The sequence below is a fragment of the Salvelinus fontinalis genome, chromosome 1, assembly GCF_029448725.1.
Source record: "Salvelinus fontinalis isolate EN_2023a chromosome 1, ASM2944872v1, whole genome shotgun sequence".
Taxonomy (NCBI): domain Eukaryota; kingdom Metazoa; phylum Chordata; class Actinopteri; order Salmoniformes; family Salmonidae; genus Salvelinus; species Salvelinus fontinalis.
The window spans coordinates 46,983,556-47,127,734 of record NC_074665.1 but is presented as its reverse complement, the minus strand read 5'-3'; the positions used below and the strand labels follow the sequence as shown (position 1 = coordinate 47,127,734).

Here is a 144,179-nt window from a genome sequence, read left to right as displayed (position 1 = left end):
ACGGCCTCTGCGCTCCTTTATATCGTTATACCTCAGTGCTGTAATCACGGTTTAGAAATGTGGCAACATATTTTGTATGTTTGACACATACAGAAGCATCTTCAGACGGAGAATCATGTCTTTGGAGAGCGTTAGGATGGTAAATACATTTCAGGAGGCCGGGAGAAGCTGAAGAAATTTTAAGCAAGCAGACTGAATTTGTTCCTGACACAGGTGGATGATTGTTGGATTCGAAACGTCTGGAGAAAAACACAAAACGCGGATGTAAATGAGAATTATCGTCAGAACTAATAAACTGACTTAAATGGGAAGAGGAAATTAGCTGAAGGTCTTCATATTCAGTCTAATTTTGCTTCAGAATCAGAGACTGACGAATTGGCTCGTTAGCTAGCTAGTTAACAAGCTAACTAGCTCGAGCTTCCTTCAGGATATTATAGGGATGCTCGGACGCCTTAGCGTTAAATCAATGTTAATATTGCCAAACATGTTATTGTCAGTCAGCAAGCATTGGCATGCTTTACTACATGGAGTTCAGCGTTGCTAGCTAACTAAGTTAGCAAGCTAGCTATTTATTTACTCGAAGGTTGGCGTATTATAATCCACGGTCAAGTTAAACACATCTCGCATTGGCTAAAAGCTAGCTAGCTGGTTAAACGTTGGTGATATTATTGCATCCAATTTATAGCATGAATCCCATGTTCTGCTTATTTTCAGACTGAAGTGTTTGGCAGTCAGCTGTATTAGCAAGACGATGCTTGACAACAACCGGGGCAACTGACAGCTAAAATTAGTCCGTCCCAATGATGCTGGAGATGGGGACAGTGAATTTATGTTTTAGATAACACGCCGTGTTTATCATTTGCTTCCGTTTTCCTTGATCAGGTTTGACCATTTTCTATCAAGTTAAACTGATCAATTCCCTTACTATCACAGGAACTCATCTTTTTGTGTGTGATGTCACTTCATATTTTCTTGTAATATCATAGTCCTCGTATGACATTGGCATGGAATTAGAATGCTAACTATTAGAATGGAGTAATTTAATAGGATCGAAATGGACATTAGCATGTTGCCCCAGTAATAGTTTGGTTCTTAGAACATTTCTATTTAGTCTGTGCTATTTTGCTAAGCCACATGTCACAAATGAATGTTGCATTCTAAAGTATACATAAAAGTTCATAATTCTATGGAATGAATTATACGTTTTTCTTAAAATGCACATTGGATTAGTTGACAACATTTAAAAAATGCAGGGTTAGTCACTGTAAATGCATGAGTAGTGGATAATTTAAGGCAACATCAACAATTATGGCAAGTAGACAAATCAATGAATATAGGGAGTGCACTGGTTATAAGCACTAAGGTGTTTACACAGTGCTGCGATGTCATAAATTCAGAGCTAGACAGGCAGGTTTTTATTTACCATCATGCAAAATTTGCCTATGGATCTAATCAAGGATGTCAACTACCATGTGTAGAATAACAATATTCAAATTGAGAAAGAATTGGATTTTGACTTTCATGTAAGAGGAATTATAAGCTTTCTCAAATTTGCTCAGGAATTATCTACTTAAATGGAACAGACTCTGATGTCTAGCCCTCTGGGGCATTCTGAGTGGGATCCAGAAGGCACAAGCTCCCATGGATTCATCCTCTTGGATTCAGATAAAGGAGCCATAATGCCTCAGAGAAAAGGTGGTCAGACAGCTTTGGATTTCCAGAAGGTTGACCAGGATGTATCTCTATGCCTGGAAGAGCTTTTCCAGGAGAACGCCTTAAATTTAGACAGTCTTTTCAGGACCTCCAGTTACTCTGGTGGAGACAAGATTTTGCCATGGGAGGGAGATCAATCTAATCATTCCCAAGATGTTCCCCTGGACAAACCTTCAGAGTTATCGCCTCTCAAAGACAAAATTGAGGAACATAACAATGTAAGTGACAGTCCTCTACCCTGGCTGTTATTCTCCAAAACCACTGATTTGCTCAGGGACAACTCCGTGTGCGAGGAACTAAATTCCCTGCAAGATCCACCTGTGAGTTACACAGACTCTGTTAACAGTCACAAGGAGCTGATAACCCTCAGTGAACCTCCTTCCCCTGTGAAGGTTTCAGATAGGACTCCAGATACCAACACAGAGGCTTCCTCTTTGTTGGTAGATCACCTCTCATCTGAACACTTCCCCTTCTCCCCCAGCCCTGCCCCTTCAAGTGAGGTGAACCCACAGGGTGTCAGTAAGGAGCTTTTACTCCTGTCACTGGATGAGGACAGTGGTTTCCCTCCTCCCTTACAGGGCGGGGAGACTGTGTCACCTGAAACCGGGGACAAAGGTTTATTCCTGGAACCTGTGACTGATCTACCCACAGTCAGTAACAGTACCCCAGAAGGTTTACCTGAGAGCAGCTTCTCACACGACGCCATACCTACTGACTGCGCTAGCGAATCGCCAGGGGTTCAGGTGGGATCTTTGCTGGATCTGGAGGTTCCTGACTGTGACAGCAGCCTCAGCCTCTGCCCTACTCCTCTTGAGTCACCTACCTGCACGGGTGCATCACCTGCAGAGGATTCGGAGCAGGAACACACGTTGGCTACTTCAATCCTGACCATATCAGAGCACAGAGGTGAGGGGGACTCGTCCCTCCTTCTGAACTCTTCACCATCGATTGAACCCCCGTCGCCAAAGTTCCTTTCCAACAGAGATGCTTCGGTCCTTATTCACCTGCCCAGTGGCTGCAGCTCCGAGGAGAATGGCCCCCAAGATTTGATGGAAGACAAAATAATCTTTGATTTGACCAAACATGAGGGAGAGGAGGAAATGGCTCTGGATCAGTGCTTGACCTCAGACGTGCTGCCCGATGAGGAAACGTGGGACTTGAAACCACCTGAGGCTATACAGGGTGACAGTGTTCCTGCCTTACAAACTGAACTGCACGATGGGGAAAGGTTGGCAGACTTGGACCTGTTTGCCGGAACCACAGGTTGTCACAAACGTGAATGTTTTGATTGCCCAGTTCTGGAGTTGAATGGTTTGTCTTCTGACTCTGGATGGACTAATGAACAAACAGTAGAGACGCTGTCACTCTCTAAGATGGTGGGGTCTGACTCCATGGTCCCCATAGTGAATCGGAGAGAGGAAGACCCGTCACCTCTGAAGGCAGTGTTTGACGCTCTGGACCAGGATGGGGATGGATTTGTACGCATTGAGGAGTTTATGGAGTTTGCTGCTGCCTATGGGGCTGACCAGGTGAGACGCACCTCTTTTTAGATTTTTGTCTGTGCATTGTTTTTTCTATTCAGTTCCTAGTCAGTGCATGAAGGAGTGTAAAGTCATGGTGAATTGGTCATCTGAAAGGGTTCTGCATGCGTGTTAACCTAGAGATCATAAGACTCATTCTGTTTAAAATATTTACAATTGATTTTCCGCTTTACTGTAGAGCTTCCTGTAAAAGCTTAGTTAATTCCATCAACTGTAATCCATCCTTCAGTGTTTCCTCAAAGGGCGAGAGGCTTTTATTTGTATGCTATTTTGTAACAGAGACTTGGCAGCCAAGCTAACTGGTAGGCCTCTGTTAATGCCCATTATTACAACTAGTTTCAGATTAAGAGGAGCCTAGATTATAAACGTCAGGTAACATGTTTTCACGTGGGATAGGCATACATTCTTATTTGTTATTTTCCATGACGAGGGAACGCACTGGGGGGATTTGTTACCCCAAAATGCAATAGAACCTAGGAAACCTGAGCACTTGGAATTTGGTGTACGATACTGAAGAACACCGGGCAATTTAAAAAAAAATATTTAAACCCTAAACGTAGCCTAAATGACGACAGAGGGCGATATTGAGTCATGTCGTTTTACCGTCCAAACTCATTGTATGCAGCCTGCAATACATTCGTATCCCTTGTAGACCGTACCTAAAACATTCTCTATTGACTTAGATAGGCTTAGATTTCCTCCTTAACTTTATTTAATGGTGAGAAGGCTGAAAAAAAGGGAAATATGCGTACTTTCCCTGTGAATCACCATTTTTCACCACCATGGTGGCAAATGCCAATCCTGGTTGTGTATCGTGTTCAGCCAATCAAGTTGCAGTAGTCTTTTTTTAACCGTTAACCTAACGCAGCGCTGTATCGCGGAAAACTAAGACTGTTCTCAGGGCGGGTCTGCCGGTTTTGACTAGCAGAAGTGAATTTTCGCAGCAGGTTAGGAGAATTAACGTGGCAGGTTAGGGTTAGCTAAAATGCTAAAAATTGTCTCTGGCGTGACTCGAACATATCTAGCAACAACCATGTCTGCCCTGAGAACAGTCTTGGTTTCCACTAATGCGATGAAACCCTTGGTCTGATAGTTTCAACCGTATTGGCTGAACGCGATACACAACATCCGGGATTAACATTTAGCCACTCTAGCATGGTGATGGAAATGGTGTTTTATAAGTAAAGTACTTATTTAAGGTTAAGGAGGAAATTGAAGCCCATGCAGCCTGAATGGAGAATGTATTTTTTATTTGCACGAATTGGTTCACGAGGGATACGAATGTATTGCTGGCTGCATACAATGCGTTTGGACGGTAAGATGACATGACGCAATACTGCCATCTGCCGGCCGTTGGGCTACCCTAAACACAAACCTTCAGCTTTGCATTTATCAGCAATAACAGTAAACTAGGCTACAATAGGTCACAAAGGGTTTGTGAACACACTATTGAAACATGATCAGACAAGGCTTGAGAGTAATTTCATGCTCTATAGATTGGGTTTGAAATTATCAGAGGATGAACCCGGGTCACTTATTCCCGTTAAACCCAGAGAATGCTTGTTGGCCAATGGATTTGAGAATAGATTTGGCCAACACTGCCACTCATTCTTAACCTTGTTTTGATTAATATTTTGCCTAATCTCTCATTGGTCAGTGTTCAATAGCTGGGATTTGGCATGAAAATTGTGATAAATCTGAAGGAAAATATACAGGCTGAAATTAATTCTGACAGGACAGGCCTGGTACTTCCAGCCCTCTTATTCTACAAAAGAAGCCACGAAGATGGTCAAATCTGCCCATAGGCAACATACCTCACTCCATTGTACTGGATAATCTCATGTGTAATGGCTGCTCCATCCTGCCCCAGCTATGACCTTCAGCCATTCTCCATCCCAGGCATATTGCTTTACACCCAAACGTATCACTTAAATTCTGTGGTTTTACTTCGCTAGGAAGTGAGGCCAATTAAAGAAAAACAATAAAATGCCTTCCACAGCTGTTGGGCGGTGAAAGGTGTAAAATAAATAATTTGATTGGCATCCATCCCTTTTTGTGAAAATAATTGTATGTGGGTATAGGCTAGAGTTTCCCCCTTCGTTTTTTTTCATAGTTCTTTGGTTTTACTCAGAATCCACCCTGCTTTATTTCTCTGCAAGGCCATGGAGTTAATTTTATTATTTGTCTACGAGGACATGGCTGGGCCAAGGTGTTGGATGTGGTTATATGTACACGAACTCAGTAAAAACAATAAAGTTAAAAAAGTGTCAGGTTCATTCCTCTGTTGTCCAACATTCTTGCCTTTTGTGCCAGTCACAAAAGTATGTTTATAACAAGTACTCCTTACTTCCTGTAAGCACCCAACCTTTCAGTTGCAAATAATGGGCGAAAGGTTGGATGCAAATACCATTGTAACTGGTGACACACACATTCGCGATTAATGATCTTTTCAATGATTACCATTCCGTATAGGCCTACTTCAGCACATTTAGCCTACTTCAGCACATTTAGCCTATCTTGCCAATTGTAGGCTAGAACAGAATTTCAGGACTGACCCTGAATGTGGTTGCTGAAAGGAAGATCTTGGAATGTGGGGTGGGTGGGGGGGGGTTTAGGCAATTAAAGAACTTCCATTGTAGCTTTATCCACAATTCTTTCAGAGGAGACATTCTATTTTGTTAACCTCATTTCCCTGATTTTAGATTTTACCATGACATTTTAAGCACAGATGCACTCTACATTATACAAGATAGTTAGTGCGTAGTGGTTGTCAAACGAAAGTCACTCGAGTCAAACCACCATTTAGGCCTAGTCAAAACATTTGACAGTGATTTCTTTGCAACGGGAACTGGATAGATTAGCAGGCTCTATTGCTGGCTGACTAATCGTCTCTTTAAATCCCCTTCCCCCAGTTCATAACACCATTGTCAGCCCTGTTTTTTCCTGTACACCGCGTAGGTATCTCTGGCTCCCCAGACTGAGTGGTTAGGGAGGATTAAGTAGAACGTTGTATTTCCCCAGAGTCAGAAGGGCTGAAATGTGTAGGGTACCATCACCTCCCTATGACCCCGTTTTCTGAGAGGGAGGGGGGACTGCTTCCCTCTGGACCATCACCACGAGGTACCATATCTTGTTTTTTTATGGCGCAAGATAAATGAACATGACATTTGGGAAACCCTCCCAGATCGCTGGTGTAGTCTAACTCCGTGTTATTCCATGGTGTTTGGTTTCTGGTGGCCTCTTCCACGAGTAGCTCCATAGTATCCTTGTGGTTTTCCTGACATCCATGTTTATCAAGGATTTGTTTTGGATCGCAAACCAGGTTGTGCAGATTTGATTACCTCAGTGTCTCTCGTTGAGCTGAGGTATTGCATGTCTGGCTTCCATGAGCTGTGGGAAAGCTTGCGCCCTTTACAGCTTATTCAATTGCTTCTCAGATGTCCGCCTGGCATATCATGACTAGAGAGAGAAATAGGCTTAGACTGGTTTGCGTTCTTCATTAAGGAAAATAAGCAAGCAGTAGACAGACTTATCTCTATAATTTGAAGAATGTTATTTAATGACCTTATGAGTGGGTTTTGTATTTATCGATTCAAGGACAGTTTGGCATAGTCCTAGTTAGTGACACAAATTTTCCACCCAGTAGGATAGACAGACCTATAAAACCCATAGAAGCCCACCTAACTTTCCATTTGGTTTCGGGTGAAAGGACAATGTGACTAGGCCTAGCTATATACAGATAAAACTTAGGCCTAGTTATTCCCTCCTTGCTCGGTGGTAATACAAGCTTCTGAGTAACTAGGTTGCAGAAATGCAATGGTCTTTCTGGTGTCTGCACCACTATTCATGTGAAGGATGCCATTTCATAAATAAAATATACCCTATAAAAAGTCAATAGAAAGTGGTGTTCAGCATGACAGTGTGGGCAATGGGCATATACAATTTGTTTACAGCAACTTATTTTATGTGGTACACTTTGTCTGTCCTTGTGGATTTTTATTGTGCCTGTAAGCTTCACAAATCATTTTATTTTCCTTGTGGTGGAAGCGCTTGGCAAATCTCATGTACATAAAACATTTCACAGGTAGTTCTGAGCAGAGGAGAATTAATATCTAACCTAGCTAACTTTACACTGCTAGGTCTGCATAGGACATTCCCTGCGTTGATAGTTGTAGACGAGGGAAGCTATTGCATGTACAGTATGATATCAGATATCTAATATTTGCATGGATGTCCTAATCCGTTAATGGGGCCTCAGAGTTGAATGCAAATCCCATCCCGGAAACATTCCAGGAAGAGGTGTGTGTGACAATCAGGCAACCGTGTGGATCGGAGGAGAGAAAAGGGAACAGGAAGAGTTTGTAGAACATGGAGCTTGCAATGCCAGGGTTGTGGATTCGATTCCCATGGGGGACCAGTATGAATGTATGAACTCACTACTCTGGATAAGAGTGTCTGGTAAATTACTTGAATGTAAATATATATACTCCATCACGGAATGTCCTTTGACAGTGGTAAAGCCCCTATACTGGGGTACTGATGTAAAAAGTATTTGTGCCTGTAATAAAGCAGTTTTGTGGGGGGGAAAATCCTTCTGATTGGCTGGGCCTGGCTCCCCAGTGGGTGGGCCTAGGCCCTCTCATACCCACCCATGGTTGTGCCCCTGCCCTGTCATGTGAAATCTGATAGATTAGGGACTAATTTATTTATTTCAATATACTGATTTCCTTCTATGAACTGTAACTCAGTAAAGTCTTTGAAATTGTTGCATGTTACGTTTATATTTTTGTTCAGTGTAGAACAGGATTATCTATTTTGGATGCAGTTTACATGGAGTTGATGGAGAGAGAAAGACTGCGAGATTGTGCTCACGTGAGTGATAGGCTGTTTTTAAAACTCTATAGCTGCAATTATTTTATTTTTTAAAAATCTTTACAATTAAAAAACAAGGTGACCCCCGAAAGCCAGATGGAGATGGATAAATTAGACATACATTCGGTATTTGTATTACTGTAGCACAGACTATGCTGCAGCAAATGTAGACATACCTGTTCCAAGAAAAACCATGAGATGATAGGTCTACATGCATTGTGAGCTGCGCTCCATACTGAGATGGGCTGTCTGTCCCCACCCTGAGTGTTGGTGATTCATCATGCAGAGGCCATAGAGAATCCAGATTTAGACTGCATATAATTTAACAGTTCCATTTCACGCCTTGCTGTTCATATAAATAATTTATTATAATTTACTGGTTTCTTGCAGTTATTTTATCCCAGGAAAAGGGAGTGGTTTTGGCCAGTAAATCTCGGTAACCGGGTTCCCGCCATTCAACCCTAGATCTGAAGGGTTAGACAAGTTAGTGGCAAGGGACAAAAATGTAACTGGGCTGAGAAAAGAAGACTGAGAAGACAACGGAGATGAAGGAAGAGCCTGAATGTAATGTGGTGCAGTCAATGAGAATGAGAGGGAAGAGCGGAGCAAATGAAAGAGATGACTGCAGGCGGGGATTCATGATGTAGCCAGTCTAGCCACCTCAGCCTTTTAGTCTGTCTCGCAGTTGTTTTGATTTCCCTGAGGTCTGATGATCAGAAAATGTTACAGTAAATAAGTAACTTACGTGTATTGTACAGGAAGCCCCTGCTGCATAACTCTGTCACAATCCTAACCCTCCGTTATCACACATTGATCACCCTCAAAATAAGGCCACCCCAGGAATGAAGACATGGCAGTATCAGGGAATTGGAAGATCACAAATTGGACAAGGTTTTTTTCAACCAACACTCCAGTGGGTTTTGACCTAGTTTCCACACAAAGCCCTTGGCCCTTCATTGTGGTGGTGGCAGGCAGCTCTTGTCCATCCACCTCCCTCTCCCCTCTACAGACAGCCAGCCAGTCAGCCTCCCCTGTCCTGCTTTTATGTACATTCCCACTAATCCTCAGTGGAATGTCCGATGCCCTGTCCCAAACCCCCATCCTGTCTGTGTGTGTGTGTGTTCCATTGTTGTTCACATAGAGAATCTCCCATTAGCTCCATCTCCCTATCCATCTAGGCTATTGCTAGTGAAGTGTCAGTAATAGTTATTCAGCACAGTAATACTCCGTTGAAGACAAGCTGTTATGAAACCCCCCCATAGGAATAAGCATCTCACTCCCGGCATGTTACTGCGTCTTACTGCACAACTGTGGTCTGTGTGGAGCACTGATTAGACACAAATAGAGGAAACCCAGAAAAACCACCATCCATCCAGGCTCTCACTGCCATGTAAATGGAAGGACATGCCTGTTTTAGCCCATGAGGTATTATGACTAGTGCTTTCCCCAGACTGCCCCCTCAGGGCCGTTCTCTTTGGGCTACTGTACATATGGTGGGATCTTTCTTCCCTGCCTTTTTTGCTGTCAGAACTACAAAAGCACAGCACTGACAGTAGTGAAACCCCCACCTACATGTGCTGGTCTCACCTATTCTCTAACTGGAGGTGTGAAGAGAGGTGTTTCCTGTGCTGTGGTGACACTGCTCTCCGGTTGTCTGTGGCCTGTTCTGAGGAGGATCGAAAGTTCAAGTGCAGGGAGACACCCACTCACTCTCACCTCTCAAATGTCAATCTCCATCTCATTTACTGCTGTTTATAAACTTCCAACCGCTTTAAACGACCCATCTATTCACCGCCATCCACTTCCTGACCAACCTAATTTATGAAAGATTTGCATAGCAGCGAGCGCTTGGCTATCAAATTTAACCTGAAATCTTATACCAACATTTCAGTGATAAACCACCAATAAGGCAAACAAGTCTGATCTTGCCTTTAAAACTTCAGTTGTGTTTAAAACCTGTTAAGTATAGGGGGTGCTGTTGTCACTATTTATGGAAATCGTGTAATTTTTGAAACGGCTTCCTACAAAATTATTGATCGTACAATATGCATATTATTATTATTATTGGATAGAAAACAGTCTATAGTTTCTATAGGCGTTGAAATTTTGTCTCTAAGTGGAACAGAACTCATTCTACAGCAATTTCCCTGACATGGAGTCAGATTTCACACATTTTGGCCCCTGTTCTGGAGTCAGTTTTAAGGCCACTGTTATTCCTATGAGTATACGGACACTGCTTACGTCTTCCCCTGGATGCCTTTACGTGATGACGCTTTGAATGGTATCGATTGCCCAATCACAGCCACTATAAATGAAAAAACCCTGTAGGTAGGAACTCTTTTCTTGGTGCGTCATGCGCGCGGAGGATACCGACCTACTGTTTTTCCAAGCATTAGTGTAGCCAGTTATATTTCTCCGGTCATATTTTTACTCGTTATAGGAGTTAAAAACATCATACGGTAGTTAATTTAAAGCGTTTTATAGCAATTTATATCCGTTTAGTGCGATTTTGGGACATTTATTTCTGAGCCACTGTGAATCTCTGGGCACCGTTCCAGTTCATGCCGAACGCAATGTGCATTTCTGCATGGCAAGAGGACAGCTTTCGACCAAAAGACGATTAGACCCAAGAAAGGATTCTTTGACCAAGATTCTGATGGAAGAACAGCTCAAAGTAGGAACAATTTATTATGATAAATCGTGTTTCTGTCGAAAAATGTTAGTGGCTTAGGACGCCATTTTTTTTGACTTAGCTTCGCTTGGCGCAAACTGTATTGAAAAGTAAGGATAATTTAAAAAATGTAATTCCGCGATTGTATTAAGAATTAAATTGTCTATCAATCGCTGTCCACCCTATATTTTTTAGTCACGTTTATGAGTATTTATGTATACGACTAGATCACTGTCTAATATGGCGCACAAACATTTTCTGACCAGCTGGGCTACTTTTCTCATTGTCTAACCATGATTTTGGTGGCTAAATATGCACATTTTCGAACAAACTGTATATGTATGTTGTAATGTGATGTTACAGGAGTGTCATCTGAAGAATTCTGAGAAGGTTAGTGAAAAAATTAATATATTTTGGCGATGTTTACGTTATCGCTCTCTTTGGCTAGAATCAATGCTGGGGTAATGTTTGCACATGTGCTATGCTAATATAACGATTTATTGTGTTTTCGCTGTAAGACACTTAGAAAATCTGAAATATTATCTGTATTCACAGGATCGGTGTCTTTCGATTAGTGTATGCTGTGTATTTTTACGAAATGTTTGATGATTAGTAGTTAGGTAAACACGTTGCTCATTGTAATTATTCTAGTCCATTTGTGACGGTGGGTGCAATTGTAAACTATGCCATCTACCTGAAATATGCACATTTTTCTAACAAAACCTATCCTATACCATAAATATGTTATCAGACTGTCATCTGATGAGGTTTTTTCTTGGTTGGTGGCTATCAATATCTTAGTTTAGCCGAATTGGTGATAGCTACTGGTGTTGGTGGACAAAGAAAAAATGGTGGATTATGCTAATGTGTTTAGCTAATAGATTTACATCTTTACATATTGTGTCTTCCCTGTAAAACATTTAAAAAATCGGACATGTTGGCTGGATTCACAAGATCTGTGTCTTTCATTAGCTGTATTGGACTTTAATGTGTGAAAGTTAAATATTTAAAAAAATATATTTTTTTTGAATTTCGCGGCTCTGCCTTTTCAGTGGGGGTGGGGGGGGGTGTGCCGCTAGCGGCACCCCGGGGCTAGACAGGTTAAAGACATGGTCTGGAACTTTGGCAACTAGTAAGTATTTTATTTATTTTTTCTCCCGCTTTGGGCTGGATGTGTCAATGTGTAGTTCGTACATGCATAATCTATGAGCAGAATTACTGTTTTACCTCAATTAGCCATAAAATCCCTGATTTGAAAGCAACTGTTTACTGGAAGTTGTTCAGTGCCGTTTTACACCACCTGGGCCAGCCCCCTAGCAATTTGAGTTCCAGCCAATGAGTTTCAGCCCCTCTTCATTTGAGTTACAGCTAGCAAGATGCACACACAGCAGAGCGTGAGAGCGCAATGACGTGGTGCACATATCTGCATGTGGCTCGTGAACGCTACTTTCATAATTGCTGGCTAAAAAGTATACAAAAGTACTGGAAAATCTCTTTAATATTCAAGCAGGTAAAGTGAATCGGTCTATCACCTTGAGGGCTGTAGTTCTCAGGCTAAGTCAATCCACAGTTTTCTAAGAGTTTCAGCTGCTCCCTCTCTAGATGTAGCTTATGTTTGCTAAGCAGATCGACTGTTTGGGTGTGTGTAACTGATACAAAAGTGCCAAACAGGAAAGTCTATTCACAAAGTTAAAGCCTTTGTTGAATGGCCATGTAAAACCCAGTCAGATTTGTACTTGTGGTACTATGTTATCTATTGTGGTACTATGTCATCTATTGTCTCGGGTTTACTCTCATGTTGATGTTGAATGTTTTCCCAAGGCCTCTGCTTGTGTTTTGCCCACAAACTTCCGTAACCTCCCAGCTAATTGTAAATGATACATGTATGGAATGACAGCATAATGAGTATGGGATGTGTAATTGCAACATACTGCATTTGTATCTAAAACTTTATAGAAATTGGGTCACAACTGGGGCGGCAGCGTAGCCTAGTGGTTAGAGCGTTGGACTAGTAACCGGAAGGTTGCAAGTTCAAATCCCCGAGCTGACAAGGTACAAATCTGTCGTTCTGCCCCTGAACAGGCAGTTAACCCACTGTTCCTAGGCCGTCATTGAAAATAAGAATTTGTTCTTAACTGACTTGCCTAGTTAAATAAAGGTTAAAAAAAATAAAATTAAAATAAATAAACTAGGAGTGATATTATTTTTCGGAGCCTATTAAAAGAGAACTGCCTCCTAGAACCAACTTCTCTGGTTATAAATGTGGTATCAATATGAGTCAGAAACATTACAAAGTGTAATTAGGATCATGTTGATCATGAAGTCAGTCTGCCTTCACTTGTAGCCTGTGAGAAAGACCCGATCACTTGACAGAGAGCCATGTGAGTGAGAGGTGCTTCGGCACACAGCCAGGAGACGGTAATTATAATTATTATATTCAGCCCAAGGGCACAATGGCCACTGGCCACAAATGCATGTATTTTAGCGGGCATTACAGCCACACAAACGGGATGCAGGTGGAAATTTGAGGCATTATGAAATGCTTGTCAAATTGTGAATGAGAGACTGATGAAGTGTGTATAGCCTGCGCAAAAAGAGACTTTCATGCGACTTTTTCAAATCATCATTAGAGTCGCATCAAAACATATAGCCCAACATTTGTATCACATCTAAAGTTACATAACTCTAAATTAAGCGTATATAGGAGGACATGTTTCTTTGTTAACCGCTCAACACAGAGCGCACTCCCCCAAATCATTTGGAGAAAATATCCTTTCTATTTTATTCAGCTATGTTCAATTGTATTCTTCATACTATAAAATAATGCCATGAAATTCTAAGCAAATCTTGTTTGCTGCATGAGTGGAAGAAGTAGCACAGACCCTCTGCTGGTGCAAAACACTAAGCAGTCAATAATGTATGTACAGTGGCAAGGAAAAGTATGTGAACCCTTTGGAATTACCTGGATTTCTGCATAAATTAGTCATAACATTTGATCTAATCTTCATCTTAGTGACAACAATAGACAAATACGGTGTGCTTAAACTAATAACACACACATTATTGCATTTTTCTTGTCTATATTGAATACATCATTTAAACATTCACAGTGTAGGTTGTAAAAAGTATATGAATCCCTAGGCTAATGACTTTTCCAAAAGCTAATTGGATTCAGGAGTCAGCTAACCTGGAGTCCATTCAATGTGATGAGATTGGAGATGTTGGTTAGAGCTGCCCTGCCCTATAAAAAAATACTCACAAAATGTGAGTTTGCTATCCACAAGAAGCATTGCCTGATGTGAACCATGCCTCGAACAAAAGAGATATCAGAAGACCTAAGATTAAGAATTGTTGACTGGAAAGGGTTACAAAAGTATCTCTAAAAGCCTTGATGTTCATCAGTCCACGGTAAGACACATTGTCTATAAATGGAGAAGGTTCAGCACTGTTGCTACTCTCCCTAGGAGTGACTGTCCTGCAAAGATGACTGCAAGAGCACAGTGCAGAATGCTCAATGAGGCTAAGAAGAATCCTAGAGTGTCAGCTAAAGACTTACATGCTAACATCTCTGATGAGTCTACGATATGTAAAACACTAAACAAGAATGATGTTCATGGGAGAACAACACGTGAGAAGCCACTGCTGTCCAAACAAAACATTGCTGCACACCTGATGTTTGCAAAAGAGCACCTGGATGTTCCACAGCGTTTCTGGCAAAAAATGTATTCTCACTGGAGAAAGTCTCAGAGCAAACGAAACAGCACCCCTCTGTTCATTTCAATTAATTATTTAGGCCCTAATCTATGGATTTCACATGACTGGGAAGAGGCACAGCCATGGGTGGGCCTGGGAGGACAAATGCCCACCCACTGAGGAGCCAGGCCCAGCCAATCAGAATTAGTTTTCCCCACAAAATGGCTTTATTACAGACAGAAATACTCTTCAGTTTCATCAGCTGTCCGGTTGGCTGGTGTCAGATGATCCTGCAGGTGAAGAAGCCGGATGTGGAGGTCCTGGGCTTGTGTGGTTAAACATGGTCTGTGGTTGTGCGGCCAGTCGGGCATCCTGCCGAATTTTCTAAAACGACATTGGAGGTCTCTTATTGTAGCGAAATGAACATTATATTATCTGGCAACAGCTCTGTTGGACATTCCTCCAGTCAGCACGCTAATTGCGTGCGCTCCCTCGACTTAAGACATCTGGGGAATTGTGTTGTGTGACAAAATTGCACCTTTGTGACCGACCGCCTTGATTTCGTCTTCTGTAGGAAAATTTGAAATTGTGTTTTTTACATTAGATAAAAGCAAAGACAGAGCTACAAAATGGTATATCTGCAGTTGAGGAACAATTGGAAAGTAATTCTGCTTTGAAAGTTGATAAACTTGTAAACTCGACTTTTGAGAAAACGGCCGTTGAATGTTTTGATACCTACTGGAGAGCTCTCCTTTGTCTACACCCATTCTGCATTGTTCACACCCTCTTAAGCCAGTCCCACCCATCTCTTTAAGGATTCACATGTGAGGTCATGTGCTAAACAGTGAGTACAGTAGTAAAGATTAAGACTAAAAGTGGTAAAATTAGTAGCCTACAGTAAGGAATAAATCCAGGTAAACAAAGTGTTCAGATAAAAATATTTTATAAATATTAGATGACGCTTACCCAGACACACTGGGTCGTGAAAATGCAATAACCCCCAGCCACATCTTGCTAAGTGGATGGGTCTCTACAGAAGTTGTAAACGGTACAGCGAAATGGTTACGCCGCGTTAGACAGGATTACCTCCATATTCTGACCAGATCAAATAGACAGAAGTGTGCTATATGGCAGACCAATCCAAACTCATCTCTCGGCATGTCCAGCCCACTCATTATCTTAGCCAATCATGGCTAGCGAGAAGGTTGCTGTCTTTTTCTGTGACTTAACCAACTGGGCTTGTAATTTAACAATTTTATTCGTATTTACAGGCATACAAGTTTGTTAAGGCACATGAAAGTTCACGTGTTTAAAAAAATATATATTTAAAAAACTTTACGTTCACACGGCTCTCCTGTGAAGTAGTGACCCACAACATACGCCTAGTTTATTGAAATGGGTCACATTTAAGAGTGGCCTTTTATTGTACCCAGCACAAGGTGCACCTGTGTAAGGATCATGCTGTTTAATCAGCTTCTTGATATGCCACACCAGTCAAGTGGATGGATTCTCTTGGCTAAAGATAAATGCTCACTAACAGGGATGTAAACAAATTTGTGCACAACATTTGAGAGAGATTTATTTATTTATTTTATTTTACCGTTATTTTACCAGGTAAGTTGACTGAGAACACGTTCTCATTTGCAGCAACGACCTGGGGAATAGTTACAGGGGATGAATGAGCCAATTGTAAACTGGGGATTATTAGGTGACCATGATGGTTTGAGGGCCAGATTGGGAATTTAGCCAGGACACCGGGGTTAACACCCCTACTCTTACGATAAGTGCCATGGGATCTTGTGGGTATAGAATATTCCTGGGATGTTTTATTTATTATTATTATTATTTATTATTTATTTATTTATGTTTTATTTTTGCCACCGGTCTACACACAATACCCCACAATGTCAAAGTGGAATTTTGCTTTTTGAAATGTTTATAAATTAATACAAAATTAAAAGCTGAAATTTATTAAACTCCTTTGTGGCAAGCCTAAATATGTTCAGGAGTAAAAAGTCACATACAATGGGGAGAAGAAGTATATGATACACTGCCGATTTTGCAGGTTTTCCTACTTACAAAGCATGTAGAGGTCTGTAATTTTTATCATTTTTATCACTTAAACTGTGAGAGATGGAATCTAAAACAAAAATCCAGAAAATCACATTCTATGATTTTCAAGTAATTAATTAGCATTTTTATTGCATGACATAAGTATTTGATTACCTACCAACCAGTAAGAATTCCGGCTCTCACAGACCTGTTAGTTTTTCTTTAAGAAGCCCTCCGTCTCTCACAGTTGAAGTGTACCTATGATAAAAATTACAGACCTCTACATTCTTTGTAAGTAGGAAAATCGGCAGTGTATCAAATACTTGTTCTCCCCACTGTAATAAGTTGCATGGACTCGGTGTGCAATAGTAGTTGTTAACTTGATTTTTTTAATGATTATCCCAGCTCTGTACCCCACACCCAGTCACTACAAAGATACAGGCGTCCTTCCTAACTCAGTTGCCGAAGATGAAGGAAACCGCTCAGGGATTCATCATGAGGCCAATGGTCATTTTAAAGCAGTTGCAGACATTGTAGTTACTCCACAAAACTAACCTAAATGACAGAAGGAAGTATATACAGAATACAAATATTCCAAAACATGCATCCTGTTTGCAATAAGGCACTGAAGTAATTCTGCAAAAAAGGTGGCAAATTAACCTTCTATCCAGAATACAAAGCATTATGTTACAAAGCATTAGCAAATCCAACACAACACATCACTGAGTACCAAGTTAAATATTTTCAAGCATGGTGGTGGCTGCATCATATTATGGATATCCTCGTCATCGGCAAGGACGAGGGAGTGGTTTTAGGATAAACATTTATGGAATAGAGCTAAGCAACAGACTCTAGGAGACATTCCCCTTTCAGCAAGACAATAACCTAAAACTCAAAGCCAAATATACACTGGAGTTGCTTACCAAGACAACATCGAATGTTCCTGAGTGACCTAGTTACAGTTACTCAAATCTGCTGTAAAAACTATGGAAAGACTTGGCTGTCTAGAAAGAATCTTGAACAATGTTTTGTACAATCCAAATATTGTACAATCCAGGTTTGCAAAGCTTTCAGACTGTAATCGCTGCCAAAGGTGACTGTATTGACTCAAGTGGTTGAATACTTATCTAATCCAGATACAGTCTATTATTATTTGATTTTTCATTAAACCTTAAAAAAAATGTCAAAGCAGCAATTGATAAAACAGGACCATGATTGCAAAACAAGTGTTTCTGAGCTTATGTCAATATTACACAGGTAAGCTAACGATTACTGAAATCAGGAATGCAGACAGGATTAATAGACCTTTAATAAATGAGGGACTGTGTCCACACCACCTGGTGTTATGTTGGGCACCTACTGACCCCAAAAAGATTTTATGATTTTTTTTCTTCTCAATGACATGTATTGCTCAATAAAAATATTTTAAGGAAATACAGTTAGGCACCACATTACAAGACAAAACAGCTTGCTGAATCAAGTATTTTAAGTGTAAAAGCAAAGCTTGTTTTCATATAATAAAAAAAAGCTTAAAAATATAATAATAAAAAAAGCTTCTCACTTAAAACCATATTTTTTTGTGTTAATAGAAATTTGTGTTGACAGCTGAGCTGACTGAAGACCGGGAATTCAACTCGCAGTTGTTATCATTTCCACGGTAACATGTCTTTAGATGACGTGATAAAACTTAAAGTTGCAAGCTACTCTAGTAGCAAGGTGTTGTCGAATGAGTGTCTCATGAAACACATTCCAGACACTGGTACTTCTTGCTATGTTGATATAATTGGGATTTGACAGATAAATATTGCTATGCTAGCTAGCTGCTGCCAGGTTAGCTAAACATAAGGTCAGCGCAGGCTTTAGCCTACACCTAGAACTGAATCAGCAGATCTTCTTGAGATGGCGTGTCTGTCAGGAGGGGAGAAGTCTTCAACATCAACTTCTCTCCTTAGCAAAGCTAGCTTATCGGTGAGTGCAGTTCACCTTTAGGAAAACAAAACAATAAAGTACATTCCATATTCCCCCATTCCATATTTCAGCTCCACAACAATGTTTATGTTGGCTGTTCGGTCTAGTTCTTATACATTAGGGTGTAAAGCGCACAAACACTAGTAGGCCTATCTCCTTGGATACCACCTCTTGTTACCAGGTTACCCGGGGAATGGATACAGGGACATCACATAACTGATTGTATCTTGTCATTTGAGTGCCAGGTCAAGTGCACTCTGTCTCTTTGTGTATAGAAATCTTTATTTAAGTTGTAAAATGCAAGTGGTAGCAAGGTTTTGCGTTGTGTGTGTGTGAGAGAGAGAGTATTTGCATGCGTGTGTGTGTGTGTGTGTGTGTGTGTGTGTGTGTGTGTGTGTGTGTGTGTGTGTCTTTTGGTTTGAGTAGGCTTATAGAGACGTGTTGGGCTTGTGTTGAGGGAGGTGAGACACTTGGAGCTCAACCCATAAGCTCACCTTGTCTGAGGACACTGCAGTCCTGTAAAATTGAAGCGCATTCCCGTGTACCTTTTATGAAAGATTCTGTGGAGGTCAGAGCACTTTTTTATTGGTTCTTATTGTCTTGTCTTGGAAAAGAAACATAACAGTTGAAGGAGCCTAACCACAGAAGGCTCAGTGAGACAGTTCAGTCATTTTGCCGATTTTCAATGATGTTTTTGCCGTCCCTGACAAATTTCCATTACGTGACCGAGCTCAATGAAATCAGTAATTTTAGGTAGTCCATTTGTTTTAATGTCCTTAGTGTTCACAAAGCTACAGCCTTTCAATTTGAATGCATTCCCCTGTTCCTTAATTCTATTCGCAAATTTTTACCACGTGTAAGCAATGCCCGTACATCACGTTAATTTGGACAGAATGCAATCTGATTTATTCACAAAGTACTCGGGGCAACACAGCTGATTTGATTATATGGTGAAGTGAGCTTTTTGATTGCTGTGTCTAAGTGTGTTTGAAAGGTCCATCATGGCTGTCTCTTTATTACAGGTGAAGGATCTGACCAAGTTCCTGGACCCAAGTGGGCTGGGGGTGATCAGCTTCGAGGACTTCCATCGAGGAATCTCGGCCATCAGCAATGGAGGTGAGTCAGAGGATCTTCCTTACAAAGCTGTGATGACCACGACTGCCATCATAGCTTGGGCTTTTATTTGGAAACGCCTTTGAAAGCTCGAAAATGAGGCCTATGTGCTCTCACTGACATGCCAAGAAAATCGGACAAAATGGGGCGTCTTTTGTCAATCAGTTGGTATCGCTATCCACTAGATAGTTCAAATGATGATGTATTGGAGTCTATTTGCAATTGCTATCATTTCATTAAGTTTGCTACTTCTACCAATATGGAGAGCTGTTCAGTTTTAAGATCAGGGCCTCCATTGACCAGTAGCATATGTCGGTCCTATCAGGCTTTATCTATCCCAGCTTCTTCCTGATGGCAGCGGCCATTGTTCATATGCTCACATTTAGCTAAGGTGAAAGGTTTCGAGGAGGAGAAAAAAAAACAGTGACCCAATTTCATTCAGACTGCACTCAAATCACATTGTTTTTCTTTCACGGATCATTTTCCTCCTCAGCTCATTTCATGAGTTGAGAAAAAGTGGGAAAGTATACAAAGGCCTAGCCTACTATAAACTTTCCTTTTCTAAACAATGGAAGCAATGTATCATGTGCCTGACTACTGAGTCGTCAGGTTTCTCTAATCCCCTTCAAGGACGGGTGAGAGATGTGACCTGAAAAGTATGTGTAGGCCGTAGACTGCTTGTTTACACAATCTCCATTTTTCAGCCCACCCATGAAAATCATAGATTGCTGCAAACGAAACCGGTGGAATAAAAAAACAAAATATTCCACTGCAATCCTGTTATGAGTCACAATATTGCCATCATTATGGTAATGAATGTCACCCTTGGGCTATGCTGACATCGTCGTACTGAGACAGTGTTGACATCACACACTAGCTGTGTTAGCGTGCTGCAACAGTGTTGTTGCCCTGGCTGCCACCACAGCTCTATGCTTTGCTGTTGGTCTGTGTTGGAGTTTGTGTGCTTTCTGGGTTACAAACGCTCCAGTTACCCGGACCGTTAATAAGTAATATTCTGGAAAGCATGAGACACGAGGCACATGGACTTCTGCTAGGCCAGGTTTCAGTTAGAGAATGAAGGAGGGAGAGGGACTGGGCTGAGTCCTATTCGCCTGAATAATTCAGTGTCTCTCCTCTCTCTCTATCCCCCCCCCCCACTCGTTTCTGATCGTCTCTCTGTCTTTCTTCTCATGCCAGCTCTTTATCCGTTTCATGAGACCTCACAAAGGACAGGAGAAAGAGTCACCCTTAACTTCCCAGGCCTCTCACACTTGGTTGTCAGAATTCCAGTCCATCTGTCTGTATAGCTAACCTAGCTCAGGGCTACAAGTGTTCTGCACTGGTCACCCCCACCTCGTTTCTCTGGAGTCACATCAGAAAACCTGCTATTCCAGCTCCAACTGGAATCCCAGTTCATTTAGAATGTTTACTTATTTTAATTTTAACTTGGTTTCTCCTTGTCATTTCTCTGTTGGTTACTGGCTGGATGTGTTTTTAATAAAGAAAGCCTGTTGGCAGTGGAAATACCTCCCCCCCCCGTGGTGTCTATGGTATGTCTGGTATAGCTAAGCCAGTGTAGCACAGGGAGACAAGTTGAATAAAGTCTGTCAACTCTTAGAAAATACAATGTGTCTCTGTCCATTGTGACCCTTTTTGAGTCGGTGCCAGCGCTCTGCCGCCTTATACAGAGGGACAGGCAACCCTCTCAAGCGAACCTCCTCCCAGCACAAAATGAGACTTTATGTTCTACTTAACTTGCCAGTCATTTGTATCAGTCCTGAACAGCAGCGGCTGTTACATAAGACCAAGGTACAACCTGCATGTGGTCCATCGACCGCTGCTGTCAAGAGCACTGTTTGTGTTCTTAGCTCAGCAGCAGGGTGTTATTCAGAGCTTTGTTAACTAGATACAGGAGCCTGCCCCAGTGGCTGCTGGGAGTCTGGCCCGACACCCTACTGTCCACTCCCGATTGGTTGGTCTCGGGTTTCACAGCACTTATCTGCAGGTGCTTTCATTGGAGTCTCTAAATCTGAATTTGATAGGGGTCATTTCGTGTTCTTTTTATTGGTTGATTTAGCTGACGCACACTTCACACACTCACACTGTGCACACGGCAGCCCTTGAAATGTGACTGTTACATAATGTTGATTGTTACTCCAAGCATAAAGACTATTTTTCTAAATAGAGCAGCGAAGACATGTACGGTAAAAGAAGCACTGTAGTTGACCAGAGCACATTTGACTTTGTTTCAGACATTTAGTCCCCCCCCCTTCTGTATACTTTCAAGGTTTGCACTTTTAATAAAAGAGCTGAAATCCTTTTTTGATTTGCTTGACTTATACAGTGCAGCCTATTATTCGTTCTGTAACCTGTAGTTAAATCTTTAACTCTCAGAGTTGACCCTACAGTATTTTCTCTGTTTACTGTATTACACCTGTGTAGTGGCGCTGTTCTGTCATGTTTCCGTTGGCATATTGGCTCTGTGTTTACCATAGCATTGTGTTGACTTTGTTCTGTATGTGTTTGCTGTGTGTTATTGGCCTGCGTGTGTTGACCTTGTCCTGTCTATGTCTGCAGGGACAGAGCCCCAGCTCTACGATGTGCACTTCAGCCCAGGGGACGGAGCCGTGGGCTGCTCAGAGGAGTACGATGAGGTGGGTGATGTCATTGGATATAGTCATCGCAGTTCTTGGTGACAGTTACTACCAGCAATATGACCACTCACACAAACTTAAGTACATCAGGAAAGCAGTGTGACTGACTGCACCACAGTATATGAACCCCCAACATAAAGCAGCATAATATGGGCCAGGGTGGTGAATGAGCAGTCCTGTATAGCATAGTACACCACTGTGACGGTCCATTGTAATTTATTATGGTCTTGTGTGGTCCGGTTGTGCTGTTCCCATTGTCCCTTTGCATACAGCTCCCAGGCTGAAGTCTCTGTGCACTCACACATCCCACAGTATTTTCAGCAAGTGGCCAGAAAAGCTATCATTACCCGACTGTGATTGTTCCGCATGCTGAACACTACGGTTTGGCACCCATCGAATGACATCCGGCTGAATTTTCACGTCGTATTTTTCTTTTGACTAAATATTGAATGGTTGGAGTCTGGTCGTACTTTTCGCACGCATGCTGTTATGTTTTTTTCAGCTGCGGTGGCCATATCTGAAAGTCCTGGCTCCTCTTGTGCGTGGACTTGTATATTCAAAAATGTTCTACTTCATATTCATCCTCACCAGCACCACCCCAACATCAACATGGTGAAAATGGTGGGTTTCTATGTTTGTAGTAAAAAATATAGTGGAAGATTAGTGTTTCCAATGACATCGGTGGGCATCGTGTGATTTTTGACCAGTTGTGAGGAGGCGTTGCCTACTAATTGGTTGTTGATGTCATTGGAAATACTTATCTTTTTTTACTACGAAACATAAACGCGCCATTTTCACATAGGTTGACGTTGGGGTGGTGCTGGAGATGACGAATATGAAGATTAGACTTTTTCTTTCGACTGGTTTAAAAAAATATATTAAAAAAAAAAAAAAAAACTTTATGTAACCTTTATTTCAACAGGTAGGCCAGTTGAGAACAAGTTCTCATTTACAACTGCGACCTGGCCAAGATAAGGCAAAGCAGTGCGACAAAAACAACAACACAGAGTTACACATGGAATAAACAAACATACAGTCAATAACACAATAGAAAAACCTATGTACAGTGTGTGCAGATGTAGGGAGGTAAGGCAATAAATAGGTGGAATATTATTCAGTCAGTTTGCTTCCAACACTAGTATGAGTGCACTCTATATTGTGTAGTTTCAGCGCCCCCCATTGGTATGGCTAATTAGTACAGTCTGTCATCTCAGTATAATATACAGCAGTGGTCTGGCCAGGCAAGCTTTGGCTCTAACCTAGCACTTAAACCTTAGCGTTTACTTGACAGGTTGAATCAAGTCCAACACCGTTTTTCAATGGACTTTCATTTGTATTAGCCCTCCAATAATACCTATCTGGTTTGGGTACATTTTAAATTGACATTTTAGTCCCCTGTGGGAATCGAACCTACAACCCTGGTGTTGCAAGCACCATGCTCTACCAACTGAGCCACATGGGACAGGAACATTATAAGTACTAGCCTTTAGTTATTGCACACACCTCCAAAAACACAGTGAAGATAGTTGCAGAAACGGTTTGCTTAAAATCAGTGTTGGGTGTCCTCTCCATGACATTGAATTAAACATTACCTGCTGTATCACTACAGTATACATTTCTAACAAATGTCCTGCCCTAAGAAATAACGGTAGCTGTATTGGACGGAGTTTGGGGAGAGTTGGTGATTGGTGCTTTTAATGTCGACGCCACACCTATGTCCCTGAACTCGTTGTTTTTCCCCTGGGGTCCTGGCAGTAAGGTTCCTCACTCAATGGCCACACTGTTCTAACCCTGTTTGCTCTCAAAACAGGAGAGGTGAGGTAGCTGGGCGGAGGGCCTGCTTGCCATGAGAAAACCAAACACTCCACCCTCCTCCTCCTACTTTTCCTCTTCCTTGACCTTCCCGCTCTTAGCCGGCTTGTTTACGTCCCCAAAAACACCCAACCAGTGTGTTGTTACACCTTGTTATTGTGAGAGTATGACAGTCTCCCTGTCAATACTTAGCCATTGTGGCCTAACCTCTTCTTATAAGGAAAAGATGCATTAACACAGCCAATCCAGACCCCTCCAATGGCTCGATCTCTGGTCTTACAACTTGCTGGTTTTGCCTCCTTAAAGGTCCAATGCAGCCGTTTTTATCTCAGTATCAAATCATTTCTGTGTTAACAATTTAGTACCTTACTGTGATTTGTTTTTAATGAAAATGGTCCAAAAAAAAGAAGCTTTTTAGCAAAGAGACATTTCTCAAGCAAGAATTTTGCTAAGACTGTCTGGGAGTGGTCTGAATGGGTAGAGGAAAAGTAAAAACTAGCTGTTATTGACAGAGAGGTTTGGAACTCTCTCTCTCATTGTTCTATTAACTAATTTACGGCCAAAACTCCGTCCCACCAAAACAGGCTGACGTTTCCGACAGTCTTTTCAAACAGCTCTTACTCTGAGGGTATTATTATAATTTTCACAGTATCCAACCTCATAGTTTGGAAATAGATACATAAAACACATGAAAATCAAATGTTTTACTGCACTGGGCCTTTAAAGTAAACAACTAGTCAGTTTATGGCTATGCACGTACAGTTTATATGGCCCTCTTCATCCAATCATACAAGCCTGTAAAGACGGGTAGAACAGGCGGTGGCTTAATGATTGGTCACATTGGTCCAGGAACTAGAGACAAAGTTAAAGGGACATTGCTCCCTTTCTTTCATACGAAATTTTGATCATCAAATTCCATGAGAGGGGTAGTTGGGGTGGTAGTGGCAGTACGGGCTGTACTCTTGCCTTCCCCAACCCTTCGGACTCTTTCAGTCTCCAGACTCCACCCCTTTTGAGAACCCACTGGAGCTGAACTAGGTGTTGGGCATTCTATGTTTTACACTCTTGCTTTCTGAGATTGAAAAGGAGGGAGCGCTAGGAGGGGAAATTACTGGGGGGTTTCATTACAGGCCAGTCTTCCTGCCCGTGAGCCCCAGGCAGACAGCATGGTTTTGGGCATGGTGGACAGCCTTCTGGGCCCGGTTCCTCCTGGAACTCAACACAGACAGGTATGGGAGGCTCTCCCATGAAGGCTCTCTTGCTCTGGACTCATTGAGACTCACCTGGCAGGCTCTTGTTATAGCTAAATGTCTTATGAAGTTCTATTGAGTATCTATCTGAACATTTTGATGTTTTTTTGTGCTTTGAGCTTTAGGAAGTGAAATCTCTGTGTTTGTCAATGTTGATTCAAGGTGTTGACACGGGCTTTGCTTGGCACGGACATCTGAAACCTGACAGGTTGGGTCTGAAATATGTTTATGCCGCATCAGTTGTTTGGACGCGGCTCTAATTGGCTTTTCACTGCCATTGGCAACAGTTGTATTGCGACTACGCTCTCCTATGAGAATACTGTTTCTTTGCTTGTTTTCTTTGATGAACCGTCTATGATTGGTGATGTGAAGTTTTTAACGACTTCTCTCAAGATTTACACAATTTGGCCTCTATAATCTACGACGATCATAATTAATCTGTTCTGCTTGGTTTCATGATATACGTAACAACTTGTTAATCATTACCATCGTTTGTTTCTTTCCATATCTGCTCAGGATGCGTCATAGATAAACATCTTTCCTCTGGAGCCATAATTGTAATCAATGAATGCTGTCAGTAAAATTATAGCTCAGGAAAAAGGCCTTAAGAGTCAACCGTATCCAGTACAGCCTCTAGTCATCAGCTCTGAACTGGGTGTTTTTAATGTTGATTTGCTTATACAGTCCACCCACACATTAGCTACTGTATGTACAGTGCATTCGGAAAGAATTCAGACCCCTTGACTTTTTCCACATTTTGTTAGGTTTCAACCTTATTCAAAAATTGATTACATTGTGTTTGTTCCTCATCAATCTACACACAATATCCCATAATGACAAATCAAAAGCAGGTTTGTAGAATTTTTTGGCACATTTATTAAAAATTAAAAACTAATATCACATTTACATAAGTATTCAGACCATTTAGTCAGTACTTTGTTGAAGCACCTTTTGCAGCGATTACAGCCTTGAGTCTTCTTCGGTATGACGCTACAAGCTTGGCACACCTGTATTTGGGGAGTTTCTCCCATTCTTCTCTGCAGATCCTCTCAAGCTCTGTCAGGTTGGATGGGGAGTGTCGCTGCACAGCTATTTTCCGGTCTCTCCAGAGATGTTCGATTGGGTTCAAGTCCGGGCTCTGGCCCTGCCACTCAAAGACATTCAGAGACTTGTCACGAAGCCACTCCTGCGTTGTCGTGGCTGTGTGCTTAAGGTTGTTGTCCTGTTGGAAGGTGAACCTTTGCCCCAGTCTGAGGTCCTGATCGCTTTGGACCAGGTTTTCATCAAGGATCTCTCTGTACTTTGCTCCGTTCATCTTTCCCTCGATCCACACTAGTCTCCCAGTCCCTGCCTCTGAAAAACATCCCCACAGCATGATGCTTCTACCACCATGCTTCACCGTAGGGATGGTGCCAGTTTTCCTCCAGATGTGACTCTTGGCATTTAGGCCAAAGAGTTCAATCTTGGTTTCATCAGACCAGAGAATCTTGTTTCTAATGGTCTGAGAATCCTTTAGGGGCCTTTTGGCAACCTTCAAGTGGGCTGTCGTGCCTTTTACTGAGGAGTGGCTTCCGTCTGGACACTCTACCATAAAGGCCTGATTGGTGGAGTGCTCTGCAGAGATGTTTCTCCTCCTGGAAGGTTCTCCCATCTCCACAGAGAAACTGTTGACCTCTGTCAGAGTGACCATCAGGTTCTTGGTCACCTCTCTGACCAAGGCCCTTCTCTCCCAAATGCTCAGTTTGGCCGGGCAGCCAGCTCTAGGAAGAGTCTTGGTGTTTCCAAACTTCTTCTATTTAAGAAGGATAGAGGCCACTGCGTTCTTGGGGACCTTCAATGCTGCAGACATTTTTTGGTACCCTTCCCCAGATCTGTGCCTCGACACAATCCTGTCTCGGAGCTCTACAGACAATTCCTTCGACCTCATGGCTTGGTTTTTGCTCTGGCATGCACTGTCAACTGTGGGACCTTATATAGACAGGTGTGTGCCTTCCCAAATCTTGTCAAATCAATTGAATTTACCACAGGTGGACTCCAATCAAGTTGTAGAAACATCTCAAGGATGATCAATGAAAACATGATGCAGCTGAACTCAATTTCAAGTCTCATAGCGAAGGGTCTGAATACATATGTAAATAAGTTTTACATTTTTTCTAAATTAGCAAACCTTTCTAAACTGTTTTCACTTTGTCATTATGGGGTATTCTGTGTAGATTGATGAGGATTTACATTTTTTAAGTACATTTTAAAATAGCGCTGTAACATAACAAATTGTGGATAAGGGGTCAAGGGGTCTGAATACTTTCTGAATGCACTGTACCTATCAGACATCATACTGCTGTTTTAAGTCACCTGTTAATGATTTCTCAATTCAAATGATGACCAGTTAACTCTCTTTGTGTACCAGGGCGGCAGGTAGCCTAGTGGTTTAGAGCGTTCAGCCAGTAAATGAAAGGTTGCTGGTTCGAATCCGGGAGCTAGGTAAAACATCTGTCGTTGTGCCCTTTAGCAGGGCACTTAACCCTAATTGCTATGTAAAGTTGCTCTGGATAAGAGCGTCTTGCTAAATAACAAAACATGTATGTACTTTAGACCACAATTGTGACGTTATATGATTACTAACTTTGTCTTATAGGATAACTAAAAATGTCCTATTTCCCTCCTGTAGCAAAACGAGGTGACGGATAGTGCATACCTGGGCTCGGAGAGCACTTACAGCGAGTGTGAGACGTTCACCGACGAGGACACAGGAGCCCTGGTCCAGCCCGAGATGCACGAGGATGTGGAGACGGACAGCGGCATTGAGGCCACGCTCCACGACCCTGAGGACAGCAGCAACAGGTTAGTTCTGGCTTACTTTTGCCTCTTACTCCATGCGGAGCGTAAGGCTACATGGTCATTTGCAGTTTTCTCAGGACAGGCCCCTGGCCCAATAGTTAGTCCTGATCGTCACCTCTAACCTCGGCCCCTAGCGGAACCACTCGACAACATTCGCTGAAAAGGCAGAGCGCGAAATGCAAAAATATTTTTTAGAAATATTTAAGTTTCATACATTCACAAGTGCAATACACCAAATGGAAGCTTAACTTCTTGTTAATCTACCTATCGTGTCCGATTTCAAAAAGGCTTTACAGCGAAAGCACACCATATGATTATGTTAGGTCAGAGCCTAGTCACAAAAAACATACAGCCATTTTCCAGCCAAAGAGAGGAGTCACAAAAAGCAGAAATATAGATAAAATGAATCACTAACCTTTGATGATCTTCATCAGAATGCACTCCCAGAAATCCCAGTTCCACAATAAATGTTTGTTTTGTTCGATAAAGTCCATCATTTATGTCCAAATACCTCCTTTTTGTTAGCGCGTTTAGTTTAGTTCACAATCCAAACTCTTTAGGATGCTTTTAACATAAATCTTCAATAATGTTTCAACCGGAGAATTCCTTTGTCTTTAGAAATGCAATGGAACGCAGGTCGCTCTCACGGCCACGCGCGTGACCAGCTCATGGCACTCTGCCAGACATCTGGTTGAAACAGCTCTCATTCTCTCCTCCTTCACAGTAGAAGCCTCAAACAAGGTTGTAAAGACTGTTGACATCTAGTGGAAGCCTTAGGAAGTGCAATATGACGTTCATCCGAACGTGAAAATGCTGCCCCCTATCCCAAACAGGTTAACTCGACCCACATATGGTTGGCCAAAGTCAAACCCTAACTATACCCCTTCATCTCATACTTAGAACTACCATAATCATTAAAGGTAGACTCTGCGAAATGACATTGCTACGAGCAGCACAGCGGTTATTGCGATGTGCGAAATGCAAGACGCTCGCACACAGTATCTGTGCACGGGTACGCTTCATGATTTTACAACGTGCTAGCCACGGGACCAAAACAGCGACGAAGTTGAGCCTCGCTCTTCAACGCTCTTAGTTGCTGCGGAAATTGATCCACTGTGGGTAGAAGCTGTCCTGAATACCACCCACGTTGAGTCACTGCTAATCACTCAGACACCAGGGTTTGACTGTAACAGTATAGTACATATAGGTCGAAATAGTGATGGTAATTAACGAGGATAAGTCAAACTAACGCTAGCTCCAGTCATCACAGCCTCGGTATCATCAAGCCTCTGTATCCCGTCTTAGTTTCTAGAGACGACTTGGAGTCTTATGTGGGTCACCAGACAGATTAGAGGCAATAATAGCCACCATTGTAATGGCCCTGGGCTTAAAATACCTTTCGTCTACCGAGAACAAAACGTCTTATCATATACATCTAACTGAAGAAGCCTTTTGTTTATGGTTGCTCCAGGGTGGTTGGTCCTGGCTGCTCCTCAAGTGCATGCAGGTTCTAATGTGCCTCTAGGCTAATTACTATGGTTTGTATTGATCAGTTAACAAATTACATAGATCATGTTATTGTCTTACTATTGGACGAATACTGTTGGCCAGATGTGTTTTGAACTCTTAGATTTGCAGTGGGACCTGTCTTCAACACATGGCAGATAACTTGCAAGATAAAGCATTATAAAGTGATGATTGTGATTAAATGCAGCACATGGTTATTTGAGGAACAAAGCCTGGAGATCATAGTTATTTTGAGTGACGATTTGTATTTATTTGCTAAGGACCAGATGGTAGAGAATAGAGTTCTTAGGTCATCATCATCATTTTCAAAGGCGTAATAGATCACTGACAGTTTGAAATGAACTTGCTTACCCCGCTATTATACTACACTTTGGTTGTTGAACATTCTGCCCTCGTTTTTTTTGTTTTGTTCTGGTGCTGCACGATATTCGAGATGACCTCACACTCAGACACAATGTAAAATCCAGAGACCTTGAAGAGACAGCTACGTGTGCCCTGATCTATCCACTGTATCTTTGAGTTTGTCTTTTGGTTGACTGTGAGCTTTGAGACAAGTTGATCTTCAGTGGCCAAGAGTTATGTGTTGCTGCAATGATTACAGTAAGTTAATCTTCTATGTTGACTTTTACCTGCACTTTTACCTCAACTTTTCTGGTTAGCGGAAATCAGGCAATAGCATGACACCTCTTGCCTTTTGAGCTCTATTTGTGTAGTATTATCAATGGCCAACGAGTTTGTTTCAAGTCAATGCTACTTTATTTGTCCCCTTAGGGCAAAAACTAGACATATTCTCCCTTCGGGGCAAATACTGATAACATATTATCATTGTCTTGCGCTCTTTGTCTAAGGTTTTGTTTTGGTAGGGTTCTTCCAACCCTAAGGATTTAATTGAGTCAATGGTTAGAATGAAGCAAAGATTATTAGCTGTGGTCACTCTGTAGTGTGTATCCCCAACACCCTGTTCCTAAGATGTCAGATTAGTGCCCGCCACCTGTTTGGAACAGCCACTTGACAACGTCCTTTTCACAGGCAGTTCCAGATATCTCTGTCAAGAGCTTATGTGTTTAAGTGTTTGATACCTATTTGTAGAAGTTTACATCAACTCATTTTTGATGTAGGCTAACTTGATTTTACTTTTGGCCAGGGTTCCTGGCGGCGAGCGTGCCGAATTTGGCCCGCGGGGGATTTTATTTGCCCCCCCCCAAGTAAAAACAGCTCCAAGTGATTTTAATTTTGGAAATCTGTTCCAAAGTATTCCCATGCATAATAGAGAGATACATTTGATCGGACACAAATGTAAGTAAGGTTTGAAATTATTATGTATTAGTCATCTTATATCTGTTTGGGCTTCTTGCGGTCATTTTGCAGTCCACAAATTATTTGGAATTATGTTCTGGCCCCCTGACCATCCGCTCAAGAAAGTAAATCCACTCAAGAAAGTAGCTACTGTTTGGGGTCTGTATTCCGACTGTATTAATGAGTTGTTTTTGCATGTAGTGCTGGGGTCAGTCACGAGGGAGGAGGAAGTGTAGGGGAATGAGGTCTTATCTGCTGACTGTGTAACCTGTCTGTCCGGGTAGATGACGGATCTGGGGGGGGGTGGACAAGTTAACAGGGATGTGTTTGGACTTCCTGTCAACAGCTGTGCCTTGAATTCCAGGAAGTGTGGAGTTTGCTCTTTTTTTGCTCTTTTCCTTTTTTTCTGGAAGGGGCCCTATCTTTCCTTCATGCTGATGGGGGCCAAAGCGCGGCCGGCAGGCACTTCCACTTTCTCCTGTTTCAGCAGTCCTGCACTATCAGCGGTTTGGCAGGAATCATGGAAGGTCATCCCCTGACTCACCAGGGCTGAACTTCCCAAGAAATAAAGAACTTTCAGTGTATTTTGACCTTTCGCTGGGCTGAATCGTGTTGACACATTTTGAATAGAAATGCCAAACTGCAAAGTCTATCCAACATCCATTTTCTACTCTGCTATGTCAGATCATGCCCCTGTTACTCTTGCCATACAGGTGTTTTCTTATACAACTTTCTAGATTTCGCTTGTTGTGGCTATCTTAGGCCTCACCTATCAATTCTTCCTTGAGGCAGATTCCTCTGCGTTTCAGCTCAGTTCCTTCTTTGAGTTCCATATTTCCTGTTTTGAATTGCCCTGTCTGTCACTGAGTCAGAAGATCACTGCAGGTGAGTTACACAAACCAACTACAACCATTTTGAGTTGACGTCACTGTGAAAAGGTTTACAATGGGTGTCAGTGGTGGGATCACAACAGTCCCCTTTGACCATCAGAGGAATAAAAAAAAAGAATTATGCAGCAATCAGATGTGCTAATCTAAAATTATAAATTGGCTTCATGAAAGACGCTGCAATTGTTGTACAGCAGGCCTGTGTGTGTATCTCACATCATATTCCACTGGAGTCCACTGGAAACAAGTGATGAGTCCCATGATGATCCTGCCCCATTAAAAAAAACAAATTAAGTGAATCAGAACAATACCAACACACTCCCACCTCCCTGTCATGTGCTCTTGCATAAAGACCTAGATGAATTTCCTATTCCTACACATGACTCAACACTGTGTCAGTAACATTTAACAAAATGTTTAAGATTTGTTTTTTCAACACCTCCCAGTAGTTTCTGTGCCCCGGGAGACGGCCGTTACATGAATGAGTCTATGCTCTTGGCTGGGGATTAGGAGTTTAACAGGATTACCCAGCCCCAGCCCGTCCGCCCCTCGTGTCCTACCCCAGCACTACCTCACTCGGCTGGGCCCGGGCCGGTCACCGCACCTGCCTGGTGCCTCTGCTTAGCCCTTAATCGTATTAACCCTCAGCCACTCACAGCCTGCCTCCCCGTCTTGCCTCAAGTCTACGGGGAAGAGCCCATGGTAACAGGGGACAACCGGCTGGTCACTTGTGAGGACTGATCATTTGTGGTTACAGACTGTGAGGAAGACTTTCTAGTCGACCAAGTTGGCGGTAACCTATTAAACGTGCAAGGAAAGAAGAGTGTGCAACTATCAGTAACATTTTCTGGGTACCATGGACTAATCCCTTGAGTGGACAAGGTCTTTGGTACCGTCTCCTAACTGAAGAACTGGGCAGTACTCCTCTTGGGTTGGTGTAACCAGTGAGCATTCAGGATTCCGCTCTGGTTGACTGGAGGTCGTCTGTCTCCAGTTGCTCCGAGGTTGAGACGCGGGGGCAGTGGACGGCGTTTAAAGATGCGGTCTCTCTCCTCACCTGCCCTCCATGTGCGGGACCTTACTAGGGACCTCAGTGTTGGGCTGAGTAGTGGGTAAGTGGGTCCGAATGTTGGGTTGCGAGTCAAATGTATTGAGGTTGAGATTGCTATGCTAAAGTGTTCAAGTGTTAGGGTGTTGCAAGTGTTGTGCGTTGTGCTGAGTCAGTGTTAATTGTTTTTTAATGTTGGGTTGAGAGGCTGAAGTGTATCTGAAGTTGATCAGTGTCTAAGTGCAGGCTACCCTGTCGGTGGTTAGCGTAAAGTGAATTTTAAGGTAGGATTTAGTGGGTTAAAAGTCTGTTGACTCTGTATGTGTAAACACAAGAAATAGAACTAGGCTTTGTCATTAGATGACAGCAACCCTTGGAATGGTACTGAGGTGTGTATCCTGTGTGTATGTAGCTACAATCCAGCCACCCTTCCTGTCCTGTTGGGGTACAAAGGAATGTCTGGCTATCTAATACCCTTTCTTGTTACAGAAGGCAATGCCACTGTACTGTATATCATCTGAACTCAGGTGAACCTACCAATTTAGCCGTCGCAGACCAGCCAAGCATGTCTATTTTGGTGGCTAAACATGGCTAACTTTAGCTTTCCATGTATTTGTGTGAAAATTTGCCTGCTAATTTTAACTTGACGAGAAGCTTCGCCCTGTCTCTTCTCAATTAATGTCACCCCTTAAGCTTACCCTACATAGAACCCAGTGAAAGCTCCACTCTCATGCAGCGAGTGTAGCTAGACATCAGATGTATATTGCCGGTGGACCACAAACATTAAATGTGCTTCATCTTGACTAACGAGTCTGTGGGATTAATGAATTATCAGATTACCCTTAAAGACAACTGATTTTAGAACATGTCCAGATTGCCGGGGGCTTTGTAGGGCTGTCTTAATCTGGGATGCCAAATATTCTATTTGTTGGATTTAGGCTAGTTGCTTTCAAGGCATCACAGTTCAACACAAACTGTGTGCTAAAGTCTACATATAGAACTTGGAACATATCCACACTCGTACTGTAATAGTTGAGCGCTTCTAATTTGGTTGAAGCCGTGTTAAAATAGATCGCCCGCGTTACGGAAACGCTGCCTCCGTGGTCTGTTGGTGAAGGAAACCCAGATCTGTTTTTACAGTGAAGTGATAAACAGAGATAGTCAGGTGTAAAAACTAAGCCAGAGCCCTAACTTTAGCCCGTAAATGAGTTTGTACACAATGTAAGGAACAAACGCACATACAGGCATAGAACCACAAACCATGAGTAGGTAAATTCAAGATTTTTCTGGCATTTCCACCCCTGAGACACCATTGATACAGACACCAATACAGTCACAAAGTTGGGTAAATGTAGAAAAATACCCCAGTGAACGTGGCTATATGCAATTCCTGTGTGTGTACCTGAAGGAGTATTCTTCCTCCTATGTTTCTTTCTCTCGCACTCTGTTTTATACACAATCATCCCTCTTTTCTCTCTCCCTCAGGTTCTCCCTAAGCTCTGAGTTGCACAGCCACACCCTCGTGACAGTGATTGGCGGGGATGAGGAACATTTTGAGGACTTTGGGGAGAGCAACACCTCAGAGCTGCTGCTGGACACCACCGAGGAGGGAACTGAGGGAGAGGGGGACTCATCCCACCTCCAGACCCCCAACCAGAGCAACTGCTCCTCCCTGCTACTCTCTCCCAGGTACGGGCCACCCTAAAGAACAGCAGCCAGGGTCATACTGAGCACTCAAAGTAAGACTGTGACAGCCTACACGTTCATATACGACACAACCGCTATGTTTTTAAGTGCCACAAATCAGTTCAAAACTCTGGCGTGTCGGATGAAGGTCACTCACAGTAGCTGCCACATTGTTACCAACAATAACATTACTTTATCCTAGGGTATCGTCTCTAAAGTCAAACAACACACAGTGCAGTTGTTGGTAGTCTTCATCATTGGCTCCTGTCAGGGAACGTGTTGTCTTGCTGGATAGAGTAGCAGGGTGGATTTAGTCTCTGGAAATGGTGGTGGCACATTCCCAGCTACATTCTCAGCTGCAGTGTCCTAGCCACAACTTTCCCTGGTGCTGTTATAACAAGACTGACTGGCTGTATGTTTGGAAAGACTGGAGGTCAAACATGGATAAGAACTCTCTGGAGACTTTCCTTTCCAGTCCACCCCCACTGACTCCTGCCCCTGAAGGGCGAGGTAAAAGGGAACACGGGCAAAGTTCACTTACTACAACTCTTCCTGTTGCTACTTACTCTTTAGAGCTACTGCACACCATACACTAACACATATCCAGTCATCAAGGGGAGACATAACCAAGCGTGTTTATTGAATGGAATTCAGCCAAAACGGAGAGTTACAGGCTTTCCATAGGCTCTCTAACAAAGCTGGCGTTTGAGCCGGCCAGTATGGACTGTGTTAAGTCGGTCTCACCTGACCACACCTGATCACGCACTCCCCTCTCTCTTTCTTCTGACACAGTACTGCTCCGCCTGAACACTCCTGAGCACTTCCTCTCCTCTTTTTCTGCAGTCGCTCCACCCCCTCCTTCTTCTACACTCTGTTTTCATCAGAGACCCTAAGCCGGATAATGCGTAATTCCCATTTGGGTGATATTTTTCCTCATCTTTCATGCCTGCAAATTCTTAGCCAGCTAACTGCCTAGGTTTTTCTCGGGCACAATATGGAAATAAGCCGGCCTAAATGGATTGGCTTTAATGATTCCTTCCAAGTTACCAGTAATTCTAAACCTTTCCCTCCCTCTGTAAGTCAACCATACAACCGTAAATTCCTTCCAACTAGAATGAGTGGGCACTAAGGCAATTTGAATGAGGCCATTGTGATTCATAGTGTGTTGCAGGAGCATTGTGGTTAGTGCAGCAGTAGTGTAGGCGGTGATGCCGAGAGACTTACTACTGATCAGAGCTGAAGTGTAACATTTCTCTGACCCTCTCCACACTGCTGTGTGTAAACACACTCCTCTGTACGCACAGGATGCTAACCACTCTCCTCATCTTACTACACACACACACCTAGATGTTACACTGCTGTTTCACTGCCACTCTGTCTACAAACCCACACTTCTGCATCACTACTACTGCTACACACAAACCCTACTGCAGCTATTACTTCACATAAGTGTCCTTCACTTCAGGCCAGCCAGCAGAACATGCCTGAGACAGCACAGCAGTGATTCTGAGGAACCTATGACCACCTCGAGACACACACGCCATGCATACAGGAATCGACGCACACGCCATCCATACAGGAATTGACGCACACGCCACGCATACAGAGGCGCACTCTTCTGAATAAATAATCAGCCAGAAAAGGTGACGTGAGGAGAGGCTGCGGCGGCCACACACACTCCAGTTAACTATTGATGTTTGTTTGTGTGCTAGTTATAGTGAACTGAATATGAACCTCACTGCAGCTCCTCGGAGCCAAGTCACCAAAGTAATACATGAATGTACAGATAAAAGTGTTCCCCATGACAGTAGCCCTTTTGTTGAAGGGCCGGGAAGAACCCTTGGTTGGAACAGCGCTCTTAGACGGAGTCCATCCTTTCAGTTTACCCCCACACAGCTCAATTACTCACAAAGTTTCACTTTTCACAAACTCTCATGATCCTGCACTCTTGATCCTTCCTCTTCTCCATCACGGTGCACCTCCCTTTTCTGTCACTCACTCCCCTTCTCCTCCTTTCCTCCTCTCTTTCTCTCCCCAGCACCCCCACTACTCTCCCTGCCAGCTTTCAGAGCTTCCTCAGGGAGGAGGCGCTGGACTTTTTCTGTAACCAATGTCACAAACAAATCTCTCGCCTGGAGGACCTCTCCACTCGCCTCAATTTCCTAGAGATGAATAGGTAACATTCTCCACCACCACTAGGTTATCCCGTGTGTGTGTGTATTGCCGTGTTGACTAGGTAACACACACTGCTCTCGCTCTCTGTGCGTGTGCTGTCCTGTTGTGTTCGGTTTGTAAGATGCACACAGGTGTGTTGCGTTTAATACTGTCAAACAGACGGACACATGCACAGAGTTTGACAGCGTTTGTGCGTATGTTTTTGAATAGGTCGTCACACACATCTCCACTCCACTCATCTTGACTCTTCAGTGCACGTTTGTGTGTGAGTTGCGGTGTGTTGACAACGTCAGTGCTTGGTTCGAGTCGGCTTTGGGGAGAACCTCTCACTCAAACTCAAGTTTGCTCATGGTGTCTGTACTGTGGCGTTATAAATAAGGTTTCTAAGGTTCATAGTCGATGTTGGTAAAGGTGAGTTTGGTGGACCGCCGCGCTTTGCTCTAGCTGTTGGTGCCAGGTGGCCAACAGAAGGTCTGCCCAGAGTTCCCATTGCTCGTATCATTGCATGCCTTATGAGTTCCATGCGTACATATCTCGCATCCTGTCAAGGTCATGGAAACAATGCCATGTGTGCAGTGACAAACATTGCAACAACAACAAAAAACTATGCTACACCTGAATTAACTTCCAGGTAATTGACGTCATTGTCAGTGATGCATGGCTTATATCATTGCTCTCATATTCCATTTAAAGTACTCACTCTATTACAACCTTACAAATGGATTGAATCATCTTGTACATGTTCAAGCATGAATGCTGATGGAAAAACCAACCTTTTTAACTGATACACATGCTTTTGTGTCTGGGTTGTGTTCATTAGACACCAAACGGATGAAAATGGACTGAAACGGGGAGTGACTAGGCCTACCTCCTAGACCAGTCCAATTAAAAAACATGCATTTTTGTTTTCGGTTGCATTTCAAATGCGCATGTGTGTGTGTTTTATTGCTGTGGCGTGTCTGCAGATGTGCATATGAACATGTACCTTACATTAGGATCCTATGCTCCCGGTATGACAACCTCTTTATCCCTCTGCTTTTTGGAGCGAGGGATGCAGGGATGGGGAGGAAGGACACCAAGAGACAGACGTTGTCTCTTTCATCTGTCTTTTCTCCCTTCGTGACTGGTTTTCTGTTGTTCTATCCCCCCCATTCAGCTCCAGCAAGAGGCTGTCCAGCAAGAAAGTAGCACGGTAGGTCAAAATGAGTTGGTTTAATCAATTCAGTAGAAAATTATTTTAGATTGAATGTGGAAATATGGTGGATTTTGACAAACACACCTAGCTATCTTGACTTATCGTGAGAGTTTTCCAGGACGGAACAGTTTTGAGCTGCTTTCTTTATCACAAATGTTTATTTCTTCTCCCTGGCGTTTCAGACACCTCCTCCAGAACAGCTCCATGACGCTGGACAGCATGAGTGAGCTGTCCCGGGACATACTGGACCTGGCTGACACTGACATCACTGACAAGGTCAGAGTTCAACATCATAAGATTATACTGCATCATACCGAGTTTATCAACAGTGTCAAACAGCATTATGCAGCACTGTATGTCAATGTAAAGGAAAGAGTTCAGCGTCAAACAACACATGCAGTGTATGATACACAGTATTATACTTGCATTGTTGGGTTTAGAGCTTGCAAGAAAGGCATTTCACTGTACCTGTGCATTTGACATTAAAACTTGAAACCACTGAACATAAAATAAAAATAGCATCCAGTTCTCAATAGCATCATTTAAATGCAACAAAGCACTGGTCAATTCTACACAGTGTAGTGCCACTTGTAGCCATCCCCCCCGCCCATTGTGGGCTTAAAGAGATCATAATAAACAACACTGTTCTGTGCTAATCCTCACCCCGTCCACCTCCCAGGTGCTGCTACTGGAGCGTCGCGTGGCGGAGCTGGAGAAGGACTCGGAGGCTAGCGGGGAGCAGCACGCGCGCCTTCGCCAGGAGAACCTGCAGCTGGTGCACCGGGCCAACGCCCTGGAGGAGCAGCTCAAGGAGCAAGAGCTCCGCGCCGAGGACCACCTGCACCAGGAGACCCGCCGCCACAAGGACGCCCTCACCAAGCTGGAGCGGGAGAGGGGCCTGGAGCTGGAGAACCTGCAGGCTAGGTATGTGGGGGGTGGGTGTGTGGTGTGCGTGTCCAGTAAGACGAGGAGAGTGGTTAGCATCCTGTGTGTAGCATCCTCAGCTCTGCCTAGGTACTTGTGTGTGTGTGTGTGTGAGAGAGAGAGAGAGAGAGAGAGAGTGTGTGTGTGACTGTAGCAAGGGTGGCCAGCAGGTGTGCCTGGAAATAGGCCTTTAGAGGCTGTGATTGTCAACACTGCTCCAATGATTGCGTCGGTCAGTGACATTGTGGGGCTTCACTGACACCTACTGGTTTACAGCTGATTCAAATCATCAAAGCTTGATGATGAGTTGGTTATTTGAATCAGCTGTGTAGTGCCAGGGCAAAAACTGTGCACCCAGGGGTGGCCCCAGGACCACCCTCCCAAAGCCCTTGAACCCAAAGCTGTTTCTCAGTAGAGTAGACGTGTAACAGGTAGCTACCAAAATAAAGGGAACACTTGAGTAAATGAGGGTTCTGGCAGCTCTGTTATCGGGTGCATTTTCCTGGCATGGTTTAGGTCCACTCAACCCCATAGAGGGCAAGGTAAATACACTGCCATTCTGAGTGATCACCTTCAACCTATGGTGAATCATTTTTATCCTGATGGAAGTGGTCTCTTCCAAGATGGCAATTCCCCCATCCACAGGCACCGAGTGGTCAGTGAATGGTTTGATGAGCATGAAAACGATGTAAACCATATGCCATGGCCGTCTCAGTCACCAGATCTCAACCCAATTGAACACTTATGGGAGATTATGGAGCAGCACCTGAGACCGCATTTTCCACCACCATCAACAAAAAACAAATTATGGAATTTCTCATGGAAGAATGGTTTTGCATCCCTCCAATAGAGTTCCAGACACTTGTAGAATCTATGCCACGGCTCACTGAAGCTGTTCTGGCGGCTCGTGGTGGTCCAACTCCTTATTAAGATACTTTATGTTGGTGTTTCCTTTATTTTGACAGTTATGTGTAGGTGTCACAGCAGGTCAGTTATTGCCTGACTAACCAGACTCCTTGCTTTGGCCAAAGGCCACGCCCACGGACGTTAGTTTCTTCTCCGCAATGAATCTGGATCTGAGTACTTCCCTGACCCTTCACCAAATGCGAACACATTCAGGGCCGTCTGATTGGTCCAGAAACCGATGGGATGGGCCAGAGCAAGAACACGTGGTTGAAGCGGTGGCTTTGATAGTTGATTGGTTAGAGACGATCCAATCTCTGATGACTTTGTTTTGTACAACACCCCTCGTGCCCCTCGTCACCACAAACCGCTTCAATGATGGCAGTCTCAGACTAAAGCATGTCGCGAACCACAGAGCAGCGGAAGAATGGAGTGTGAGTCGTCAGGCTAGGTCAGTTGTACTGTACTGTATCTGCTCAGCTGTGAATGTGCCAGTGTGTGGAACAGAATGTTCATTTAATTTGTTGAATGAATGATTTGAATAGATTGAATTGGTTTTGTCAATTGTGTTGTGTACCGTGGCTCTAGCATTGGTGAATGTAATTTAACTGCGCAGTTTTCTGCCCTAGGCTGCAGCAGCTGGATGAGGAGAACAGTGAGCTGAAATCCTGTGTGCCCTGTTACCGCGCCAACATCGAGAGACTAGAGGAGGTAAGAGCACTGTCTTCTCTCCTCCTCCTCGTCTTTCTTCCCCTCTTCCTACTCCTCCCTTTCTTCTTCATTCAACTCCCTATCGTCTCCAGTTTCCTTCTCTTCCCCCATCTCCTTTCTGTTCCCTCCAATCCCTTGTCTATTTACCTCTCCTCTCATCCACCTCTTCTTTCCATCTACCTCAACCCCCATTTCCCAAGTTTCCTTCCCTCCCACTCATCTGTCCTTTCTCTTCCCTCCCATAACGTGTCTATGTATTTCTCCTATTACCTCTCATTCCTCCTCCTCCTCGTTTGCCTATCAGGAGAAGAGGAAGCTGGAAGACGAGGTGGAGGACGTGACGGAGCGGCTGAACGAGGAGCTGGAAACCCGGAGGAAGACTACCGACAAGCTGACCCACGAGCGCCACCAGAACCAGAAGGAAAAGGAGCACACGCAGGAGGTGAGAGGTCACGAGGTGACACCTGTACATCGCAAACTGTACGTCCGTCTGACTCTGAATGCACGTCAAATGTGGAGGGCTATCCTGTCCGTCGTTTAGTTTTGGTCTGTCGATGAGTAGGGTTCCTTTTCACTTTTCTTTATTTCTCTGCTGCTGGGTAGAACATATGTAAAAATGTATTTTCTTTTAAAGTTTTCTATTTTTCAACCTACTCCTCCAACGGTTGGTGACTAGTTGCTCTTGCAGAATAGACTATTGCGGTATCTCTCTCTAACAGCGGTCTTTCTCTCTCTCTCCTATCCCCCCTTCTCTCCCTCCACCAGCTGATTGAGGACCTGCGGAAGCAGTTGGAGCACCTGCAGTTGTACAAGCTGGAGGCAGAGGCTAGGAGAGGACGCTCTCCCAGTGCCGGGCTCCAGGAGTACCAGAGCCGCACCCGCGAGGCCGAGTTGGAGCAGGAGATCCGACGCCTCAAGCAGGACAACCGCAGTCTGAAGGAGCAGAACGATGAGCTGAACGGCCAGATTATCAACCTGAGCATCCAGGGAGCCAAGAACCTGGTGACGGCCTCCTTCTCCGAGTCGCTGGCTGCCGAGATCAACTCTGTGTCCCGGGGAGAGGTGAGTCACAATATAGATAGATACATGTAAACAGTAGATACACATAGATGTACATGCCGTAGATATACAGAGAAGGCTAAGCATAGATATAAGGCCATAGATATACAGAGAAGGCCAAAAATGTACAGGCCATAAATATACAGTACCAGTCAAAAGTTTGTACACACAGCTGGCAGATGCAGTGCAGGTATAGCCTACATGGGGAGATTATTATGGGCAAAAGGACAGAGCGAGATTATTTTAATTTGTCAAACGGCAGCCAAGCATCGATCTTCAAGTCACCAGAATAAGACCCTCAGTATTTATTGGAAAGCAGCATCAAGCTCATCACCTTGCACTTTCACCACCCTGTGAAGTTCATCGTAACTTATTTCATCTGTAGCCTAATAAACTGCATGATTTCCCGCGTCGTAGTGGGAGGACCACACGTCATCGCGTGTCTCCCAAGTTTGCTTCGATATTATGGTTATTAAATCAGTGTTTGTGCATCAAAGCGTTTCTACTGCCATTGGATAGAAACGTGGTTAGTGAGACTAACGATTAAGGCAGCCCCCCGCACCTCTCTGATTCACAGGGGTTGGGTTAAATGCCGAATACACATTTCAGTTGAAGGCATTCAGTTGTACAACTGACTAGGTATTCCCCTTTCCCTATTTTAACCTTGATGATTAACGGTGGAATAAAATACATTTCTTAAGACTGTTGGTGCCCAGATGGCGGCCCCATCACAATTCTGAATCTTTCACGTTTATTGCTGAACTCTGTATTGTATATTGTATGCCGTTTTACCATCTTGAATAATTTTTCAGTGCAAATGAAAAGGTCTCAATAAGTTACTATCCTTGTAAACATCAGATATGTTTTTTTTTTTTTTTTGCAGTTGATGGAGGCCATCCGCAAGCAGGAGGACGTCAACTTCCGACTACAGGACTACATCGACCGCATCATCGTGGCCATCATGGAGTCCAACCCCTCCATGCTGGAAGTCAAGTAGAGGTGTTCGTCTTGGAGTAGGGCAGCCCGGCGGCCTCTCTGCCTCGCTGGACTGCCATACTAGGAGAGACTGGCTAAACACTTAAAGACTGGCTACTGAGACTGGCCACAGAGAGAGCAATACCTATTGAACTATATTAGGTGGGGGAAAAGTACTCCAATTACCGTTAAAGAAGATTAAAGAAGATTTATTTTTTTGTCACTGTTGGTGGCTGTTGTCTATGAAAAAATAAGCTACATGGTTTAACGTCCCTGGGATTTGAGCTTTGCTTTGTGTGTGTGTGTCTGTTCACCCTGTATACAGTAGGCTTTGGTTCTAATGACTTCCCTGCATTTGGGTAGAGGGACCTGAGTTTTCCTTGCGTGTCTGAGGTTGTGTGTGCAAATGTGTTTTCTCTGAGGAACTCTTGGAATCCATGGAAGACCTGGTTAACGTGTCACTGTCCCCTTAAATATCTTTTTGGCAATGAAATCTTATGAGCACCAATGCCAGCATGATTCTAAAATGTATTGTCCTTGCACTACATATCAGCCGATACCATCTTTCACCATGAGCTCAGTAAATGAACTCCTGGGGTGTTTGGGAGCGTTCTCCTGTATCGGACTGAACCGTGTTTAATCCACGTTTAAACCGTATGTAGCACTGGACAGGGGACGAGGTCAGATGAAGTTGACCCTGGCTGCTCTCTTGAACACAGGCTTGCGGTGCCACCTACTACATAAACCGTGTCACGTTTGCAGTGTAAGTCTTTATCCTGGTTTGACTTTTGACTTGGAATATATTCCCAGTGTGAGTTAACGCAACCCAGGTGAGGGACAGTTCCTGGGGTAGAGGACAAGAAATGCCCTGAGGGTTAGTGTGTGTGTGTGTGAGTGCATGCATTTGTGTATGTGTGTTTTACGTTATTTTGTGTTGCTTGCAATACTTTGTTTTGAAAAAAGGTTAAACATGTTTGACTACAATGGTAGTAACACGAATGACATGTTCATTCTTGTGAGCCTCAATGTCTCCACAGTGAAGCCGAGTGGCTTATTGTTTGCTGCATCTCCGTTTGTTTTTACAATGAAACAGAGTCCTAGGGGGTCAGGCGGGCTAAATACTCCAATACGAGAACACTTCTCCATCACATCAATTCCTTTTAATGTTAGCTCTGACTTTGAGGTAGTTAAAAACTGACATAAATGTTGGTCATACTGACAAGAAATAATTTGATGGTCTAACTTGGAAACTAAAACAAATTGAGAGAAAATGTTGCTATGTTGTTTTTATTTGAGCTGAGTGCGCTGGGAAGTGTTGTTCTTTATAGTGTGACTGACCCACCTGATCCTTAGTGGACCCTTGCTGAGTGAAAGTGAAAGGGAGCCAGTTTATCTGGTGGGAAGGACATGTCTGGTCTGCTTGTAACCAAAAACATTTACTGGATAAGTGACTTACTTTCCATAAAAATGTTCAGACAGAAAATGCTGAATAATTTGACATGTCTTATTGAAGGAATAGAATCGTTTCATTTTTGGGGGGGGGGGGGGTTTAGACAAAAAAAAGTATTGTTTGTAATAAAATAAAAAAAATAGAAATAAAAGTAAAAAATTATTGTGAAGGGATGTAATCCTAATATGACCATATATTGTTTTAAAACAATATGAATTAATTAAGAATGCTGAATTGATTTGAAAACTGACCTTTTTCGAAGAGGTTACATGTTGATACTCTCTCACAGCTTTTTGATTTAAAGGAGCAGAACATGTTTAACACTTAGATGAAGCAATAATGTTCTGAAGAACAGTGGAGAACGAAGAAGAACAGACTTCATGGACAAACAGACGTCAGCAAACCAACAAAACTCCCTTCTTTACTGTATGAGCCTCAGTTGACTAAGCACCAATCTGAATTTCCGGAACTTTTCGCCACATTTCTGGACGTAAGCAAGAGGAAATGAGAATGGCAGACTATTAATACACGTCATCAGTGCTGCCTATTCACTAATGCACTCCCTGAGACTTGAGATACTGGACATATTGAAGGATATCACTGTTGCGGACTCTTACTTGCTGGAACTGCTGACAGCTTGTGGTTTGTCCCTGGGTGAAAGGGATGAACAGCAATGTATACTGTACCAACCAACGCAGCTATACTAAAAAACTAACGCAGTCACCTCCACCACCTATTAAACTCTTGCTACAGTATGTCAGCACGCTTTTCTCCTCTTCAGCGCTCCATGGGAAATGGCCTTGGATGTAAACGACTTGTACATGTCATTTTTTCGAACCTTTAGATTCTAGGTATTTTTATAGTTGAGGGGGGGAAAAATTGAATTTTTCTTCATTTTCTTTTTGGTCTTCTGCTGAAAAATATGATCCTCCCCCATGGGAGGGTCTTGTGTATGCCGCTCTAGCATGTAGCCCGTACACGTCAATTTCTCCCTTCTGTGAATCACAACCAGATATTTATTCTACATTTCACTTTGCAGTCTCTGCCCTGTTGTTTCTCTAATAGCAGTTGTTTTTGAGGGAAAAGTTTGTAAATAGTTTTGGAATCTATGGATTCTCAAGGGAAACTGGCATTCAGTGGATTTAATTGTTGAATGCTACTCGAGGGGAAATTGTTGATTTGAGAAAAATATTTGATTATTTTAGATTGAAATGTATATCTTGTACTCAAGGTAGCATACAGTACATTTCAAAAGTGTTGCATTGAGCACCCATTGAATTGACAACACTGGCGTGCTTCAGTCTCGTCTGACCACTTCAAAATGTCTGTTTATGGTGAGGTCATTCCACTTCAACCCAACTCAAGTGTAATGCTGTAATGCTGAGGTTGCAGACAGTGGCCTCTTAAAGGGCATTGTCATTGTAGTCAACGTCAGTGACACATGCCACCTCTGTTATCGCCCCAGCTGAGAACAGGCACAGCACAGAACTACTGATCACTATTGTATATCACTTTCTGAATCTTTAAAACCGATCATTCGGTTCACTGATCCATATCATGTGGAGGTCAGTGGAGTTGCACTGCGCCTGATGCCTCGGACAGATAGTGAGGCCTCAGAAAGCCAGCCCACAGAGGGCTGAACTGTCTGAGTGGTTCAAGTCATTCTGCCTTTGAGTGTAATAGGTTGCTTTCCCCAGCAGATATGAGGCTCAAGAGGCTTCAGCCAATCATTTACTACTACAGTACCCAGCAGCCAGTGGTGCATTACTAGGAGGAAACCGTAAGACATATCTTCCCCTATCTTACATGGATACAGCAGCAGGATTACCCTATTTTCTTTTTATTCCTTGTTTATTTTTTATTTCAGACTGTCTACTGTAGTTTAGACAGCTAGTTGTGAGACTTACACTAGCATGATTGCTAGCTGACTGATTAGACTAAGACCAGAGTCCTGTCCAGACATTAAACTTGATTCAATGGGATTCTCTAATGCACTTTAAACACGTTCCAATTTCTTTTTAACCACATCATTTTAAAACTGACCAAAGAACCGAAGTTTTACTTCTCACTGACCATTTTAACTATCGGCTCACAATCTCTTCTTTGCTGAAATTTGAAAACGTTATCATCAGAAAAGTTATTCAGTATCATTGCTGAGTCCAACTCTGCCCTGAAAAACAGGCCTGCTAGTCTTAACACTGTGCCTCTCTCTCATAATTTCCCCTCTTACTAACCTGATGACGAGCCCTTGGAAAGGACTGACCGTATGTGACTGTCAGTTTGTTAAATTATAATTATAAAAACTTAAATGTGTATATAAAATGGTATGTGAATTTTTTGCTCTCACACTAGCTTCCAATGTCCAAAGAAAGTTTTGCTCAAGGCACAAACATCACTACTATAGTAGTGCATGGCTTGCCATTTAAAATGAATGGGAAGGGGAAAAAAGAGAACATTGTAGAAACAAGACTTGTACAACTGAAGTTTATTCTTATTCTGAAGGATAATGTATTGTTTACTGCTCTATGTTTTTCTTTGAAGATCTGAATGATGTAATCCTTGTTCTTGGGGAATTATAATTTCAAGTCATTGTAAAAAGGTCAAAGAAAACAATGAAGTAAGATTAGAAAATAAATCAAATAATAAAATGATATTTTGTTTGATCTCGTTATTTCGTATGATATTGCTCATCACATTTCCATACAAGAGACTGCATACATGAAGACACAGTAGTATCTTGTAACCGTGATAAGAATGTGGTTTCCGTGGAGAGAGAATGCAGTGTACTTTGAAGTGTCTTGACCAATAGTATTTGTGGTGTAGACAAATAACTGTCTAGACAGTTATATTTCCTGGATTGATGCTCATTGGAGGATTGCACCACTGATCTATTTTCTTACATCATATTGCTGCAAATCCAGTGATTAAAAAAAGAATGTCCCTCTATAGAACAAGGGAGAACTGAAATTGTCAGTTCCTTAGTAAATTGTTCAGGCATTCTAAAATTTGCCCAGTGTTATCTACAGGTTATTTACAGCAGCCTAAACACTGAATGTACAAAACATTAAGAACACCTGCTCTTTCAATGACATAGACTGATCAGGTGAAGACTATGGTCCCTTATTGATGTCACTTGTTAAATCCACTTCCATCAGTGTAGATGAAGGGGAGGAAACAGGTTAAAGAAGGATTTTTAAGTCTTGAGACAATTGAGACATGGATTGTGTATGCGCGCCATTGAGGATGAACAAAATATTTAAGTGCCTTTGAACGGGATATGGTAGTATGTGCCAGGCTTACTGATTTGTTTCAAGAACCTTAACGCTGCTGGCTTTTTCACGCTCCAAAGTTTCCCATGTGTATCAAGAATGGTCCACCACCCAAAGGACATCCAGCCAACTTGACACAATTGTGGGAAGCATTGGAGGCAACATGGGCCAGCATCCCTGTGGAACACTTTTGACACCTTGTGGAGGCCATGCCCAGACAAATTGAGGCTGTCCTGAGGGCAAAGGGTGATTAATAGTAGCCTATACAGTGCATTTGAAAAGTATTCAGACCCCTTGACTTTTTCCACATTTTGTTACGTTACATCCTTATTCTAAAATTGATTACATAGTTTTTTTCCCCTCATCAATCTTCACACAATATCCCATAATGACAAAGCAAAAACAATTTTTTAAATATTTTTGCAAATATATATAAAAAATGTAACTGGTATCACCTTTACATAAATATTCAGACCCTTTACTCAGTACTTTGTTGAAGCACCTTTGGCAGTGATTACAGCCTTGAGTCTTCTTGGGTATGACGCTACAAGCCTGGCACACCTGTATTTGGGAAGTTTTTCCCATTCTTCTCTGCAGATCCTCCCAAGCTCCGTCAGGTTGGATGGGGAGTGTCGCTGCACAGCTATTTTCAGATCTCTCCAGCGATGTTTGATTGGGTTCAAGTCCGGGCTCTGGTTGGGTCACTCAAGGACATTCAGAGACTTGTCCCGAAGCCACTCCTGCATTGTCTTGGCTGTGTGCTTAGGGTTGTTGTCCTGTTGGAAGGTGAACTTTTGCCCCAGCCTGAGGTCCTGAGCACTCTGGAGCAGGTTTTCATCAAGGATCTCACTGTACTTTGCTCCGTTCATCTTTCCCTTGATCCTGACTAGTCTCCCAGTCCCTGCCGCTGAAGAACATCCCCAGAGCATGATGTTGCCACCATCGTGCTTCACCGTAGGGATGGTGCCAGGTGTCCTCCAGACGTGACGCTCGGCATTCAGGCCAAAGATTTCAATCTTGTTTTTCATGGTCTGACAGTCCTTTAGGTGCCTTTTAGCAAACTCCAATTGGGCTGTCATGTGCCTTTTACTGAGGAGTGGTTTCCATCTGGCCACTCAATCATAAAGGCCTGATTGGTGGAGTGCTGCAGAAATCATTGTCCTTCTGGAAGGTTGTCCCATCTCCACAGAGGAACTCTGGAGCTCTGTCAGAGTGACCATCGTGTTCTTGGTGACCTCCCTGACCAAGGCCCTTCTCTCCCGATTGCTCAGTTTGGCTGGGCGGCCATCTCTAGGAAGAGTCTTGGTGATATCAAACTTCTTCCATTTAAGAATGATGGAGGGCACTGTGTTCTTGGGGACCTTCAATGGTGCAGACTTTTTTTGGTACCCTTCTCCCGAACTGTGCTTCGACACAATCCTGTCTCAGAGCTCTACGGACAATTCCTTCGACCTCATGGCTTGGTTTTTGCTCTGACATGCACTGTCAACTGTGGGACCTTATATAGACAGGTGTGCCTTTCCAATAATATAGAATCAATTGAATTTACCACAGGTGGACTCCAAGTTGCAAAAACATCTCAAGGATGATCAATGGAAACAGGATGCACCTGAGCTCAATTTCGTGTCTCAAAGCAAAGGGTCTGAATACTTATGTAAATAAGGTATTTCTGTTTATTATTTTTTTTAAATGTGCAAAAATGTTGCTTTGTCATTATGGGGTATTGTGTGTAGACTGATGAGGAATAACAACGTAACAAAATGTGGTAAAAGGTAAGGGTCTGAATACTTTCCGAATGCACTGTGTCTAAGTTTTGAATAAAAAACAACTTTGTCTAATACAATGGCTTGACCTTAGCTCTCTCTTGTGTTGCCCATTCAATTCAAAGGAATCCTTTCATTCTCTATCACCCACTCCCCTGACCTATGGATACCCTCTCCATCCCAAGAACCAGAACCTCCCCAGCCAGGTCCCTGCCTTTTCCCACTATGGGGTGGCAGGTAGCCTAGTGGTTAGAGTGTTGGGCCAGTAACTGAAAGGTTGCTAGCTCGAATCCCCGAGCTGACAAGTTACAAATCTGTCATTCTGCCCCTGAACAAGGCAGTTAAACCACTGTTCCTAGGCCGTCATTGTAAATAAGAATTTGTTCTTAACTGACTTGCCTAGTTAAATAAAGGTTACATTTTGAAAAACTATCAGCCTTCTCAATACTGGACCCCTCCATCTCCAACCCATCATCCCCACCTGCAGGCTATGGATATGTACTACCAGAGCCCACAACAAGGCTATGCCCCCTGGAAACAGCTCAGTCTTAGCTTTACTGGCTATACACCATCCTCTCATACTGAGCAACAGTAGGGCAATCTGTCCCATGGAGATCACTACCATACAGTATCAAGGGGCTCAATTCTCACCACCACCGATTATGTTACCACAGACCCCCGCCTACAGTATGACAAGCGTATGTTGGAACAGATAGGGCCTGTGTGTCCTCTGATGGAAGTCATAATGGTGGGAAGTATTCCAGTATACCAGTGGTCCCTGTGGTTGGGATAGGCTTGGGCAGTGTGCGGTTAACAGTCCAACGGTTCATGGAAATTAACCCAAGGATGTATGTTTTTTATTTTTTTATTTCACCTTTATTTAACCAGGTAGGCCAGTTGAGAACAAGTTCTCATTTACAACTGCGACCTGGCCAAGATAAAGCAAAGCAGTGCGGCAAAAACAACAACACAGAGTTACACATAAACAAACGTACAGTCAATAACAAAAGAAAAGAAAAATAGAAAAATCTATGTACAGTGTGTGCAAATGTAGAAGAGTAGGGAGGTAGGCAATAAATCGGCCCTAGAGGCGAAAAACAATTACAACTTAGCATTAATACTGGAGTGATAGATGATGATGTGCTAGTAGCGATACTGGGGTGCAAAATAGCAAGAGGGTGAGAAATAATATGGGGATGAGGTAGTTGGGTGGGCGTATTTACAGATTGGCTGTGTACAGGTACAGTGATCGGTAAGTTGCTCAGACAGCTGATGCTTAAAATTAGAGATGGAGATATAAGACTCCAGCTTCAGAAATTTTTGCAGTTCGTTCCAGTCATTGGCAGCAGAGAACTGGAGGGAAAGGCGGCCAAAGGAAGTGCTTGCTTTGGGGATGACCAGTGCAATATACCTGCTGGAGCGCGTGCTACGGGTGGGTGTCGCTATGGTGACCAGTGAGATGAGATAAGGCGGGGCTTTATCTAGCGAAGAGTTATAGATGACCTGGAGCCAGTGGGTTTGGCGAAGGATATGTAGTGAGGGCCAGCCAATGAGAGCATACAGGTTGCAGTGGTGGGTATTATATGTGGCTTTGGTGATAAAACAGATGGCACTGTGATAGACTACATCCAGTTTGCTGAGTAGGGTGTTGGGGGCTATTTTGTAAATGACATCGCCGAAGTCAAGGATCTGTAGTTTTACGAGGGTATGTTTGGTGGCATGAGTGAGGAAGGCTTTGTTGCAAAATAGGAAGCCGATTCTAGATTTAATTTTGGATTGGAGATGCTTAATGTGAGTCTGGAAGGAGAGTTTACAGTCTAACCAGACACCTAGGTATCTGTAGTTGTCCACATATTCTTGGTCAGAACCGTCCAGACTAGTGATGCTATTTGGGCGGGAGGGTGCAGGCAGCAATCGGTTGAAGAGCATGCACTTAGTTTTACTAGCATTTAAAAGCAGTTGGAGGCCACGGAAGGTGTGATGTATGGCGTTGAAGCTCGTTTAGCGGTTTGTTAGCACAGTGTCCAAGAAGGGCCAGATGTTTACAGAATGGTGTCGTCTGCGTAGAGGTGGATCAGAGAATCACCCGCAGCAAGAGCGACATCATTGACATATACAGAGAAAAGAGTCGGCCCGAGAATTGAACCCTGTGGCACCCCCATAGAGACTGCCAGAGGTCCGGACAACCTCCGATTTGACACACTAAACTCTATCTGAGAAGTAGTTTGTGAACCAGGCGAGGCAGTCATTTGAGAAGCCAAGGCTATTGAGTCTCCCGATAAGAATGAGGTGACTGACAGAGTCGAAAGCCTTGGCCAGGTCGATGAAGACGGCTGCACAGTACTGTCTTTTATCGATGTACTTTGGCATCATGACAGAGTTCTGAGGAGGAGAGATACTGGAGTGAAGGATCATTCCTTGTACAGCAGTCATGTTCCTCTTGGCCAGTTTGGCCACTTCACAAATCTGGTAGAGGATTGTACAATAAAGAAATCATTAGTACAATATTAAGGTTTCTATATGACCAGTACAATATTATCATATAATTGTATATGTATTTTATATCGTTCAAAGTAGCCTACCGCTGTACAAATAAAGATGTTGAGTATTGCTTATGCTATGTTGCACCTAGTATGTTTACTCATGTTTTCAATTCAGGTTCATTCAGAATAAATTAAAAGTCTGAATTAAAACTTTGACTTGTTACCAACATGAATGCTATTAAAAAAATTCTCACCCGAAATGTCCCTTGCTTGATACACAGTACGTACTTTTATTCAGTAAGGACGTATTTTGTTAGCGCACTCATTGAGCGCAGGAGGCGATTTTTACCATTGTGAAAAATAGCTAGCTAATACTAGCTAGTTAGAATAATAAATAATTACCTTTTCAAGCAATCTGAACCTTAGCTTGTTTTGGTCTGTGGTCTTTGTTCATTTATGTTCATTCACTGCTTCAAACCATTTAAAGTGTGTTGTTTATCACCCACGGTGTGGAAATACAATCTGTGTGAATGTCAATAGCAATTGGTCCAATAATAGCAATTATAGGATTGGGCTGTCAGTAGTTACTTAAATAAAATCTCATTATGCTGTTACCAAATGTATGTATACTGAACAAAAATATAGACGCAACAATTTCAACGATTTTACTGAGTTACAGTTCATAGAAGGAAATCTGTCATTCGAAGTAAATTTAGTAGGCCCTAATCTATGGATTTCACATGACTGGGTAGATGCACAGCCATGGGTGGACCTCGGAGCCAGGCCCAGCCAATCAGAATCAGTTTTCCCCCACAAAAGGGCATTATTACAGACAGAAATATTTCTCAGTTTCATCAGCTGTCCTGAGGGCTGGTCTCAGACGATCCCGCAGGTGAAGAAGCCGGATGTGGAGGTCCTGGGCTGGCATGCTTACTCGTGGTCTGCGGTTTTGAGGCCGGTTGGACCTACTGCCAAATTCTCTAAAATTGTTGGAGGCGGCTTATGGTAGATAAATTAACATTACATTCTCTGGCAACAACTCTGGTCGACATTCCTGCAGTCAGCATGCCAATTGCATGCTCCCTCAAAACTTGAGACATCTGTGGCATTGTGTTGTGTGACAAAACTGCACATTTTAGAGTGGCCTTTTATTGTCCCCAGCACAGGGTGCACCTGTGTAATAATCATGCTGTTTAATCAGCTTTTTGATATGCCACACCTGTCAGGTGGATGGATTATCTTGGCAAAGGAGAAATGCTCACTATCAGGGATTTAACCAAATTTGTGCACAACATTTGAGAGAAATAAGCTTTTGGTGCGTATAGAACATTTTGGGGATCTTTTGTTTCAGTTCATGAAACATGGGACCAACACTTTACATGTTGCGTTTATATTTAGTGATAGAAGTTAGAACACATGATCTATTATCTAACATAAATAATGTATGCATTGAAGCTCATCTTGTCCTGACCAGGTGCAGTTGAAGGATGCAGTCCCTAACCCCAGATGTTGAAGTTCAGTAGGCCAATGTGTCCGAACTCTCAATACCTCCAAAGAGAAGGAGGTGACCAAAGCTCTACACACACTAACCAGTTACCTGGACAGTGAGTCTCAGAGTACAATCCCCTCAGCTCAGCAAGCAGAGTTCAGTCGAGTCCACTACACCCGGGCCCTACAGTTTCTCATCATTAACATCAATGCTGATTGGTTCCAGCTTCTTTCCCGCTGCCCAGCGCACAGAATTGTGTTAGTGCTGATGGATGGTAGCGTCGCAGTGAGATGAGAAACATGTTGGAAGATGTTGATAGTGTATACTTGGTCCTACCAGCCCTCTCGGATTCTTATTCGAGCCATGGACCTCAGCGCGGCCAATGTGTACAACAGTCCCAACGCTATGTCTCAATGTTAATCCTCGCTTGCAAGACGGTTTTGGAAACATTTGGAACTTCATATCATCAAGAAAGAATTTTACAAATACAAAAGATACACTTGATACACTCTCAGTGGTATTAAAGTTCCAAAGGTTTGCTAAACCCTATTGAAAGGGATGATTGTTAACGACACATTCCCCGTGACAGCGAGACAGGAAGTACATTTGCATTAAAATGCATTGACAGTCAATACAATGGGGCTTTTGGATACTATGAAGAACTGTGTCTTTATTGGTGGGGACCTGTGTGATAATGATATACTCATCTCGTACATGTCCCTGAGTGAGTGTGTGTGTGTGAGTGAGTGATCGTCTATCTCCAGCAGCCCCAGTGCAGGTCTGGACCGTTTGGTTAGCATCCTAGAGCATCCTAGAGCAGGTTCCTTCAGAGCGGTCCTCTGACAGTCCTACTGTGGTCCCGCTGTCAGGTGACTGGTCCCCGACTGGTGGCTCTGCCTGACCTGACTGCCAACCAGTTGCACCACCACAACAAGACCCTCTTCCTCCCCCAGCTGTACTACCTACTATTGGCCAGAGGAATGCTCACCGCGCTGGAGAGAACCTGCCAGGCTTTGAGAGGTTTGTATGTCTACTTTATATATTGCAAAAGATAGTACATTCTGTTTTAACTTTAACTGTCCTATCGGAAATGTATGTTATTATGTGTGTCACTCACTGTCAATACACTGTTGTTCCCAGATGGAAAATACTGCTCCCTGACGTTTTTCGGCCAAGGCACTGGGCAAGGCCTGTGTTCAGGGACATGGTGGTAAGCAAGGCAGCCCTGAACAGATCAGGGCGTGACAGTACCCCCCCCCCCTAGGGGGCGCCACCTGGCTTCCTACCTGGGCGCATACCTGGTTGACCGGGGTGCCGGTGGTGGAAGTCAGCGATGAGGGCTGGGTCCAGGATGTCTCTAGTAGGGATCCAGCACCTCTCCTCCGGGCCATAACCCTTCCAGTCAACCAGGTACTGGAAACCCCTGCCCCGTGGTCGAACCCTCAGGAGGCGTCTCACCATGTATGCCGGATGACCATCGATGACACAGGGAGGAGGGGTGGGCCTGGAAGTGGAAGACAAGGGACTGTTGATACACAGGCTTGATAGAGGACACATGAAAGGTGGGGTGTATACGAAGGGTACCGGGCAACAGAAGAAGAACAGCAGAGTGGCTAATGACCTTGGAGATGGAGAAAGGGCCGATAAACAGGGGGGACAGTTTGCGAGACTCCACCCGGAGGGGCAGATCCCGGGTCGAGAGCCATACCTTCTGCCCGAGGCAATACCGGGTATCCGGGGTCCCATGGCGATCCGCTTGTCGTCGATACCTGGAGGTGGTCTTGAGGAGGGCCGACCGGGCTCTCCTCCAGGTATGATGACAGCGGCGGACAAACATCTGGGCAGAAGGTATGCCGACCTCCTCTTCCTGCTCAGGGAAGAGCGGGGGCTGATACCCTGAGGAACACTCGAAGGGAGATAGGCCCGTGGCAAAGCAGGGAAAGGTGTTGCGGGCATATTCGACCCACACAAGCTGCTGGCTCCAGGTGGTGGGGTTGGCGGAGACCAGGCAGTGCAGGGTGTTCTCGAGTTCCTGGTTGGCTCGCTCCGACTGGCCATTGGACTGGGGGTGGAACCCGGAGGACAGGCTGGCCGACGACCCAATAAGGGTGCAGAATGCCTTCCAGAGCTGGGACTAGAACTGAGGACCCCGGTCGGAGACCATGTCCACGGGCAGTCCATGGATCCGGAAGACGCGTTGCACCATGAGCTGGGCCGTCTCCTTGGCAGAGGGTAGTTTGGGGAGAGGAATGAAATGGGCGGCTTTGGAGAACCAATCCACCACGGTCAGGATGGCGGTGTTGCCATCAGACGAGGGAAGACCCATAACAAAGTCCACGGAGATGCGAGACCAGGGACGGTGGGGGACAGGCAGAGGTTGGAGGAGACCAGCCGGAGCTTACCGGGGAGTCTTGTTCTGTGCTCAAACTGTGCAAGCGGTGACAAATGCGGACACGTCCGGGACCATGGAAGGCCACCAAAAGCTCTGTCGCACAAAGGCCAGGGTCCGACGGGTGCCCGGATGGCAGGCCAGCCTGGAGGAGTGGGCCCACTCCAGGACCACGAAGCGGACAGTGTCGGGAACGGACATCCGGTTATCAGGTCCCCCCCCCCCGGACCTGCTTCCCTATTCCCCAGCTGAGTGCCGTCGCCAGGTATTAGGTGGGAAGGTTGGTCTCGGTTTCCGGGGTAGTAATCATGGGGCAATAGCAGCGGGACAGTGCACCTGGCTTGACATTCTTGGATCCCGGCCGGTACGAGAGGGATAAATTGAACCGTGTGAACAGCAGGGCCCATCTGGCTTGCCTGGAGTTGAGGTGCTTGGCGGTGTGGAGATACTCCAGGTTCTTGTGGTCAGTCCACATGATGAACGGATCTAGAAAGATAAGGGTCAAAATGATTTGCACCCCTGTTTTCAATACAAAGCTGTCATCAAGGCAAAGCGTGGCTACTTTGAAGAATCTCAAATACATTTTTGTTTTGTTGATTTGATGAACACTTTTTTGGTTACTAGATGATTCCATGTGTCATTTCATAGTTTTGATGTCTTCACTATTATTAGACAATGTAGAAAATAGTCAAAATAAATAAAAACCCTTAAATCAGTAGGTTTGTCCAAACTATTGACTGTTACTGTATGTGTTACTGTGTTATGATGCATTTTAGATCATACCAGCTGTATTTCTGTATTTTGAAAGTCATATGTCTTGAAAACTTGATTGCTGACATGCAACACATTTTGGGACTATATCAACAATTGTCACGACTTCCGCCGAAGTCGGTCCCTCTCCTTGTTCGGGCGGTGTTCGGGGGTCGACGTCACCAACCTTCTAGCCATCGTTGATCAATTTTTCATTTTCCATTGGTTTGTCTTGTCTTCCATCACACCTGGTTCCAATCCCATCAATTACATGTTGTGTATTTAACCCTCTGTTTCCCCTAATGTCCTTGTCGGTGATTGTTTATTGTAAGTGTATGTGTATGTCTGTACTGGTGTGCGTCGGGTTATGTTACCCATTGATTTTTATTATTATGTTTTCCGGTGGGTTTTTTGTAAATAAACTGTGCCGTTGGAAACACAGCTATTTCTCTCCTGCGTCTGACTTCTCTGCCGCCAGTTCACACCATTACAACAATGTACTAATGAAACAAATACCAAAAGATAGTTTTTGGGTGGAATTTTCCTTTAAGAAAGCATGATGTATTAGTGTTGTATTAACTAAGCTCTATGTCCCTGTCCTTTGTGTGTTTGAACCAGTGATTATGAGCTCACCCCTTATGACATGTCAGCTGACCAGGAGATGAACCCAAACCGTTACGCCCGTCGCTGGATACTTCTTCTTCTCCCTGCTCAGGAACTATGACGTGTGTGTGCGTGTGTGTGTGTGTGTGTGTGTGTGTGTGTGTGTGTGTGTGTGTGTGTGTGTGTGTGTGTGTGGGGGGGGGGGGGGGTCAGTAACAAGTGAGTTTGAGGCAATGAGAGAGATGGTGTGTGTGTGTGTGTGTTCATTTGAAGTATAGTGTATTTGTGTTACACGTTAGTTGTATTTTAGATCTTGTGTTCAAGTGAAAGACATTGTTATTCCATTACTAAAACATTCCTCCTTGACCTTGACTCCTAGGCCTCCGATGACCTTTGACTTGCTGGGCATTGACCACCTGGTAATGGGGAGACTGATCCACACGCTGGCCCTTCTGATGCACCTAGCAGTCAATGCTCCTGTAGGCTCAATTTCTTCTGGTGTCACCTTCCTACAAAGCTCAGTACTTTCTCCTTTGCTAAACTAGGCTCATAATTGAAATGTTTTATTCATATTTACAGATCCCATACAAGTTGTCATTAAGACATATGAACGTTCACATGTTCAAGAAGGCATTTCTGGAGAGAAAAATAATGTTTGCCCTACTGTGAAGTAGGAAATGGCATCAAAAACCTACGATCCTTAATCTGGTCACATATGTCCCCCTTGCTGTGACTCGACTAGTATGTGACTGAGTGAGGTGTCGAAACATGTCCATCACTTCCTACTGTACAGTGCCTTCGGAACGTTTTCTGACCCCTTTACTTTTTCCACATTTTATTACGTTACAGCCTTACTCTAAAATTGATTACATTTGTAATGCTTTTTTCCCGTCATCAATCTACACACAATACCTTATGATGACAAAGCAAAAACAGATTTTTTGAAATGTTTGCTATTGAATAAAAAAATAAAAAAACGAATATCACATTTATGTAAGTATTCCGACCCTTTACTCAGTACTTTGCTGAAGCACCTTTGGCAGCAATTACACCCTTGAGTCTTCTTGGGTATGAAGCTATAAGCTTGGCATTTGGGAAGTTTCTCTCATTCTTCTCTGCAGAGCCTCTCAAGCTCTGTCAGGTTGCATGGAGAGCGCCACTGCACAGCTATTTTCAAGTCTCTCCAGAGATGTTAGATTGGATTCAAGTCCGGGCTCTGGCTGGGCCACTCAAAGACATTCAGAGACTTGTCCCGAAGCCACTCCTGCGTTGTCTTGGCTGTGTGCTTAATTATGGGCAGGTGGGACGGTCCCACCTGGCCAACATCCAGTAGAATTGCAGAGCGCGAAATTCAAACTACAGAATTATAAATATTTAATTTTCATAAAATCACAAGTATAATATATCAAAATAAAGCGTAACTTCTTGTTAATCCAGCCGCTGTGTCAGATTTCAAAAAGGCTTTACGGCGAAGCACACCATGCGATTATCTGAGAACAGCGCCCCGCATACAAAAGCATGAAAAACACATTTCCACCAGGCCGGTGCGTCACGAAAGTCAGAAATAGCGATATAATAAATGCCTTACCTTTGATCTTCTTCTGTTGGCACTCCAAAAGGTCCCAGATACATCACAAATGGTCCTTTTGTTCGATAATGTCCTTCTTTATATCCATAAAAACTCAGTTTAGCTGGCGCACTTCAGTCAATAATCCACCCAGTTTCCCTCCATCAATATGCATACAAAATGAATCCCAAAAGTTACTAATAAACTTTTCCAAACAAGTCAAACAAAGTTTATAATCAAATTGTCTTTACCAAAGAAAAATACCAAAGAACGCACTCTCTTCCACGCGCTTGGAAACACTACAGCCAAAATGGGAGCCACCTAGAAAAACTACAATTTCTGGCTCATTTTTCCAGAAACCAGCATGAAACTCTTTCTAAAGACTGTTGACATCTAGTGGAAGCCCTAGGAACTGCAATCTGGGAGGATTTCGCCTTATAATAAAAGTGACAGCCATTGAAAACAGTGGTAGGCTGAACATTTTTTGTGGGGGATGGTTTGTCCTTGGGGTTTTGCCTGCCATATCAGTTCTGTTATACTCACAGACATATCCTAGCTTCTGGGCCTGAGTAACAGGCAGTTTACTTTGGGCACGCTTTTCATCCGGATGTGAAAATACTGCCCCCTACCCAAGAGAGGTTAAGGTCGTTGTTCTGTTGGAAGGTGAACCTTCACCCCAGTCTGAGGTCCTGAGCGCTCTGGAGCAGGTTTTCATCAAGGATCTCTCTGTACTTTGCTCCGTTCATCTTTCCCTCGATCCACACTCTCTCAGTCCCTGCCGCTGAAAAACATCCCCACAGCATGATGCTGCCACCACCATGCTTCACCATAGGGATGGTGCCAGGTTTCCTCCAGATGTGATACTTGTCATTCAGGCCAAAGAGTTCATCAGTCCAGAGAATCTTGTTTCTCATGGTCAGAGTCCTCAGTGCCTTTTACTGAGGAGTGGCTTTCGTCTGGCCACTCTACCATAAAGGCCCGATTGGTGGAGTCCTGCAGAGATGGTTGTCCTTCTGGAAGATTCTCCCATCTCCACAGAGGAACTCTGGACCTCTGTCAGCGTGACCATTGGGTTTTTGGTCACCTGCCTGACCATGGCCCTTCTCCCTCGATTGCTTAGTTTGGCCAGGCGGCCAGCTCTAGGAAGTCTTGGTGGTTCCAACTTCTTACACTTCAATGCTGCAGACATTTTTTGGTACCCTTCCCCAGATCTGTGCTTTGACACAATCTTGTCTCTCTGAGCTCTACGGACAATTCCTTTGACCTCATGGCTTGGTTTTTGCTCTGACATGCACTGTCAGCTGTGGGACCTTATATAGACAGGTGTGTGCCTTTCCAAATCATGTCCAATCAATTGAATTTACCACAGGTGGACTACATTCAAAGATTATCAATGGAAACAGGTTGTACCTGAGCTCAATTTTGAGTCTCATAGCAAAGTCAAATCAAATCACATTTATTTATAAAGCCCTTCTTACATCAGCTGATCTCAAAGTGCTGTACAGAAACCCAGCCTAAAACCCCAAACAGCAAGCAATGCATGTGTAGAAGCACGATGGCTAGGAAAAACTCCCTAGAATGGCCAGAACCAAGGAAGAAACCTAGAGAGGAACCAGGTTATGAGGGGTGGCCAGTCCTCTTTTGGCTGTGCCGGGTGGAGATTATAACAGAACATGGCCAAGATGTTCAAATGTTCATAGATGACCAGCAGGGTCAAATAATAATAATCACAGTGGTTGTTGAGGGTGCAACAGGTCAGCACCTCAGGAGTAAATGTCAGTTGGCTTTTCATAGCCGATCATTCAGAGTATGTGTCACGCCCTGGCCTTAGTATTATTTGTTTTATTTATTATTTTTAGTTAGGTCAGGGTGTGACATGGGGTATGTGTGTATTTTGGGATATTATATGGTAGAGGGGGTGTTGGTTGTAGTTTATGGTTTTGTGTTGAATGTATGTATCTAGCTGTGTCTATGGGTGTGTAGTTTTCTAGGAAAGTCTTTGGTGGCCGGAATGGGTTCTCAATTAGAGACAGCTGATTTCTGTTGTCTCTAATTGGGAGCCATATTTAAGGCTGCCATAGGTTTTAGCTGTTTGTGGGTCATTGTATATGTCGACGTAAGTAGTTTGTGTGTGCACTTACGTTTGAAGTTTCACGATCGTTTGTTGTTTTTGTTAGTGTTGTTTAAGTGTTTCGTGATCATCTTCGTCGTTATAATAAAGAAGATGTATTCATATCATGTTGCGCCTTGGTCCTCTCTTTCACGTCAACACGATCGTGACAGAATGACCCACCAATCTACGACCAAGCAACATGACCAGCGGCAACAGGAGCAACGCAAGGATTCATGGACATGGGAGGAAATTTTAGACCGGGAGGTACCAGGAGAATATAACCGCCCCAAAGCTGAGCTGGAGGCAGCGAAAGCAGAGAGGCGGCGATATGAGGAGCTAGCTCGGAGGCAGGAAAAGGAACCTACAAAGGATCTGGGCTACACTACGTGGGAGGAGATCGACAGGTGAGCGATCAACCCAGGGAGAGTGCCGGAGCCCGCCTGGGATTCTCTGGCGCAGTGCGAGGAGGGATACCGGCGAATGGAGGCAGCACGACGAAGCGGTAGGAAGCCTGTGGGAAAACCCCAAAAATTTCTTGGGGGGGGGGGCTTAAAGGGAGAGTGGCGAAGTCAGGTAGGAAACCTGCGCCTACTCCCTGTAATTACCGTGGAGAGCGAGAGTACGGGCAGACACCGTGTTACGCAGTAGAGCGCACGGTGTCTCCTGTACGTGTGCATATCCCGGTGCGGGTTATTCCACCTCCCCGCACTGGCAGGGCTAGATTGAGTATTGAGCCGGATGTCATGAAGCCGGCCCTACATATCTGGCCACTCCTCGGGCCGGTTTACATGGCACCAGCCTTACGCATGGTGTCCCCGGTTGGCCTACATAGCCCGGTGCGGGTTATTCCACCTTCCCGCACTGGTCGGGCGACGGGGAGCATTCAACCAGGTAAGGTTGGGCAGGCTCAATGCTCAAGGGAGCCAATACGCCTGCACGGTCAGGTATTTCCGGCGCCACATCCCCGCCCCAGTTCAGTTCCACCAGTGCCTACACCACGTAACAGGCTTCCAGTGTGTCTCCAGAGCCCTGTTCCTCCTCCACGCACTCGTCCTATGGTGCGTGTCTCCAGCCCGGTACCACCAATTCCGGCACCACGCACTAAGCCTCCTGTGCGTCTCCAGAGTCCTGTGCATCCTGTTGCTGCTCCCCGCACTAGCCCTGAGATGCGTGTCCCCAGTCCGGTACCACCAGTTCTGGCCCCACGCACTAGGCCTAATGTGCGTCCCCAGGGTCCAGTATGCCCTGTTCCTTCTCCCTGCACTAGCCTGAAAGTACGTGCCTTTAGCCCGGTATCTCCAGTTCCGGCACCACGCACCAGGCCTACAGTGCGCCTCATCCGGCCAGAGCCATCCGTCTCCCCAGCGCCGTCTGAGCCATCCGTCTCCCCAGCGCCGTCTGAGCCATCCGTCTCCCCAGCGCCGTCTGAGCCATCCGTCTCCCCAGCGCCGTCTGAGCCATCCGTCTCCCCAGCGCCATCTGAGCCATCCGTCTGCCCAGCGCCGTCTGAGCCATCCGTCTGTCCAGAGCCATTAGAGCCGCCCGTCTGTCCCAAGCCGTCAGAGCCATTAGTCAGTCAGGAGCCGCTAGAGCCATTCGTCAGTCAGGATCTGCCAGAGCCGCCAACCAGACAGGATCTGCCAGAGCCGCCAACCAGACAGGATCTGCCAGAGCCGCCAATCAGACAGGATCTGCCAGAGCCGCCAACCAGACAGGATCTGCCAGAGCCGCCAACCAGACAGGATCTGCCAGAGCCGCCAACCAGACAAGATCTGCCAGAGCCGCCAACCAGACAGGATCTGCCAGAGCCGTCAGCCAGCCATGAGCGTCCAAATCCGTCAGCCAGCCATGAGCGTCCCGATCCGTCAGCCAGCCATGAGAAGCCAGATCCGTCTGCCAGCCATGAGAAGCCGGATCCGTCTGCCAGCCATGAGAAGCCGGATCCGTCAGCTAGCCATGAGCAGCCAGATCTGTCAGCCAGCCATGAGCCGTCCAACCAGGATCCGCCGGAGCTGTCATCCAGCCAGAATCTGCCCCTTATCCTGGTGCTGCCCCTTATCCTGGTGCTGCCCCTTATCCTGGTGCTGCCCCTTACCCCGGTGCTGCCCCTTATGACTATGGTGGGGTGGGGACCACGACCAGTGCCGGAGCCGCCGCCGTGGAAGGAAGCCCACCCAGACCCTCCCCTAGACTATGTGGTATTTGTGTATTTTGGGGTATTATATGGTAGAGGGGGTGTTGGTTGTAGTTTATGGTTTTGTGTTGAATGTATGTATCTAGCTGTGTCTATGGGTGTGTAGTTTTCTAGGAAAGTCTATGGTGTCCGGAATGGGTTCTCAATTAGAGACAGCTGATTTCTGTTGTCTCTAATTGGGAGCCATATTTAAGGCTGCCATAGGCTTTAGCTGTTTGTGGGTCATTGTATATGTATATGTCGACGTAAGTAGTTTGTGTGTGCACTTACGTTTGAAGTTTCACGATCGTTTGTTGTTTTTGTTAGTGTTGTTTAAGTGTTTCGTGATCATCTTCGTCGTTATAATAAAGAAGATGTATTCATATCATGTTGCGCCTTGGTCCTCTCTTTCACGTCAACACGATCGTGACAGTATGGGTCTCAATTCTTATGCAAATAAGGTATTTAAAAAATAAGAATTATTATTATTAGCAAACATTTCTAAAAACCTGTTTTAGCTTTGTCATTATGGGGTATTGTGTGTAGATTGATGAGGTAAAAAAAGTAATTTAATACATTTTAGAATAAGGCTTTAACGTAACAAAATGTGGAAGAAGTCAAGGGTTCTGAATACTTTCCCGAATGCACTGTATATCCTGATGTGACCTTATAAGATGTCACCCTTGTTGTGACTAAACTAGTATGTGACTGAGTGAGGTGTCTTAAACATGTCCATCATTCCCTACTGCGTATTCTGGTGTCGCCTCAGACAATGTCCCCATTGCTGGGACTTGACTATGTGATTCAATGGGGTGTCTGGTGTTTTGCAGGTGGCCACTTAGATGGGCAGAGCTCTGTTGGACTTTGTCTGGGCTGTACGCTACCGCGTTGACCAGCGAGTATATCTGAACACAGGTCATAAATAGGAAACTGTTTTCGTCTTTCGTCCAATTGGTCTATGGCTTACCCAACCTCTTTATTTCTAACATAGGATGGTCTGCTCTGTCTTTCTGAGCATGCCAAGTCAGAGTTTGCTGGTGGAGCTCCGTGATCAGCTCTTTGAGACAAGAGCATGGCTGGCAGGTGAGACAGAATATAGCTACTACTTGCAGTAGTAGAGACCAGCCTACTGAATCTCAACGTATTGGGCGGAGCTGGAGTTAATTTAGCTTTACCCAGCCATTTCAGGAAGTCGACCGTAGTAGTAGTTTATTATGAATATTAAATGTAGGCCATATTTGGCAGCTAAGAGCTGAATTGCAGTACATTGCAGTGAATGATGATCATTCAGCTGGCTGCTGGTATGATGTACTGGGAGAGGTTAGTTCGGGTACCAGCACGAGTCATGTAAAATTGCTCTCTGGTCCCCAGGTGATCCTCAGTCCTCTTCAGCTTCTCTGCATCCACACGGGACTTTGTAGGCACACTCCTCTACTAATGTGCAGCACCCACTAGGGTGATGCTTAAGCTGCCACTGGCGCTAAAAAGCTCAAAGCAGTGGTCATCTACGTGTCCTTTGCCATTTCCACACTGCACTCCCACTTCTTAAAAATAATGATTTTGTTGATGACCGGAAAATGGCAGATTTGTTTTCAGGGTATTTCTGACCCTAACCCTACTGCTGGGTTGCTAGCATGTCACATTAGTGTTGTAGGTTTAACACGTGCTTGATGGCATCATTAAGGGCTGACCTTGTGTGTATCTTTGGGAAGAATGTGGTTAAAAAGAGCACAGTCCACATGTTCATGCAGCTGCTCAATGTGCGTCAGTCAGGGAATCCAGGATATCCTGTCCTGCAAACTTTGTCGGTGACATCGTTCACATCGTTCACTTATCAATGGGAATTTAAATTCTCCCGAGGATATTACCAATAGTTCAGAAGACTCTACATGTATGCTAGAAATGTTCCAATTGCAGGATCATGGAAACTTTAATTTAATGTACACATTTTCAATGTGAATCAACTGTGTTAAATTTAGCCTTGCATTTAAATGGCCACACGAGTAGAATTCCACTTTTTTGAGCTGGAAAATGATGACCATAGCTTACCCATGATATTGCACAACGATGTAAGTCATTAAGTCATCGTTTTAGTCAAAGTATGATATTTCAGGCTTGAAGTGACAAAACCGAACTCCCCGCTTCGTGCAAATGATGTGTCTTTTTCCTATGAAATGATGTGTAAATTCTTTGAGAGTCAACGTTTCGTTTCAGGGCTGGGTTATATTTTAATGATACCACCCACCATCATGGCATTGTTTATTAATCAGAAACATCTGCGAAGTTTGCGAGTTGCGACTGAGCTGAGCAATATAATAGATAATCTTGGGCTACAGCAAAGATGGTGGATAAATGAAGAGAGTTCACTCAGGCCATTTAACATTGAAAATAATTGTCAGTTCCGGTCTACTTAACGAAATGGGTCTCCCATAGAAACCAATGCAATAGCAACTGGGTCTGATCTACTTAGTTCATTGACTTTCATTGAACCATAAAAAAACAGCAACAAGTGGGGTGCCTTGCTTTCTTCTCCATCTCTGGCTACAGCTTTTCGCTGTACCCTACACTTGGCTGCCTAGGCCAATGAGCAAATTAGGTGGTAAAGGTAGGCAACAACACGTCTGCCACGCTGATCCTCAACACTGGGGCCCCTCAGGGGTGTGTACTTAGTCCCCTCCTGTACTCCCTGTTCACCCACAACTGCGCGGCCAAAAATGACTCCAACACCATCACAACAGTGGTAGGCCTGATCACCGACAACGATGAAACAGCCTATAGGGAGGAGGTCAGAGAACTGGCAGTGTGTTGCCAGGACAACAACCTCTCCCTCAATGTGAGCAAGACAAAGGAGTCTGGTTCATCCTTGGGAGCAATTTCCAAATGCCTGAAGGTACCACGTTCATCTGTACAAACAAATGTACACAAGTATAAACACCATGGTACCACGCAGCCATCATACCGCTCAGGAAGGAGAAGCGTTCTGTCTCCTAGAGATGAACATACTTTGATGCGAAAGTGCAAATCAATCCCAGAACAACAGCAAAAGACCTTGTGAAGACGCTGGAGGAAACAGGTACAAAAGTATCTATATCCACAGTAAAACGCGTCCTATATCGACATAACCTAAAAGGCCGCTCAGCAAGGAAGAAGCCACTGCTACAAACAGCCATAAAAAAGCCAAACTACGGTTTGCAACTCCACATGTGGACAAATATCGCACTTTTTGAAAATGTGTAATCTGGTCTGATGAAACAAAAAAAGATCTGTTTGGCCATAATAACCATTGTTACGTTTGGAGGGAAAAGGGGGATGCTTGCAAGCCAAAGAACACCATCCCAACCGTGAAGCACAGGGGTGGCAGCATCATGTTGTGGGGGTGAATTGCCGCAGGAGGGACTGGTGCACTTCACAAAAAGATGGCATCATTAGGGAGGAGAATTATGTGGATATATTGAAGCAACATCTCAAGACATCAGTCAGGAAGTTAAAGCTTGGTCACAAATGGGTCTTCCAAATGAACAATGACCAGAAGCATACTTCCAAAGTTGTGGCAAAATGGCTTAATGACAACAAAGTCAAGGTATTGGAGTGGCCATCACAAAGCCCTGACCTCAATCCTATAGAAGATTTGTGGGCAGAACTGAAAAAGCATGTGCGAGCAAGGAGGCCTACAAACCTGACTCAGTTACATCAGCTCTGTCAGGAGGAATGGGCCAAAATTGACCCAACTTATTGTGAGAAGCTTGTGGAAGGCTACCCGAAACGTTTGACCCAAGTTAAACAATTTCAAGGCAATGCTAGCAAATACTAATTGAGTGTATGTAAACTTCTGACCCACTGGGAATGTGATGAAAGAAATAAAGGCTGAAATAAATCATTCTCTCTACTATTATTCTGACAGTTCACATTCTTAAAATAAAGTGGAGATCCTAATCCTAATAAGACAGCGAATTTTTACTAGGATTAAATTTCAGGAATTGTGAAAAACTTTTTTTAAATGTATTTTACTAAGGTGTATGTAAACATCCGACTTCAACTCTATATAATAGGCGGTGTCAGAGGAAAGCCCATAAAATTGTCACACTCCGGTCACCCAAGTCAAAGACTGTTTTCTCTGCTACTTCACGGCAAGCGTTTCCGGAGCGCCAAGTCGAGGACCAAAAGTCTCCTTAACAGCTTCTTCCCCCAAGCCATAAGACTGCTGAACAATTAATAAAATGGCCACCGGACCATTTACATTGACACCTTCCCCTCCATTTGTTTTGTGCACTGCTGCTACTAGCTGTTTATTATCTATGCATAGTCACTTAAGTTTTACTTATTTTTTTCTCTAGTCTGTATATGATTGATTGAATTTTGGAACCCCGCTCCCCCAGTCGCCCCAAGATGAATGGTTTTGACCACGCGCCACTGCGTTGAGTGGTGCAGCTAGAAATCACACGTGTCTATCCTACACTGAAAAGGCACCTGCAAAAGAAGATTTCACAAACTTGTTTATCTATTTTGTGCTGTTGTTACATCAAGTATTGGTGTTTCGTGTCCGATGTGCTCAGGGTGTTGTTACATATCACTTGCGGCGAGCATTATGAGCAGTTATTGTAGCCCAGTGTATCCCAACCCTGGTCCTCGGGTACTGCCAACAGTACACATTTTTATTGTAACCCTGGACAAGCACACCTGATTCAACTAGTCAACTAATCATCAAGCTCTCAATGAGCTGAAGGAGTTGTGTTTCTCCAGGGCTCCCACAAAAATGTGTACTGTTGGGGGTACTCGAGGACCAGGCTTGGGAAACACTGTTGTAGCCTATCATTTCGCTTCCCCTAGCTGTGAGGACCATAGCATCATGAGCCTACCAAAGGTTGCACCGTGTCCATTACAATGTAGAAAAACACTTTTTGAGATAACAATAGATAGCAAAGTCAAAGATACTGGTTTCCCCTATCCATCTGTTGCGAAGTTTTCCCACATGCTTATGACAAATCCAGCTCCAGAACCAGCCATAGCCTAGCTGGATAATCTTTTAAATAAGGTAAAGCAACAACAGATAACATTAGGTTAGCATGCTAGCTAGCTACACTGACAGCTGTCAGTGCACTACTTGTTGTTATTTTTCCACTCCACGTGGAAATCCCCCACAATTTACCCATCCTCAGCTCGTGAATATGTATTAGCAGCCTGCGTCATTCTTTGCAGGTGGAACCTAAAGGAAAATCTCTGCTATTGGACAGGAATTACGTCAAATTGCCCTCTGGTAGGGGCCTTTAAAAAATATATTGCTTGAACAGCCTCATTGCTCCTTATGGTTTATGTCTACCTGTTTATGATAATGATGATTGTAATGGTCCAACGTGTGGTGCTGTTGACAGATGTAGCTGAAGGGGACCCTGATGCAGACTGCGGGAACCTGGCCGTGCAGAGCCTGGTGCTGCTGGAGAATAGTCTGAAGACTGGATTGGACCCTGCTCCACTGGGCTTGCTGTCATAATCATGACATGATGATACACAGTGAACCTTGAAGTTCTATCCCTCTGGTGTGTAAAGGGCAACAGCCAGTGTTTTGGTTGTCACTGCCGGTGTACTAGTAGTGACTGCCTTGGGACACTGGTTGTGAGAGGATTACAAATGATGCTTGTCACTAGGAACTGGCTGGCAGAGGGCCCGAGGATGTTACGGATCCTGGATCCTGAACACTGAAGGACGTCCTTTCAGTTAGAGCTGCAGGTGCTGCTGGCCCACCATATCCTGGGACGAATGAATGCATGCCAAACCAAAGGAAAAAGAGAAATGAACTAAATGTATTAAAATGTTTGTGTGGAGGATGACCTTTTTCTCTCTTTCTCTCTGCGAAGGAATATCCCTCTGTATTGTAGGCATTTGTTTACACAGGAAGTCTTATCAATGATGTTTCCTTACACACACAAATACACACGTGTACAATATGCATCCATATCCCGGAGAAAGACCATGCATGATATGGACATATTTGTGTACCTCAACAAGATAGTTTTTGGAAGATTAATTTCTGCTGCCTGAAAAGGAAGTATCTTCCATACATGTATTAAAAAAAGAGAAAGCACTAGCTCAGTTGTATGGGTGCCACTATGTTTCTGTTCTCATATTTGCTGTGACAATGAGTGTCAAGTAGTTGGCAAGACCGCACCAACAGATCTGGGACCAGGCTAGGTAAATTGCTCCTGGCTTCTTTATGTTTCAGAACCATTTAGAAGGCCAAACACTTACAAAGCCTTGCCCTCCTGAGTAGAATGAAGAATAGTGTACACAATCCACAACACTTCATGTCGCATATGTGATGGACTGAATGTTAATCTCATACATTTTCTGGTGCCCTCAAATCAAATGTACAGAATTAAAACAGAAACATTTAAGGTTCCCAAGAACACAGTGGCCTCCATCATTGTCAAATGATGAAGTTTTGACCACCAAGACTCTTCCTAGTGCTGGCCAGTCGGCCAAACTGAGCAATCGGGGGAGAAGGGCCTTGATCAGGGAGGTGACCAAGAACCTGATGGTCACTCTGACAGAACTCCAGAGTCCCTCTCTGGAGATGGTAGAACCTTCCAGATTGACAACCATCTCTGCAGCACTCCACCAATCAGGCATTTATGGTAGAGTGGCCAGACGGAAGCCATTCCTCAGTAAAAGACACATGACAGCCCGCTTGGAGTTTGCCAACAGGCACCTACAAACTCAGACCATGAGAAACAAGATTCCCTGAATAAGCCAAGATTGAACTCTGGCCTGAATGCCAAGCGTCACGTCTGGAGGAAACCTGACACCATCCCTACAGTGAAACATGGTGCTGGCAGCATCATGCTGTGGGGATGTTTTTAAGTGGCAGGGACTGGGAGACTAGTCAGGATTGAGGGAAAGATGAACAGAGCAAAGTATAGAGATTCTTCATGAAAACTTGCTCCAGAGCGCTCAGGACCTCAGATTGGGGTGAAGGTTCACCTTATAACAGGACAACAACTCTAAGCACGCAGCCAAGACAACGCAGGAGTGGCTTCGAGACAAGTCTCTGAATGTCTCTGGAGAGACCTGAAAATAGCTGTGCAGTGATGCTCGCCATCCAACCTGACAGAGCTTGATAGGATCTGTAGAGAAGACTGGGAGAAACTCCCCAAATACAGGTGTGTCAAGCTTGTAGCTTCATACACAATGAAGACTCAAGGCTGTAATTGCTGCCAAAGGTGCTTCAACAAAGTAGTGAGTAAAGGGTCTGAATACTTATGTAAATATGTTATTTCAGTTTTTACATTTTAGACATTTGCAAACATTTCTAAAAAAAGGTGTTTGCTTTGTAATTATAGTGTATTGTGTGTAGATTAATGAGGGAAAAAAACTATTTTATACATTTTAGAATAATGCTGTAACGTAACAAAATGTGGAAAAGTTAAGGGATCTGAATGCTTTCCGAATGCACTTTATGTCTCCACATCTGTACAGGTTATGAGAATCTGTATCTTGAAGGAGAGTGCTATTTTTGTATTCAAGTTCGTTTTATTTACAAATCATATGTATTTATAAAGCCCTTTTTACTTCACAAAGTGCTTATACAGAAACCCAGCCTAAAACCCCAATCAGCAAGCAATGCAGATGTACATTTACATTTACATTTAAGTTATTTAGCAGACGCTCTTATCCAGAGCGACTTACAGTACATTTACATTTAAGTCATTTTAGCAGACGCTCTTATCCAGAGCGACTTACAGTACATTTACATTTACGTTATTTAGCAGACGCTCTTATCCAGAGCGACTTACAGTACATTTACATTTACATTTAAGTCATTTTAGCAGACGCTCTTATCCAGAGCGACTTACAAGTACATACATTCATACTTTTTTTTTGTACTGGCCCCCCGTGGGAATTGAACCCACAACCCTGGAGTTGCAAGCGCCATGCTCTACCAACTGAGCTACACGGGGCCATGTAGAAGCACGGTGGCTAGGAAAAACTCCCTAGAAAGGGCAAGAACCTAGAAAGAAACCTAGAGAGGAACAAGGCTCTGAGGGGTGGCCAGTCCTCTTCTGGTTGTGCCAGGCGGATATTATAAGAGTACATGAATGTACTTCAAGATGTTCAAACGTTCATAGATGACCAGCAAGGTCAAATAATAATCAAATAATAATAATAATCAAATAATAATAGTCACAGTGCAACAGGTCAGTACCTCAGGAGTAAATGTCAGTTGGCTTTTCATAGCCAAGCATTCAGAGGTCGAGACAGCAAGTGCTGTAGAGAGAGAGGGTCGATAACAGCAGGTCCGGGACAAGGTAGCACATCTGGTGAACAGGTCAGTGTTCCATAATCACAAGCAAAACAGCAGAAACTGAATCAGCAGCACGACCAGGTGGACTGGGGACATCAGGCTAGGTAGTCATTAAGTATGATCCTAGGGCTCAGGTCCTTTGAGAGAGAGAGATGGGAGAATTAGAGGGAGCATACTGAAGTTCACACAGGACACCAGATAAGACAAGATCATTTATTTCACTGACCCTAGCCCCCTGGCACATAGACTATTGCTATTACTGGAGGCTGAAACAGGGGGGTCGGGGACACTGTGGCCCTGTACAACAATATCCCCGGACAGAGCCAACGAGGCAAGATATAACCCCACCCACTTTGCAAAAGCACAGCCCCTACACCACTAGAGGGATCAACAGACCACAAACGTACCACCCTGAGACAAGAATGAGTATAGCCCACGAAGATCTCCTCCACCGAGGGGGTGCAAAACCGGACAGGAAGATTAAGTCAGTAACTCAACCCACTCAAGTCGAGTATAGCGAAAAAAGCCTGGCACGACATGACGCACCACCCCTCCTAGAGATGGCATGGAAGAGCACTAGTTAGCCATTGACTCAGCCCCCGTAATAGGGTCAGAGGCAGAGAATCCCAGTCGAGAGAGGGAAGCCGGCCAGGCAGAAACAGCAAGGGTGCCTTGCCGTTTAACCTCGCACCCCTGGGTCAGACTACACTCAATCATAGGACTTACTGAAGAGATGAGTCTTCAGTAAAGACTTAAAGGTTGAGACAGAGTCTGCGTCTCTCACATGGGTAGGCAGACCATTCCATAAAAATAGAGCTTTATAGGAGAAAGCCCTGCCTCCAGCTGTTCATTTAGAAATTCTAGGAACAATAAGGAGGCCTGCGTCTTGTGACCGTAGCGTATGTGTAGGTATGCACAGCAGGGCAAAATCGGAGAGATAGGTAGGAGCAAGTCCATGAAATGCTTTGTAGGTTAGCAGTGAAACCTTGAAATCAGCCCTAGCCCATGAAACCAGTGTAGAGAGGCTAGCACTGGAGTATCAAATGATCAAATGTTTTGGTTCTAGTCAAGATTTTTTTACACTAACTGAGTGCTTTATCTGTGTAGCCGGAGAGTAGAACATTGCAATAGTCTAATCTAGAAGTGACAAAACCATGGATTCGTTTTTCTGCATCATTTTTGGATAAACATTTTCAGATTTTTGTTACGAAGAAAAAAGCTGCCCTTGAAATATTATTGATATGTTCGTCAAAAGACAGATCAGGGTCCAGAGTAAGTCCGAGTTCCTTCGCAGTTTTATTTGAGACGACTACAGCCATCGAGATTAATTGTCAGATCAAACAGCAGATCTCTTTGTTTCCTGGGACCTAGAACTAGCATTTCTGTTTTGTCAAAGTTTATAAGTAAAACATTTGCTGCCATCCACTTCCTTATGCCTGGGACACAGGCTTCCAGGGTAGGCAATTTTGGGGCTTCACCATGTTTCATCGCACAGCTGTGTGTCCTCCGCATAGCAGTGAAAGTTGACATTCACCAAGAGGTAGAATATATAGTGAACAAAATATTTGTCCTAACACAGACCATTGAGGAACACCGAAACGTACAATTGATTTGTCAGAGGACAAACCATTAACAGAGACAAACTGACATCTTTCTGACAGATAAGATCTAAACCAGGCAATAACTTGTCAGTGTAGACCAACTAGGGTTTCTAATCTCTCCAAAAGAATGTGGTGATCGATGGTGTCAAAAGCGGCACTAAGGTCTAGGAGCACGAGGACAGATGCAGAGCCTTGGTTTGACTCTATTAAAAGGTAACTTACCACAGTACTATTTGGACAAAGCTTATAGCAAATAAAGTTAAATAAAGGTTAGATAAATAAAAAATAAACTATGATGGGGTCTAAAACTAGACTGGAGCGTTTCTTATACATTATTCGTCTTTAGGAAGCCAACAGATTTTTCGAAAAATGTTGAGAGGAATGGGAAATTTGATATAAGCTGATTGTTTTTTTTTGGGGGGGGGGGGATTTTTCAGGATGTATTACTACTACTTTTGGTGAGTTTGGTACACATCCGGAGGATAGGGAGCCATTTATTATGTTCAACATAGGAGAGCCAAGCACAGGAAGTAGCTTGTTCAGTAGGTTAGTTGGAATAGGGTCCAGAGCTGTAGGCAAACCTGTAAAAATCTAAAGGTTGTGAGCAACATTCGATAACTGCGATTTACTCTCTCTAATTTCCAGTAACTCCTCCTTGAACTGTATGACGTAGATGGGGAGTGATTTGTGAAAGGGTTAGAAAGGCTGGACAGGGTTGGGGTTTGAGTGGTGTAGTGGGAGGAAAAACGGGAGGGAATTGGTGTCTATGGCTCTATTTCACTTTCTGAGAGGAACAGGACTAATGAAGATAATTTAATGTGGATGGGCCGTGACTGGCCTCATACTCCAGTACAGTAGGTGGCGGTAAATGCGCCTTACAGGTTGGATGCGATCTGCCAATCCACTATCAAAGAAGAAGAAGGACTCATCCTTGCCCATCCTTTCCGATGAGGTTGTCGGGGTAACTAGAAAGGACGCTTTTATCCATCACACCGCAGCAGAGCAGAACCACAACACTGGACTTTTGCCATTTATGTTGTTACGACTATTTACCATTTTTTTTTGGACTGCACATAGTTAGAAGAAAGCTTATCAGGTAACTTCTCTATTCTCAGCATTTGGAACTCTAAATTTATCGTAAATTGTAGCAAGCCGTTTTAATGCTAACGGGAGCTAACCATGGCATGCTATTTTTTGCAAAAGGCCCCAATGGATTAACGCTGGTAGCTGGTAGCTGGTAGCCAATATTGAGTTAGCATAGCGAAGATACCAAGTAAGCTAGCTTGTATTTTGTTGTAACTTTGTCCAATAAATATCCACATATGTCACAATTAACTAGGGGACCCGGTTGTACGGACATGTCCATTTGAATTAGCAGTTAGCTAACGCCAGCTACCCAAATGTCAGAGTGATCATTCCAGCAGTTTCTAGCTAGCAAACGTTAGCTAGCTAACTTACTTGACAGCAGCGGCTAATCTGTTGCTTGTTTATCTGATCAAGTCACTTGATGCAACGCATACATTATATTTTACAGTGTACATTTTCTTTGGACCCCTCTCCTTATCATCCTCCATTCCTCCTCCTAATGTTCCTCTTCCTCCTTTTCTTCCACCTCCTCTCTACATATAAGGGGGCACCGGGGACATGTCGGTGTACTTTGATCACCGTATCGAGGCCCCTGAATCAAGCGGGGGCCCCTCTCAGGTGGCATGGCATCCCACTCAGCCTGTACTAGCAGTGGCCTCCAACAGCCCCACCACCGGGGGCAACATTGACCTTTACCTCCAACAGGTGAACCCCCTCACCACACACTGCAGTTAGTCAGAGTTGTACCCATCCTGTCCTCAATCTGCAATTGACCAAATTATGCTATAGATTGACTGCATTGCCACATCAGACATCAGTCTGTAGCTTCATGTTTATCAATTGCAATAACCCCAATAAACACTTGAAGAGTGGAAAAGATGTAGACAAGTATGAAACTGCTACTAATACATTGATTGAACTGCTCTCCTGTCATCATGTAGGGGGAGCATGTAGGGAGCTGCCACGTGGACCGTCCCTTCCAGCCCACGGTGCTGCGTTGGCACCCCACCAAGCCTCTGCTGGCTCTGGGCTGGGAGACAGGCGAGGTGCTGCTGCTCACACACCCCTCTGGAGAGCAGACGCCGCTGCCCACCACACATACTGCCTGCATCACCCTGCTGGAGTGGAGCAGCTCCGGCAGCCGCCTGATCACCGGGGATCAGGTGAGTGCGTGTGAACACACAGACAAGTAGACACACACACACACACACACACACACACACACACACACACACACACACACACACACACACACAGACTACTAAGCATTTGAAATACATGCTAGAATATCCAAAGTAGTGAAGATATTTTCATAGTCCTCAGTCTTTGGGCTATTCCATGTAAAAGTCAACCTGAGCATACACAAATAAAGTTAGTCATTACATTCATAATTATCCTTAGTCTATATGTTGAAGTGCAGGCTTTATTTGACAAGTTTCGTGGCTCTTACAAAGCCCACAGAGCGTGTTTTTCCACCAACAGCTATTATAGTTACACAGATGAGATGTTAATGAAGCAATACAGACCAAAATGAAGTGTCTTGAGTTTAGTTTGCGTGTTCTACAGTCTTGTAAATATAGGAGGGTGACTGAGACATGCAATGTAACATCCATAACGATTTTTACTTTGGATCATCTTAAAACAGTCTCTGTAATGCTAACTTTCATCAAGGTTTTATATGGTTTATAATTGGTTTCTCTCTTCTCGTTGTCAGTATCCTTTTTCTGCGGTATGATATTTGTAACATCCATAATGGTTGTGGATGTGATGGATATTGATGTATTTATCTTAGCTTCAGAAGCGTGTGCTTGTTCTGGAATTTATTCTTCAGACTTTCCCTGAAGCAATTGTTGCATTTTTGTGTTCTAGCTACGATTCTCTTGGAAAATATATGCTGAAATGCATTTCTCATACAGTAGTACTCTTTTATTTTTTTAGATAGAAAGATGAGAAGAGTGTTTATCAACAATCTGTGAGTAGTCCTGGAGTGTCATTTTTAAATGAAGGCCCATCTATTTGTAGTATAGGCACATGTACTTTTGAAGTCGGAAGTTTACATACACCTTAGCCAAATACATTTAAACTCAGTTTTTCACAATTCCTGACATTTAATCCCAGTAAAAATTCCCTGTCTTAGGTCAGTTAGCATCACCACTTTATTTTAAGAATGTGAAATGTCAGAATAATAGAAGAGAGAATGATTTATTTCAGCTTGTATTTATTTCATCACATTCCCAGTGGGTCAGAAGTTTACATACACTCAATTAGTATTGTATAGCATTGCGTTTAAATTGTTTGACTTGGGTCAAACATTTCGGGTAGCCTTCCACAAGCTTCCCACAATAAGTTGGGTGAATTTTGGTCCATTCCTCCTGACAGAGCTGGTGTAACTGACTCAGGTTTGTAGGCCTCCTTGCTCGCACACGCTTTTTCAGTTCTGCCCACAAATTTTCTATAGGATTGAGATCAAGGCTTTGTGATGGCCACTCCAATACCTTGACTTTGTTATAGCCAAACAGTTCTATTTTTGTTTCATCAGACCAAAGGACATTTCTACAAAAAGTACATTCTTCGTCCCCATGTGCAGTTGCAAACCGTAGTCTGGCTTTTTTATGGTGGGTTTGGAGCAGTGTCTTCTTCCTTGTTGAGCGGCCTTTCAGGTTATGTCGATATAGGACTCGTTTTCCTGTGGATATAGATACTTTTGTACCTGTTTCCTCCAGCGTCTTCACAAGGTCCTTTGCTGCTGTTCTGGGATTGATTTGCACTTTTGGCACCAAAGTACGTTCATCTCTAGGAGACAGAGCGCGTCTCCTTTCTGCGCAGTATGACGGCTGCGTGGTCCCATGGTGTTTATACTTGCGTACTATTGTTTGTACAGATGAACATGGTACCTTCAGGCATTTGGAAATTGCTCCCAAGGATGAACCAGACTTGTGGAGGTCTACAGTTTTTTTTCTGTTTTTTTTTCTGATGTCTTGGCTGATTTCTTTTGATTTTCCCGTGAGTTTGAAGGTAGGCCTTGAAATACGTCCACAGGTACACTTCCAATTGACTCAAATGGTGTCAATTAGCCTATCAGAAGTTTCTAAAGCCATGCCATCATTTTCTGGAATTTTCCAAGTTGTTTAAAGGCACAGTCAACTTAGTGTATGTAAACTTCTGACCCACTGGAATTGTGATGCAGTGAATTATAAGTGAAATAATCTGTCTGTAAACAATTGTTGGAAAAATGATTTGTGTCATGCACAAAGTAGATGTCCTAACCGACTTGCCAAAACGATAGTTTGTTTACAAGAAATTTGTGGAGTGGTTAAAAAATGAGTTGTAATGACTCCAACCTAAGTGTATGTAAACTTCCGACTTCAACTCTATGTTGTCTCATTTGCATATTTTATTACAATATTTCAGGAACATTTTAATACAGAAAAACCTGGTCTAAATTCAAACGGTAAAGGTTAATTTTGATATATAAAGATATAAAAATAACTTATTAGGGTGTGGTGCCTGGCCTTGTATATTATTCAGGCTACCTGTAGTTATGCAATGATAAGGCACTATGTCTTCTGACATTTAAAAAACCTTCCAAGTGACAACAAATGTATTATGATCGATTTTTCTCAAGATATCTTTAAGATTTTAATGTCTATTTCAGACTAACATCATAACGGCGGGGGGCGGCAGGTATCCTAGTGGTTAGAGCGTTGGGCCAGTAACCGAAAGGTTGCTGGATCGAATCCCCAAGCTGACAAGGTAAAAATCTGTCGTTCTGCCCCTGAGCAAGGCAGTTAACCCATTGTTCCCCGGGCCCGAAGACGTGGATGTCGATTAAGGCAGACCCCCGCACCTCTCAGATTCAGAGGGGTTGGGTTAAATGCGGAAGACACATTTCAGTTGAATACATTCAGTTGGACAACTGACTTTTCTTTCCCCCCTATAACATCCATAAAAGTTGTTTTTCCTCTAAAATATTATTGGAAATGACTGTCTTTTTTTTGTGTTCAACCATGTGTTCAATCCATGTTTTGACTTAAGACTTAAACCTTTGCTAAGATGTTCAGTTTCCTCAAAAAGCTTGTCCATTTCATGTAACATCTATAACGCTTCTTATTTGCTTTATTTCTACAACACGTCAATATATATAAGTCCGTTTTTAGGGGTATACACTCCCCCCAAGGGGACCTATAGATACACAAATCAAAAGTTTCATTTATATTTTGTTTGTCCATTCTGTGAGACATTGAAGTTGTGATTTGTTTTGCAAATGTAATATCCATGTTTGTTTTGCATGTGTGTTCGAATGTGCTGTCGTTGATCTGTGTAGATGGGAGTTCTCGCGTTATGGAAGGTGGACGCTCGAGGAAGACTACAGGGAAGTCACATAGTGAAGCACGACTACACCAAACCCTTAACCTACTGTATCTTCAGACCAGCACCCCCGGGAGAGTGAGTTACTAGAACCCTATAAGTACCCCAAAAGGTTCTGAGTCGGAGCAGGCTATTGTTCCGTATAAGCTCTTGACAAAGAGATGCCTCAATTGATATACTGCATTGGTCCCCAATTACATTAATCTGCGGGTAGATTTTTTACTTGAGCGGATGGACGGGAGACAGGAACATAGTTATAAATCATTTGTACACTGCAAATTGACCTCAAGAAGCCCAAACAGAAATAGTATTTGACAAAAACAGAATAATTTCAAACCTTGATTACATTGGGATACAATCACACATGCCTCTATATTTATGCGTAGGAATAGTTGGGAACAGATTTCCCTAAATTAAAATGACTTTGATCTGAGTTCCTGGTGATTTAACAGTCCTTTATGTCCAACAACGAAAATGATATATCAAGTTTTTATTTTATTGCTCAAAAAACTTGGATGGCCAAATAAAATCAGCATTTTGCCCGAGAGCCGCCTATTGGGGAACCCTGATATACTGTATGTGGATAAATATTTTGGAGTCCGTGTGGTTTTATGCAACTAGTCAATGTTATGGTTAGGTAGGACAACTAATTGTATCCATATTATCGCTATTGCGAAATTATCTTTGGTTGTCAATCAATGGCACTGACACTGTCTCGCCCTGCTATTAAGCATTTAAATGCCAAGTGTAAGTTAAGCCAGGCACTGTCTCCCAAATTGTTGGTCGGGACCCAAACCCACTGGTGCATTGCAGTTGTTTCTCTTTTGTGTTGCTCAAGACTGGGTCCTAGCTAGAAAAATGGTTTTGCTTATTCACTGGGTCAGAATGACTAACATTTGAAAGACCTTAGCTGTGCTATTTTGCCAACTCCTATTGCCATTGTCACATCATTGTTTGGCGTAACAATGACCATAGGAGTTGGCAAGACTGCACAAACAGATCTGGGATTCAGGCTAGTGTCAGTGTCACAATGCATAGTTTGGAAACCATTCCACTAAGATCCTGTCCCAGTGTATGATGCTAACTGTGTTTGTGGTCGGTTCCAAGGGATGTGGCGATGCTGGCGCGGGCGGCAGTGGGCGGGGACGAGAGTGCCCTGGACATGTTCAACTGGAGGAAGGCTGGGAATGGACCGCCGCTCAAGATGGGCCCTCAGGAGGGTCTGGTGTTCTACGTCGGCACGGCAGACGGTTAGACGCTCTCAAACTCTGTGTTTTTACCTGCATTGTTCCCCTACGTGTGAGTGTGTGTGTGCGTGAGTGAGAGTGTGTGAGAGACCTCTCGCCTCTGGGCCTGTAGAGGAATTCCTCCAAACCAGGCACTCAACAGTTAGAGTGTGTTTAGCTTTTGTGCACTGCCCACAGGGATGCAAAGTAGTCACATTTGAATTTGAATCCAAAATAGGTGACCTATGTGATTCGTGTAGATCCGATGAGAAAAGTTTGGGTGGGGGGCTTTGGATGACTACTGACTGTATGCGAACGACTGATGCGCATTTGGAGCAGTACTGACTGTATCTAGGGCTCAGCCAATCGTTCACATAACAACAGAATGCAGCACGCGACTGAAGAGACAACCGATTTGCTAGTTACAGCATCAGCGTGCGCTCTGGCAAGACAGCAGAGAGTGAAAAGGCAGTTTGTGTCCATACCTTTGTCAGTTAACTTACAGCAGCGCGTCCCCTGAACAATAACGAAGAGGTAGGTGAGAAGCCTGACCACGAAGACGAGGTGAGAAGGTGATGAAGCGTACTTCATGAGTTGTAACCAAAAACAACTGTCATTTGGAAAGTTTGAGGTGAGGTAGAAAGTGTGGTGGAACAAGTATTGTTAGCATTGTTAAATCACTTATCTTGCTAGCTGGATCAAATTATCCGTTAGCTAGCCAGAGAACATTAGCCAACTTAACTGATCAAATAATTGAGTTTATGGTGTGAAAATTAGCTGGCTAATAAAGTCAGACAGCTAACGTACGTTAGTTAGCTAACGTTACAACATCAGATGAGCTAACGTTAGTAACCTAACCAATTCGCTATAGTATTAACTGGTAACGTTATACTACTCCTTGCTGTTCCTCAAGTTATAAGGCGTTAGTTGCTTACTGGACCATGGCAATCTGTGTGAAATGTTAACTAGCTAACAAACTAACTACTATCTGCGAACTAATGTTTTCCCTCTACAGTATGTGGTTAATTTTCAGAATGGGAGAATTAGGTAAAAATGAGTCGTTGCTTGTTAAACAAGTGTAGCTGGAGATGGACCTGGCTTAAGCTGGATGCCACTTAGAGGTGAAAGGAACCCCACACATTTTCTCTCTTTCTCAATATAGTGGATAAAAGAGGTGTACTCTGCCTTAAAGAGATCAATTATGCCAACGAAAGGTATCATGCTCTTCTGGCACATTGTAGAATAGATGTCCGCAGGCAGAAAGTGTACAATGTAATAATGTGCAGTGTAGCCCAAAGATATTGCTTTTCTTGTGTTGAACTTGACAGTAACACTTGTGTGTGAGTGAGGGGGGATTATTTAAAAGAATTACTCGGTGAATGTTATTTTTGAACACATGTAGCCTTGTGCTACATGTCTACTACAGTGGCCACAAAATAGAGCAAAAATAGAATGCCTCTTTGTTTCATTCTATTTCTACATAAGATGTTTTTTTCCCAAGTGCAATATTTAGATGTGTGTGTGGTCACAAGCGTTCTATTATAAAGGCTGTCAAATTAGTGTATTGTTTTCTCTCAAGACTTGAGTGTCATTTGCAGTAAATTCTAGGCAACAAATAACATTTGATTGCTTTCTTCACATTTTTAAGCTATAAGTTAGGTTCACATTAACCACTTTTTATTTCACACACAGAGACGTAGATCATGTAGATCATATTCTTTGTTGTTTAATTAGTTAAATTTTGCATTTCCCCCTAGCAGGGATTTTTTTGCATGTTTTAGTGCAAAAAACAAAGTTTCACCTTTTTGAGCCCTCAGCGGTTTGCATCCCTGTGCCCAGTGTAATTAAGTAAATTTGAAGCAGCACTGTCACTGTGTTAGCCTAAGTGTATGTATTGACTCTGTGCCTAGGCAAGGTGCACTGTGTGGATGAGCATGGCAGGAGCAGCCCAGTGCTCAGTGTGGACGGCTCCATCCAGAAGCTCTTCTATCTGAAGAGGAGAGAAGTCCTGGCCGTTGTCACGGAAACCCTTTTGTTATCGCAGTACACTCTGGGACCTGAGGGGGGAGCCCAGGAGCTCATGAAGGTACATATCAAATTTTATTTTTCACAATTATTTTTATTTATTTAACTAGGCAAGTCAGTTGAGAACACATTCTTATTTACAATGACAGCCTAGGAACAGTGGGTTAACTGTGTTGTTCAGGGGCAGAATGACAGATTTTTACCTTGTCAGCTTGGGGATATGATCTAGCAACCTGTCGGTTACTGGCCCAATGCTCTAACCACTAAGCTACCTGCCGCCCCACATGCGCCAATAACAACAGGTGTAGACCTTACTGTGAAATACTTACTTACAAGCCCTTAACCTACAATGCCGTTTAAGAAATAGAGTTAAGGAGATATTGACTGAATAAACTGAAGTAAAAAAGAAAAAGAAAATCAAAAAGTAAGAAGAAGAAAAGAAAATGACATAACAATAACGAGGCTATATACAGGGGGTACCGGTACTGAGTCAATGTGCGGGGTACAGGTTAGTCGAGGTCATTTGTAAAGTGACTATGCATAGATAGTAAACAGCGAGTAGCAGCCGTGTAAAAACAAGGGGGGGTCAATGTAAATAGTCCGGGTGGCCGTTTGATTAATTGTTCAGCAATCTTATGGCTTGGGGTAGAAGCTGTTATGGAGCCTTTTGGTCCTAGACTTTAGGCTCCGGTACTGCTTGCCGTACAGTAGCAGAGAGAACAGTCTAGGACTTGGGTGACTAGAGTCTTTGACAAATTTTGGGGCCTTCCTCTGACACCGCCTAGTATATAGGTCCTGGATGTCCGGAAGCTTGGCCCCAGTGATGTACTGAGCCGTACGCACTACCCTCTGTAGCGCCTTAGTCAGATGCCGAGCAGTTGCCATACCAAGCGGGGAAGCAACCGTTCAGGATGCTCTTGATGGTTCAGCTGTAGAACTTTTTGAGGATCTGGGAACCCATGCCAAATCTTTTCAGTCTCCTGAGGGGAGAAAATGTTTTGTTTTGCCCTCTTCATGACTGTCTTTGTGTGTTTGGACCATGTTAGTTCGTTGGTGATGTGGTCACCAAGGAACTTGAAGCTCTCAACCCGCTCCACTACAGCCCCGTTGATGTTAATGGGGGCCTGTTCGGACCGTCTTTTCCTGTAGTCCACGATCATCTCCTTTGTCTTGCTCACATTGAGGGAGAGGTTGTTGTCCTGGCACCACACTGCCATGTTTCTGACCTCCCTATAGGCTGTCTCATCATTGTCGGTGATCAGGCCTACCACTGTTTTGTCATCAGAAAACTTAATTATGGTGTTGGAGTTGTGCTTGGCCATGTAGTCCTGGGTGAACAGGGAGTACAGGAGGGGACTAAGAACGTACCCCTGAGGGGCCCCGGTGTTGAGGATCAGTGTGGCAGATGTGTTGTTGCCTACCCTTACCACCTGGGGGTGGCCCGTCAGGAAGTCCAGGATCCAGTTGCAGAGGGAGGTGTTTAGTCCCATGGTCCTTAGCTTAGTGATGAGCTTTGTGGGCACTATGGTGTTGAATGTTGAGCTGTAGTCAATTAATAGCATTCTCATATAGGTGTTCCTTTTGTCCAGGTAGGAAAGGGCAGTGTGGAGTGCTATTGGGAAAGGGGGATACCTAGTCAGTTGTACAACTGAATGACTTCAACTGAAATGTGTCTTCCGCATTTAACCCAACCTCTCTGAATCAGAGAAGTACGGGAAGCTGCCTTAAATCGACTTCCACATCTTCGGCGCACAGGGAACAGTGGGTTAACTGCCTCACTCAGGGAGATTGCGTCATCTGTGGATATTTTGGGGTGGTTGGAATTGGATTGGATTGGGTCTAGGGTTTCTGGCATGATGGTGTTGATGTGAGCCATGACCAGCCTTTCAAAGCACTTCATGACTACCGACGGAAATGCTACGGGGCGTTAATCATTTAGGCAGGTTACCTTCACTTTCTTTGGCACAAGAAACGGAGAAACACACAGTCGTCCGGAACAGCTGGTTCTCTCATGCATGCTTCAGTGTTGCTTGCCTCAAAGTGAGCATAAAAGGCATTTAGCTCGTCTGGTAGGCTCACCTGGGCAGCTCACGGCTGGGTTACCATTTGTAGTACCGCTCCTTGAAAGTGGCAGCTCTAGCCTTTAGCTCGGTGCGGATGTTGCCTGTAATCCATGGCTTCTGGTTGGGATATGTGCATACGGTCACCTTTCGGTTACTAGTCCAACACTCTAACCACTAGGCTACCTGCCGCCCCAATGCCATTGGATGAATCCCAGAAGATATTCCAGTCTGTGCTAGCAAAACAGTCCTGTAGCGTCATCTGACCCCTTCTGTTTTGAGCGAGTCACTGGTACTTCCTGCTTTAGTTTTTTCTTGTAAGCAGGAATCAGGAGGATAGAATTATGGTCAGATTTGCCAAATGGAGGGGGGGGGGGGGGGCTTAGTCTTAGTGCCAGCATCGGTTTGTGGTGGTAAATAGGCAGCTACGAATAATATAGATGAGAGCTCTCTTGGTAGATAGTGTGGTCTACAGCTTATCATGAGTGTATTCTACCTCAGGCGAGCAATACCTCGAGACTTGTTTAATATTAGACATCGCACACCAGCAGTTGTTGACAAATAGACACAAACCCCTGCCCCCTGTCTAACCAGACTTAGCTGCTCTGTCCTGCCGATGCACGGAGTAGCCAGCCAGCTCTATCCGTGTCGCTATTATCCGTGTCATTGTTTAGCCACGTCTCGGTGAAAGATAAGATATTACAGTTTTTAATGTCCCGTTGGTAGGATAGTCTTAATCATAGATCGTCCAGTTTGTTTTCCAATGATTGCACGTTGGTCAATAATACGAATGGTAGTGGTGGTTTACCTACTCGTCTGCTAATTCTTACAAGGCACCCTCCTCCCCCTTTTTCGCCGTCTTTTCTTCACTCGGATGACGGGGATTTGGGCCTTGTCTCGACAAAGCAGTATATCCTTCGCGTCGGACTAATTTTTAAATTCAAATTTTTATTTTTTACCCCCCTTTTCTCCCCAATTTTCGTGGTATCCAATCGCTAGTAATTACTATCTTGTCTCATCGCTACAACTCCCGTACGGGCTCGGGAGAGACGAAGGTCGAGAGCCATGCGTCCTCCGAAACACAACCCAACCAAGCCGCACTGCTTCTTAACACAGCACGCATCCAACCCGGAAGCCAGCCGCACCAATGTGTCGGAGGAAACACCGTACACCTAGCGACCTGGTCAGCGTGCATGGCGCCCGGCCCGCCACAGGAGTCGCTAGTGCGCGATGAGACAAAGATATCCCTACCGGCCAAACCCTCCCTAATCCGGACGACGCTAGGCCAATTGTGCTTCGCCCCATGGACCTCCCGGTCGCGGCCGGCTGGAACAGAGCCTGGGCTCGAACCCAGAGTCTCTGGTGGCACAGCTAGCACTGCGATGCAGTGCCTTAGACCACTTGGGAGGCCCCGCGTCGGACTCATTAAAGAAAAAATATTTGTCCAGTTCGATGTGAGTAATCTCTGTTCTGATGTCCAGAAGCTTTTTTCGTTCTTAAGAGACGGTAGCAGTAACATTATGTACAAAATGAGTTACAAACATTGTGAAAAATCGAACAAAATAGCACGGTTGGTTAGGAGCCCGTAAAACGGCAGCCATCTCCTCTGGCGCCATTCCTTAGAACTGTCAGTTCAATTCAAGTGTGTGTGACTGTGTTTATGTGTTCTGTTGTCACAGGTGAAGCTGAGTGGGAAAAGTGGCCAAAGCGCAGACATCGTTTCAACAGAGACAGGCCTCCTCATCACAGCTACAGGGGAACAGGTCATCAGGTCAGACACACACACACACACACATACACACACAATACAATTTGATTTGATTTTGCTATCCTTGTGGGGACCAAACAATTGATTCCCATTCAAAATCCTATTTTCTCTAACCCTTAAACGTAACCTTTAACCTTTACTCCTAAACCTTAACTCCTAAACCTAATTCTAACCCTAATCCCTAATTCTAAACTAGAAATGTTCCTTGTGGGGACCAGCGAAATGTCCCCACTTGTCCAAATTTTCCTTGTTTACTATTCTTGTGAGGACTTCTGGTCCCCACAAGGATAGGAAAACCAAACACAAGGATATGAAAACCAAACACACACTGACTGTGTAGCTAACATACATTGTGTTGTAGGCTCTGGGACTTGGAGAGGGATGACAACTATGTGCTTTCTCTGGATGAGAGCCTTGGCTTTGAGAAAGGAGAGGTGTTGAACTGTGTCTCCTACTGCACAGCCAAAGGTAGGAATGAACATTACTGGCATTCTGAAAAATTGGGCTAATGGTGAGCTATGGTAGACTTACGTTAAATGGATTACAATTACACAGTATACATCCACTAGCCTAGTCCCAGATCTGTTTGTGTTAGCTTGCCAGCAACTCCTATGTCCATTGTCTCTACTGCACACTGTTTATGACAATGGCCACCATTGGAGTCGGCAAGATTCTATGCTATGCATTTACCTCTCGAATAGGCAATTCTTTGTTTAATCATATTTAGGCATAGAATTGGGCATATTTGTATTGTTTCATGATGTCGCCCTCACTCCCCTGCGTCTTTCCAGAGATCCTAGCTGCAGGCACCAACAGGGGGCGTATAGCTCTGTGGAGGATGGTGAGCCAGCCCAACACCAGGACAGACACCAAGGCCCAGTGGAAACTACAGACACCCACGGAGATCGAGGGCAATGTCACCCAGCTCCAGGTACACTACTTTATTACAGTACCACATTATACTACAGTACTACATTATACTGTCTTGACACTTTGCAATGACTCAGGCACAGTGTAATATATCCTCGTCCATCACCTCTCCAGACAGATCCAATCAAGATTAGTTTCCAATGTGCTTTTTCGTTTGTCGACACCTAGTCTAAAATATTGAATTTCACTGATTGTGGCTACAATACAATCACCGGACTCATAGAGAGAGTGCGGTTACATAAGTCAGTGACTAAGTTATTACAGTTTTACATTAATGTGTTCTCTGATTGCAATTGTCTTGTTTGTTTCCAGTGGGGCTCCAACCTGAACCTGCTGGCTGCCAACAGTGTGACCACAGTGCTGATCCTCTGTGAGCACGTCATGTCTGCCCACTTCGGCCAGCAGGTGGCAGCTGTGCAGCTGACCCCATCTCAGCTCAGCCTCACAATGTTCAACACCAACTCCCACCTCACCCTGCGTTCCGACATGCACATCAAGGGTGTCTGCGTCACCAAGGTAACCAGTCCAAACATTTGTCCCGTTACCAAGTTAACAAGCCCAAAAATGTGTCCCATGAGCCGTCACCAAGGTAACCAGACAAAAATGGGTCCCGCTACCAAGATAACCAGCCAAAAATGTGCCCTGCTCACCAACTGTGTATGTATAGCTCAGCGTTTCCCAAACTAGGGGTCGGGACCCCACATGGGGTCGCCTGATTTGAAAATGGGGTGGCGATATGATTGTATAAAAATTATAATATAGCACTTGGTTCATAGCCTCTAGGTGCGGTTGTAATAAACAGAGCTGTTTCTGATGTAAACAGAGCCGTTCTTCCTACAAATGTGGCTCTATCTTTTATGACCCCGTCACTGAAAGAAAAGACTCAGGAATATGTATGTGTCTTCTGTTTCCCTCTACAATGCCCACAAGCCACGCAGGACTTATTAGAGTGGACAAGACCAGGCATTAAATCAGACTGGGTGGGAATGAAGATGTTCTTTTCTACACAGAAGAGCGTACACAATTATTGCCCGATGATCTTCTGAACTTCCCAATACCTTTCTGATATGTTTCAGTCACTTCAAACCATACTTCCTTCACATTGAAATAATGTCAAAAGTACAGACTGATTTGTAATAGACTGTCACAGCCCCAATTAAAGACGTAAACATTGGTTGTTGATTACATCACTTCTTTTAACATGTTGGAGTCGCAATTTAAAAATAATCTAAATGGGGTCACAGGCCCAAAACGTTTGGGAACCCCTGGTCTAGCTTGACTTGGGAGGCTATCGAATCATTTGTTTTCTGCTCAATGTGAAACTTTTACTGTGTCTGTCTCACACAGGGAGGTGTGTTATCTAAGGAGTATGTGAGGTGTGTTGAGTGGTCTTTTACCATGACTGAGATATTAGGCATCTGATGTTTACGTGATGTATGTTCAGGACACAGTCACAGTGTGGAACGGGAAGCAGGTCACTGTGTACGAACCCTCAGGGGCAACTCTACGCAACACAGGTAAAGTGGCTACACAGCTAAATAGTGATAACATTGCACAACACCAGCATGGCACTGCATAACATGGTCATAAGCACTTATAACACGGTCGTAAGCACTGCGTTAAGACAGATGCTTAGTGTTATTCAGCCCTGTGTGAATCGTCCCTTTCCCCTCCTCTCCCGTCCTGCTCGTCCCCAGGCTCTTTCCTGTGTGAGTCCCAGATCTTAGCTGTGCATGATGAGAATATCTACACTGTGGAGCCCAATAGAGTCCAGGTCCGCACACCACAGGTCAGTCCCCTTACCTGGAACCCTCTGCCTATCCACAGTCACGCACGCGCAGATACATACAGACGCATGCACGCACGGATACACACACACACACAGTATGCATACTGCCTCTTACGGCTTCAAGGCTCCTGTCAAATCTAGTTTGGTGTTCTTGTTTTTGTCTGTAGCTTAATTCTTAGCTAGTTTTCTACAGCAGGTAATTAATCCTGCAGCAACAGGACATTTATTATGTGGATTATAATTACTGGACATTTTTGTCGGCGTTGATACATTTTTTGTTAGGGCAAATTGGTGAAAATTACAAACTTTAGAAGCCTTTTTAAACCTGAAATACACTTCTGTGCAGGAAAATAATTGTCAGCAACAGGTGATCAAATTACGATCCTTCTCTGTATATTGTAGATAAGCATTGTGTGTCTCTCTGACTCTGTCTCCCAGGGCACAGTGAAGCAGCTACTAGCCTTCTCTGAGGCCGAGGGCAACCCTGTGCTGCTCAGTGTGTGTCAGGGCTACCTGGTGGTGGGAACAGACACAGCTCACATCAAGGTCTTTGACCTCACTCGCAGGTATCCACAAAAACAGATAAAAAGCTCTCAATTTACATTACTTGTAATGGCACAACCACTTTTTCAAATCAGTGTCGTTAGCCAGTGAATGAGCTTGGCCATTTTTTTATTTTGTTTTACAGGTCTCCATTGTTTTGTGTTGCTATACATAGCTAATTTTTAGGGTTCATTGTGTACTTCATTGTATAGACTGTATAAACGTCTGTACTGTATGTGTGTGTATAGAGAAGCCAAAGCCCACTGCAGTGCTAAGAACCTAGTGGACCTGACCCCTAATCTGGGAGCCCTGAGATCGGTCAAGTGTAACGCCAATGGCAACCAAGTCAGCATCCTGGTCACTCGGGTGAGTGGACACTCCGAGACATAGAACCTTGACTTTTTTTTTCTCCAAAGGATCTCATAGATAAACTTTGCTCTTGTGATTTGCAATGAAGTTATTTGAATTGCTACACTTCCAAGTCTGTTAAATTGTACTTCTACCAAGTTGTTGATTTATGTTGTTGCTGATTTATTTCTCCCTCTCAGGTGAATGGGAGACCTGACCACAGAATGTACTTCTATGACGTAGAGATGGACACACTCTCTCACTTTGACTTCTTCACTGGTAGACCGCCTAGTGGCATCTCACAGGCCGACGACACAGAAAGGTGTGTGTGTGTGTGTGTGTGTGCGTGCATTCTTCTGACTGCGTGTGTTCCTTTGACTGTGTATGTGTTCACCGAATGTGTGTGTGTGTGTGTGTGTGTGTGTGTGTGTGTGTGTGTGTGTGTGTGTGTGTGTGTGTGTGGTGTGTGTGTGTGTGTGTGTGTGGTGTGTGTGTGTGTCCAGACGGCCACTGACAGAGCTGAGCGAGAGATGTCCTGTGTCTCATTTCTGGGATGAGAACGAGCCTCGTCTGTTTGTGTGTGAGACGGTACTGGTCAACTCTCCCCAAATGGACCATCTGGACAGGGTAGGGGTGGCTTCATTGTACTACATACTACCACACAAAAATGTTACTTACTGTAATGTACAATCACATTAACCAGATTTGACAACAAATAATCTATTATAGGCCTGTTTTCATAATATATTTGGAAGATAGTGTGCTATTTTGTTAATATCAATTTCAATAACATTTTTTTTATATCGGTAATATCATACATGACACATGCATACAATACCAGTGTTTCCCCTATATTCATATTTTTTTCATTTTCCATTGTCATTTTTTTCCTCCATTTTTTTATTATATATCGTACCAGTCAAAAGTTTGGACACCTACTCATTCAAGGCTTTTTCTTTATTTTTACTATTTTCTACATTGTAGAATTATAGTGAAGACATCAAAACTATGAAATAACATATGGAATCATGTAGTAACCAAAAAAGCGTTAAACAAAACAAAATACATTTGATATTTGTAACGGCTTTCCTCCTCCTCTTCATCAGAAGAGGAGGAGCAGGGATCGAACCAAAATGCAGCTGAGTTTGTAGACATAATTTATTAAAGAAAAAAAAACACGAAAACACGAACTTGACTAATAAACTAACAAAACAAATAAACAGTGTAGACAGATCTGAACGACGGACTCACATAACACACGAGAACGCACGAACAGGGAAAAAAACCTACACATAAAAAACACTGAACAAACAAACCGAAACCAGTCCCGTGTGGCGTAACGACATACACAAACACAGGAGACAATCACCCACAACGAACACTGTGAAAACACCTACCTAAATATGACTCTTAATTAGAGGAACGCCAAACACCTGCCTCTAATTAAGAGCCATACCAGGCAACCCATAAACCAACATAGAAACAGAAAACATAGAATGCCCACCCAAACTCACGTCCTGACCAACTAACACATATAACAAACTAACAGAAATAGGTCAGGAACGTGACAATATTATAGATTCTTCAAAGTAGTCACCCTTTACCTTGATAACAGCTTTGTCCACTCTTGGCATGCTCTCAACCAGTTTCACCTGGAATGCTTTTCCAACCGTCTTGAAGGAGTTCCCACATATGCTGGGCACTTGTTGGCTGCTTTTCCTTCACTCTGCGGTCCGACTCATCCCAAACCATCTCAATTGGGTTCAGGTCAGGTAATTGTGGAGGCCAGGTCATCTGATGCAGCACTCCATCACTCTCCTTCTTGGTCAAATAGCCCTTACACAGCCTGGAGGTGTGTTGTCCTGTTGAAAAACAAATTATAGTCCCACTAAGCCCAAACAAGATGGGATGGCGTATCACTGCAGAATGCTGTGGTAGCCATGCTAGTTAAGTGTGCCTTGAATTCTAAATAAATCACTGACAGTGTCACCTGCAAAGCATCCCCACACCATCATACCTCCTGCTCCATGTTTCACGGTGGGAACCACAAATGTGGAGATCATCCGTTCATCTCAAATTTATACTCATCAGACCAAAGGACATATTTCCACCAGTCTAATGTCCATTGCTCGTGCTTCTTGGCCCAAGCAAGTCTCTTCTTATTATTGGAGTCCTTTAGTAGTGGTTTCTTTGCAGCAATTTGACCATGAAAGCCTGATTCACACAGTCTCCTCTGAACAGTTGATGTTGAAATGTGTCTGTTACTTGAATTCTGTGAAGCATTTATTTGGGATGCAATTTCTGAGGCTGGTAACTCTAATGAACTTATCCTCTGCAGCAGAGGTAACTCTGGGTCTTCCTTTCCTGTGGCGGTCCTCATAAGAGCCAGTTTCATCATAGTGCTTGATGGTTTTTGCGACTGCACTTGAAGAAACTTTCAAAGTTCTTGAAATTCCGGATTAACTGACCTTCATGTCTGAAAGTAATGATGGACTGTCGTCTTTTGCCAAATAGTGCTGTCTTCTGTATACCACCCCTACCTTGTCACAACACAACTGATTGGCTCAAATGCATTAAGAAGGTAAGAAATTCCACAAATTAACTTTTAACAATGCACACCTGTTAATTGAAATGCATTCCAGGTGACTACCTCATGAAGCTGGTTGAGAGAATGCCAAGAGTGTGCAAAGCTGTCATCAATGCAAAGGGTGGCTACTTTGAAGAATCTCAAATATAAAATGTATTTTGATTTGTTTAACACTTTTTTGGTTACTACATGATTCCATATGTGTTATTTCGTAGCTGTGATGTCTTCACTATTATTCTACAATGTAGAAAATAGTAGGTGTAATAGTAGGTTCTACAATGTAGAAAATAGTAGGTGTGTCCAAACGTTTGACTAGTACTGTATATTTCTGCAGAGACCCACTTTTAAAGGGATAGTGTGAGATTTTAGCAATACGACCTTTTTCTACCCAGAGTCAGATGAACTCATAGATACTATTTTTATGTGTCTTGAAGGAATGTCCCTTACTAACTAGCGTTAGTACAATGACAGGAAGTCTATGGGAACAGCATACAAGCTCGCAAAACTACCTTCAACTTCCTTCAAACTGCACGCAGAGACATAAAAATGGTATTCAATTAGTTTATCTGACTCTGGGTAGAAAAGGGTTTGATTGACAAAATCTCACACTATACCTTTAAGAACAGAGTGTCAAGTTACAGCATATATTCTAGCAAACAGAGCGAGCAGTGGCACGAATGAGATCCACGAGTGCACAGCCACCGCTTGCTCCTCATCATCTCAATAGAGTGCAGTGGCACGCATCAGTTCTATTTAAGATGGTGTCAACATAATTCAATTGTCATGCATTTTAGAATAGAATGTCCTTTTTAAAAAGTCACCAGAAGTGTCCTTCTCACAATCATTCTTCAAAACCCCCCTGAGACCCCACCCCTTTCCCACTGCTGCTGAAAATAATCCTAGGGGAAACGCTGAATACATATTAAGTGTGGTTGTGTTCGGTATGTACTGTATATGGTGTGTTCTGAGTCCGCTGTGCTATGAACTATGTAACATATAGCATGTATTTGCTGTTTCCTGCAGGTGGATGTGCTCGTGGTGACGTTTTTCTGCACTCAGGAACATGGGCTCCTCCTGCAGGACTCCTATCCCAAACCAGCCGGCCTGCAGGCCCTACTGGCCCTGGACGTTCCCTACTACTACTTCACCTGTAAGGTAGGGACAATGACCAATGTACAGTACATTACCTGCAGAGTATTGAATGGTATCCCTTTACTTAAGGTGAGGCCATTATTTACTGTATGGCTACTCTTTTGTTTCTGATTTTCTAATTTGCCAGGGACGTACTGTTCGTATGATTTATTATGTTATCATGATTTTCAGTAGGCCTACAGATGTTGGATCCTAATTTGGGACAGTTTGCTACAGCAGGAAAAAAATCCTGTAGCGACAGGAAATCTGAATTATTATGTGGATTATAATTCATGGACATTTTTTGTAGGGGTTGATACATTTTACATTACTGCAAATCAAGTCTGAAATTCTAAAGTGGAAATTGCACATTTTAGAAGCCTTTTTAAACATGCTGTGCAGGCAAATTCTCATCAACAAAAGAGTGATCAAATTAAGATCCTACATCTGTAAATCACTTGTAAGGTAGGGTTGCTCTCTTGCTTCTCTTTCCCATCTTATCCATCAGAGGTTATGCTCATAAAACTCGGTTAGTCTTTCTTTTCATTTTGCATAATCTTTGCTTGGGCTCTTCTTCCCTCTCTTTCTTGAGTGTATGTGAATTTGTCATATTTCATGAGGATGTGCATGTCTGTCTGTGTTTGTGCTTGGCTTCCATTCACACCAGCTGTTGTTTCGGAGGGGTGGTATCTCTATACCAGAAGTAAGTATCTACTGCCCCTTCAGTTAGTCAGTGCTGCAAATTTCCTCGGCTTTTCCATAGTCCTACCCTCTTTTCCTAGGCTGGTGGCATTGTAAAACCTCCATTGTGTTATAATGATTAACAGGACAATGTAATCTAGACCGTCCAAAGTGAAATATGTTTTTACATAGGAAGAATGCACCACAGTATTCAGATGCATAAGTCAGAATTGTAGGGTCCATGTTTTGTAGCTTGTAGCATAGAATGACATAGAATTGGATAGGATATCTGTAGCTTACTCCACTGGTTGGATAGGGTCAATGTCTTCTTAGATGTCTATTTCCACTGTTTTTGATTTCCTTTCTTGTCTGTGTCTCCCTACTAGCCCTAGATCTCATATCTGAGGATGTTTCCTTTCATTGAGCCTACTCTTCTATGATAAAGGACTGGGTGTTGCTACAATAGTGTGTGTGTGTGCGCGTGGCATTTTCCCTTCCTAATCAAGGAGCCAAATTCTTTCATCTTACCTGTGTGTAATCGAGCCGGCTGCCAGTATTGAAAGTTATCAGGCTATAATAGAAAAAGGCTTCAAGAGCCAGATTCTATCTCTGGAGAAAATAAAGAGTTTCCTGAAAAAAAATCTGTAAAACAAAAACAAAATCTGGAACTTTATCTTACCCCACTCCAACCATTATGTTGAATTTCGACAATCACTCTACCTCTTTTTTTGCTCTAAAGGGTTCATCAGTACAAACCACATGGTTTAGTTATACATTAGTATTGTTTGTGTGGGGAATTTTCATATTCGGGTGTGAAGTGTTTGAAATAGAGATGAGATTGGACAAATCAATGCATTAAAGAACTAGACCCCATGGAAGCACAACACAAAATCTCTATAGTCACATTGTATTGAAATAGCTAATACTTGGTTATCTCATCAACACCCAGACAGGTGAGAGGGATCCAGAGGCGGAGGAGGCCCAAGCTCCAGACCCCACCCAATCTCCAACCCTGGCCCAGGCCTCAGTCCCGGCTGCCCAGTCCCCCCACATGGTGTCCAGACGAGCCCTCCGGGACTTTCAGGGCCTGGAGAACTGTGAAAAGGCCACCCGCGATGCCATGCTCAACTTTAGCTTCTACCTGACCATCGGAAACATGGACGAGGCCTTCAAGTCCATCAAGCTCATCAAGAGGTAAGATAACTTGGATAGGCCTAGTTTTAACACTCGCTGACTGATAACTCATCAAGAAGTTAAAAGCAAGATAAGTTTACTGTGCTCCGTCTGTGCGGAGAATACAGTATTTAACAGCTGACAGCTTTCTTCAATCATGTATCACACCGACTCCAGTAGTGCGATTGTATCGGAGTGTGTCTGCACATATGTGTATGCCTTAGCTAACCCCCAACGCCTTCGCTTCGCCCAATCAGTGGGCAGTGGGGTAGACGTGCTGAATGGCCATGCCTGCAGCCGTGCACCGTCCATTTGCCACCGCTTCCTATCATCACTTCCTGGGTCATGCCCACACCAGGGCCCCCATTAACTTCAGTAATTGCTAAGCACGTCCCAGTTCAAAGGCTTCAGGAAAGGCTATGGGGATGGTATTGTTGGTATGACCTTGATTCCTCTCAGGCCCTCTGTCTGAAGGTTTGCAATGGGAGACTTCATTGTGACAGGTTCTTTAAACCAACACAAATCTTTCAGCTGTAGAGGCCAAACATGGATAGAAAGATCATGATCGCTCCCTGACCTCAGGATTAAAATGTTCTATGTGGGCTGGTGGTATAACTATAACAAAACAGCTTTGGCCTTGAACTGAGAGGAGCACTTATTTTGCTCACAATTTTAGAGCAATGGCCTTATCTGTAAAGCAGGGGTTCTTCAACCTTTTCAGCTCCAGACCAAAATGAAAAATCTACCATCTCACCTCTCACATGCCCAGGGCCCAGTTTAAAAAACCCCACTGTAAAGGAAAGATTATTGAGTAATGCTGTTTGAGTGGGAAAACAGACACGATTATTGCTTTGATTTGACCAGCAGAGCAAATCCATTGGAAATGAGAGCTGGCTAGCGTACGTGTAGCCTAAGCAGAGGGGTTTGACGGAGACGGGAGTGTGTTTAAAGCAAGGATGCTGTGATATGATCTGACAAACCGTTTTCTGCTTATAGTAGCATAGTATGAAGGGGATTTTCAATCACAGGACATGATTTAGGATGTTTTGTGTGTGTGTGTGTACTGTACTGTACGTTATGGTGAGGGGATGTGCTTCTCTAAACACACTGTGACACACAGATCCCTTGTCCTTGTTTGGTTCTAAAAGAGCGCCCTTTCAGCCAACCAGAGAAATAGGTCAGAGAGGGGATGTGTGTGTGCATGTGTGTGTGACAAAGGGTGCCACCTCAAAGTAGCCTGGACGTCATCTATAGACAAAATACGTGACTGGACACTCCAATCCTAAATTCCCCAGAAGTACTGCTTTGAGCACGTACAAACACGCAAATATGTTTGAAAATACAAAAGGGGATAATAGCCTAGCTAGCCGGATATGACACTATGTTTAATAGGTTGATGACAACTTTAGTAAGTTCCGCAGTGACAGTTATTTTCACTGCCAATTCCTTCTTCAAAGCAGTCACTGTAGCCAGTGTGTTTGATCTCCGCTTATCCCCACCAACAGGACGATGCCCCTCTTGTCCTGTGTGTGACCAATAACATGTACTTCTCTTCCATCTATCTGCTGGGGCTCATTGCCATGGAAACGGCCTTTTGAACTGCCAAAACATGATTCAACGGAGAGACCCGCGTACTGTACATGTGAACTCCCAGCAGAGCTTTACTGATAGGCCTATCTCTAAATATTAGATGTATTTGATTTGATACGACCAACTCTGGTCCTGGTCTAAATGCAAAGTGAGCCCTACTGCTGATGAAGCTGTTATAGCTAATGAGACCTGTTGTACAAGTCTTGCTCTAATGCAGATGGAAAGTTGATAAGACGAAACCTCAACCTGATATTTCTCGTCTAGAATTTGAACTAATATCTCTGAACATGTCGCCGCTCTCTTTGAGACACGCTAAAGCAGACATACTGACGCAGGATGTCGGATACAGTATGTCGGATACAGTGTGGAATGTCTCTGCTCAGTCCAGATCCCCCAGTGCAATTTCCTGTCATTCACGTTGTCCTTGACACCAGGTGACACGCTACAGGGCTATCGCTCCATATGAATACCAGCCTTCACTTACAAAATGTCCTTTGCCGTCGGCCTTTTATTTACAGGGGTAACGCTTCGTCTTCGTCCATTTCCGAGTCAGACAAAGGAAGTCTCCAGAAGTACAGCTAGACTGATGTATTAATGCAATGGTCAACAGTACAATGATTGTTGTAGTGAAGTGCCTTCTGGCGAGTTTACTGTATAACCTTCTCTATGAGAGAAAAGTACACTAGTCTAACACTATTTAATAGGTCACACAATATGTCTTGGTATTTTGACAATGCTTATCAGTGCTATCTATAGTTGTAGGCTATTTCTTAGTGACGCCTCCAAAGCATTTTACCCTACCTTATAAGTTTAATTTAGGGGCAACTGTCTCAGTATGTAGAAATGTCACTCGATTACAGCAAACACGTTGTTATAGATTGTTATAGGCCGTCATTGAAAATAAGAATGTGTTCTTAACTGACTTGCCTAGTTAAATAAAGGTAAAAAAAAAAAAAAAAAAAAAAAAAAAAATAGATCAGGAGGAACACTGCATAACATAGGCTCGTCATTTTGCTTTTACAATTTGATTTGTTCATCAGTAAGCCTGGATTAATTCGTCAGTTGTTTTATATAACCCAGTAACTTTGAAGTATTTTCTAACCATAATCCTCCCTCATAGAATTTAATCAAAGTATATGTTTGAAGAAAAGATGCAAGAACCACCACAAACAGGTACAGACGACGTGAATACTTTTAGTTAAACATAATATTTATTGATTTGCAAACAATCAATGGCAAAGGAATATTGTGGCGCTTCCTCTTCTCATCACTTCATTTCTCTTCTCTTCAATTCTCTGCTCTTCTCTTCTTCACCTACTCAAAGTCATCCTCTATGAACCTTCTGAGCAAGAACATCCCCTGAAGCAGCTGGATTTCTTCTTCTTCTCCTCCTTGGTCTCCTTCTCCAAGACCACCTGAACCTTCTCATGCTCCAGGCTGGCATAGTGCTCCTGGTATCCCTGGATGAGCCACTGCGCCTCTTCCTTGGGCCGCAGCTCCTCTGTCTTGTCAATGACGGTCGTCAGTGAGACAGTGCATTGGGTTCAACCTCTCGTCCTTAGCCAGGAGAATGTTCTCCAGCTTGGGCATGTTGTCTTGGTTCTCGTGGACCCACTCCTCTGCCCTCTGAACAGCCCTCTCCTCCCTCAGCAACTCAGTGTGGAGCTGACAGCACTTCATCTTCAGCTCGGCTTTCTCCTTCTCCCGAGAGAACAGGAAAACGGAGCAATAGAATGAGACCGATTATCCTTTTAAAGATGCTGGGAGACGTATTGCTGTAACTATATTAATAAATTAAGAACACGCATCAGAATCACACTTCGGTCATATCCAACAAGTATCATGTGTTCTCACCTGGGTGCAGATTCTCAGGTGCATGTTGTACAGAATCATGACAAGAGGGTCGTCCATTCCAGGGCCAGCCGTAGAAGCAGCCTCTGAGGTCAGCAAAGGCTGGTGGTCTTCTGCGAGTCATGCGGGGTATGACCTTAGGACAATAGGCAAGCTGCTTGGTGAGAAGGCAACAACTGTTGGCACAATTATTAGAAAATGGAAGAAGTTCAAGATGACGGTCAATCACCCTCGGTCTGGGGCTCCATGCAAGATCTCACCTCGTGGGGCATCAATGAGGAAGGTGAGGGATCAGCCCAGAACTACACGGCAGGACCTGGTCAATGACCTGAAGAGAGCTGGGACCACAGTCTCAAAGAAAACCATTAGTAACACACTACGCCGTCATGGATTAAAATCCTGCAGCGCGCGCAAGGTCCCCCTGCTCAAGCCAGCGCATGTCCAGGCACGTCTGAAGTTTGCCAATGACCATCTGGATGATCCAGAGGAGGAATGGGAGAAGGTCATGTGGTCTGATGAGACAAAAATAGAGCTTTTTGGTCTAAACTCCACTCGCCGTGTTTGGAGGAAGAAGAAGGATGAGTACAACCCCAAGAACACCATCCCAACCGTGAAGCATGGAGGTGGAAACATTCTTTGGGGATGCTTTTCTGCAAAGGGGACAGGACGACTGCACCGTATTGAGGGGAGGATGGATGGGGCCATGTATCGCGAGATCTTGGCCAACAACCTCCTTCCCTCAGTAAGAGCATTGAAGATGGGTCGTGGCTGGGTCTTCCAGCATGACAACGACCTGAAACACACAGCCAGGGCAACTAAGGAGTGGCTCCGTAAGAAGCATCTCAAGGTCCTGGAGTGACCTAGCCAGTCTCCAGACCTGAACCCAATAGAAAATCTTTGGAGGGAGCTCCTCTGTCCAGTGTTCCTCTGTCCAGTGTCTGTGTTCTTTTGCCCCCCTCTTAATCTTTTATTTTTATTGGCCAGTCTGAGATATGGCTTTTTCTTTGTAACTCTGCCTAGAAGGCCAGCATCCTGGAGTTGCCTCCGCTGTTGACGTTGAGACTGGTGTTTTGCGGGTAGTATTTAATGAAGCTGCCAGTTGAGGACATGTCTGGAGTCTGTTTCTCAAACTAGACACTCTAATGTACTTGTCCTCTTGATCAGTTATGCACCGGGGCCTCCCACCCCTCTTTATATTCTGGTTAGAGCTAGTTTGCGTTGTTCTGTGAAGGGAGTAGTACACAGCGTTGTACAAGATATTCAGTTTCTTTGCAATTTCTCGCATGGAATAGCCTTCATTTCTCAGAACAAGAATAGACTGACGAGTCTGATGGAGTGGCCATCACAAAGCCCTGACCTCAACCCTATATATGATTTGTGGGCAGAACTGAAAAAGCGTGTGCGAGCAAGCAGGCCTACAAATCTGACTCAGTTTCACCAGCTCTGTCAGGAGGAATGGGCCAAAATTCATTCCATTTATTGTGGGAAGCTTGTGGAAGGCTACCCGAAACGTTTGACCCAAGTTAAACTACTTAAAGGCAATGCTACCAAATACTAATTGAGTGTATGTTAACTTCTGACCCACTGGGAATGTGATGAAAGAAATAAAAGCAGAAATAAATAATTCTCTAAAATATTATTCTGACATTTCACATTCTTAAAATAAATGTGAAATGGGCATTTTTACTTGGATTAAATGTCAGGAATTGTGGAAAACTGAGTTTAAATGTATTTGGCTGAGGTGTATGTAAACTTCCGACTTCAACTGTATATATATATATTTTATTTATTTGTGGTAACACAATATTTTTATATACACTGTTTTATATACTGTAAAAATGAATCTTAGACATCACACGCAATAGAACAGTAATTTAAAAGACAATACCACACATTATTGTAATATTTGTATTATTTATTATTATTTTCATGCACACTCACTGTTTGGCTTGAAAGTGACAACTCCACGAACAGCTGATTTCCTTTCAGCAGTATGATATAATAGCAATATAATAGCAATATTTTAATACACCTGTATAAAATTAATTTAAGTACATGTACCAGAAGCGAGCAGATTATTGAATGTTTATGGTATTTACTTTATGTCTGTTGGGCAAATCTGAAATCATCAATGTCCTGAGGTCTGAAGATCTGAAAATAGTCTTCTTTAATGGCAAATACAATTTGCCATTAAACACCCTTTGGTGATTTGGATAGAATGAATTGATGTGCAATAAATGTGCATACGTACACTGCACTTGACAACATTGAGTTCTCAAGATAAAGGTAGACCTAAATCTCTTTTTAATATTAAGAATAATATAAACAATATGCAGGAAGTATATGTTATTACATACTGTAAGTGCACTAAGAACAAAACATGTCAAGATCCAGCTTGATCTTTTCCTAAACAGGGCGTTTTCATGGAGTTTTGCTGAGGAAATTCCAGGTCAAACAAACCTTCAAGCACACTTTAGAGTAATCGCTTACTACAACATGTCTACTGAAACGAAAAATGTACTACAGCTCAGTGTTTCCCTTAGGAGTTTTTTCAGCAGGGGTGGTAGAGTTAGCTGTTTTTAGGATTTAATTTAATTTTAATATAATTGTTTTAAGTGGTGGCTACGGTTTAGCAGCGCTGCATATAGGGGAAACACTGCAGTTTATGTTTTTAAAACTGACTTGCGTACACTATATACAAAAGTATGTGGACACCCCTTCAAATTAGTGGATTTGGTTATTTCAGCCACACCCATTGCTGACAATTTTATAAAATCAAGCACACAATCATGCAATAGACAAACATTGGCAGTTGAATGGCCTTACTGAAGAGCTCATTGACTTTCAACGTGGCACCGGCATAGGATGCCACCTTTCCAACAAGTCAGTTCGTCAAATGTTTGTCCTGCTAGAGCTGCCCCGGTCAACTGTAAATGCTGTTATTGTGAAGTGGAAACATCATCTAGGAGCAACAATGGCTCAGCTGTGAAGTGGTAGGCCACACAAGCTCACAGAACGGGACCCCCGAGTGCTGAAGGACATAGTGCGTAAAAACTGTCTGACCTCAGTTGCAACACTCACTACCGAGTTCCAAACTGCCTCTGGAAGCCACTTCAGAACGATAACTGTTTTTCTCGGGAGCTTCATGAAATGGGTTTCCATGGCCGAGCAGCCACACACAAGCCTATGATCAACATGCTCAATGCCAAGTGTCGGGCTGGAGTGGTGTAAAGCTCGCCGCCATTGGACTGCGGGGAATAATGGTCTGGGGCTGTTTTTCATTGTTCGGGCTAGGCCCCTTAGTTCCAGTGAAGGGAAATTTTAACACTACAGCATACAATGACATTCTAGACAATTTTCTGCTCCCAAATCTCTGCTTCCAACTTTATTCAACAGTTTGGGGAAGGCCCTTTCCTGTTTCAGCATGTCATTGCCCCCGTGCACAAAGCAAGGTCCATACAGTAATGGTTTGCCGAGATTGTTGTGGAAGAACTTGACTGGCCTGCACAGAGCCCTGACCTCAACCCCATCGAACACATTTGGGATGATTTTAGAATGCCAATTGCGAGCCAGGCCTAATCGCCAGGCCAACATCAAAGCCCAACCTCACTAATGCTCTTGTGGCTGAATGGAAGCAAGTCCCCGCAGCAATGTTCCAACATCTAGTGGAAAGCCTTCCCAGAAGAGTGGAGCCTGTAATAGCAGCAAAAGACGGATCAGCTCAATATTAATGCCCATGATTTTTGAATGAGATGTTCGAGCAGGTGTCCACATACTTTTGGCCATGGTGTTAATCATTCATAATTCTTTTGAGATTTAGAGATGTGTTAGCTGGATGTTTAATGGAGAAACTATCCTTGCATCAAGGAGCGTTACTCAGTCCAGGGAAAAATTTGAGTTCCACTGGTCACTGTAAATGATGAAGCCACGAAGTTCGAAGATGTAGAACTGTACAACAGTGAAATCATGTTAGTCCAGCACTGGTAGAGCCACGACAAAACATGTGTCTTCTGTAGAGTAATTAATTGAGGCACCTGTTTGGGTGAAAATATGCAGAGACTGTCAGAGCATTGTCTATTCTGTTAGGTTCAAGAGTCAGGGCTCGGGGGGCTCAGCAGGGCGACTCCACATAGTCGTTGTCGAGGCGTGGGTGGAAGTTCGACGCCAGCGAGCGGCTGATGACAATGACCCGGGGTGTGAGGCAGTCGTCGCGGCGATGCAGGATGTTCCAGATGAGCATGGCAGCGGCGAGCGTGGCCAATAAGCAGGCGGCGATGTCCACGTAGCACGAGTAGGACAGGTGTGTGTACGGGCCAATCCGGTAGAACGTCACCAAGCCGATCACCAGCACAAAACCTGGGGAGGGAGAGCGTTAGGGAAGGGTTAATTCAATGAGGCCTTAGTCATTCAAACCAGAGAGAGACAAATCTCTTGTGTATTTGGTCTCCATCTCAAACAATTGAATCAATTGAATTTCTTTAACGGTGCCGTTGATGGAGAGGGGATTTAGAATATCATCATCTCACTGTTGCCAACTCTACTAAAATCCTCACGATTCGTTCTAGTCAACATTTACAATATAGCAATCACAGGTAGAGGGGCAATACAAATCTATGGGGGATAATCAGTTGCTGGGATGAATATAGGAACCCTCATGACCCTTGGTCCCAATTATTATATTGAGTATGACCATATAATAGTAGGAACATTTTATACAGGTAGATCATGCTGCATATTGGCCTGCTGTGCTTAGAAATTCTCTGAGCTTTTAAGCCCAGAAGGTGATCTGCTTGTGGTCTTTAAATTCTAAAGGTTTCCTATCTGGGAGGACTACTGAGATTTCAGCATCAAAGGACACACGCAAGGAAATATCATCGTCATTCTTCTCAGAAAAGCTCTCCAAATAAGTTTGAAAGCCATTCTAATGTATTATTGATGTAATGTTAAAACATATTGTTGTAACTTACGTCACCATGATCATGGAAGATCGCAAAAAAGAGAAGGAGCCATTTATATCACTGTTCATCAACAAACGTTCATCAAGATACAATCCGCATTAAGTGAAACAGCACCACTGTTCGCCCCAACACCTTTGTTATTGTTTTGTTGGTGAAAACAAAGGAGAGGCGCATTGGGCAGCGCGGTAAAAAAAAAGAAAATGCTGTGAATATTCTGCTGTCCTATCGCATGTGCAATGATGTCAGAGGGGGAAAACTGTGTTTGTTGATTGCAGTAACTTCGTTGTTGTTGTATTAACCCAAACGGATGTGGCACTTTCACCAGTTAAGGATTTCAGCGTTAAGGTTTGGATATGAATTGGTGACAAAACCAAGGTGGGGAATTGACCCCTGTTCCCCCAACCAACCCTGTCCCCCCACAAAGTATGATGACAACATTTGATTTGTAACCAAAATTAACCATCACCCACAATGGATTGATCACTAGCCTAGATCTCAATGAGGAACTCCATTTCCCAGACTTAAGTGATGACTGGAGCCAGTCAATAGTTCAACAATAACACTCGTTTGGGAGCATGTCCGATCAACAGTTGGTATAAATAAAGGCACCAAAAATACTTGCTGGAAAAGGGGATGTTGGTCCATTAGGATATGAATCAGTCAGTTTCCTGTGGCTGGCCAGTAAGCCAGTGACAGTGCCGGACAAGCGTTATTTAAATGTTGTGTGAGAGTTTGGCTGTATATGGCTCTCTCTGTATGGGTGATTCCGATCCATAAGCCTGTCTTTGTTTATGGGAGTTTGTCGCTAGGTAATTGTAATGCCTGTGTGTGATTAATATATGTGTGTGTGTGTGTTTATGTTCCTTATGTGTCTGCATTTGTGTATGTAACTTGTGTGCAAGTGATTGTCTGGCCATCTGTGTGTTTAACGTGCCTGACTCATTTTTATTTAAAAAATCATAAAGCCCCTCCTCCCCAGTCCCCGGGCTCCAGGCTATGTGAGCCGTGTGAATGGCTTTTATTTGTTGGCACATTCTAATCTGTCGGGCTTCCTTCCTCTTTTTCCTCTTTCCATCCTTCCTTCCTTCCCTTCTCTCCACACCCCCCGCTTCAGGTTAGCATATGGGGATGTTTGACACAGTCAGACTGTCAACAACCTTCCTGAAAGACACTGACTGAACCCATTCTTATCTCATTGTAATAAAACGAGGTCCTGGAAATTCACTGAGCTTACTGCTTCCTGCTTGTCCTTCCAATTAATCTATTATCATTCTTAAACTAGGACAACTAGTAGTCATGTCATACCTGAATGACTTAGCATTATTAAATGAATAGAGAATGATTGGTATGACCACCAGCCCACTAAATGCCCTCAGCTTAATCCGCGGTGCACTCAACTGTGCTGTGAAGTCACCCACAAGCCTAAGAGGTCCCAGTGTTCAAATTCCTTGACTTTTTAAGCCTATCGCTTTTGGCTTGCCTTTCTCTTCCTCCAGAAAGAAGCACATATTTCCCTTGGTATTGTTCTTTTTGGAGATGCCATTGCCCCGTTGTGTATGGGAGACACAATAGCCAAGGCCACAGTTTGGGCTTAGTGCCAGCTATGCCCACCCCCCCCCCCCTCCCCATCTCATATTCACGTCTCAAACCCACGTGAATCTCTAACCCTTCACCTTTGATCCTCTTGATCCTCACGCAGAGCTCTCTACATTCCGTCGCACATTCCCGAGCCCGTCAGTCTCAGGGGTTGAAAACAGGCCAGTGTTACTCTCAGCCACAGCTCAGACCTGCTGCTGAACCCAGTGTTGAGATATCGCTGGGTGGAATTGGATATTGTTATCCCACCGTCTGCATGTGATAGCTGAGGTTTTTGGCACATCCCGAAAACAGAGCATTCTTTCCCGAGAAAGACTGGCTGCTCGTAAATATAACTCCCATTCACAGCGGAGAGAGAGAGAGAGAGGCCCATTCACTGGCTCTCAGTGGGGGAGGAGAGGAACTGCTGAGCGGTGGAGGTCTACTTAACTGGCCCGAACTCAGGAAGTGAAGGCAATGGGGGTGATGGGAAATCACTAAGTCTGCTGGTGTTCAATATATTATAAATAATGTCAAGATGTTTATTTATTTTTCCAGTGGTGGAGATGAAGATTATGAATTGCCTGGCTGGGCTGTGGGACAGTGGATGTGCATTGATTATTCAAATGTAACTGTTAACGGACATTACCCTTGGATTATTGTGAATAACTAATGGGTAACAACCAATCAGCATCCAGGATCCAAACCATCTGTTTTATAATATACTGTAGGCTAGCCTTGCCTTTTGAATCACTGTCAAGATCTGTCAAATCAGGTCTTGGCTCTGGCTGTTTGTATTTCCAAATAGTCTCTTATTTCATGGTCAATATAGTAACAGCTAAATATAATAAGACAATGAGAAGCCTTGGGAACACTGAAACCTAGGAACCATTGTTATCTCTACTGCCTTGAAGTCCTCACCAAGTAATCTATATTCTGCTCACTCTTGATGTCCAAATATGGTCTAGTCTTCATATAGTGGCATATGAGTACAAAGAATGATGCAATTTTTTCCCAGCGGCGGGTATTTTTATCTGGGGGAAGTAGGTGCTTCTGTATTTCTCTCACTCATTAGTCATGTCACTATTCTTATTAATGTCAACATGTGGGTTTATAATAGACGGGCTGTTGTTTTTGTTTTTTTACAGCTGAAAACAGCTCCTGACAACCGTCCTGAATATCCATCCATACCTAATTATTCTGCCATTGTATTAACATCTCACGCATTGATGAGACAAGTCCTTGTGTGCCGAACAATAGTTTGGCTCAGCACGTTCTTTTGGAAGGGGATGATTTGGGTGGGTCCCTTCTAAGACCTTCAGATAAAAGTCCCAGCGATGCGTGCCGAAGAAGCTAGCATTTTATCTCATGTCGATAGAGGGAACCCTTTATTTGCTCCTGTTCCCGGACATTCGTTGAACACAGGCATAAAAGCTAGGCCAGGCTTATCTGGACGGCAGCTGTTCCCACCCTACGGCGATGTGTATAAAAGGACGTTTTTGTACCGACCAACCCAATACACACGCGCGCACACCCGCCCTTCCAGCACACACACACTCAGTGGCCTGTCGAACTGTCTTTTGCGTCCGCTCCCTTCTCTTTCCTCCACTGCTTGGGGTTTGCATAACAGGTAGTCGCAGGCATTTCCTTGTCCTGAGCAGGGATATCCTGGCGCCCGACAGTCGCTCCCTGGCTCGCTGCAGCTCCGGCCGGCCGGCCCACCACACCGCACCGACCACCTGCTATATTTAGCCATCAGACCCTTAGATGCTGCCCCCGCTGTGCCACAATACTGACCGGGTCTGATATCCCTAAACAACAAGATGTGAGCCCAACACAACGTGACAACGTCATACCCCCCCCCCCCCCCCTCCCCAATGGGCACTTGGACAGGGCCATGCCCACACTGCCACACGGCCCTCTGGGATGGATGAATGGCGGGGGGGGGGGGTCTTGGTTTGCCCTCACCCCCTCCTCCTTTCCATTGCTATTCCTGGTGGTCCTTCTCTTTAATTGACTTTTCAAGAAAATTACATCTTGGAACGATAACAGCTGATCCTTTTTGGGGTTTTTGGTTTGTTTAGTCTCTCTGGATTTGTTAATTTTTTTGTCCTCTAGCCAAGCCTCAAAGCTCCATGGGTTTCTCTTATGTGTTGCACTGGGGAACGAGCGACTTTTGTTTCTTAGCAACACACTGTGACCATTTTTAGATCTGAGGAATGTTCAGAAAAATCAGAGAGTGATGAACACTATTGAACATTTCAAAGTTGAACCCAAGAGTTAGACACTTGCTCGTTCACTTTAGATTCCCCTGTAGTCTCACTTTATATCTGGTAGTGCATTGGTGTCTTGCTTTGGGCAGTAGGTATTTTATAGTGTGGTTCTCTAACTCAGGGGTTTTCAACCTATGGCTATGCAGGGGGTCCGCCAATTATAGTTATACTTTTTTGGGGGGGTGGTGGCGGGGGGGTTATGTAAAAAAAAAAAATGAATATCGCTAGCTGCAACAGAATACCATCGTGGATACCATTTTTATGTCTCTGCGTCCATGCCAAAATCTTGAACTATAGAAAAATCTTAGGCGGGCTGTGTAAGTAGTAATTTTCAGGATTGAAAAACGATTTCAGGATCTTAAACGACCAAAACTAGATAGAAAGCATGCAGAAAAGATTTTGAACTATATAATCTGTATAATACCATCTTTGAGAACTAACAATCAAATAAAAGCTAGACAGTTTGGGAGAATTTAACATTTTTAAAAACGGGCATTCAGAGCACAGCCCATTTGATTTTGTTATGTTTGAGCAGAGGAACACAGCATTAGCCATGGCAAAATGCACAGAATTGCAGGAAATAAGCTTTAAAACTGCAAAATTGTCTCACAGCTCCATGCCAAACTATGTAGAATTGCTGAAAATTTGCTTCAAAACTGCAACATTTTCTCAGCCCAATGGAAAAATGTGTAGAATTGCAGAAAATGTGTTTTACAACAGCAACATTTTCTCCCTGCCGCCAAGATGCCTTTATAGCTAATAGTGTTTACACTTCCTCTTTCCAATGAACTGTGATGAGGTCAAAATAATGAAACTGTCTTCCAAATCTATTCATTTTAAAATGTTGACTACTTCTACTTGCCATTATTATTCACCGGATGATAAGACAAGACGTGAATGATCTTTTTTGCTAACATATGATGGGGGTCGCTGGTTTGTCTGGATGGGGGTCCCTGGGTAAGAAAAGTTTGCCTCACATATGTTTAGGTGTTTGCTGGTGTCTGCAGGTCTCAACAAGTGTGTTTGTCTGTGTAGTGTTTGATATTGGATCATTCCATGTGAAAATGACACCAAAATGTCCAAAAATGTCCTATTTCACAGAAAGATCCCTTGAAGAAAGGATTTTTGACATCACCTGTGTTTAGCATTTTTGTTTTTTTATTTTCACATAGAATGACCGACTGTACTTGGCCGTCTGCAGTGTTCATGTGCAGGCTTGTTAGTTTCTGTTTTTTTTCTCTATTCTAGGTGTTGGATAGGCTGTAACATCTGGTTGCTTGAAAACGCAAGAAAAGGAACGTCTTCTCAATGTCAACTGCGTTTATTTTCAGCAAACTTAACATGTGTAAATATTTGTATGAACATAACAAGATTCAACAACTGAGGCGTAAACTGAACAAGTTCCACAGACATGTGACTAACAGAAATTGAATAAAGTGTCCCTGGACAATGGGGAGGTCAAAATCCAAAGTAATATTCAGTATCTCGTGTGGCCACCAGCTGCATTAAGTACTGCAGTGCATCTGCTCCTCATGGACTGCACCAGATTTACCAGTTCTTGCTGTGAGATGTTACCCCACTCTTCCACCAAGGCACCTGCAAGTTCCCAAACATTTCTGGGGGGGAATGGCCCTAGCCCTCACCTTCCGAGATTGACAATAAGCTCAGTCTGATGATGCTGTGACACACCGCCCCAGACCACAACGGACCCTCCACCTCCAAATTGATCCCGCTCCAGAGTACAGACATCGGTGTAACGCTCATTCCTTTGACGATAAACATGAATCCGACCATCACCCCTGGTGAGACAAAACCGCGACTCGTCAGAGAAGAGCACTTTTTGCCAGTCCTGTCTGGTCCAGCGACGGTGGGTTTGTGCCCATAGGCGACGTTGTTGCCGGTGATGTCTGGTGAGGACCTGTCTACAAGCCCTCAGTCCAGCCTCTCTCAGCCTATTGCGGACAGTCTGAGCACTGATGGAGGGATTGTGCTTTCCTGGTGTAACTCGGGGAGTTGTTGTTGCCATCCTGTACCTGTCCAGCAGGTGTGATGTTCGGATGTACCGATCCTGTGTAGGTGTTGTTACACGTGGTCTGCCACTGCGAGGACGATCAGCTGTCCGTCCTGTCTCCCTGTAGCACTGTTTTAGGCGTCTCACAGTACGGACATTGCAAATGTATTGCTCTGGCCACATCTGCAGTCCTCATGCCTAAGGCACGTTCTTTCTTTTGGTGTTTTTCAGAGTCCGTTGAAAGGCCTCTTTAGTGTCCTAAGTTTTCATAACTGTGACCTTAATTGTCTACTGTCTGTAAGCTGTTAGTGTCTTAACGACCGTTCCACAGGTGCATGTTCATTAATTGTTTATGGTACATTGAACAAGCATGGGAAACAGTGTTTAAACCCTTTACAATGAAGATCTGTGAAGTTATTAGGATTTTTTACGAATTATCTATGAAAGACAGGGTCCTGAAAAAGGGACGTTTCTTTTTTTGCTGAGTTTATTTGTGCACCATCTCAGAGCCACAGATATACATACTGTATATGCTAGTCTACCTTTTTTTGCAAGGGACTGGCAAGCTAGGGTCCTTTCTGCCTCCTTGAATGACCTCTAACATTACAACTAGTACCCGACAACTGACAAAATCATATACGGCTAACCAGTGGCGGTCTGTGAACCAGAGGTTGCCGACACTGGGGTAGGCTATATGTAGCTATAAACACTCTACCCCTTGTTCTGCGGTTAGTGTATTAAAGCCACATTCTTGGATTCGTTATTCTTCAAGAATCAATAAGTAAATATAAAACATTTGAGCAGATTCCCAGACTATAACTCTAACTAGGTTGGTATGGTACTCACTGGCCAACTGGAACAGCGCGGCGATGGCCTCCTCCCACCACTGGGAGTCCTGGGTGACGAAGGGCAGCTCCATCAGGCCCAGCAGGAAGATGAGCTGCCCGGCCGTCAGTGCCACCGTAGCCATCAGGTTACACGCTCGCATCATGTCAAACTGCACTGGGGGGGGGGGGCAGAGAGAGGGGGATACGTTTCTAGGATGATCTCTCTGGCCAAGACGTCAGGTTTACAGACATATTGATACATTGTTATTGATGGATCCATGTTGAGTTGTGCAAGTTTTTAGCTCAAACTATAGACCGAGACACTCCATCTGCTTGACAAGTCACTGTGATGACCTGTTGATTTGAGATTGCTGTGTGTCATACTGTGATATCGAATGAAAGGCTGTTGTCATAACCTTGGAAAAGGGAAGGAGAGCCACACACTCTAGGAGCTCAGATGCAATATCTGAATAACCTAATAACCAACGTTTCGTCATAACCTGACATAACCAGTCAATCAAGCCTTGATAGTAAGAATTTGAACTGTACCTTGTTTTTCTTATCAGTGTATGTTATAAATCAGTCCAATACAGCCCAGGCAGCCATCAGTTCTCACTGAATGAGATTGACCGTTTCTGGTTTATTTGCATCACATTCCTCAACTGTCAACAACTTGGTTTAGCATCTTGCTGTGTCTGGTTTGGTGATATACATGATCGTTGTTGATCTCCATGCACAAAAGATTACGTAACATTCAATTGCTTTATGGCATCGTCAACGATCTGCTGGTCTGAGCTTCATTCCCAGGGCACCTACTTTTTTATATTGCCGTTTTCCTAGTTTCTGAACTAGGCCTATGTAAAAAAAAAATATATATATATAGTAATAATCATAATGAGCGAACATTAAGAAACGGACATCGGACATGTCATTCCACTTACATTTGACGGTGCTGCGGGACTCTTGGTAGCCTGCAAACTCCGAGCCCCAGCCCAGGTCCTCACACGGCCTCTGAGACCCCTGACCTCTCCTATTGGATCCCCCAACACCGTGTTCATCCCGGCCCCTCTCTCCTCCAGTCATGACGGGACACATCCTCCACAGCCCCACGCTGCGCTTGCGTCCATCCTCCAGGGCCTGCAGCACCCAGCTGGGGGTGAAGGCCGCCACGTTGTTGAGGACCAGGGACAGCAGGGCCACCGCCACCGCCGCCGTCACCAGCCGCTGCACGGCCATGTGCCGCTGCCCGGCCACCACCGCCACCTCTCCCTCCCCCACCGCCCTCTCGTCGTCCCTCTGGTCCTCTCCTGCACTGCCCTGCCTCTCCTGGGCAGCAACACCAGCGATGCTCGGTGGCCCCCGGCTCTCCTCCTCTTCTACTGCCAGTCAGCTAGCGGCTAATGCTAACCCCAGGCAGTAATACTGCTGAAGAAAAACAGGAACGTGTTAGCTCAGCATATTGTTGTGTTGTTGGCTCAGCTCATGTTGTTAGCTTCATCCTCATTGAGTTTTTGGGGGTGGAGGTCAGTTGGTTCAGCTTTCCTCCTCGGAATGCACGGTGGGCAGGCGTGGGTTAATCCGACCGACGTCGAGGTCCATTCCACTGGCTTTGGTGACTGGCTGCAGCTTGGCTCTCGCTCTCGAACCTCGCTCCACGATTGTCTCTTCAACCGTCTCTTTTCCACTGATTTTTATTACCCTTTTTCTCCCCTCGTCTGATTTCTATTTGCTGCCCTCCTCTCCGTTGGTTCTCTGCAGCTGTTTCAAGCTTTTCTCTTCTCTGTGTAGGCGTCTGCCTCCCCCGCTCCCCCAGTTTCTTTCTTTCTTCTGTTTTTTTCTTCTTCAAACTCTCCACAGGGGTGGCGGGGGAGTGGAGACGCAGAGTAGAGCAGCAGAGCAGATCCTCTGGATCGTGTTGCTAAGGGCCAGTGGCTCACTGGCGGCTCACTGAGGCTTAACCAAGGAAGGGCTTTGTCAACTGGGAGAGTCTTCTTCTGACCCTCACTCTCTCTATCTCTCGCGCTGTCTCTCTGTCTCTGTGTGTGTGAAGTGTTGGTTCAGGGTGGGAGATATTAGTCTGTGGCTGCAACAGGTTTGACCAGACAACTCCCTCCCTCACTCTGTGTGAGAATGTGCGCTCCTGAGACCCACTCAGAGACGACGAATGGGAGTGTTTTCAACCCTAAGAGCCTACGGGGCTTTCTAGCTGCTGCAGCTCCTCCTCTCTCTCTGTGTGTGTGACAATGACAAACACACTGGCCCCCACTGTCCGACCAGCAACAGGATGGGTTTCCTGAGAGGAAAAAGGTCGGAGGGGGGCAAAAGGCAGTCGCAGTCTCTCTCTCTCTCTCTCTCTCACTCACTCACTCTGATGGTTACTATAGTTATTTTTCTGGCTCTGAAACATCTGTTTAAGATGTGGATTCACAGACTGATAGATCCGTGGGGATTTGAGGGGCTGTGTTTGTATGGTCTATGACCATAGAGAGCAGGCTTTTGGCTGCCAGTGCAGAGCAGTGCTATATAACATGGGTCTCTGCAAGGCGAGCTTGGCCTCCTTTTTCCCTGCCAGTGACTCCCAGGGCCCCTAAACATTCCGGGAATTTACTGTTGCCTAACTTTAAAAACCACCCCACATCTGTATCAGTTAAAGAGAGACGATTGAGAGGGGGGGGGGGGGGGGGGTCGAGAATGAGTGTGAGAGTGAGTTGGATCTCCCTGCAACTATTCTCCTATGCCTAGTCCCCTGTAAAAAGCATACCTCTCAGGTTTGGCTTCCTGCCCTGAGTTCTGGGTCGGGATTCCCACGTACAGAATACTAATGTCTGTGATTTAAATGTTTACGTGTTAAAGGGGTTTAGAAGAAATGTAGAGGAGTTGATTGGGTTAGATGTTGAAAGTGGAGCCTGGGAAGTGTATATGAAGACTAGCTTCTCTTGTGCCAGACATCAGTGGCTAACATGCATATGCAAGAAATCAAATAGCTATAACAAATACTTTCAACGTTTTACTGAATGTCGTTGAATCACGAAGGAAGTGGTTTACAATGTTTTATTTTCTCCGATGCTAATCGAGGGTTTTTCTATTCTCCCTATTGCATTATGGATTCTGATCTTATCTTTGTCATACACTATACTTTATCAAGCAAAATGTCTCCCTATCCTGTCTGTGAGAAACAAATACACACCTTATACGTAATATATGCCATTTACCAGACGGTTTTATCCAAAGCAACTTAGTTGTGCTTGCATACATTTTACGTATGGGTGGTCCCGGGAATCGAACCTACCAGCTTAGCGTTACATGCAGCATGCTCTACCGACTGAGCTACAAAGCACCACATACTCAAACAAAATGTCTCTCTCCTCTCTCTCTGCAGTGAGGCAGTATGGGAGAACATGGCGAGGATGTGTGTGAAGAACCGGCGTCTGGACGTGGCACGGGTGTGTCTGGGCAACATGGGTAATGCCAGGGCGGCGCGGGCGCTACGGGAGGCCGAGGCCGAGCCTGAACTGGAGGCCAGGGTAGCAGTACTGGCCCTTCAACTGGGCATGCTGGTAAGGAAGCCAACAAAGCAGTAGGTGATCATAGCAGATAATGGTGGCTTCACTTCATTTTTAATTAATTTCCTTAGCCAGGTATTGTCATTCTTGGTACATCGAGTAAAATAATTGTACATTATAGGTTGTTCAATTCTATCATTACCACATATAGCCACTTAGTACCAGTAGAATTACCTATGTGATTACCCTGTAATAGTGTAGTTAGTAAGTACGTGCTATTATGGAGGACTTACCACTTTTGTGTCATTAGTAGTATATCTGTCCATACCAACACACTACATGTGTACTGTATGTAAAGTCATCATTACAGAAGAACTTCTTACCCAGGGATAATTCCTCTAATCTTAAGTGTTTATTTTCCATTGGTCCACAGGAGGATGCAGAGAAGCTGTATAAGAGCTGCGGGCGCTTCGACCTCCTGAACAAGTTCTACCAGGCATCTGGCCAGTGGCAGCAGGCCGTGGAGACAGCAGAGACCCACGACCGTATCCACCTCAGGACCACTTACTACAGCTATGCCAAATACCTGGAGGCCATCGGAGACAAGAGCATGGCCCTCGTGTTGTAAGAGCCAGCTTAGCACTGATGCTGTAACTGTTAACCTTTGATATGTTCGCTTTTAATTTGACACTTAGCATTTGAACCAAGCAGCAAATCACTACTGCTTCTACAGTGCATTCACATTTTCACCTGAACTTTGCAATAACAGCCTATTGTTGTACTAGATATACAGTGCATTCGGAAAGTATTCAGACCCCTTGCCTTTTTCCCCATTTTATTACGATACAGCCTTATTCTAAAATGCATTTCCCAAAAAATGTAATCAATTTACACACAATACCCCATAATGACAAAGCGAAAACCGTTTTTTTAAATGTTGGCAAGTGTATTAGAAATGAAAACAGAAATAACTTATTTACTTAAGTATTCAGACCCTTTGCCATGAGACTCGAAATTGTGCTCAGCTGCATCCCTGTTTTCATTGATCATCCTTGAGATGTTTCTGAAACTTGATTCCAGTCCATCTGTGGTAAATTCAAATGATTGGACATGATTTGGAAAGGCACACACCTGTCTATATACGGTCTCAGTTGACAATGCAAGTCAAAGAAAAAACTAAGCCATGAGGTCGAAGGAATTGTCCGTAGAGCTCCGAGACAGGATTGTGTCAAGGCACAGATCTGGGGAAGGGTACCAAAACATTTCTGCAGTTTTGAAGGTCCCCAAGAACACAGTGGCCTCCATCATTCTTAAATGGAAAAAGTTTGGATCCACCAAGACTCTTCTTAGAGCTGGCTGCCCGGCTAAACTGAGCAATCGGTGAAGGGCCATGGTCAGGGTGACCAAGAATCTGATGGTCACTCTGACAGAGCTCCAGAGTTCCTCTGTGGAGATGGGAGAACCTTCCAGAAGAACAACCATCTCTGCAGCACTCCACCAATCAGGCCTTTATGGTATAGTGGCCAGACGGAAGCCACTCCTCAGTAAAAGGCACATGACAGCCCGCTTGGAGTTTGCCAAAAGGCACCTAAAGACTCTCAGACCATGAGAAACGAGATTCGCTGAATATCTGAATACCAAGCGCCACATCTTGAAGAAACCTGGCACCATCCCTACGGTGAAGCATGGTGGTGGCAGCATCATGCTGTGAGGATGTTTTTCAGTGGCAGGGACTGGGAGACTAATCAGGACCGAGGGAAAGATGAACGGAGCAAAGTACAGAGAGATCCTTGATGAACACCTGCTCAAGAGTGCTCAGGACCTCAGACTGGGGCGAAGGTTCACCTTCCAACAGGACAACGACCCTAAGCACACCGCCAAGACAACGCAGGAGTGGCTTTGGGTAAAGTCTCTGAATGTCCTTTGAGTGGCCCAGCCAGAGCCCGGACTTGAACCCAATCGAACATCTCTGGAAAGACCTGAAAATAGCTGTGCAGGGATGCTCCCCATCCAACCTGACAGAGCTTGAGAGGATCTGCAGAGAATAATGGGAAAAACTCCCCAAATACAGGTGTGCCAAGCTTATAGCATCATACCCAAGAAGACTCGAGGCTGTAATCGCTGCCAAAGGTGCTTCAACAAAGTACTGAGTAAGGGGCTGAATACTTATATAAATTTAATATTTACGTTTTTATTTGTAATAAATGCCCTAAAATTTTTAGAAACCTGTTTTTACTTTGTCATTATGGGGTATTGTGTGTAGATTGATGAGGGAAAAATATATTTAATCAATTTTAGAATAAGGCTGTAACGTAACAAAATGTGGAAAAAGTCAAGGGGTCTGAATACTTTTCCGAATGCTCTGTACACTCAACTGTGTACTTCCTCACAGTTCTCTGTCTGTTTTAGCTTTGAGAAGTCTGACACCCACCGGTTCGAGGTACCCAGGATGCTCCTAGATGATGCACTGTCTCTGGAGATTTACGTCAACAAAATGAAGGACAAGTAAGTCTGGGAATGGTGGAGTTAGTTTTATTCTGTCCTCAATGCAGACTCTCTATTTACTACTGATTCTAGACTTTTAATGATTTTAACGTGTACTCATTTATTTAAAAAAAAAGTATAAATACAGACATATGAACATTGTTGAGTATTTGACATGCAGTTTCCTCTGACCCAGAAACATCTATAAGTGGTGGGCTCAGTATCTGGAGAGCCAGTCAGACATGGAGTCAGCACTACGCTACTACGAGTACGCACAGGACTTCCTCTCTCTGGTCCGCGTGCACTGCTACCTGGGGAACATTCAGAAGGTAACACACATTTGTACCAGGGGGGAACATTTATGACATAGCACACATTTGTGGCAATTACATGTTTTGAGAAGGGAACTGTTTCTACTCATAAGGATTGTTAAATACTTAAATATGAAAACACAACCTAGCCGTGAGGTAAATATGCAATGAGAATACTATATATTTCACAGGCGTCGGAGATAGCCAATGAGACGGGGAACCGTGCTGCCTCGTACCACCTAGCCCGGCAGTATGAGAGTCAGGAGGAGATCAAACAGTCTGTCCACTTCTACACACGAGCTCAGGCCTACAACAACGCCATCCGCCTCTGCAAGGTAACAAATGGACCTCAATCACAATTTAGACTTTCTCCATTCACCTGTGTCCCACTGGCCATAGCAATAAATGAATTACCTACCTATATATAATTATTATATGAAAGATTTATTACAGACTGATTACGTTGTTTCTTATTTATTTCAGAACGCTGTTTGCATTATTGAGGCTATGGATGCGGTTCCAATCCAGTGCTGTATTGTCTGTGGGCCATTGGATGACTTGTGTTGTGTTTTGTGTTCAGGAGAATGGTCTGGATGACCAGCTGATGAACTTGGCTCTCCTCAGTAACCCAGAGGACATGATGGAGGCTGCCTGTTATTACGAGGAGAAGGGTTCTCATATGGACCGTGCTGTCATGCTCTACCACAAGGTTAGTATTTTACCTCGGACCTCCCTGTTCTCCCCCCTGGCTTAAATACATACAGAAGGAGGTAGTGCATTCTAAATTGTGCCACAAGGGGGCATTAGCGCACTGATATTTGTATAGGGACGCATTGGCTTCCAAGTCCATTGATGCTACAGTATGCCCACAAACCCACACACTTGCACACATGATAATACTGTCTCTGATGTTTCTCTCACACATGGATCTCTGTCTCTCTATTTTTCTCAGGCTGGTCATTTCTCCAAGGCTCTGGAGGTGGCCTTTGCTACAGAACAGTTCGCTGCACTGCAACTCATAGCAGAGGACCTGGATGAGACATCTGACCCAGCCCTGCTGGCCCGCTGCTCTGACTTCTTCATCAAACACGGCCAGTATGAGAAGGCTGTGGAGCTGCTTGTGGCCGCCAAGAAGGTACTTTACCCCTGCCTTGTATGTCTTATAAACCTTGCTCGGGTCGTTCCACCAATTCGGGGCCTTTTGAGAAGTGTAACTTGGTCCAAAAAAAAGTTAGATTTCTCTTTCTCTTACATTCATGTCATGAAGAGCATATGTTCAACTTAATAAAAATGTAAATTAAAAAATACATCTCACGAGGTTAAATGAAAGGATGATTCTAGTAATAAGTGCCTATTAAGTGCCAAATATAGTAACAGGGTTGACCGTAACAGGGTTGACGATATTTTTTTAAAGAAGCCATAAATCCCCATGTGACAGGTGGAATGGAAGTTTGTTGTGTGCAACAGGGGGTGGCAAATGAATGCAAGCTTCACAAAAAATGAAATTCTTAAAACAGAGCAGAACCAGCTCACCTTCTTGTACTCTATGATTTTACTATTGGATGTACAATGTTTCTTTAAAAATATATATATTTAAAAAGGAATAGTTTCACCACATTAAAATGAGAGTTCGGTTTACGTAACAGGGTTGACCTTCAAATGGGGGACAGACGTAAATGAATCACTAATCACATGAAATAAATCATCTTCAGAAATGACTGTCAAGGCAACAAAATAACTAGGGCTTCACAATGATGGTGAAACTTGAAGAAATTGAGGGATTAAGTGGGTAAAAACTTCCTAGAAGTGACACACACAGGAAAAACAAAATGCTACCATTTGGCACTTTAGCAAGGCTTTAGTCATATAAAAAAATTGGATTTATTGAATACTCCATGTGGTCTATATTAAAGGGCACTTTATTTAATATAACAGGCAAATTCAATATTGGTGTACAATTTCTAATTAACACCCTAAAGTCGATCTAAGTAGCATAAAAAATCCCCATCAAAATCCGTCAGTTATAAGCTATAGATATGTTGTTTTGCATTGTATGCGTCTCAATCCACCGCATCCGCCGATGTCGCACTTCCACAACTGCGGTGAAAGGTGGCAGAGCTAGAGCGGTGTTTGTCAGACCATGAGACATCCCGAAAATCGGTCTTCTCACGAAAACGTCTGTAGCGTCTGAACGGTTTGACCTATACATTATTATGGAAAGGGGAGACTCTCACAAACACGATGGTGCTTTCTGTTTTGTTCTGCGTGTTAGGGGACTCATCTGAAGGTAACCGGTACCGGTTTTAAGAAATGAATGGAAGTATAAAGGTAGTTTTGTGCCTATATATATATATTTATATTTCTTGAGCTTTCTAATATCGCCTATATATAGAACAAACACTTCAAACCCTTGTTTTATGCTTATTTTTTTGCCATTTATGCATGTGTTATTCATTGTGTTTCTCTGGGCTAAAGGCAAAATTCTATATGTTATCAAATAATAAAGAACACAAAAAAAATGATACCTGAAGGGGTCCTAAAATTCCAAGTCAAATAGTAAATGATCCATAGTATGACCATCTTAAAACAATTCCATTTGTCAGCTTGGAACACCCCCCGCTCACATATCATGCACATAACTGGTGTCTGTTGTGTGTGCGAACTTATACCATCTTTGCTCATGATGAGTACATGTCTTTTGTCTATAAATGTGTGTGTGTTCAACCCCAGTACCACGAGGCCCTGCAGCTGTGTCTGGACCAGAGCCTGACCATCACTGAGGACCTGGCTGAGAGTATGACCGTGACCAAGGAGTCCAAAGACCTCTCAGAGGAGGCCCGCAAGGAGCTACTGGAGAGAATAGCTGACTGCTGCATGCGCCAGGGCAACTACCACCTAGCCACCAAGAAATACACACAGGCTGGCAACAAGCTAAAAGTGAAGAGCCTGGGGTTTGGGGTGCATCTCAGTAGTCTGAAGTGGCATCTCTATTTCCTCCTCTTGTTTTTCTTCATTTCCTCTATCCTTCATATGCTATGATCTGAGAGATCTGATTTAAGCAACTGAGATGCACCCCACTTATAGACGAACTATTAAACAGTACTCCTTAAGACACCATTATCATGGTAACTTGTAGTTATATAGATTTATGTTATCCAAGAAACGTGAGATCTGTCATTTTCAGTATTGTGTTTTCTGCTTTATCTTTGTCTTTAGGCAGGTGTGGATGTTAGTTACAAGCATCAAATACAATGTTACACTATAATTGTTGCTTAAATTTGGTCCATGTCTGTTGATGCAGTACTTAAAGTCCCTTGTTGCGGCTATTCCAAACACATCTCCTCTCTGTTTCACAGGCCATGCGGGCGCTCCTGAAGTCAGGGGACACAGAGAAGATAGTGTTCTTCGCTGGCGTGTCACGTCAGAAGGAGATCTACATCATGGCCGCCAACTACTTGCAGTCTCTGGACTGGCGGAAAGATCCGGAAATCATGAAGAACATTATTAGCTTCTACACCAAAGGCAGGGCTCTGGACCTGCTAGCTGGCTTCTATGAAGCTTGTGCCCAGGTAGGGAACTACTTCATAATATTGAAAGTTCTTGAAAAGGTCCTACGTGTTTATTAGTTTTAACTTCAGTCTGGTAATATATTATGTATTGGCCATATATTACAATGACAATTTCTAGTACAGTTATTCCAACGTTTGTTATATGAGTATTTATAAACTAGTAACATTATGCATGGATATTCCGGTAATGCTAACAGATTCATAACTTTGTCTCATAAGCCTAATCTCTAATGTACTTCAATATTGAGGGTGAATGTGTGAATCTGTTTACCTCTGTTAGGTGGAGATAGATGATTACCAGAACTATGAGAAGGCGCTGGGTGCTCTGACAGAGGCCTATAAGTGCCTTTCGAAAGCTAAGGGCCGCAGCCCAGACGAACACGAGGCTCGCATGGCTGAGCTGCAGCACAAGATCACTCTGGTCAAGAGGTTCGTCCAGGCACGCAGGTAAGAACACTGCACTCTCTCTCTTTGTCGGTCTATTTCTGTCTCTCTCTCTCTCGCTTTCTGTTTCACTTTCTTTTAGTCATATATTGAGTGGCAGTCACTGCTACAAGGCTCTTTAATATACATGCCATGATCCTCTGATTTAGGTTTGTCTTGATACAGGTAGAGTAGTTACGGAGAGGATATTTTGTGGATCTCACTGAAGGAGATTTGATGTGTGATCCTGTCTGTCCATCCCCTGTCCCTGTAGGTTGTATGAGGAGGACCCAGGTGAGGCAGTGCGTCTGTGCGAGGCCCTGCTAGAAGAGCCAGACCTGGACCCTGCTGTCAGGATAGGAGATGCATATGGCTTCCTGGTGGAGCATCACTGTCAGCAGGGCAGCTTCCAGGTGGTGAGTGTCTAGTGATACTAGTGTACACCATCATTATCATGAACATCAACATTTTCAGCCTCATTTTCATCTTGATCTTGCTTGTCGTCATTACCATTATCGTCACTGTCTTCATGAATTCATGTAGCGGGATACAATATTTATAGACCTATACATACAGCAGTGAGCATCCTAATTCTCAGTCCATATTCTCGGCTCGGCAGGCCTACCGCAAGCTGGAGGATCTGCAGAAGCTGCTGCCCTCTCTGAACATCAGCTACTACGTGAGCCAGGGCAGCCTGGATGCCCTGCAGAGGGCAGTGGGTGTACCCCTGGGCCGGGGGCAGCTCTCAGGCAGGGGAGACCGACGCAACAGCGGGGGAGAGGAGGACGAGGTGGAGGAGGACGAAGCCCTGGTGTCCCACCAAGGGGACTGAGGGCTGGGACACAACCCTGGTCTTGTGGGGCAAGAGGGTGTGCACGGTTTTGTTGTAGCCCAAAGCTGTCTAACCTGATTCAGCTAATCACGGTCTTGATGAGCAGTTGATTGGTTGAATCAGAGTCCTAGGCTGGGACAAAAGCCTGCATATACTGCAGCCCTGCAAAAACAGGAATAAAGAACGCCTCACTAAAGCCACAGAGACTTCTAAATTAGGACTAGAGAGACAAGGTGGCCTGATTCTATGGCCATTTCATACAGGGTTAAAAACCTAACACGTTGCACCCTCCAAGAGGATGGATAGTATACTCAGTGGAGAGTATAATGTTACACCCGATGGATCACTCAGACCAATTACACATTTTATGAGTATATTTATGGTAGATGAAATTCAAAATATATTTACCATACAAATAGTTGGATTTCAGATATTTTTTACACTAATAAGCCTCTACTTCCATTTGACAGAAATTAAAAATACATTGCTATACCTTGCACAACTATACAATATTTGTTCTGCTGATGCCGTTTAGCGTTTTGCTTTATGCAGAATGTTCTCTTTCAACTCAAAATAAAGCCGCCTTCGGATCTGAAAGTTGTGTGCATCTTGGACCTAAACCGTCCTGAAATTGAAACACCAATGTTTTCTTTACCTGAAATGCATTTTGTATTTGTGGTCAGAGTTTGTACATTTCAACTGAATGTGGTTTGTGTCGTGTGTATTGATAGTGTTTTGTACATTTCTGTGAGTTAAATTGAAATCTTTGAGATATTTTGTAAAGTAATCTGTACAGTATTTTACAATTTTTAAATAAAATGTTTATACCTTTCTTGGGTGATGCCAACAAACCCACATACACACGTCAGAAACACACAGATGGTCACTGATACTGTTGTTTTATTTTGTCTACAAAAAAAATGTATTCACAAAAACTTGACATCTCATTCATTTATTGGCAGGTAGAGATAAATTGCCATCTGCCTTTCACATTGCCCATTGTCACTCGAAATAAATGGCAAAAACCATGCCAACAGCGAAAAGGTGTCTGTTCTCAAAGTTGAGAGTCAGAAAGTTGTCCTTTTCATCATCCCACAGGGTACGGCTTGCTATCTTCACTGTCTGGCCTTTCTTGTCGCCGACGACCACCCTGGCCACGTATCTGTAGCGGTCAAACACTTGCTCTTTGCAGAACGCCAGGATATCTGCAGCCACTTTATCAGCCACATCTCGACAGTTGTCGTGGTCGTAGGCCAGCTCACCGAATGCTTGGTTCATCAACTCATCGCCTTTCTTCTGAATCAAATGGGGAAGAAACTTCTGCTTTGGTCCCAACCTGTAGGTGTTGGCTAGTTTCCCTTTGAACCCTGATTTCCAAACTGAAGACCCTCGTTTCACAGGGTGGGAGTCGTCGTCGTCATGCATTTCAATGTCCATGGTTGACCCTCGGAGCCTGTCAGTATGGCTATCTTTGTGAATCCCCTTCATAATGCTACCCCGACGCTCAGACATTTCTGGAAAACGTTTGGAAGTTAAAAACAAGTTTATTTTCAAGAACAGGTAAGCAATTCAGGGGGAGCGGCGAGTTGTGAAATGTTTAATCAGCTGTTCCAACTGTCATTGCGCGACTCGAACACAGTGTGGTGAGACCCGGCTCGTGCTCAGACTTTCTCAAAGGCTGTGAGCTTTGAACTATTTGAGACTAAATAAAAAAAATCTAAAACATTAACAAATACATACAATCCATTACATTTGATAAATATAGCTCCTATTCGTCGAAAAACTGTTTTTAATGTTGTCTATTTCGGCCAGGGGCAAGTTTAGGGTCCATAGCAACAACCAATGTTGTAGATACAAGAAACTTTCTCCTAACTCTGGAACTTGGGATAATTAATTTGTTTGGTATTAGAAACATGGACTTGAAGGACAACCGTTCGTCTTTAAATGAACTACAGGACAAAATTCGTTGTTTGACAGATGAAAATGTAAGTCATTTACTTTGACTATCCTTTTAAACTGGCCTATTTTGGTCAAACTTTAAACATGAACCTGCAAGGTTACCTTATAGTTGCATCAAGCTTTAATATCTTCAGTAGGCCTATGGCTTGTGTTCCTGAAAAATGTATATAACAAAGTCTTCATTGTTTAAAAATAATACAAATATACAACCAATGTAGGTCCAGCTCCGTGACAAAAATGAAAGCCACTTTACCAAACTGGGCTACCTTGAGAGCAGGTTGGGCTATCTTGCAGGCTCCAAGACTGACCTCTCTTCCAAACTGGTCTCAAGCGAAGAGGAGAAACTGAAGGTAGGATATATGAGACTACATTGTATTTGGATATCTATCAATCACTTATTTAGGATGTAGCCAGACCTCTTGTCTTTCTGTTAACTGAAATATTTATCCTATTATATCCCTTTACCTGTCAGATATCCAAGGAACTTGTCGAGGTACATATACAGACCAACAAAGTGAGGGAGCAGTATGAAAAGGAAATTTTTGACCTGAAAATAAAGGTGATGCTCAAATTAATATGTATTACATAGTCATTACAGACCTCTGGGCCCTACTTTACCCATCTGGGCCCTACATAGTCATTACTCACCTTAATTGAAATGATCCCAACCCTGATGCACAGATAGTACTCTAGTATCTCACCCACCTCACCCTTCCCTCCTCAGATCCTATCCCAGGAAGGGGTGGTGGTGGAGATGGAGACGGAGAGGGACAGGCTCTGCAGGGAGCTCCAGTCTGTCACTGTCCGCCTACAGGTGGCAGAGAGGACAGGAAGTGACCTCACAGAGGAATACGTGACCCTGAAGAGGAACTACCTGGCTCTGACTGAGGCCCACGATAGGGAGGTGGTCCAGAATGACGAGCTGAGCGCTGAGCTGCTTGGGCTGGCCCAGGCTCGTGATGACCTCTTCAGGCAGACAGAGGAACAGCAGCAGCGTGTTAGGGCCTCTACAGAGGGTGGTGTCTATGGGCAGGCTGCTCAGGAGCTGGACAGGGTGCGGGCGCTGGTCAGCCGTATGTCTCACAATAGAATAATGGTGAGAGGGAGCTTTGGTTCATTTCCACAATGACAATTACCAGCCACAGAAATTTGTCAAAATACATTTCCTATAAGGCACAAAGAAATAATCTAATAACTTCTGGTCTAGCCACCAATGTGGCTATATAACTTCCTCATTGCTCAAATTTGTTCTTCTCATCACAGCCAGAGGACCTGGCTATGTTGGACCAAGAACGTAAATCTATGGAGAAGAGTGTGAGTATATCTCTGAACACAACAAGTCATGTATGAATGTCAGTAATACTTTTAACCTAATGGAACTGAGTGCAAGTGTGTTATTATGTAAGTGAAAACTGAATAGTGCCTAACAGTTTCACATCTGATCAGTTTATCATGAATAGTCAACAGAGCCATGGTATATAGAGATCTCGGCCAGGTTTCAAAACGGCAAAAAAGATCAGCGAATTGAACAGACATTTTTATTGATTAGCATTTGGAATAATGTGTATCTAAGTCTGTACTGTGTTGTGGTGTCAACAGATCTGCTTTCACTGTACATCTTCATAGGTTTAGAAAACTATCAAATATGAACCACACAACACAGAAGCGTCAATGATCACTTAGCAACAGCTATGGAGGAGAAAGTGGCACTCTCGGAACATTGACAGAAACCGCATTGGCCCAACTCTCTCTATATGCCCCAACGAGGCAAGCCTGTGGATCATTAAGCCATGGAGTGCTTGGGGATAAAAGAGGAAGCGGGCTGCACAAACAGGAGGAGGACTGAGAGGGAAACGTGTGCTATAGAGTGTGAGAAGAGAGAATGATCTGTGTGATTACCTGTTGTGAGCTGGACTGTCAGATTACCCCCACTGTACCGAACCAGTTTGGTTGAGGGCCAGAGTTTTAGGATTACACCTGGAGAATGGAACGGACAACGAGAACGGATTGCGAAATGTTTTCTGAATTCCCCCCTTTCCCACAGTGTGCAAATCTCCCTAATAATAATAAATTCCCCATTTGTATTCTAGTTGTGCTTCGTGTGCATGTTTGGTTATTGAACTTGGTGACGAAGAAACCCCACCCCCTTGAGCCTGCTACAATATATGACTCTGATAGCCAGTCAATATTCACATCCTTTTTTTCAATGTCTGACATAGCTGCTTGGGAACCAGGATGTGATCAAAGACATGCTGGAGCAGATGAAGAAGAGCTATGAAGAGCAGCAGCACAGACTGGAGGAGAAAGTGTGAGTAGAGAGACACTAGTCTAGTCTCACATGTCTTTACATCAAAACCCTGGACCTGCAATACCCTCTCTGGCTACTATAAACAGTAGTGACTGAGGAAACAAGGCATCTTGTCATTATCCTTCATTTTTCAGTCATCAACTTCTCTAACTTGTCTCAGGCTGTTCACGTTAGCCACTGTAGCCCACGTCTGCTTTGTGGTCTTCTGTTTGATTTGGTTTCTGTTTCACTGTGGTCCACGCTACAATTTGGGATTCTTTTTTGTGATGTGGTCTTGTCTGGTATGTGGTCTCTGACATGTTTTTTCTTCTATGATGGGTCTTCAGGGTGGCAATGGGCAAGGAGCAACAAGAGAAGAAGAGAGCCATCCGCGATACCCGTCAGAAACTAGCCGAACAGAGTGCGGTACGAAAGAGCGCATCACATGTGTCTGGTCTACCCAAATGATCGTTTTATACCATAATTGTCTTTGGATTTGCCATTAATCAATCTGAATCTGCAACTTGATGCTCTGTAAAAAAAAAAAAAAAAAATTTGTGTGTGTTCCTATTCAGGCCATGTTGAGCTCTCAGAGCCAGCTGAAGGAAGTGGAGGAAGAGAACTCTAAGCTACAAATGCAGGTGAAGGAACTGAATGAGGAGTACCGTGCCAAACTGGGGCGCTACCTACAGGACCTAGCTGTGAGTACACACTAAGACAGATGCATGCACACAGGTAGGCTACACATACATTATGCACAGTCAAACAGATGCCGGGATTCGCAGCCTAGACATATACAGACAGAAAGATCCCCATTTTCCTACCACACGTCCTTCCTAACCCACTACTACTAGTCCCCAACTCCTACCACACCACAGTTATCAAAGTGAACCCACACCACCGATGCTGTGGAATCTATTTTGGTCCTTGCCTCTTTTCTCCAGGAGTATGTGGATGGTCTGGCGGAGGGGAGGGGGGTGAAGGGCCCCCCAGAGAGGGTGAAGATGAGGGGCTTCGTGGACAGCATGCTCCAAGAGGTGCGCTCCTCCTACAGGGCTAGAGAGGAGCAGCTAGCCTCTGCCGCACGCTCCTACAAGAAGAGACTGCAGAGGCTCACTAAGAACCACCAAGCCCTGCTTATCGCATATAGGTTAGCACCTCTCATGCCCTCCATGTTGTAATTCTGTGATTTACTCAATGTGTATACCACATGGATGGTCCTGTCATCCTTGGTTAGGTTTGTGTGTGTTATTAGGAAACTTGACCCCCAACCCATCTCTCCGTAGTCGTTCTCTATTGACCGAGGCTGCGTGACCGGATCTAACCACCCTGTTCCACTCCCGCCCCCCAGGACGCCTCTTCCCCAGAGCTAAACAAACCTATCACGTTCTGTGCATGTGTTTTTTTAATGCACACATTCATAAAAAGCTGATAAACCCTGCGGTGATTTGAACAAGCATCCCAACCAAATAGTTTTTTTGTGTGTGTAGCTATAACCTTCTCTGTCTGTTGTTTGATTTGATTTATTAGGATCCCCATTAGCAGACGCCAATGGTGACAGCTAGTTTTACTGGGGTCCGACACATAACGAAAAATACGTTACTGACAAAAGACTTTACAATTTACATACACACGCACACACAGTACATGTTAAAATGTATCTATCAGTTACACATACGTCAGTACATACACACAACAAGTAGGTCACATGGGGGAGAGGCGTTGTTGTTTTGACCATGATAGTTTACAATCTAAGGTAACACCAAGTAATTTAGTCTCCTCAACTTGTTCAACAGCCACACCATTCATTACCAGATTCAGACGAATATATTATTAAAAGTCACCTTGTACAAGAGAGATTTACATGGTTATCAAAACGACATGCCAGGGTAAGCCTACACAAAACACAGCCCTTATTTTTTGTGTTTTTTAATTCCCTTATGGGAAACATTTATGGTGGGAAAATGATTGGAACCATTTCCCTGTTTGACAGCTAGGTTTTATGGGTATTATGACACCTCCACTGTGGGGCTCTATGGGTAAAAAATAGAAAAGAGTAAAGGGCCTAGAGAGCTGCCCTGTAGTACACCACACTTTAAATTGGAGAAGCTTCCATTAAAAAAAAACCTCTAAGTTATGTTAGATAGATCTGAATCCACGATATGGCAGAGGTTGAAAAGCCAGAACATGTACGTTTTCTCAACAACAAGATAATGGTCTATAATATCAAAGGCTGCACAGAAATCTAACAGTACAGCTACCACAATCTTCTTATTATCAATTTCTTTTAAACAATCAGTCATTTGTGTCAGTGCAGTACATGTTGAGTGCCCTTCTCTATAAGCATGCTGAAAGTCTGTTGTTAATTTGTTTACAGAGAAATTGCATTGTATGTGGTCAAACACCATTTTTTCCAACAGTTTGCTAAGAGCTGGCAGCAAGCTGATAGGTCTGCTGTTAGAATCAGTAAAGGCTGTTTTACCATTCTTGGGGAGCAGAATGACTTTGCCTTCCCTCCAGGCCTGAGGACAAAGACTTTCCTCTAGGCTCAGATTAAAGATGTGGCAGATAGGAGTGGCTATAGAGTTAGCTACCATCCTCAGTAGCTTTCCATCTAAGTTGTCAATGCCAGGAGGTTTGTCATTTTTTTATTTAACCTTTATTTAACTAGGCAAGTCAGTTAAGAACAAATCCTTTTTTACAATGACGGCCTACCTAAAGGCCTCCTGCGGGGATGGGGGCTGGGAATAAAAATAAATACAATTTAAATATAGGACAAAACACACATCATGACAAGAGAGACAACACTACATAGAGACCTAAGATGACAACACAGCATGGCAGCAACACATGACAACACAGCATGGTAGCAACATGACAACAACATGGTAGCAGCACAAAATAGGGTACAAACATTGTTGGGCACAGACAACAGCACAAAGGGCAAGAAGGTAGAGACAACAATACATCACGCAAAGCAGCCACAATTGTCAGTAAGAGTGTCCATGATTGAGTCTTTGAATGAAGAGATTGAGATAACTGTCCAGTTTGAGTGTTTGTTGCAGCTCGTTCCAGTCGCTAGCTGCAGCGAACTGAAAAGACGAGCGATCCAGGGATGTGTGCACTTTGGGGACCTTTTAACAGAATGTGACTGGCAGAATGGGTGTGTGTGTGGAGGATAAGGGCTGCAGTAGATTTCTCTGATAGGGAGGAGTGAGACCTAAGAGGGTTTTATAAATAAGCAACAACCAGTGGGTCTTGCGCAGGGTATAAAGAGATGACCAGTTTACATAGGAGTATAGTGATGTGTCCTATAAGGAGCATAGGTGGCAAATCTGATGGCTGAATGGTAAAGAACATCTAGCCGCTTGAGAGCACCCTTACTTGCCTATCTATAAATTACGTCTCCATAATCTAGCATGGGTAGGAGGGTCATCTGAATCAGGGTTAGTTTGGCAACTGAGGGTGAAAGAGGAGCGATTATGATAGAGGAAACCAAGTCTAGATTTTACTTTAGCCTGCGGCTTTGATATGTGCTGAAAGAAGGACAGTGCGCCGTCTAGCTGTTCGTCTGCCCAGCGCCGCCTTCACTGCCCGTCTGCCTAGCGCCGTCTGAGCTGTCCGTCTGCCCAGCGCCGCCTGCGCTGCCTGTCTGCCTAGCGCCGTCTGAGCTGTCCGTCTGCCCAGCGCCGCCTACACTGCCCGTCTGTCTAGCGCCGTCTGAGCTGTCCGTCTGCCCAGCGCCGCCTGCGCTGCCTGTCTGCCCAGCGCCATCTGAGCTGCCCGTCTGTCCTGAGCCTTCAAAGCCGCCCGTCTGTCCTGAGCCTTCAAAGCCGCCCGTCTGTCCTGAGCCTTCAGAGCCGTCCGTCAGTCAGGAGCCGCTAGAGCCGTCAGTCAGGAGCCGCTAGAGCCGTCCGTCAGTCAGGAGCCGCCAGAGCCGCCCGCCAGTCAGGAGCCGCCAGAGCCGCCCGCCAGTCAGGAGCCGCCAGAGCCGCCCGCCAGACAGGAGCCTTCAGAGACGTCATTCAGGAGCCGCTAGAGCCGTCAGTCAGGAGCCGCTAGAGCCGTCCGTCAGTCAGGAGCCGCCCGCCAGTCAGGAGCCGCCAGAGCCGCCCGCCAGTCAGGAGCCGCCCGCCAGACAGGAGCCGCCAGAGCCGCCCGCCAGACAGGAGCTGCCAGAGCCGTCAGCCAGCCAGGAGCTGCCAGAGCCGTCAGCCAGCCAGGAGCTGCCAGAGCCGTCAGCCAGCCAGGAGCTGCCAGAGCCGTCAGTCAGCCAGGACCTGCCAGAGCCGTCAGTCAGCCAGGACCTGCCAGAGCCGTCATTCAGCCAGGACCTGCCAGAGCCGTCATTCAGCCAGGACCTGCCAGAGCTGCCTGTCACGCCGGTGATGCCGGAATTGCTCCTCAGTCCGGAGCTGCCCCCCAGTCCGGAGCTGCCTCTCAGTCAGGAGCTGCCCCTTAGTCCGGAGCTGCCCCTTATTACGGAGCTGCCCCTTAGTCCGGAGCTGCCCCTTAGTCCGGAGCTGCCCCTTAGTCTGGAGCTGCCCCTCAGTCCGGAGCTGCCCCCCTGTCCAGAGGCGCCCATCAGTAGAGTGGGGTTATGTTGGTGGGTCGTCAATAGGAGGAGGCCACGGAAGCGGGGATTAACTATGGTGGGGTGGGGGCCACGTCCAGCACCAGAGCCGCCACCGTGGACAGATGCCCACCCAGACCCTCCACTATAGGTTCAGGTTTTGCGGCCGGAGTCCGCGCCTTGGGAGGGAGGGGGGGGGGGGGGGTACTGTCACGTTCCTGACCTTATTTCCTTTGTTTAGTCTTTGTTTAGTTGGTCAGGACGTGAGCTGGGTGGGTATATTCTATGTTTTGTGTCTCATTGGTTTAGGTGTGTCTGATTGGCCTGATATGGTTCTCAATCAGAGGCAGGTGTTTTACGTTGTCTCTGATTGGGAACCATATCTAGGTAGGCTGTGTTCACTGTTTGTTTGTGGGTGATTGTTCCTGTTCATTGCGTTCTTTGTTTTCACTAGGTTCACATGTTCAGGTCTGTAGCGTCGTTGGTTTCATTCTGTTTATTGTTTTGTTCGTGTTTATAAGTGTTCAAATAAATATGGAAACGTACCACGCTGCGATTTGGTCCTCCTCTCTTCCACCTAACGACGAGCGTTACAATATATACAGCAACACCTCCCCCATAAGCATTCCTGTCTCTTCTATAGATGTTATATCCTTGTATTGCTACTGCTGTATCAACAAATTAATTATCTAAGTGAGTGACTAATATATTCATGTTATCTGATGTTAGCAAGTTATTGATTTCATTTTTTTTTATATGGGCTATTTTCAGCCCTTTCCTGGGTAGCTTATCAGAGAGACATAATATGGAAAAGAGCAAACAAAGAATGAGAAAAATAGATACATTCAACAGTCCATTAATCAGTTGGTGTATGTGTGTGCTGTGTGGGTGGAGCTATGAACCCTTAGGCTTGGCTCTCTCATCCCTTCCAGGCTTTTGGGATGGAGGGTGGATAGTGAGCCTGTTATAGCGGATGTAAGCAACGTCACCATGCGCTCTTGCAGCTTTCATGGCTGGGATAAGTTATTTCCTCTTCTGGCACACAGCTTCATGATAGTCTTCGTTGAGGAAGATGTACATTCCTCTCAAGTTCTTGGGTCTTTCCAGAACAGCTACTTTGTCCTTTAACCTCAGGAACTTGACCAAAGTCGGCCTGGGCCTGTCACCTGGGCCAGTGTTTTTTTTTCCAGGTCTCGTGGCAATTCCGTCCACAACCATGTTGTTCCGCCTTGATTCTTTGTCATTGTTATCATGGATTATCATACAGAATGGCTGTCCTCTCTTAATGACTTACAGATTGCTGTCATCTTGCCGTTTTCCTATTTAAACTCATCTAGAGAACTGCAAACTGTTCTTCAGGTCCTGGACCTCTCTGGTCAGGTCGTCCATTATTTTATTAGTTGACTCCACCAGTATTTGAACACAACACTTGAAGCTGTTTTCTTGTTGTACCAACTGCTTGTAAAATGATTTGTTCATTTAAAAGATTCTTCACTTGTGATAGAGAGACACCACTGTCCTCAATGGTACTCCCGCCGGCTTTGGTCTTTGTCAATGTAGCAACGTAGGTTACGCTGTTATTCGAAGTTCCAGACAGCGCAGGTTGCAGGGAAGATTGGAAACAACAGCAACAAACAGCAGGGATCCAGACAACCACATTTCGGGACAATCAGAGGTCCCTGCCACAATAGCTAACCGCATTGCGGGCTGCGTTGAAGCCCTCAAGAAAACTCCGCTAGCTTGATAGGCAGCTAGCTAGCAACTAGATTAGCTGCTACGCCAAGCAGCTCCTCAGACCCGGTCTTGGTCGGCAGGATATCTGGACAGATAGATAGTAGTGGTCCCAGCAACTGATGCCAACCGCGTTGCGGCCACCAAACTCAAAAAGTAGATAGCTAGTAACACAACTTCAATAGACTTTCAAAACTTTCCCAAACAACAAAATTATCTCTCCCTCATTCTGCGTTCAACAGAATGCTTGTGGAAAGAGTGTATGGGTAAAGTTGTGAGACAACACATCCACCAGTGACAATAAAAAAGCATCATCTTAACTAAGAATATTGCAGTTGCACAAGCATCAGCTTGATGCACACAATATTTTTTGCAATATCCTTATCCTAAATGTGAAACCAAACACATTTAGCCTATATGACAACATCACATGCAACATGTAGCCTAGCTCTGTCTACACATTGCATTGGGGCAAAATACCTGTTAATTCGCTTCTCAATGATCATGCAACACCAAACAATTTGATCTACTGCACATCATTGCAATTCGCCACAGTAGCCTGGTCCACCTCTTGGCAGCCGAACTAGCACATGCACAGAAGGTATGGTTGTTTAGCTATCGGAGGCGTCCAGAGAATCCGGTCAGACAGCCACTCCATTCTCTATTACCTTGTCTTTCCCTTGACTTTTCACTCTTCACTCTTCATAAACTGGTCCCACTTCCGCAATCTAGAAACGAATAGCCCCCAAATGACTATGACTTCACAATGCCAAACACCTTCAGCCAGCACTCTTTCCTCTGTATGTGTGTCAGGGTGCAGAGGGAGCAGGTCCTGTCCCAGCCAGAGAGTGGCTTGGACCCCGGACCCCCTGAGGCCCACTTCAGCTTGGAGCCCAGTGAGCTGAGAGGAGAGACAGAAAGGGAGCTCCAGCTCCTACGTCAGGACAAGGCCAGGCTGGAGGGCCAGCTCCGAGAGGCTCAGAAGCCTGTAGTTATACTGACAAGACTGATTTTAGACTGAGTATTCTAGACCATGTTTATTGTGTTTTGTCTTTTGTCATGTTCCTAAATATAGGCTGCATGTTGCATTTTATGGGGTTTTGTTTAATTGTTGTTGCTCAGTCATATTTTGAAATGACTCTTGATCATTCATTGATTTGTACCTCTTTTTTTAGGTGGCTGTCGTCACTAGACCTATTCAAACAGTCAACTTTCAGGAGTGAGTAATATCTTTCAAAATGACATGAAATAATAATCAAATATATGAATGAGTTAGATCATAAATAATTCTCTAACCTTGTACAGTTCTGGAAAATCAGGGCAGATATCTGAAGAGGCCTGGACTGATATTAGGAAACAGCTACGGGAGATCACCAACTCTACTCAGGTAATAACATACCCCTCTACTTACACAAATCAGAGATATGAGTCCACTGCTTTACCCTCCCATATTAACTTCTCTTCTAAGAATCAAATTGTTATAACACTACAACAAAATAATCTGTTTCTATGACCTAAGTTAAGTTGAAATGGAAACATCCCTATTGTCCAAACAGGAGGGCCATGAGAGGGAGCGTGCCCAGCTCATCACCAGGGCTACAGTTGCCGAGGAGCAGCTCTTAGAGCTGCAGGAGTATGTTGACAAGCACCTGGGCAGGTAGCAACACCCATTTTGGAGCTGTCTAGTTACTAAAAGGACATAGCAAATTCATAAAGACATGATGTCTGTATTGTCTATTCCGTTTTGATACTCAGATCTCATAAATGTACCTGACATATTCTCCCATAGCTACTGAGTTCATTAAGTGCACTACTTAACAAAGTGGCAGGGTACTGACATCTGGATTTAAGGATTACTAGAGTCTGAGTAAAGGGTGTTCAGATGAGCGTTGTCCCTCTACAGGTACAAGCAGGAGATCACACGGCTGCGTAGACTGCTGGGTCTGGAGACGGGGCTTGCCCACAGAGCTGAGGCTCCCAAACCCCGCCAATCCATCGCTCGATCAGGAATCCAAGCTATGAAATATGATCTTCCACCCCGCTAAAAAACTAAACAACACATGAACCCTTGCTTTGGTATCTAACCATATGTATGAAATCTGTGCCAGTCAGAATATTCCTCAAAGAATAACATGATTGGCTACTATGACATAATAATGGACTCCATGGAAAGGCATTTGTTTCAGTATTGCTTTTTATTATCATTTATAAAGTAACCGTTCCTCACTTCATCAACATGACTGTAATATTGTATTTATCCTTTACAAACGTGTCATACTCATTTAGGTTAGAGCTTAAAAATCTTGTTACTTTACTATCATATTGTAACATGAAACAGTTGTTTTGCCAAGTAGAAATAAATGTGTGAGGGATAAAATTGCCCACACTGTAAGTTTGTCTAACTACGCCTAGCAAGAATATTATCAGGAGCTGCGCAGTCCAAGAGTTGCAACTTGGTGGACAGCACTTGCAACTCTGCATTATTGACCTTGGATCAAAGATAGAAGGAATACATAGAAATGACCAGAAAATGTTTTTGTCATAAAACAAAGATGTTTAAAAGGAAAATAGATAGATGTAGTTTGAGGAAAAGAGCGCTAGAGAGGGAGCTATGGAGAGGAACTGATAGAATGGAGGAAATTGAGAGAATGAGAAGAGGGAGAGGGAAGAGAGAAACAGGCAGGAGATGAGGGAGAACTATGAAAAAGAGGCCATAGTTGAAGCAGAGAGAATCCTGATGGTGGTTCTACCTGAGTTACAGATGAACATCGTGATCTCAATTATAACGATGCAGAGGGAGTTCAGCAGAGGAGAAGGGTTGAGGCAGAATTTTAAAGATCTCACTGAAATTCAATTATTTTCAGAAGAGGTCTGCATGTCCACTTTGATATTTAGCGTACACATTCATGTTATTGGAGAGCAAGGAGGAGAAAGAGAGAGAACAAGGGGGGACAGGAGGAATAATTGGTTGGATGAGAAGACATGGTTGTGGGGTGAGAAAGCAGCCACACTTAGTGCTTGAAGTGGATTGAAATAGGAGCCAGTACTCAAACTCTTTATATTTGGAGCCAATATAAACACCAATATAAGAGGTGCCAGTACTCAAGCAGTAGAACAATTGACCTGACACTTCTGTGAGACAGTTGAGAGAGAATGGGATAAAGACAAATAGATCTTAGTGGGAAATGCTAAGATGAGGTCTATTTAACCAGTGTTAAAAGCAACTCATTCACATAGATTAAGGAGACCAAGAGAAGATTATAGAGCTACTGTATGAGTGTTTATTGTTTCACTATAAATAAACTACACTAGCTTTTTATGCAACTTACTCTCCTTTCTGTGGCTCCAACATGCTCCAAACCTCCAACTGGTCTGCCATATCTGTTACATTCTTACACATGGAGGCAGCATTCATTATGCAAATTGTCTGATAGTTAAGTAAAACAAATGTACAGTAACATTTTGGCAAGGTACTACATTGGTTAATTGTGAGGGCACAACACTCTTGTTACCCAGAGTAGAACATATCTTGCTCTCTATTGTTGGGGAGATAGGGGGACATGCAGTGCATCAGAAGCCACCGCATTCCTGTATCTGGGACAATTGTATCAATATTCTTGGTTTGATTGTGCTGCATGTTATAATGGATGACCTGCACTTATAAATACATGTAACAAATGTAACTATAATGAAATTAACTTTTAGAAATGTTTGTGAAATTTGTTTGTGGGTACCTGCAGTACCCTGGCAGACCACTGGGTTCAGTGCATGTGATCCCTGGTTGAAGACTATTTCCTACCAATTATATGTATTTTGGTACACCTCCTCTAGTATAGAAAATGTTTTGGAAGCTATAGAAATGCATTAATTCATGTTGACATTCATTTTGACACCTTAATGCATACTTTTAAATTATATTAAGTGAACTGAACATGAAAAAAAAGTGTTTTAGAGAGTACTAATGTTACAAACAGAGAAATACTTAAATACATGTTTTTAAGAAATACTTAAAAACATTTAATTAAAATACTGTAGAATTCCATTCATTCCTATGGAGGACTGCTCCTTCTAGGGAGTTCCAAAATGGGGTCTGGTGGCGTCAAAACCCATCATTGGCCATTAAATAGCATCTGCAATCCAGGGTTCATACACATCATTCCAACATGCAGATAGTGGAAAGGTGGAGTTTACTGAAGTCACCTGTACTGTAAGTTCCAGTGTAAAGGTAAAAGTCTAGTTAATCAACACTGAAGGCGATCTATCACATGCACGCAGGTGCAGATGATCTTTGAAAATGCTGTATGAATTTGATTATAAAAGGATTATAAGTGCACAGTATGGTTTTCACAAACGGTGTAGTGACTTTCTGGATTTGAATCAACTATCTTTAAATTAGGTGGGAGACTATGGTGAAAAATTGTAAGATTATGTTATAATACTTTTATTGCATCAAATTGTTGTTTTATGCAACAGAATAGAGTATTCTTATAACTATTGTGTGTGTATGTTCTACTGAGGATGGGCCTCTGGCAGATAACACTGACTATTATAACAATCTTGCCATTTTCCACCATAATCCCCCATTTTGAGAATCCTCTCAATTTAAAAGAAAATTACAAGATTTAAGGACATTCATTCACATGTAGAAAATGCATACATTCTACACAAACCAAGAAGCATAAAAGCAATAACTCATTGCATGGGTTCCTGCACGTGACCGGCTGCTATAGCACTCAGCCTCCTTACAAGAAACTTAGCACTGTCTCCCATTTCAAACTCCAATACATATTCTAAGCATTCTAGCTATTTGTCTGGGGAGGTTATGATACACAGTCACCTGCACGAACCGATGAAGAAAAACAAAAGATGCATACAGTTTATGAGATTCAAAGCTATATCTTCATAGACAGTGAAAAGCACATACGTAATGCATAATGCAGTGCATGCAACAATGGAGTTGAATAAAATAAGCTTTAGTTATCTATCACACTCCAATGGATCAGCATGGTGGAAATGACTATTTCCATCCCAGAAACTAAAATTAGCATATCTTGTAGGACAAATCCAGGTAGTGACTCCTGGTTAAAGTAAAATGTATTCCGTTGGTGCCTAATGAACATCACCCAAGACAAGCATCATGATGCATGAAGCATCAACATCTTATGCCAGCAGCATACCACCCTGCATACCACTGCTGGCTTGCTTCTGAAGCTAAGCAGGGTTGGTCCTGGTCAGTCCCTGGATGGGAGACCAGATGCTGCTGGAAGTGGTGTTGGAGGGCCAGTAGGAGGCACTCTTTCCTCTGGTCTAAAAAAATATCCCAATGCCCCAGGGCAGTGATTGGGGACACTGCCCTGTGTAGGGTGCCGTCTTTCGGATGGGACGTTAAACGGGTGTCCTGACTCTCTGAGGTCATTAAAGATCCCATGGCACTTATCGTAAGAGTAGGGGTGTTAACCCCGGTGTCCTGGCTAAATTCCCAATCTGGCCCTCAAACCATCATGGTCACCTAATAATCCCCAGTTTACAATTGGCTCATTCATCCCCCTCCTCTCCCCTGTAACTATTCCCCAGGTCGTTGCTGCAAATGAGAATGTGTTCTCAGTCAACTTACCTGGTAAAATAACGGTAAAAAAATAAAAAAAAATAAAAAAATGATTCCACTATTTATAAGGCAAGGCCTATAGATCAAATAGATTATGATCTGTTTCACTCTCCGGATCAGAGTTCACCCTCTCCATTCACCATGGAATGCTGAGAATAGTTTCAACATCTTTAGTTCGCAACAGCAATCAAAACAATCAATCCCTAATACATGAATTACTTCACTCATATAGTTATTAACATACTAAACTCAAAACAATCCTTCAGTTTAAAAAATCATTCAGTTTCTAAATCATAATCAAAAACCCAATTAATTATCCAACCAACATTTAGAATGACATTGCTCAGTGACTCAAATTGGTCCTATCCCTCAAAGTCAAAAACCCCTCAATTTAACACACATCAACATTGGCAGAAAATAAATGTATATTAACATCCAGTATAATTATCCCAAAGTGCTACTATTAACTTGTTGACCCCCCCCCCTCCAAATTCCATGTGTGTGCATGCCCCTTTAAGATACCTTGGCACTAAGATAAATGGAAAACTCACTAAACCCAAAGGAAATAGAACACACAAATCAAACAGAGTATTTTAAAAACACCAACAAATAGACATAACAAGTGTGTTGTGTGTGGGTATTTGCAAACCTTGAGGTAAAAACAAACAAAAAAATGGCCAGGCCTGATTTTATTTGGTAGTTTACGGCCTTAATCTCACTCACTGCTCTTCCCAAAACCAAACATTTCAAAGAGAGACAATGAAACCCCCATTTTCCCGGAAAAAACACAAAACATTTTGTCAGCATTCCCTCTACTACACTGATTCAGCAAGCCAAAAGTTTTAACTAAAAACAGTACCTGATAATCATGATAAGTACACTGTACTCCCTCAAATCATGAATAGTTTGTTTTAATCTACCTCAATGTTTATATGCGCTTAATTTAGCATGCGCTACCCTTAGACATAGCAAAATGTATCTCGCTACCGAGTCTAACAATTCACTCCCATATTATATTATATGACTGGTCTCTCTTTTCCATAAATATGTAAAATTATCCTGGTATCATTACTAGACCAATGTCCAACAAATATGTGATAGCTGTTTCGCCTTAGATTGTTCCTGTCACCCCTCTAAATGTAAAACTTTTTCCTATCGCAAATGTAGTACATTTCTCAGTGTAAGGAATTAGTGATATTTAATCCCAGGCATTTAATAAAAAGTTGTTTGAGATGTGTTCTCCTACGTCTCCCTTAACATACACACTGTAGGGGACTTCCATCAGTCCTGGAAGGAAGAATCCTACACAAAACATATCAGATAATAGTGTTTTATTAAGTGAAATTGACATCTAAAATAAACAATAAACAAACCCATAACCCCTTTCCAGTAATCTAATAATTTCAACCCGTTGCATAAAGTTAGTAAAAATATAAACCTGTTGTGTGATCAGTTTGTCTCTCCTCATTTGATAGTGTGAGGAGAGACAAAGGAGAGATCATACAATGTTTACCAGGGGGCAGGGCTACCGACGTTAAGGCTAATCTGAAGATGGTGCTGGCTAAAGCTGAAACTGGTGAGTGTAGAGAGTATAGAGATCTTGTTATCCACGTCGGCACCAACAATGTTAGGATGAAAGAGTTAGAGGTCACCAAGCCCAACATAGCTTCAGCGTGTAAATCAGCTAGAAAGATGTGTCGGCATCGAGTAATTGTCTCTGACCCCCTCCCAGTTAGGGGGAGTGATGAGCTCTACAGCAGAGTCTCACAACAATCGCTGGTTGAAAACTGTTTTCTGCCCCTCCCAAAAGATATAATTTGTAGATAATTGGCCCTCTTTCTGAGACTCACCCACAAACAGGACCAAGCCTGGCCTGTTGAGGAGTGACGGACTCCATCCTAGCTGGAGGGGTGCTCTTATCTTATCAACCAACACAGACATTGGTCTTATTCCGCTAGCTCCACCATGAAATTGGGTGCAGACCAGGCAGCAGGCTGTTAGCCAGCCTGCCAGCTTAGTGGAGTCTGCCACTAACACAGTCAGTGTAGTCAGCTCAGCTATCCCCATTGAGACCGTGTCTGTGCCTCGACCTAGGTTGGGCAAAACTAAACATGGCGGTGTTAGCCTTAGCAATCTCACTAGAATAAAGACTTCCTCCATTCCTGCCATTATTGAAAGAGATCGTGATACCTCACATCTCAAAATAGGGCTACTTAATGTTAGATCCCTCACTTCAAAGGCAGTTATAGTCAATTAACTAATCACTGATCATAATCTTGATGTGATTGGCCTGACTGAAACATGGCTTAAGCCTGATGAATTGACTGTGTTAAATGAGGCCTCACCTCCTGGTTACACTAGTGACCATATCCCCCATGCATTCCGCAAAGGTGGAGGTGTTGCTAACATTTACGATATCAAATTTCAATTTACACAAAAAAAAGGACGTTTTTGTCTTTTGAGCTTCTAGTCATGAAATCTATGCAGCCTACTCAATCACTTTTTATAGCTACTGTTTACAGGCCTCCTGGGCCGTATACAGCATTCCTCACTGAGTTCCCTGAATTCCTATCGGACCTTGTAGTCAAAGCAGATAATATTCAAATTTTTGGTGATTTCAATATTCACATGGAAAAGTCCACAGACCCACTCCAAAAGGCTTTCGGAGCCATCATCGACTCAGTGGGTTTTGTCCAACATGTCTCTGGACCTACTCACTGTCACTGTCATACTCTGGACCTAGTTTTGTCCCATGGAACAAATGTTGTGGATCTTAATGTTTTTCCTCATATAATCCTGGAGTATCGGACCACCATTATATTACGTTTGTAATCGCAACATACAATCTGCTCAGACCCCAACCAAGGAGCATCAAAAGTCGTGCTATAAATTCTCAGACAACCCAAAGATTCCTTGATGCCCTTCCAGACTCCCTCTGCCTACCCAAGGACGTCAGAGGACAAAAATCAGTTAACCGCCTAACTGAGGAACTCAATTTAACCTTGCGCAATACCCTAGATGCAGTTGCACCCCTAAAAACGAAAAACATTTGTCATAAGAAACTAGCTCCCTGGTATACAGAAAATACCCAAGCTCTGAAGCAAGCTTCCAGAAAATTGGAACGGAAATGGCGCCACACCAAACTGGAAGTCTTCCGACTAGCTTGGAAAGACAGTACCGTGCAGTATCGAAGAGCCCTCACTGCTGCTCTATCATCCTATTTTTCCAACTTAATTGAGGACAATAAGAACAATCCGAAATTTATTTTTGATACTGTCGCAAAGCTAACTAAAAAGCAGCATTCCCCAAGAGAGGATGGCTTTCACTTCAGCAGTAATAAATTCATGAACTTCTTTGAGGAAAAGATCATGATCATTAGAAAGCAAATTACGTACTCCTCTTTAAATCTGCGTATTCTTCCAAAGCTCAGTTGTTCTGAGTCTGCACAACTCTGCCAGGACCTAGGATCAAGAGAGACACTCAAGTGTTTTATTACTATATCTCTTGACACAATGATGAAAATAATCATGGCCTTTAAACCTTCAAGCTGCATACTGGACCCTATTACAACTAAAATACTGAAAGAGCTGCTTCCTGTGCTTGGCCCTCCTATGTTGAACATAATAAACGTCTCTCTATCCACCGGATGTGTACCAAACTCACTAAAAGTGGCAGTAATAAAGCCTCTCTCGAAAAAGCCAAACCTTGACCCAGAAAATATAAAAAACTATCGACCTATATTGAATCTTCCATTCCTCTCAAAAAATGTAGAAAAAGCTGTTGCGCAGCAACTCACTGCCTTCCTGAAGACAAACAATGTATATGAAATGCTTCAGTCTGGTTTTTAGACCCCATCATAGCACTGAGACTGCACTTGTGAAGGTGGTAAATTACCTTTTAATGGCGTCAGACCGAGGCTCTGCATCTGTCCTCGTGCTCCTAGACCTTAGTGCTGCTTTTGATACCATCGATCACCACATTCTTTTGGAGAGATTGGAAACTCAAATTGGTCTACACAGACAAGTTCTGGCCTGGTTTAGATCTTATCTGTCGGAAAGATATCAGTTTGTCTCTGTGAATGGTTTGTCCTCTGACAAATCAACTGTACATTTCGGTGTTCCTCAAGGTTACGTTTTAGGACCACTCTTGTTTTCACTATATATTTTTTACCTCTTGGGGAATGTAATTCGAAAACATAATGTTAACTTTCACTGCTATCCGCATAGCAGTGAAAGTTAACATGACACACAGCTGTACATTTCAATGAAACCTGGTGAAGCCCCAAAATTGCCCTCGCTAGAAGCCTGTGTTTCAGACATAAGGAACTGGATGGCTGCAAACGTTCTACTTTTAAACTCAGACAAAACAGAGATGCTTGTTCTAGGTCCCAAGAAACAAAGAGATCTTCTGTTGAATCTGACAATTAATCTTGATGGTTGTACAGTCGTCTCAAATAAAACTGTGAAGGACCTCGGGCGTTACTCTGGACCCTGATCTCTCTTTTGACGAACATATCAAGACTGTTTCAAGGACAGCTTTTTTCCATCTACGTAACATTGCAAAAATCAGAAACTTTCTGTCCAAAAATGATGCAGAAAAATTTATCCATGCTTTTGTTACTTCTAGGTTAGACTACAGCAATGCTCTACTTTCCGGCTACCCGGATAAAGCACAAAATATACTTCAGTTAGTGCTAATTACGGCTGCTAGAATCCTGACTAGAACCAAAGAATTTGATCATATTACTCCAGTGCTAGCCTCCATACACTGGCTTCCTGTTAAGGCAAGGGCTGATTTCAAGGTTTTACTGCTAACCTACAAAGCATTACATGGGCTTGCTCCTACCTATCTTTCCGATTTGGTCCTGCAGTACATACCTACACGTACGCTACAGTCACAAAATGCAGGCCTCCTAATTGTCCCTAGAATTTCTAAGCAAACAGCTGGAGGCAGGGCTTTCTCCTATAGAGCTCCATTTTTATGGAATGGTTTGCCTACCCATGTGAGAGACGCAGACTCGGTCTCAACCTTTAAGTCTTTACTGAAGACTCATCTCTTTAGTAGGTCATATGATTGAGTGTAGTCTGGCCCAGGAGTGTGAAGGTGAACGGAAAGGCTCTGGAGCAACGAACCGCCCTTGCTGTCTAGCCAGGCCGGTTCCCCTCTCTCCACTGGGATTCTCTGCCTCTAACCCTATTACAGGGGCTGAGTCACTGGCTTACTGGTGCTCTTCCATGCCCTCCCTAGGAGGGGTGCATCACTTGAGTGGGTTGAGTCACTGACGTGTTCTTCCTGTCTGGGTTGGCGCCCCCCCTTGGGTTGTGCCGTGGCGGAGATCTTTGTGGGCTATACTCGGCCTTGTCTCAGGATGGTAAGTTGGTGGTTGAAGATATCCCTCAAGTGGTGTGGGGGCTGTGCTTTGGCAAAGTGGGTGGGGTTATATCCTGCCTGTTTGGCCCTGTCCGGGGGTATCATCGGATGGGGCCACAGTGTCTCCTGACCCCTCCTGTCTCAGCCTCCAGTATTTATGCTGCAGTAGTTTATGTGTCGGGTGGCTAGGGTCAGTCTGTTATATCTGGAGTACTTCTCCTGTCTTATCCGGTGTCCTGTGTGAATTTAAGTATGCTCTCTCTAATTCTTTCTTTCTCTCTTTCGGAGGACCTGAGCCCTAGGACCATGCCTCAGGACGACCTGGCATGATGACTCCTTGCTATCCCCAGTCCATTTGACCATGCTGCTGCTCCAGTTTCAACTGTTCTGCCTGCGGCTATGGAACCCTGACCTGTTCACCGGACGTGCTACCTGTCCCAGACCTGCTGTTTTCAACTCTCTAGAGACAGCAGGAGCGGTAGAGATACCCTTAATGATCGGCTATGAAAAGCCAACTGACATTTACTCCTGAGGTGCTGACTTGTGCACCCTCGACAACTACTGTGATGATTATTATTTGACCATGCTGGTCATTTATGAACATTTGAACATCTTGGCCATGTTCTGTTATAATCCACCCGGCACAGCCAGAAGAGGACTGGCCACCCCTCATAGCCTGGGTCCTCTCTAGGTTTCGGCCTTTCTAGGGAGTTCTTCCTAGCCACCGTGCTTCTACATCTGCATTGCTTGCTGTTTGGGGTTTTAGGCTGGGTTTCTGTACAGCACTTTGAGATATCAGCTGATGTAAGAAGGGCTATATAAATAAATTTGATTTGAAATTTGATAGTAAAGAAATTAACCACCACAGAGACTTAAGGAAGACCAGTAAAGGTAAAAGTGAATGTCTGTATATTTCATCTTCCAAAATAAACAAGTTCTTGAGAACTGTAATTTGATAAATGAATAGAGGAATGCATAAGGAATTAACAACACACTATAATTTTATAAAAAAACATGTTTTATTACTTTATTATCATTCCCTGATCAACGTTTTCATTATGTAGGGAAAATGGCAGAGTCCAGAGATCATGGTAAGTCACCACGTTACAGTCTCAGAATTGAATGGTTAGGCCTATTTATTTTTGCATTAATTTACCATGAGAAAGAAGCATTCACAAACAGTTTGTTTGATTCTAAAGTGTGTACATGCTTGTCAATGGTCTGCATGTATTTGTGTCAGAGATAACCCATAATGTTTCTCTTATCCCAAACGGATGACTTCAAACTTACCCCCCAAAGCAAGGTGGGGACTTATGTTGACCATGAGGTCAACCTCCCCTGTCACTTGTCCCCTGAGATCAGTGCTATTGCCATGACAATCCGGTGGTTTAAGAAAACACAGTGTATTTACCTGTATAAGAGGGGCCAGGTGACAGAGGTGAGGGGCTACGAGGGCAGACTGAGTCTGATCACCCAGGAGCTGGAAAGAGGCGACGTGTCTCTGATGCTGGAACGGTCAGATAGAGGAGTGTACATATGTCAGGTCATCCACGGGAAGCAGTTGCGGGAGGTTGCAGTGGGGCTCAATGGTAAGTGATCTACTAAAGTACATCATTATGAACTCCTGGGGCCTCATTTAGAAATGTGCATACACACAAAATATACCCCAAAACATGCACGCGCCAGTTTTCATGCTAAAGGTGGCATTCATAAAAACTCAACTTGACTGAGAATGTGCTTATCCTCCCGCCAACTTTAGACCATGCGTACACAGTTTCTAGTGGTTGAAGTATTGCATTGCAAGAAGGCAAAAGTAACCTAGTAGCCTTGTGCAAATGGGGAAAACATGATGACTTATTCAAAGCAAAAGAAACAGGAAGCTCAATACCAAGACGCAATCGTTGGCTGTTAGTGACAGTTGATCTTTTGCATTGAAGTGTGTAGGCTACCACTGTAAGTAGGCCTACTGTAGTTTTCTGTAGACTGTTTCAGAATTTGCGGACAGTGCAGCATATTTAGGTTCGGGAGAAAGTAAATGCAAAACATTATTGAATTCAAATGATCTGTTTACAGGTCCACAACTATTCGCAGTTGTTTATGTGTTTCAGAAATGGTCATATACAGCAAATGTCACTGAAAAAAAAAATTCTGCCAACTTCTCCAAAGACATTAGATCATGTTCTCCAATGATATCTCCTTTAGATGTACTATCTTGGCTTAATT

The 144,179-nt window shown here is 43.8% G+C and overlaps 6 protein-coding genes across 8 annotated transcripts in view; 4 read left to right on the top strand and 2 right to left on the bottom strand.

The window, feature by feature from the left end:
* Nucleotides 1-46,664, top strand: part of rab11fip3 (RAB11 family interacting protein 3 (class II)) — a 46,732-nt gene extending 68 nt beyond the window's left edge. The window contains exons 1-13 of one of the 2 annotated variants that reach the window (XM_055924020.1): nt 1-3,242; nt 19,533-19,626; nt 22,201-22,277; nt 28,008-28,180; nt 34,421-34,624; nt 36,660-36,797; nt 37,953-37,988; nt 38,174-38,267; nt 38,671-38,915; nt 40,448-40,529; nt 40,834-40,971; nt 41,295-41,591; nt 42,472-46,664. The exon at nt 1-3,242 is cut by the window's left edge and continues 68 nt beyond it. In XM_055924020.1, coding sequence (XP_055779995.1) covers nt 1,575-3,242; nt 19,533-19,626; nt 22,201-22,277; nt 28,008-28,180; nt 34,421-34,624; nt 36,660-36,797; nt 37,953-37,988; nt 38,174-38,267; nt 38,671-38,915; nt 40,448-40,529; nt 40,834-40,971; nt 41,295-41,591; nt 42,472-42,585 — 3,360 coding nt within the window. In that variant the 5' untranslated portion in view covers nt 1-1,574 and the 3' untranslated portion in view covers nt 42,586-46,664. The remainder of the gene's footprint in view (nt 3,243-19,532; nt 19,627-22,200; nt 22,278-28,007; nt 28,181-34,420; nt 34,625-36,659; nt 36,798-37,952; nt 37,989-38,173; nt 38,268-38,670; nt 38,916-40,447; nt 40,530-40,833; nt 40,972-41,294; nt 41,592-42,471) is intronic. The other variant, XM_055924028.1, reaches the window with a different exon arrangement.
* Nucleotides 46,665-53,015: 6,351 nt separating this feature from the next.
* telo2 (TEL2, telomere maintenance 2, homolog (S. cerevisiae)) lies at nt 53,016-68,100 on the top strand. The gene is given in 13 exon segments (XM_055926754.1): nt 53,016-53,040; nt 53,043-53,296; nt 53,765-53,833; nt 53,836-54,037; nt 54,158-54,186; nt 54,188-54,227; nt 55,454-55,610; nt 56,775-56,834; nt 56,836-56,883; nt 57,139-57,238; nt 63,443-63,507; nt 63,604-63,695; nt 67,982-68,100. Coding segments are annotated over 13 exon segments (1,260 nt in total).
* Nucleotides 68,101-73,436: 5,336 nt separating this feature from the next.
* On the top strand, nt 73,437-121,263 carry ift140 (intraflagellar transport 140 homolog (Chlamydomonas)). 2 transcript variants are annotated; one of them, XM_055923968.1, is made up of 30 exons: nt 73,437-73,605; nt 74,140-74,300; nt 74,537-74,758; nt 77,920-78,041; nt 79,071-79,213; nt 81,100-81,275; nt 84,954-85,045; nt 85,404-85,510; nt 85,834-85,973; nt 86,285-86,488; nt 87,417-87,489; nt 87,670-87,761; nt 88,200-88,327; nt 88,553-88,670; nt 88,853-88,974; nt 89,156-89,279; nt 92,263-92,394; nt 94,001-94,245; nt 112,689-112,866; nt 113,246-113,436; nt 115,222-115,317; nt 115,493-115,625; nt 115,799-115,942; nt 116,188-116,316; nt 116,560-116,742; nt 118,338-118,544; nt 118,964-119,176; nt 119,457-119,623; nt 119,874-120,015; nt 120,219-121,263. In XM_055923968.1, the coding sequence occupies exons 2-30, from the start codon at nt 74,154-74,156 to the stop codon at nt 120,429-120,431; spliced, it is 4,383 nt and encodes a 1,460-aa protein (XP_055779943.1). In that variant the 5' UTR covers nt 73,437-73,605; nt 74,140-74,153; the 3' UTR covers nt 120,432-121,263. The 2 variants fall into 2 exon arrangements, with proteins under 2 accessions (XP_055779943.1, XP_055779949.1); XM_055923974.1 differs by lacking the exons at nt 73,437-73,605; nt 74,140-74,300; nt 74,537-74,758 and adding an exon at nt 75,540-77,348.
* Nucleotides 99,953-111,537, bottom strand: tmem204 (transmembrane protein 204). The gene is made up of 3 exons (XM_055923994.1): nt 110,251-111,537; nt 109,329-109,484; nt 99,953-102,021 (listed from the first exon to the last, which is right to left on the bottom strand). Exons 1-3 carry the CDS (start codon nt 110,543-110,545, stop codon nt 101,777-101,779), a joined length of 696 nt encoding a protein of 231 aa, XP_055779969.1. The 5' UTR covers nt 110,546-111,537; the 3' UTR covers nt 99,953-101,776.
* A 51-nt stretch (nt 121,264-121,314) lies between the features above and the next one.
* LOC129855900 (dynein light chain Tctex-type protein 2) lies at nt 121,315-121,943 on the bottom strand. The gene has a single exon (XM_055924008.1). The coding sequence runs from the start codon at nt 121,941-121,943 to the stop codon at nt 121,434-121,436; it is 510 nt and encodes a 169-aa protein (XP_055779983.1). The 3' UTR covers nt 121,315-121,433.
* Nucleotides 121,901-134,305, top strand: ccdc78 (coiled-coil domain containing 78). Its single transcript, XM_055923985.1, has 15 exons — nt 121,901-121,991; nt 122,341-122,416; nt 122,609-122,740; nt 122,863-122,949; nt 123,115-123,486; nt 123,654-123,704; nt 124,610-124,698; nt 125,025-125,103; nt 125,253-125,378; nt 125,622-125,827; nt 131,795-131,969; nt 132,157-132,200; nt 132,287-132,368; nt 132,538-132,638; nt 132,885-134,305. The coding sequence occupies exons 1-15, from the start codon at nt 121,921-121,923 to the stop codon at nt 133,024-133,026; spliced, it is 1,833 nt and encodes a 610-aa protein (XP_055779960.1). The 5' UTR covers nt 121,901-121,920; the 3' UTR covers nt 133,027-134,305.
* The last annotated feature ends 9,874 nt before the right edge of the window (nt 134,306-144,179 follow it).

Bases quoted from the DNA above. Each gene is read 5' to 3' on its own strand.
- ift140 (XM_055923968.1), top strand. From the start codon at position 74,154: ATGTCGGTGTACTTTGATCACCGTATCGAGGCCCCTGAATCAAGCGGG. The intron at 88,975-89,155 runs GTGTGTGTGTGT...GTGTGTGTCCAG, and splicing joins CAGGCCGACGACACAGAAAG to ACGGCCACTGACAGAGCTGA. The intron at 118,545-118,963 runs GTGAAGAGCCTG...TCTGTTTCACAG, and splicing joins AGGCTGGCAACAAGCTAAAA to GCCATGCGGGCGCTCCTGAA.
- ccdc78 (XM_055923985.1), top strand. From the start codon at position 121,921: ATGCTACCCCGACGCTCAGACATTTCTGGAAAACGTTTGGAAGTTAAA. The intron at 122,741-122,862 runs GTAGGATATATG...TTTACCTGTCAG, and splicing joins GCGAAGAGGAGAAACTGAAG to ATATCCAAGGAACTTGTCGA. The intron at 123,487-123,653 runs GTGAGAGGGAGC...TTCTCATCACAG, and splicing joins TGTCTCACAATAGAATAATG to CCAGAGGACCTGGCTATGTT.
- tmem204 (XM_055923994.1), bottom strand. From the start codon at position 110,545: ATGGCCGTGCAGCGGCTGGTGACGGCGGCGGTGGCGGTGGCCCTGCTG. The intron at 109,485-110,250 runs GTAAGTGGAATG...CCCCCCCCCCAG, and splicing joins GTCCCGCAGCACCGTCAAAT to TGCAGTTTGACATGATGCGA. The intron at 102,022-109,328 runs GTGAGTACCATA...CTCCCTCCCCAG, and splicing joins CGCGCTGTTCCAGTTGGCCA to GTTTTGTGCTGGTGATCGGC.
- LOC129855900 (XM_055924008.1), bottom strand. From the start codon at position 121,943: ATGTCTGAGCGTCGGGGTAGCATTATGAAGGGGATTCACAAAGATAGC.